General features: G+C 43.0%; 1 protein-coding gene across 5 annotated transcripts; it reads right to left on the bottom strand.

Annotated features, from left to right (window-relative positions):
- Nucleotides 1–3,986: 3,986 nt before the first annotated feature.
- Nucleotides 3,987–66,854, bottom strand: LARP1 (La ribonucleoprotein 1, translational regulator). 5 transcript variants are annotated; one of them, XM_043988977.1, is made up of 19 exons: nt 65,920–66,854; nt 29,259–29,320; nt 28,866–28,931; nt 27,590–27,764; nt 27,321–27,452; nt 27,016–27,198; nt 26,374–26,539; nt 24,704–24,848; nt 24,322–24,496; nt 23,951–24,120; nt 16,385–16,762; nt 15,790–15,913; nt 15,354–15,559; nt 14,410–14,516; nt 13,046–13,197; nt 12,287–12,431; nt 10,070–10,179; nt 9,743–9,870; nt 3,987–8,375 (listed from the first exon to the last, which is right to left on the bottom strand). In XM_043988977.1, the coding sequence occupies exons 1-19, from the start codon at nt 66,323–66,325 to the stop codon at nt 8,175–8,177; spliced, it is 3,231 nt and encodes a 1,076-aa protein (XP_043844912.1). In that variant the 5' UTR covers nt 66,326–66,854; the 3' UTR covers nt 3,987–8,174. The 5 variants fall into 5 exon arrangements, with proteins under 5 accessions (XP_043844912.1, XP_043844913.1, XP_043844917.1 ...); XM_043988978.1 differs by having other exon boundaries at nt 27,333–27,452; XM_043988982.1 differs by lacking the exon at nt 65,920–66,854 and adding an exon at nt 38,856–38,886.
- Nucleotides 66,855–109,073: the final 42,219 nt, after the last annotated feature.

Below are 109,073 nucleotides of genomic sequence, written 5' to 3'. Positions count from 1 at the left end.
AGAATGGTAATTGGCAGAGCTGGGACCCAAGTCCTCCGACTCCAAATCCCCTGTACCATGTTGTCTCAAACTTCTCAAAGTTCATTCCCTTTTCTACCCTCCCACTCTCCAGGACATGATAAGTCCTTTGCTTATCATGGCCAGAGAAGGTTCTTAGCAGCTGTCTCCCAAGGATCCTTTCAAGAATATCTCAACATACCCCCAGATAAAAGCAGGGCTACCTGCAATTAGTCCCAGGGTACCACTCTGAGCTTGGGGCTGCTGTTCTTCCATCCCCTGTAATCTGTCTGCAAATAAAAACAATTCTTAAAAAAATTCAGAAGTACTTTCAGTTCAATTTAAGAATTCAACCAACATTTATTCAGCACCTGTGTGCAAAAAAGTTCACATTTAAGTACTTAAGTGCATTAATGTTTACAAAGTGCCTTCCTTCCTCACAACAAACATGTGAGTTGTAGTACAAGAAATATCCCCATTTTAGAACTGGAGAAACTGAGGCTTGGGGTAAAAAGTGACTTGCCCAGATTCACAAAATGTAAAAGCTATGACTAAAACCTAGGTCTTATGATTCTTAAGACCAGTATTTTTTTCTTTATAAAAAAATTACAGCAACCCTGGTCTTCAAAACACAATACAGTTTGAAGTGTGATGGAAAGGGAATGTATGGGGGTGGGTAGAGAATTTCTACCCCCACCTTCCCAGCCCAGTTTCTTGGATTTCTATGGTAAACCTCAAAACCTTAATGAAAAAAGGGGAGAAGGTACTATGAAGGCTCCCTCCTTTTCCTCCCCCCCCCCGCCCCCACCACCCCTCCCCCAGATCTGTGGTGTGAATGAATGACCTTCTAAAGGAGGAGTTCTGGTAAAAACTCATGCTTTACATAGGTTTTTGTTTATAAAGTGTTATCTTCACTCCACCTAATAGCCCAATGAGTTCAGGAGATCACAGGTATCTGGGGGGAAAAAGCCAGGAAAATCCCCTAATCCTAGCCCACATTTGCCTTCCCTTCTGTCCTCTATACTATGGGCTCCTGACATTGTCCTCCATTATCAAGGGTACAAACTGGCATGGGGAGAAAGGCATTTTAGGCCACTAAGGCATGCTTCAGTGCTATACCAAAGCATGCCTAAAGTTAAGTTTGGGTTGCCATGGTTTCAATCAACAGTTGACAAACTTTTTTCCCCCAATGATTATTCTGATTTACCACATCTACAGAGCCTCTATAACTTTATCTAGGATGAACAGCTAGGCCAGCCTAGTTTTAGATCACAGATTATAAGTTTTTCCCACAGCAGGCCCCAGGTAAGTGGTAGTATCTGCATTTTACAGAGGATGAAACGGGCTCAAAAAAGGGAAGGACCTTGCTTAAAGTCATACATTTAAGAAGTGGCAGAGATAGGATTCAGACCCAGCTCTTCTAGCTCCAAATTCAAGTGTGTTTTCCCAGTATGCCATGCTTAACTTTCCAACATAACATACTCAAATCTGACTTTTAATTGCCACGTTAATCCTACCACAGGCTATGCTCCCCATTCCCAAAATTTGCCTTTAGTAAAACTTGAAAGATACCTGCAATGATACTTCACTCATACCAGAGAGTGATGAGGGTATAAATCTTATTTCTTTCAATTAAGTAATGTCTTAAAATACTTTTTTGAAAAAAACTATCTGGCATAAGGGACAAGACCCAGTTAGGGGTAGCTTGTTCATGCTAGAAACCAAAGTTTGGATATCATGTTATTCACCCCACAATTCCCTTATGAACCCTACTAGGATAAAGACTGATGTAGATAAGGTGTGTTAAACATATTGTGGACAACACTGTGTTGTTAGAACCAGATTAAAATGTAATTGGGAAATGTTTAACAAAATAAATACAAAAGAACACAGATGTTAATACGTTGTTTTCTAAGTCAACATGTACTTGTAAAGATCTTTATGTAGTTTTCTTTTTGAGTTTGACGGTGGCTCCTGTTTCTATTTGAGTTTGACAACACTGATAGACCATCAGCAAGTATACAAACTATGGTCTTGTCAGCAGATTGTCTAACAGTGTGTAGCTCTCCTTTTCTCTTTTTGGCCCTTGGATCTCTACTTCTTGTTCTTCCTAAATCATCTATTCCATCTTCCAAACCCTAATTACAGGAATTCCCTCACTGTTGTTGTTCAGTCACCAACTCTTGGTGGGCCCCCATTTGGGATTTTCTTGGCAAAAACATTGGAGTTGTTTGCCATTTCCTTCTCCAGCTCATTTTACAGATGAGGAAATGAGGCAAACAGGGTTACACATTTGAGTATTTAAGGCTGAACTCATGAAGATGAGACTTCCTGATTCCAAGTTCAGTGCCACCTAGCTGCCTCCCCTCTATTATATCCTCTCCTAAAATGGTAACTTAGTTTTTATTTGAGAATTTTAAGTTAACAGGCAGCTCACTGCCTTTCTAGACAGTCTGTGTCACTTTTGAACCAATGTAGTAGTAAGGCAGAGTTCTTCCTTATAATAAACTTAAATTAGCATTTGGGTAATTTTCACCTGTTGTTCCTAGTTTTACTCTATGGACCCAAGTAAAACAAATTCTATCCTCAGCCTTAACATGTGAAGACAGCTATCAGCCAAAATTGTTTATTCTCCAAGCTAATCCACCCCAGTTCATTCAACCAGCATTTGAATAGCATAATTTCAAGCCTTCACTATCCTGGATGCCTCCTGTCAATCAATGCCTTTCCTAATACATGGCACTAAAAACTGAATACAATACTCCTGTCCACTAAGACTCCATGGTCTATTTTTTTTTCCTCCTTCCCACATTCAACTCAAAAAAATAGTAAGGAAGGCACTGTAGTACATGGTGGCTGGGAAGCCATTACAAAAATAAAACCATCCCTGCCCACAAGCAGCTTATATGCTAATAGAAGTAACATGAACTATTGTTTGCCCATGAGGTTGATTTTTTTTTTTAACCCAACCTATGTATCAGATTTTGCTTACCCATCTACCTTGTCAAAACTACTTTGGATCCTAATTGTCATCCAACATTGTAGCTTTCCTTCCACGATCCTCATTTGATAAACACCTATACCTTCATTTGTCATTGATCAACATAAAAGCACCAAAGAGGAGACCCCTGGGACACTCTTCTAAAGATAGCCCATGAGTTGAAACAAAACCTATTATTTTGACACTGATTATGCAACCAGTTACTAACTCATATCTATTACCTTGCTCACCTTTCTTAACAAGCATGAGAATGTCAAATGGAGAAGTCTGGTAACTTTCTGTCTTGATTCTTTTCTGCCCATGCCAAGCGCTGCCACGAACACCAGTAAAATTGCTGGGTATTTATTGGTCAGAAGGTAGGAAGGTTGGATGAAATGCTTTAATGTCCTAGCTTCTGGATTTCTGCCATAAGGCTATCATTGGGGCATATATATATATATATATATATATATATATATTTATATATATATATATATATAAAACTACAGAACTATCATGAACACCCCTTTTGGGATTCCTGCTACTCTAACAGGTCAATTATGAACCACCACAATACTCTTGGCACAGGGAAGAAGGCACAGACAGGCAGGCTTAAGATTCTTGGATGTTGATTCCAAGTTCTCCACTTCACACTTCCCAGAATACAGAACTGAAAGGTAGGGAAGAAAGTGGATATAAGGGGAGAAATCTCTTTTCCCCCCACTGTTTCATTACCCCAACTCAGCCACTAAATGTTACAGAACACCTTATGTGGCCATATGAAATATCCATGGACACTTCCCTTATCCCTACTGTCAATGGGTGATTCAACCTGCCTGCAAAAACCATCTTCTGTGTTCAATCTCTGCTTTAACACAGCTTTCCTATAGCTACTGCTCTGTGGTTGGGCTTCCTCCGCTCCAGAAACAAGCTCTCCATCCTTCAATCCATCAACCCCAATCCAATCCCTGCTCCCATTCTGGGGTGGGAGAAAGCAGCCACCATGATGGTCTTTTGAAATTTTTATTTTTATACATTTTTTTTGTATTAAAAAGGAAAAAGCATAATTACCACAAATTACAAAGGACTAAAGCGTTACTAGAATAATGAATGAATCACATCAGCCTGGAAAGCAGATACTCTGAATAATATTAATGTTATAATACAAGCTCATTCAAGTATCTTACATTTTTTTTGTCCTTTTAAATGTGATGTTCTAGCACATGGTAAGATTATGTCCTATCAGGGAAAGGTGGGTCCTTTACAGCAAAGCCGGACGTTTTCCTCTCTAGTGGGGAAACAGGCTAGAAGTTTTGCCTTTACCATCAACATGGCTGAAGAGGGGTGCAGTATTGTTTTTGTTTTTGAGGGGGAAGCCAAGTGATCCCCTTCTGACCTGGGACAATGAATTCCAACTTGGGAGAAGCCAGACTAGTGAAGCTCTCAGCCTGAGTTTTGGTAAAGCTCTGTCACTGGCCCCTGCTTGTCCCCTCTACCCCTTTATCCCTGACTCCAGGTGGACTGGCTTCCCCCTTCCCTTGAGCAGTCAGGGCTTTTTTTGTTTTTCTTCCTGTTGCAAAAGCAAAATCGCAATAAAGGGAAAAAACAAGTTATAATGTAACGAAACAATTTTCCCAAGAGGGCTCAGCACCAATCCATGTCTGAGTCACAGTTGCCCAGGCTGGGGATGAGGGAATATCTGAATTGGTAGTGCAACATCTCCCAAAGATAAACCAAAAGGGAAGGTTAGCAGTTGCCAAACAAGAGCAGAGGGTAGGAATGGACAAGAGGCATTACTCAGAAGCTAACACCAAAGTTTTTACTGGAACAAGCCAACCTAGGGAAAGTTAAGTGAAACCACCCAGGGACATGGAATAACTTTTTGTTTTGTATGGGGTAAAGGATGAGGTGGGTGGGGGGCTGTGGAGGAAATGAAGAGCTGCTTTGTGACTCAGGTCTTGGGATTCTTGAGGGGAGATGGAAGGGCAGGCCTGGAGGTCCTAGCCCCCCCTGGCATGCTTGTCACAGATAAGTCGGTCCTAGATTCAAGTGTCTTCAGAAAGTGAAGATGTAAACTACTCTTTGAAACATTAACCCCTAAAACATTAAAAAAAAAAATCCCCCCCCCCAACCTGTGAGCTGAGATGTAGTGCTGACATACTGACCCAGAGAACATTCTTTTAGGGAGTTTCCTTGTAAGGAGAATCAGGGAGACTAAAGAAGGCAGTCTCACAAGACTCCCACCATGGGCCCAAGGGCAGAATCCAGAGAACCTGGGCTTGAGCCAAGTACAGATTGGGGGGGAGTCACTGGGAGATCCCAGCAGGCACCCTGGGTATTCAGCCACTCCAGGTGGTGGGAAGCTACCCTGCCTCTAGCTCATCCTGGCCCTCCCTGCTTTCCAACTCCAAGTATGGCAGAGGACTGAGCTTTGAGGTTACTGTGGCATCAGATACAGTACCAGAGCTGGTCAGTCTGAAGGGAGGGAAGAATGGAGGTGGGGGGAAATGCCCAGTGGAGTCCATTGCCAAGGCAAGCACCAGACCAGGACATGGGGGCTTCAGAATCCCTTGCCCTGGTGAAGGCTAGGCAAATTCACTGCCCTTGCCAACTGTTGCCTCAGATGTGATCAGGCCTCCAGAGGGCTGGAGGAGCGTATAGACCAGCTCCTGGGTCACACACAACAGAAAGGACAAAACCCCAAATGCTTTTAGGATGGGGAGCAGCTAAGAATAAAATAAAAGGTGGGTCACTACTTAGGCCCCTTTAGCAGAAAAGCTCGTTCCAGTCCAACAATGGGCTATAAGAAGCTAATTCTATCACTGGCTCTTATTAGTGGTCTCCTCCCTTCCCTTCCAAATATTGATTTGGACCTAACAAAGAAGACCAAACTCTAGAGCCTGGGGAAGAAGTTGGGATGGGGAGCTGGCAACTTAACAGTAAGACTGAAAGTACTGAAGACATTCGATTCCCTTTGTGCCTTCCTTTCCTCCACCCTCCTCTGATTATGGAGGGGCCTCATTGCTACCCACCACCCACCTTTGCTCATGATAGTAGAGGGCTGCTCTACTCATTCCTTTAATTCCATCACCCAGAGACCTGACAAGCATTGTTAGCAGCTAAGAGGCTGCTAGAGCATCAGGTCCACATATAGCTTTTACCATATGGCTGGGGTGGCCTGTCCTCTGGGAGATTGCCTCCCAATTCTGACCTTTATGACACCCCCTTTCCCACCCCCCACAAATGTAGCCACATTTTTCCCTTGGGGGGTGGGGTAGCCAATGGCCAAGCAGATGTGGAGTTAGGGAACTAGGCAGAGGACGAAAGGCAGAGGCCAAATACGTATGTACCATGAGAAACTGTAGAGAAGAAATCTTGGCCTCTATGGGAGGCCAAAGTCCACTCCAGGACTCCAGACTCCAACAGACTGGATTGATTCCAGGAGGCGGGAGCAAATGGGGGCAAGGACAAAGACAACTTTGTCTTCAATGGCCCCTAAAGCCAGTTCAACCCACCCCTCTAGCCACCCCAGCAACCTGGGAGAATGTGCTCTGCTCCCCTACCCCCCACAGGAAGCACACGGACTTCAAAAGGTAGGAGTTGACACAAGACTAGAGCTTATCAATTCTCCGGCACCCATGATGCCACTTTCCCTGATGGAAATCAAGAGAATGGGGGTGGAGGTGGGTTAAGTAAGGTGTCACTCTGGGGCCCACATCTTTCAACTGATGTTCAGGACCCTGGGGGAGGGGATATGAAGGAAAGGCAGGGTTGGGGTGGGGTGGGGTGCGGCGCAACAACAGCACAGTACATACACAGAAAGTCAGCTTCAAACTACGCATCAGCAGGTATCCAGGGGGACCACACCCTCCACAGCTGTGGCTCTGCTTCAGCCACAGGAGGTAGGGGGTGGGGGAGGAGAAGGGCGCTGTGCAGGTGGTATCTCAGTCCCAAGGAAGATTTCCAGCCCGTTGAAACTCAGTTCTATTCAGCCAAGCCAAGGGCCAGAGCAAGAACTCCTGATGTCAAGTTAGTTTTAGTCTGTGATCCCAGGCCAGGTTTCTGACTCCACAGAGGAAAACAGGCATGTGTGTCAAATCCCCACTCCACAATAAGGCAACTTTTTTTTTAAATATTATTTTTAAGGACAAAAGAACAAAGGGCAAGAAGTCGCTTTTTGTGGCTTGGGGTTGGGTTTTTTTTTTTTTTGGTCTTTTGTGGTAAGTTTTGTCCTTTTTTTGTCATTTTTCAAGGGACAGAAAAGTAAAATAAAATAAATCATCTTTTAACAGGGTCTCTTCTTCAGTGAGCAGCGTCTCTCTGGGCTTGGGGAGGGGCTAGGGACTGGAAAGTGTATGTAGAGAGGGGGAGGGCCCTGCCTTCCCTCCCCAAGCAGCCACTCGCTGGGCCAGCCCCAGGCCGGATCCTTTGGTTTCCTCCTCCAAGGTCTGCAGGTCCGAAGGGCAAAGCAGGGATAGGAGGTTTGGGAAGGGGGCAAGGGGAGGGAGTACTAAGAATGGTGGTGAAGGCCACCAGATGAAGGTGTAGATCATTTTCCTGGGAGCCAGGCAGGTCTAAAGCTCTTGAATGGGAGAAGTCTCTGCTTGACTGGGAGACTGGCAGTTTCCACAGGATAATGTCAGCCTGGGGGAGGATTGGTGGGATGGCACTCTAGGGCTCGGTGCAGGCTGCATAGTAGAACTGATGGGGTAGAAGAGAGGAAAAAGTCTCTGGGACCAGGTAGCAGGGGCTGTGGGCTGCCAGCTGTAGGGTTGAAGAATGATTTTGGTAATATGGACGAACTTCTGTCAATAATTTAAAACAACATATATGCGTGTGTGTGTATATCTGTATCTCTCATATAGATATACACACAGACTCATATACACGCACACACACACACGCATACACACACACACATATATATATATCTATATATATATATATCTATATCTCTCTCAAACTCTCCCCCTTCCCACCCCGGGCCAAATAAGCTAAGACATGAAGACTTGTGGGGGCAAGGGAAGGGTGGGGATGGGAGTCTCCTTTTGATGGGTCATCACAGTGGCTAGAAGCCAGTCTCTTGTTGTCAAGTTGTGTGGCCTGTTCTCGGATTGTCCACCTTCATTCCAACCTCTCCATTCTCATGACCTTCTCTGTCCCCTTCCTTCCCCAAGTCCAAGTGGGAAGCAGCCCTTCACTTTCCCAAAGTCTGTACGTCTGAGGGCTGGCTTGATAGTTTGGCATCTTCCCTTGCAGACTGGCTGGCAGGTGGGACGTGGGCTTGGCTGGGCGCTGTGGCCGGTTTGCTGGAAGACTGGGACGGATACCGTTTCCTGACTTCTCCTCCTGCCGGCGCTACGTACCTCTTGTGGCTGCCTTCCTCACCCATGGGGGGCTGAAACAGAAAGGACATGGGTCCAACATGAGACTGGGGAGGAGCTAATGCCCCCCCTTTCCATTCTTTCCTCACCCACAATGGAGATACACACAGTACAAGAGAAAGCATTGGTCCTGGAATCAGAGGACATGGGTTCAAATTGCAGACTGGACACCTATTACCTGTGAGACCTTGGCCAAGTCATGAAAGGGTTTGGATTAGAGAGCTTCTGAAAGGTCCCTTCTAGTTTCAGATCCAATGAGAAGCAATGCAACGTGCGCATGCGTGTGCACACACACACACCCCAGTCCAAATTTCATTTTCTGGGTGCCCCTGGGTAAGCTATTTAAACCCTGAATCTCAGCTCCACTGTTTGTAAAAAAGGGATAATTAATAACAGCTTCATTTTTTTCTTGTCTCACAGGGAAGTTCTGAAGATCAGTTGAGATGACTATTAACCCCTCAACCTTATGAGAAGTGTCAATCTACAACCAAGTCCCTTTTCTTGAGATCCCATTGAACACCTTTTGAAGTTTATTCAAGCTTCAGCACTAGAATAAGGGTCTCTCAAGTTTCATAACTGGAAGAGTCCCAGAGCCTGGCAGGAAGAAACCAGTATGTCCCTAGCCAAATGAGGCTTGAAACCCACAAAACCCCAAGTGTTGCAAACAGAAACATGGTCTCCAAGTGCACCTCTCTCAGCCTCCATCTTTTTTTGTGCTTCTCAACATCTAAATCTTCTCTCCCCTTAACTGGACCACAGGATTCCTGAGAGCACTCTCCTCCTTCCTGCCTCTATGAATCCCATCTCATGTGCACAGGTGACACCATCACTAAATTTTGTTAAGCTCAAAGTGACTGAGAATCTGGGTTCCTGAGATAGACTGAGTTACAATGACCAGGACCAACCACTGGGTGTCACTGTCATGACATTTTTACAAAGGAGATGGAGAAGGGCATAGACAAATGATGTCAGACTCAGAAAAGATGGTCATTAATAGAACATGGGATGTTAAGATTTGGAAGGAGATTTAGAAATCATACGGTCCAACCTCTAGGCAAGGAAATGAAGGGTGAGAAACTGCTCTCCTCAGACAAGACGACTTCTGTGCACCAAATTTTAGAAAGGATATTGATTAGCTGAACAGTGTAAAGGGCACTAAATTTTCAGAGGACATGGGTCTGAATCCTGGACCTGACATTTATCACCTGTGTGATCCTGGGGAGTGTATATCATTTAACTCTTTGGGACTCTATCCTCAACTTGTAAAATGAAAGGTTGGTCTACATGGCCTCTAAGAATTCTTTCAAATTCTAAGTTACAATCCAGTGACCAAGAAGACAGCCATACACACAGTAACCCTGGGGTAGCAAAATTCACTCACATCCACTCGGAAGTCTTCTAGACGTCGGAATTTGCCGAGGTATTCTTGAAGTTTGGGGTCAATATCCAAGTTTTTGGCTTTGGAATATTTTAAGAAGGCCCAGAATTTTTCCAGCCCATACAGCTGCCCTGTAGGAAGACATAATTATGTTTTAGAAATGGAAAGGCCTAGAGAGCTTGCAGGCTCACCTCCAGGGGAACGGCCATGTTCAGTCCTGGACCTTTGATCAACTAGAGTCAAAAACCTCAGGAAATCTAGAGACTTGGGTTCTTGATCCTTCTTTTCCCCCCAACCCACTAACTCAAGAGTCTACACTAAGTTCCCTACCCGCTTCATAGTCCTTCACAGTCTCATCCTGGAAATCCTTAAATATATCTGGTCTGAACTTCTTTTCCAGACCGTAACTGTAATATCGAAAAAGGCACTCCAAACCATACCTGTAAAAGAACAGAAGACATAAATTAGGCCTCAGTTTTTTTCAGCTATGAAATGGGGACAGTATCACTTTCCCATCTGAAGATCAAGTCAACAAATGTTTAATGAGTAAGGTCTTGTGTTAAGTATAGTGGAAGACAAATAGAACCAATAAGGCCTCTAACTGGACAGTTCTGTAAAGACTTCGAGAGAAGAGATAAAATACAAATTATTAGTAGTAAAAGTATGCCTGAGAATTACAGGGCTCTAGGATGGGGACCCAAAGGACAAAATCAATTATTACTTGTGGAGGGGGAGCTCAAGGCAAAGAATATTAGACCTAGGCCTCAGAAAGACAAGTCCTACTTCAAAAGGTGGAAGTGAGTGACCCTGGGCAGGTCACTTAACCCCAATGGCCTCACTAAAAAAAAAAAAAGGTGGAAGTGGGTGGGAGAAGGAATAAACCCATGATATATTTATTATCACCCCCATTTTTACAGACAAGAAAAGTGAGGCTCAGAAAGGTTAAATTGATGACAGAGTGAGTGTTAGAGACAGAATCTGAACTCAGTCACAGAAGCACAGATTAAAAATCAGAGAAGGAGGGGCGGAGCCAAGATGGTGGAGATTAGCCAGCAAATCACTTAGGCTCTCCTTCTGTTCCCTCAAAAAGAACATTAAATCAAGCCTCTAGATGGATTCTGAAACTACAGAACCTGCAAAAAATCAGGGAAGGACTTTGAAGGCCATCTAGTTTTAAGCCTCCCATTTTACTGATGAGAAACTCAGGCCCAGGGAGATGTTAAGTCAATTAATATACAAATAAATAAGCTACAGAGCCGTGACTTGAACGCAAGTCCTCTGATTTTAAATCCAATGTTCTTTCCACAACAGTATATTTCTTTCTGATGAGATTAAAAAAAAAAATCAACCCCTATATATGCAGATACATACTTAGGATGAACCCATGAATAGCTGTTACTTAGGACCTGTGTAACTTTAGGCATGTCATTTCACTTGGGGCCTCTGTATCCTTACTTGTAAATGAGGGGGTTAAATTAGACAATCTCTAAGGAGGTCTAAAGTTAGTTTCAGCTAGAGTTACAAGTCTACAGTTAAGGTTTCAGCTCTAAAGTTATAATTCTTTGATGCAGGAAGAGCACCCAATGTCAATGAAGGGCCTTGAGTTTATGTGGTATGAGTATAGTGGGAAAGAATTGGGGTTAAACATTCAAGCCATGAGAGCTGTTTTCATCTTAGATGGGGTATTGGTTAGAAGGGGAATTAGACTTATTATCTTTAGTGTCAGAAGACAGAAAATGGGCAGAAATTTGAGAGGCAAATTTAGGTTCAATTTTTAAAAGAAATTTTAAAACTTAGAGATACTGAGAAAGGGAATTAGCTGCCTATGAAATAATGGGTTCTCCATACTATTTCTACTTCTTTTGTTTTTCTTTTTTGAGGTTTTTCCTTTTTGCTCTGATTCTTCTTTCACAGCATGACTAATGCAGAAATATATTTAATGTGATTGCACATATATAACCTATATCAGATTGCTGGCTGTCTTGGGAGGAGAGGGAGAAAAATTTGAAACTACAAATCTTATAAAAACAAATGTTGAAACCTATCTCTACGTGTAAGTGGAAAATAATAAAATACTTTTATAAAATAAATACCCAAATTAACTACCAAAAAAAAATTAAAAAAAAGAAAAAGAAAGAAATAATAGGTTCTCCCTTATTGGAGGTGAAGAAAAGGTTGGATGGTGACCCCATGGCAGGTATGTTGCAGAAAAGCCTAAAATTCTAAAAGGCCTAAAAATTCTAAAATTCTAGTATTCAACAAGACTTGGAAGAATGACTGAATGCTGTGAAGCAGAATTTTTTATGAAAGCTAATGTTGTATTATCATTATCTGTGCATGGTCCTAGGCACTTTGAGGGGAGAGATCATTTTTCCCATTACTGGGCCTTTTATAGAGCAAAGCAAGGAAGTTTCATCAAGAGTTGCTTAATTAAATCACTATATAAATAAAATACAAGTGGCTCAAGCAAGCCCCAAATCCTCCTGTGTCCCAGCTTCTTTTCTCTCTCTGTCTGATCCACAACTAAGTTTCTGCTTGCCATCTCACCGGTAGCCCTCCTTGCCATCTTCTACGGCCAGCTGCTTAAACTCTTCATACATTTTCTTGTTGAAGTGATCCCGGAGGAAGAAGGACCAGAAGCGGAAAAGGGTATTCATCTCCTGGGACTGGCCGATGCCTAGCCGTTTCCGCTCTGTGAGCAGGGAAGAGAACAAGGAATGAGGACAAGAGTTCTGCTGGAGCACAGCATGAGGAGACAGCCTGTTCCCAACTGCCATCTTGACTGCCCATGCCCCACCCATGCCTAAACTGAAAAAGAGATCTCCAAGGTCCTTTTCACCCCACCCCACCACACACACCTTGCCAAAGCCAAGCCAATCGGGGAAAGAGAAGTGTGCCCAGAACACGAGGTCCACTCTCCTCCTGCACCTAGTCTGCCTTGCACCCCTCTTGTTCCAATACCAGTATAACTGTCCGGGTTCTCCTCCTGATGGAGGACCCCCTATTCCCTATCAGCTAGAGCATTAACCCTTAGCTCTATCTCCCGTTTTTCCTTTGTGTCCCAGTTAAAATCCTACCTTCTATAAGAAGCCTTTCTTTCCCAATTCCCCTTAATACTAGTGCCTTCCTCTGTTGATTATCTCCAATTTATCTTGCTTTTATCTTGTTTGTACATAGTTTTGCATGTTGTCTCCCTCCTTGAGGTCAAGGCCTGTCCTTTGTATCCTTGGCACTTAGGACAGTGCCTGGCACCCAGTTGATTGACTGACGCTGCTCTCTTCCTCAACCACAATTCTAGTCTCATACCGTTAAGGCAGCGCCGACGATACTTGTGGTAGACATGTTGTGTGAAGCCATTCTCTTTGAGCAGCTCATGGGAGGGATGCTGGAACTTGGGTAGTGACTGTGGGGTACAGCCATAGCTGCCAACAGCTGGTGTGCCCTCTGAGGGGCTGGAGCTGTGGGAACCAAAACACATGACTTGCCTCATTATCCCACGTTCTCTTCAGATTCTTAAAAACTGCTCTGTCTCTTTCTACAGAAGACCCCGGGGCTGGCTACCAGGAACCACCAATAGCAAATTATATTTCCCTGTCTCTTCACCTTTGTTCATACTGTTTCCTGCACCTGGAAGGCCCAGCTCTCCCTCTCAAGGACCAAACACACTTGACCCTTACATCCACAGACTCAGGACTATTCATATCTATTCCAACCTCCACATTTTAGAGACAAGGAAACAAGAGGTTCAGAAAATTCAAGTTAACTATTGAGAGAGTTGTCTATTGTCAGAGATGGAACTAAGTCCAAGGCTCTTTTTCATTACACCAAGTCAAAGTTACCCTTCAATACAATTCAATATATCTGAAATGCCTACTACTTGCACTGTGGGCCCCAACTCCAACACTACCTCAACTATGTGTCTTTGTGGATATGCACCGATCTGTCCCCAACTGTAAGTGGCCTCCCCCTCCTAAACTGACCCCAAAGCACTTTATATTCTTCATGTCTTATCTCCCTTATCAGAGTATAAGCTAAGCACAAGGACAAAGCTAAATCTACCTTAGTACCAAGCAAAGTACACTGTAAATCATCAGTACTTGATATATGTCAAATGAATGAAAACATTCCAATGGCCCCTTCTCAGCTCAGAAGCATCGTCCTTTGGGGCCAACATCCTTGATCTGACCTCAGTGACGGCTGCACGGAAGGAATAGCTACCCTATTTTTCCTGGCATGATCTCAAAGAGTCGTGAACTTTGTCAAACACAGAACATCTTTTAATAACAGAGCATGTCTGATTCATAAATTTAAAATTCTTCATGAAACTCTATTTCTAGCCTATACCATCACTCAGAATAGAAGAGCTCCTTAACCTTTCTCTCCACCATGTAATATACTACTTTTTCTCATCTGAAAATAAGGCACTTCCTTCAGAATTCAAACAGCAGTCCCCTGTCCCTCTTGTCTAAGATCTGCCCATCCTTTTGAGTCCCTTGCTGATTTCTGACTTTGATTAAGTTCCTTCTCAGTCTATACCTGTCCTTCTGGACGAAAAAGGGTTCCTCATTGCAATCTCTCTCCATCTACATGGACTTTCTACCATCCCAAATGCCTCTATATCAATCTCAAAGACTACTTCACCCACAGCCCTACCTCTAACTTCAAAATACCTGATGGAGGCTGTCCGAGGTCTGTGTTCACGGGAATCCATGACCCATCCCACATGACACTCCATGGGGGGGTTTGAGCTATGCCGTGTCTTTCTTTTTCGCGGCATCTGTAAAAAGTTATTCCAGGATTTGTTACTAAGTCTAGTAAAGGTTGTGAGTCTTCTGAGGACCTTAAACTGTATCTGCTGTTAAGATAACTCTGTTCCTCATTAACATTTCCATTTTAGAGCAAAAAACTGGAACCCAAAGATTATAAACCAGAAGTCCAAGTGAAACACAATTTGTCAGGAATATCTCAGTCCCCCACCACTCTCTGCTACATTTCAGAAGTGAGTTGTCACAAGTTGAATTAGGGGGAAAAATATTAAGTACCACTGTATTCATTTTACAGTTGAGGAAAATGATGAGAAAAATTTCCAAAGAAAATAAATGACCTGGGACAGCTAGGTGACGCAGTAGATGAAGCACCGGCCCTGCATTCAGGGGGCCTCAGACAATTGACACTTACTAACTGTGTGACCCTGAGCAAGTCACTTAACCCTCATTGCCCCTTAAAAAACAAAAACAAAAACAACAAAAAAAGAAAATCAATGACCTGCCAAAGGCCACACAGCTATTAAGTGCCAGAGGCAGGATTTGAACCCAATTTCCCCCTTCTGTCTATGCTGTCCTTGCTTTCAAGTTCTGTTTCAAGTTCAATCCAATTAATACTGCCATTGCTCTTGGAAAGAGCTCCATTCACTATCCTTCTAACTCCCTCCCCCAGCCCCACTCTCCATCCTCTTGTATGTTGTCTGTTAGAATATAAGCTCCTTAAGGAACTGACTTCACTTCTATATTTGTATCCTCAACATTTAGTACAACACTATGGGCAAGATAAATGATCAATGAATGCTTTTTAATTTCACTTAAAATTGCAGTTTAATTGGATTGAAGACTCTCACCTTGGCGTCTATCGTTCGTCCTTCTTTGACCACTGGGTAAAATCGGGATGTCTGGCTTGCATCTTTGAGCTGGGGAGTACGGGGTGTCCGAGGAGTCCTGGTGTTGCGGTAATTCGGCGACTCAGGGACAGTGGTTGGCAGAGATCGGGCAATGGTTGAGGGCTCAGGGGCACCAAACAGCTTGTTGGCTAAGGCGTCTGTGGGAACTGTGGAAATGGTAAGGACTCATCAAGGGAAGGTCTGAACAGGACCCTATCTCTGAAGGAGAGTGATTTAGAGAAGGGACGCTGGAGGTCATTTAGTCCAACCTCTCACTCTACATACCAAGAAACTGGGGCCACACAGGTTAAATAATTTTCTTTAAGTTACCCAAGTAAACTTCTAAATTCACTTTTCCAGAACTAGAAGCAGCCCCACCTCTGGCCCTCTGACTTACCTTGCTGGAATCGTGGAGGCCCAGGTGGGACTTCTTGATTGGGGTCAACAGGGGGCTCAGGGGTCAATGTATCAAATTGCTCCCGGCTAATCATGTTGACCTTCTTGAAGTTCTCAACTTCTTGCTGTAAACAGGGCAGCAGAAAATGGAAGAAAAGAGGGAAAAGTGTCAAGGGACAGTCTGGCAACAACTGCCTTGCCAATGATTAAGGAGCTTCTAAAGAGAACTACTGTGGGATTAAGTCTCCATCTGAGAATAAGATCTTTTTGCCCCAGGGCCTTACACTAGGAGGGATGGCCATCCAACTAGATTATTCAGTGCCTATCCCTCAATACAGTGTGGTCCCAAGTAGGATGGCAGCCACTTTTCCATTCTTCCGGGGAAGCCTTTTCAAATTAAGCCCAATCCTTCTATACCTCAACAATTCTTAACTCCCTTTTCGTGAACCTTGGGATGATCCATAAGTTATCCCTTGATCTTGCCACATAACACAGTTCCTCTGATGAAACACTTTTGTACAACCCCACTGACATGAGGCTCTATCCCCGACAAATGCCATTTTTTCCCCACCCCCTATATGGCCCCAGGCCCTCACCTTAATCTGGGAATACTCAGGCTCAAACTTCTCTGTCCACAGATCCTGCTCATAGTAGAAGAGCCCATCATTTATAACTTTGGCCAGCTCTGAACTCATCTTGGCCCGGGAGGTATGGTTACCAGTCCGGTCACCCCCAGGGTGGCGCCGTAAATAAGGTGGAGTCTGTGTGACAATGAGGATCTTGTTGACATCCCGGTCATCAATCTCATAGTCTGAGTCCTCGTCTGACCAATCAGTGAAGGTATTCTTCCTCCCATCCATCTGTTCCATCTCCTCATCAAACAGGAAGTCCAACTCTTCCGGCTCATCTTGGTCCTTGGATTTCAGTTGCTGAAGTGGAGTTGTTTGCTGTAAGAACTTGGGCTCCTCTGCTTTCTGAAAGACATAGCAGGGTGGAAGGAAGGGGGAGGCATGTGTGGTTATCTGGGGCCCTTGGAAACAGCTTCCAAAACTGACTATCCAGATGACATGGCAATTACCAGCATAACCACTTTCCTTATTTTTAAACTTCTGAAAGGCCTCACCTTTGAGGCAAACTTTCACTGACTTCACAAGTCTATAAATCCATCTATCATCCCCAATTTTTTCTCTCTAACCCAGGGGACTTTTCATTCACTTAGTTAATAAACAGTGGTTAACTGTTTCTAATGTACAAAACATTGGTCTGGTTGCTGGTGAAAGACAAAAAGGAGAAATATCCTTATCCCTCAAAGAACTTAAGAGTCTACTCAACTCAGAGATTCTTAACCTAGGGTTCCAGATCTTAATTCTAAGGCTCCAGACCGATGAAGAAGCCCATGTCACAAAAAAAGGCTAAGAATCATTGTATTAGAAGACATAACACATAATATACATAATCTGAGGAGAGAGAACAATTAGGGAGAAAGGTGCACAGAGGGGATGGCATCTTATGCAAGCCTTGAAGAAAGATTCCAAGGCAGGGGTCAAGACAGGAAATGGAATGCTGAATTCAGGGAGCAAACTGTTTGATTGGAGAATGAATAAGAAGTCTGAAAAGACAGATGGAAGCCAAATCCTGAAGGACTGAATGCCAGATGAGTTTGGTTTTATCCCAGAGGCAAGAGGCAGCCACAGTAGATCTGTGATTTAAGAGTATTTGGATGGGCAGCTAGGCGGCGCAGTGGATAGAGCACCGGCCCTGGAGTCAGGAGTACCTGAGTTCAAATCCAGCCTCAGACACTTGACACTAGCTGTGTGACCCTGGGCAAGTCAAAAAAAAGAGGATTTGGGGAGTTTGGTCTAAGAGTTGACTAGAAAAAGGAGACTAAAGGTTGAGATACCAATTAGGCTACATGGAAAAGTAGCATTATTATCTGTTACCAAATCTCAATGGTAAGGAACATCCCCTGCTACTCTAGTTCACCTATATTATCATGAATCCAGGGATATACTATAAACCTGTTGAAGGCAGGGACCATATTATTATTATTAATAATATCACTTTCTATTGAACATGGTATTTAACAATACCATAAAACCCTTTCATAAAAAGTTTTTTAAAAGGTGCTACCCTACCCTCATTTGTCTCACTAAGGTCAAAATGATTCAGTCAGTCACGCAAATAGTAAATACTACAGTTAGAACTAAAGTCCTGGTGTGCAGACTCTTAGATCAATGCTCTTTCCTCTGTAGGGCTATACTTAATTTTGATGCATAATAAGCTTGTATCTTTTGCTTCTAGAATATAGTATTCCAAGCCCTGTTCGTTTATAGCAGGGGCTCCTAAATCATGTGTGATACTAACTATATAACTTGAATTTTTGGTAGCATTTCTTCTTTGACCTTGAAAGCTTTAGATTTTGGCTGTAATCTTCCTCGGAGTTTTCATTTGGGGGTTTCTTTCAGGAGGTGACTAGAGGATGTATTTCTACCTTACCCTCTGGTTATGAAAGATTTGGGCAGTTTTCATGTATGACTTCTTGAAATACTATGTCTAAGCTTTTTTTGGTCATAGTTTTCAGTTAATTCAATAATTCTTAAATCCCCTCTCCTTGAATGTTGTGTACAGTGACAGCAATATCCTTTGATTTACAATTATGAATGACTTAACTATTCTCAGCAATACAATGATCCAAGACAATCCCAAAGGACTAATGATGAAGCATACCACTCACCTCCGAATAACTGATATTCACTGAATGCAGACTTAAACCAGCTATTTTTCACTTTCCTTTTGAATTTTCATATGCAAAATGACTAATATGGTAATGTTTTACATAATTGCACATATCTTTATCTGCTTGCTTACCACCTCAGAGAGGGGGAGGGAATAGAATTTGGAACTCAAAACATTAAATAAAAATGTTTATTATGAAAACAAAAATAAAGGACTAACAGTCCAAAAAAAATTCTTTTGTTTTGCTTTTTAATTCTCTCCTTGATGTTTTCCCAAGTCAGTTTTTCCCTGCCAAAATAGTTTGCATTTTCTTCTTTTAACTGTTTTTAATACTTCTTGTTATCTCATGGAGTCATTAGCTTGTATTTGATCCATTATAATTTTCAGGGAGTTTGTTACTTGGGCATTGTTTTCTATTTTTTGTGCCTTGCTGTTAATTGCCTTTTAAATTCTCTTTCAGTTCTCAGTTCTCTTCCAGTTTTTCCGTCTAGTGCTCTCATTCATTTCTTTTTTGTTTTTGTTTTTTTGTTTTTTTAGCGAGGCAATTGGGGTTAAGTGACTTGCCCAGGGTCACACAGCTAGTAAGTGTTAAGTGTCTGAGGTCAGATTTGAACTCAGGCACTCCTGACTCCAGAGCCAGTGCTCTATCCACTGCGCCATCTAGCTGCCCCTCTCATTCATTTCTAAAAATTTCTTTATCTCTTAAAAAAATGTGTTCGTTTCTTTCAGGAATTCCAGTTAAACTTGTGTCCAACCTGTGTTTTTTCTTTTGAAGCTTTGCGTGACGATCATTTGGAGCTGTTCTCTTTTTCTAGGTTTGTGTTCTGAGCTTACCTCACAAAAAGTTTTATGGTGGAATTTTTTTGTTTGTCCCTTCTAATCAGTCTACTTCCTGATGCAGACTTTAGGGATAGTTTCTGCATGCACCTAGAGGGAATGTTTGGGTGGGTCCTGGCTGCTTTCTTTATTCTAGAAACTCAGGAATGATCTGGGGACCTGCAAACTTTCAGGGCTCCCAAAGCAGTTTGATCCAGAGATTAGTCTGGGTGCTGTCCTCCTTGTCTAATCTTTGCAAAAATTGCTTCCATGGTTTTCGGCCTGAGCAGTAGACCTGTGGGTTTGTCCCTAGTTGGAGTTACAGTAGATTGCTGCTGGACTTAGCCACTTATTAGCTAGTTGGGAAGCTCTGTAGGTTCAATGACAGAACTGCGGGCTCCCCTTTGGTCTAGGATTCTTGCCCTGGTTATTCCAGTGCAGGATTCAGACTAGGCCAAGTTGGAACTGAGACCTTGTTCTGCTCCTGGTTTAAGCCACGCAGTCCTACTTGATTTCTATACTTGCTTGGCTGTACTACTTCCGTATATTCCATCATCTTGGATGGTGTCTGATCCAATATACTTTCCACCTGATATACCACTTCTTGTCTAATGACTAGCATATAGTAGGTACTCATTAAGTATTTGACAACTGGTTACTACAGAAAGGTTTAAAACTCTTATCTTCATGCTTATTAGGCTGTTCATATACTGTGAGGTAAAAAAAAATAATTCCATTATAGGGACAGAGACTGCTTTAACTGGCATAAGGAACTCCCTGGTAACTCCCTCTACCAATGGAGATCAGTACCTTATCTGAAATATACAGTCCTAGAATTGCTTAGAACAGCTAAACCAAACTTTTTTGATTATGCATCATAAGTAAAACATTTTGAAGAGGTATCTGTAATATTTTAATTATAAACTATAGATGCATGCTATAGTTATAAAACATGCAAAAAATAGAAATTTTAAAAATTTGATAAAGATGAAATAACATTTAATCCTAGAGTCAATAACAAGCCATTTGAATTTTCCAGGGTCACTGTATGGAAGATGGATTTGAGAGATCTATGATTAGGAGTCCAATTAGGAAGCTATTACAACAGTCCAAGAGAAAATAAGGTTCTGAACTAAGGTGGTAGCTATGTAAGAGAAACGCAGAGAAGGAGGAAATGTGGTAGAAGGGGAAAATGACAAAGAACTAAAAATTGAAGATAATACCAAATTGCCAACCTGGTTGGCTGCAAAGATGATGGTGCCCTTGAAAGCAATAAGAGAATTATTATATGGGAGAATTTGGAGGGAGAAGAGTTAAGAGGTCTTGGTTTCTGAGACTGAAATACATCTGAAATTTCCCCCTAAAATGAAAAGGAGGAAAAGGATACAAGAGTGAGGCTCTTACTTGTCAATGTTCCAGAGGACAAAGCCTGCTCTCTGAGGGATTCCTGCTGCAGTGATATGGTCATGTCAGGGGAAAGGGGTCAATTTCTCCAGTGGCACCAGCTCAGTTGTTAAGGAAGGTGTCGAGATACAAGGTTAGGTTATAACTTTCCAAAGGGGGAAGAGGTTAGCTGGAGAGTATTGGGGAATAAGGGTAAGTGTGCTTGTGTTGGAGAGGAGCCTCAAAAATGGCTATCACAAGGAGAATAGGATGTAATCCATTGCTCTCAGATTGTTCATACCCTTTGGAAGTGATGCCATAGGCTCTACTTAGGAGACCACTGACCAAAAGGTTAAACGACACATCCGGGGATATACAGCCAGTGGCTTGATGTCAGCTCTCTTGGTACTAATGCCCCTCCTTTACACTAAACTCAGTTCTACTGAGATTCCTCTCATATAGCAATCACCCTACTTCCAAGCCCGTATTACCTCTCAACAAGATTATAGCCAGTCTTCTAATATCCCTCTGTCAAGTCTCGCCAATCCAGTCCATCCACTAAGTGATTTTTTTCTAAAGCGTCTGTCACTTCTCTACTTAACAAGTGGTTATCTCCTGTATCTAAGAATAAAATACAAACTCCTCTGGCCCCCCAACTACCTTCCTACCCTTAATATACATTATTCTTCGTGGCCCCCAATCCAGCACAATTGGCATTTTTGTTGTTCCCCGACGGCAGCCTTTGCATCAGCTACCCCTCATGCCTAGAACACAGCCCCTCCTCTGCCCCCCAGAAGTCTCTTTCAAGACTCAGCTCAAGCCTTTATCCTCCCAGCCGTTCGTACCCTTACCTTCCCTAAACTAATGCTCACTCTGTGTATCTGTGTATACACGTGTCTATATGAAAACATATCCATATTCTTGTTATCTGTCTTCCATTAGAATGGAAACCACCTTAAGGGCAGGTAATATATCACTTTTGTTTTTGTATCTCCAGTACCTGGATTAGTGCCAGGAACACAGCAGGCACTGATATATGGTACAGATTATCAAACATGTCTACTTCATCCACTCCCTTCATGACTGCACAAGCTCTAATTCCATTTCCTTTTTCATCCTTTTGCTTATATAGAAGATAACCATGTGTCTTTAGTCTGAACTCTTAGAACTCCATTTGGCATATTTGGCTCCATTTTTCTTATGCTATTCAAGGGGGCAAGAGTAACTGTGGTTACAGATGTGCTGAGAGACAGTGTGGTAAAAGGGTAAATGATCTGGTCTGATCCAGACTGTCAGTCATAGGGTCACAGTTCATCTTAAAGATATCTCCCTGGGGTTACTGGAATTACTTTCTGGGCTTGGGATCCAGAGATGTAAAGACCTCAGATGAGAGCTGAGGGCAGATAGGCCACAAGGAAAAGTCTACAGAACCGATACAGCTGAATCCATTTCAGAACTATTTCAGAACTTCAGATTTAAAAATCATTACAGCCAAGAAGATAAAGCAATCTAGAATTCTACTACAAAACGTGACTATGCTTGCATCCTCTGATCCGGACATTCTGTTGTTAGGTAAGCCCAAGAAAGTCAAAGACAAAAAGGATGCATACACAATGAAAAACTAACTAACTTAACTAAATAAATAAATAAAAATTGTGGCTGTGTATGTGTGAGTGCGAAAGCGAGAGAAAGAACAAACACAAAAAAAACAGAAAAAAACCTGAAGTCCAATGACTAGAGATGGGCTAAACAACTGTGGTATATAAATGTAATGGAATATTTGCCATAAGAAACAAGAAGTATGAACAATTCAGAAAATCATGAGAAGACTTATAGGAACTGACACAGAGTGGAGGAAAAAGCACAACTGGGAGGATAGTATCTATAAGATCAAAACAACTGAAATAAAAAGAGATTTTAAAAATCACAGCTGAAGATTGTATACTTATAATGGTCAAGAGAATCAGAGATAAGAGAATGCAACTGGCATCTTCACCTTTGCTAGGGGTGGGAGGGTGGGCATAGATACTGCCTGACAGAGGCATAGGGGACTGGAGATACACACTGAGATAGATCTTTTCAGACATGGGCACTGTGTGGAAGTTTTGCTTTATTTTGCTTATTTGTTACAAGGGGCTTTGGGGATGGGAGAGAGAAAAGGAAGGATGGTGGGATATGGGATAAGAAGAGAGGACTAGCAGTAGTGATGTTAAAAAAAAAAGGCAAAAAGTCAGTGCATTTTTTTAAAAATGCAAAGAAAAGAACAGAGCAGGGTTTGGAGGAAGGCACAGACAAGCAGGTTAGCTTTGAAACTAATGTATTCAATTTATTAAATAGCTGAAAAGAAATGCAAGCTGTACATCGAGACTGAGACTGGTGGTTTCATAGGCAATCCTCTTTTTCTGTTGTTCTTCTTTGTATATAGAAATGATCCTGTTAGTAGATATTCATTAAGTTCAGAAAAACAAAAACAAAAAACAATTAAAAATAATTAAGTTCAACCCTCTCATTTTATAGAAGAGGGAACTGAGGCTCAGAAGTCATTTCCTAAAGCCACATAGTAGTTTAGGCAGGGGCAAAATGGAGACTGAAACAAATCTTCTTTACACCTTTTCAAAGGTGATGAAACAACTTTCCTTCAGGTACAGGAGAAGGGCCTTTATTGGGGGATAGTGCTGTTTTCTGATGACAAAACAAGAGGAAAGTAGTTTCAAATGCAGCCTCTATTGGGATTTAAATTTGAGAGGAAGGATTGACTGAAAACTATTAAATTAAGGGATATGGCAAGAAACCCAAGGAGGATCTATCTGCAACCATCTAAGAAGGTCTGGGTCCTCAAGGAACCCTTGAGGGTGTGAGATTACTGGAATGTGGTTCCGCCTCCAACACTGGGACTTTGGAGCCTCATTGTTCTCTGACACACATGGGTGGCTGTGTGTACTTACTCGACACATCAAAGTCATCCCATGCTGGAGTGAGACAGGTTAGGATTAAGACACTAGGAGAAAAGGGAGCAGGGAGTAAATTAAGGATGGACAGGGAAAGCAAAGGTTAGAACACAATGGCCCCTAGGCTCTCTAACCTTTTAGAGAACAAAAATCTGATTTTAGAAACTTCCCTGTTGAATGGATATGGCAAAGCAAAGCAAAACGAAACAAAAAACCAAAAGGTCCTTACAACCTGTCCAATTGCCCACCCACACTGCTGGTAATGGAGTCAATACCAACCTTGGGTCTTGCAGGAGAGGGCCGAGGTCTCTTCTTCACCTCTATCCAATTCTCTGAATCTAGGTCAGGCAGGCTGGCTGAGAGGCCCTTGGGGAGCGTCTTTAGGTTGCTGACCTCCTCTGTCTTAGTTGGCACAGGAGTGGCAGAGCGGGGAGAACCTGGTGCTGATTCTGGAGGGAGTGCTGGGATTAGAACACACTCAGGCCTAAGTCTTGAACTGTTCCCCCTTCTCTTTCCAAGGAAACCATGAAAAACATTTATGAGCTGCTGCCTAAGCCCTGCAGTCCCTCCCTCTCAGGTAGGAGATGATATTTTCCCACAGGTAATCTCCCCAGATCTGCTCCCTGCCTCCCCAACCTCCCCCCACCAACCTGTCTCCTTCTGGAAACTCTGTCGGGGCACAAACTCAGGGCAGTTGATGAGCTGAGAGAAGTCAGTCTGGGAATAATCTGTCATTGTGGGTCCTGGTAGGGGCCACTTCTCAGGCTGCTCCTTCCTTCGGATTTTCTGCTCTACGATCTCAACCACTTTGCTATCCTTTAGGGCCTATGGAAGGAAATTTTGGTAATAGTGACAAAAAACTCCCACTACAGCTGGTCAGACCCCACTAGAATTCTAGATAAAGGGCAACTTTCTGAGGCAATCACCAATGCAAACTGAGGTGGGCCCTCCCCCTCCCCCTCAGGATCCCTCCTCCCTCCAGGTACTCAGCTGTTTTACCCATTCCCTGCAGTGCCCCCTACTCCCTGGCACCTGGATGATGAGGCCCACTTCAGTGGTGAGGGCTTTCACTCTGTGGAAGGAGGCAATGAGGGTGATGGGAAGGAAACCATCACTGTCCATTTTACGCCGCAAGAAGAAGTCTCGCTCCAAGTTGTCCACACTGAAGTAGTATTCACTACTCACCCAGAAAGGAAGGAGAAGTAGGTAAGGGGGAGGATGGACAAAAGACCCTTCCTGCATACAACCCTCCATAGCGCAATAACATGTACTGAAATAGCCCTTCTCAGAGTCCTTCACAAGCCCCTTTCCACTCTTAAATCTTTCACTTCCCAACAGGGCCCTATGCTCCAGGAACGGCACCCTCTCATAACAAAGAAAAAAAAAAGTTGAGAAAAACCACCAAATAAAATGAGCAGCAGTATGGTATGGTAAAGCTGTAACAGACTGTACCAATATGGTACACTACTCTGGGAATAAGGAAATAGTAGGTTCAAATCCCATCTCAGACACTAACTGAGTAGCCCCAAGCAAGTCGCCACCCCTGTGCCCCAGGTTTCCACATATTTTAAAAAATGAGGACTTGACTGCATTTAAGGTCACTGACAACTTTGCCTATGATCCTAGACTAAACACTATAGATAGGGAATAAGGGGGCTAGGGAGTATAGCAGATATAGTGCTGGACACTGCCAATCAGAAGGCCGGAGTTTGAATCTTGCCTAGGACTTTTACTAACCATGGAACCCTGAACAAGCTATTTAACAGCACTCAATCTCAGTTAACAATAGCATCTACCATCTGGGAAAAAAAAAAAAAGAACTGTGGAGTACAGATGCTGAATGAACCATACTATTTCTTTTGTTTTTGGTGCTGATGTTTTTCTATTTTGAGGTTTTTCGTCATTGCTCTTATTTTTCTCTTATAACATGACTAATGCAGAAATATGTTTAATGTTAGAGTGTGTGTGTGTGTGTGTATCTCCTATATCAGATTACCTGCTGTCTAGGGGAGGGGGGAGGGAGGAAGAAAAATCTGAAATTGGAAAACTTGTACAAACAAAAGTTGAGAACTATCTTTACATGTAATGGGAAAAAAATAAAATACTTTATTAATTAAAAAAAAATAGCATCTACCACACAGGATTGTTGTGAGAATCAAACAATAATTCACGTAAACTTTATAAACCTAAAATACTAGTTATTATTAATCATATACTTTCATAGGGTTTGTTATGTAACCTTTGGACATGTCTTGTCTCCCCAACAGGACTCTGCTCTGAAAGCAAACCTTCCTAACTGGTACTGCCCTCCCCTCTCAGTGCCTAGCACAGAGCTGGGTACAAAGAAGATACCCCATGTTGTTGAACTGAATACACATGGCCTGACAAGGTAAAAGGGGGCAGAGTGAAATACAGGATCACAAGATTTAGAGCTAGAAGGAATTTTTGAGATGTTCCAACCTCTTCATCTGTAGATGGGAAAACTGATAATCAGAGAAGGTAACGTGCCCTAGGTCACACTGGGAATGAGTAGAACCTGGATCTGAACTCAGGTCTTATGACTCCAAATACAGAAAGCACTCTCCTCTCTGCCACCATCTTATTGTGCCACTAGAAAGCTGACCAGGCTCCCTGGCCCTTAGAACTCCCTGCCACCATCCCCAGAGCACCTTCTCCCTAGTCTCCCATCAACCCCAACTCACATCTGTCGCTTAATGTAGTCTTTCAGCAGCTCCTGGTCCACATTATACAGATCATTACTGCTCACATTGTCAAAGTAATAGGTGATGTTACTTTGGTACTTGGGGGTGCGAGAGCCATCTGAGCAATCATACTTTCGGTAGCTGGTATACTGGTAATCAAAGTGGGCTGTGGAGGGGAAGAAAGGAGAAGGTTTGTGTTACTGTGCGATGGGAAGAAAGGCACTTGCCCTGTGAGGATAGAAAGGTGCTGCCGAGGGAACAAAATCAAGCTGCTGTCGGTGTTCTGCTAAGATAGACAACAAAGGGGAAAACGCGAAGGAGTAAAAAGACCACCCTTTTAGGAATGCCAAGACCTGGCTTCCAGACTTGACCCTGCTACCTTGGGCAAGTCACAAGCTCTCTGGAGTTGTAGCAGACACTGAGTGCTAATAGATGAAGTCACCTTCCAGTTCTAATATTCTGTATTTGAAGGACCCTCCCAGGTCTAAGTCCATATGAAGATCATAAAAGGAATTCAGAGTTAGATTCTATTGACCTTACCTTGGCTGGGGGGAAGAATAAGGGGGATTGGTTTAATACTCCCTACCCGAAGCCTAGGCACTAGGTCCTACTCCCCTCACCCCATTCTCAGCTCTCACGTACATCGTGTGTTGCCCCGGCCTCGGCCCCGGCCTCTGCCTCGCCCCCGGCCTCGGCCCCGGAACGCGCCCCGAATGGCTCCCCCCTCACTCTTCAAGATAGACGTCTCATCATGGTCAGGCCAGGCCCTTTCCTGTTTGTTGTCCGGATGCCACCCCGGGGAAGAGGGGGGGCCTTGGCTCAGTCCTGGAGAGAAGGGGGAGGGGTGGGGTTCATTTCTTCCCCAGTTCCCTATCTGCCCCTGATAGCTTCCCACTCTCCAGCCCACCACCAAGAGGACCTCCCCACCCAGCACCGCCCTCAGGTACCTTTGACCTCACCGCGGCTGGCGGATGGATGTCGGAGCGGCTCGTTCTGGCGGCTGGTACGTAAAGCACTTTTGTCCCGGACCACATCTGACTTCATGTCTATTTGCAATGGAACCCACTTGTGTTTGCTCCCTGGGGGACATCGTGAGCACGGGAAACACCGTTAGGGGAGGGGAGGGGGGGTCTTCAGTGACACCTCTTCCCACCTCCACCCCCACCCCCACCCCCACCCCCAGAATGCCCAACTTCCCAGGAGTCAGGCCACTCACCTTTCTTCTTCTGCCCAGCTCTCTGACTATCATCATCCCCGTTCTTCTCCTCTCCGGATTCATCGGACTTGGCCTTCGGACTTTCCTTATTGTCACTTCCATCCCCCTTTTCCTGTTCCTTCATGTCCTTTTTCAGGGGTGGTTTGCGAAGTGGAGCTGGCTTGTGGGGTTGGGGCTGGAGGAAAAACAAAGGGCTCTTCACAAATTGATCCAGTGGATGGGAGAGGAAATCAGTCAGCAGCAGAGGCCTAGGAGGGCCTCCTCCCTGGCCCAGTGTGCTGAAGGGGAAATACTGAGTAGTTTAAGAGACCTGGGTTCCAATCCTTCCCCAGACAGTGACTGGCTGTGTGACCCTAACCAAGTCACTTAACTTCTCTCAAGCTTCAGTTTATCTGTAAAGGGGGATAATAGCACCTACCTCACAGGGCTGCTATGAGGATCAAATGCAAAGTGCTTTGCAAACCCTAAAGCATTATAAAATTTCTATTATTATGATTTTTAAAATAGGAGATAATAATTCCTTCTTAGGCAGAAGATCAATGTTTTAATCCAATCCCTGACATTTACTATGTGATCTTTGGGAAGTTCCCCAGTTCCTCAGTTTCCTCATCTGTAAAAATGAGAATAATTTGCCTTGCCTACCTCCTAGATTTCCTGAAATACTTAATGCAAATCTTAAAGCATTACAGCAATGAGTTATTACTATTACTTTATTATTATTCTATACACAGGCTTGCTGGCTACTTAATCTTAACCCTGGGCAAGTTAGGGCTGGATGGGCCTGAGGATCTCCCCTCTGTGGGAAAGCTGGGGAGAAGCCAGACCCAGAGTCACATTACCCACCCGCAAAGAGCTTTTGAGGGAGAGACTCAAACACACTGGCAGTCACAGCCTCGAGGCCTGGCCAGGGAGGTTATCCAGCCTGCAGTCCCAGAATAGCAGGAGGGAATAAAGAACCCGGTGAACAGCAAAGGCCTAACAAGGCAATCTAAGGCCCACGGTGCCTATGTGGAAGCTATTCTTGGCCCCTCCTGACCTAGAATTGAGGTCCCCCAAAAAAATCTGGCCAGCGACTGGGGAATGTGCTTAGTCTGGATCATGGAAGTAGGTATGGTAGCACTCCAGCACAATGTCACTTTTATGCCATCTATATACACACCCCTATCTTTCTTCTGTTCCCTAGCTTCTTGAAGTTAAAGGCTAAGATACCGAGTAGATGAGAGAAGATATGATATATACGAGCAGAATTCCAACTTCGCCAACCCTAGCCTCTTACCTGAACAGTCTTATGGGCTATCTCCCCAGGTGTGGGCCAGTTGGTAGCATCTCCAAAATCACTAACCTGCAACACAAAATTAGGTCATTCTCCAACAGTGATATGCCCTTTATTACCTTTCTTCCCCCTATCTCCCAATTATTTGGGGTAGTTTCTAAACACCCCACCCACAAGCATGTGCTTAACATTGGCCCCAGTGGGGACTGGGGAGTAAGGTGAGGATGGACAGACTCAGGATCATCTCCCCCAGCTGCCCCTCTGCTGTTTAGGCAGAACCTGAGGGCAAGCTGGCATCTGGTAACCAAAGATGGAGAGGGATCCAGGCTGAAAACCCCTGTTGAAAGGAAGGCCGGCCTAGGAAGCATGCACCTCCAGTTGATAACATCAACATACCTTGCTACCTTTTCGAGGTTTGGGGTTGGCTGCCCTCACCACTTTGGCTGGAGCTGAGTGCTCTGTAGGGACAAGATGAAAAATATACTGGTTGAATGAGAGGCAGGGAGGAGAAAGAACACAATCCTGCCCTCTCCCAAATGAATTCCTACTTCCAGTCCCCCTCTCCCTCCACTGTACAAATAGGCCCCAAATCTGAACCTCTCCAATGCTGGGGGGAGGAAGGGGAGACTGCTTCTCAATCTTCCTGCTCAAGTTTTAAAAGCAGAGAACCAACTAAAAGAGCACAAAATGGGATGAGGCTCAATGTGTGTGTGTGTGTGTGTGTTTGTGTTGGGGGAGGGGGGAAGAAGAGAAGGGGTCTTCATCCCAGAAGCCCTGGGGTATTCTAGGGACAGGTTAAATGACCCCAATATAGAGGCCTGTTGGAGAGAAAAAGGCCATGAATTCTCAAAATCAGTAGCCAACTGGGGTTCTCTCAGTGGCCTCAACTCCCTAACTAAGGGAAGAAATAAGCCTGAGTTGATCACTAAGGGCTCCTGGGGGTTCTCTAAAGCCTATGATCCTATAATTCCCTCTGACAAGGCAGGAGGGAAAACTCAAGCTCAGGCATTTAGACTCTGGCCCTTTAACTTTTTGCCTCAATTTTCTCACAGCTTCTGAGTCCAAGGCAAATAGGGTTAAGGCTAGACCGAAATCCATTTTTTTTTTTTGGTGAGCTTTCTCATGACCCAAGTTGATGAACACACATCCATCACTGAAACATTAAATTCCTCTGTACAAGACACTATGCACCAGGTAGGTGCTAGGGTGATGCTGAGTCAAACAGTTATTAAGCCCAGGCCTCTAACTCCTGCGTTGGGCAAAAAAAAAAAAAAAGGGGGGGTCTTGAGATCTGAGGGTAATCATGTCAAATCTTAAGCCTGCCTATACCAGATCTAAAAGCACTGTGGGAAGGTATGCTAGCTTCACAGGGATGCCAAAGGACAGTCAACCAACCTAGAGGAAGTACCGATTTGGGACCAAGAGACCCAACATAACACCTGCTAGGGATTCTACTAATTTTTAGCTCTTCTGTTTTACTACCTCTATTATGAATGTAGTCCAATTCACCCAACTTCCCCTATTGTAAATAAGATGATCTAAAGTTCCTTCCACTTTAAATCCAATGATGCCAGGGGAAAGAGCCCTAGGTTAAGGGAGTATGAAAACAAGGGTGTCAGGGAAAAGCATAGAAGGTAGGGATGGGGAAATGTTACTGTATTCCCCACTGAGGGCAGAGAAGGAAAAGCAGAACGGGCTTCCAAGAATTCAATCACTTAGAAGCCTAAAGCAAGTTTGGGAATCTCCCAAGACTGGTAAATAGGGCCCACATTACTATCCTTGAGGTTCAGAGATTATTAGTGAGGGACAGTCTTCCCCCAACCACCTAAGAAACCCTTGCCTTGCCAAATAATAAACATGTAAAGAGGTGGTGAGGAATGAACGAGCCAAGATATGTGAATATGTAGGCAGTATGGAATAATAAGAATCAAGACCCAGGTGGGAGTCCCAGTTCTGGCACTACCTGGCTGAGCCTCAGCTTCCTCCTCCTATAAAACCAGGAGGGTTGAACTATATGGTACCTGAGGTGGCTCAGGTGTTAACATTCTAAGACTCTATTATAGGTCATAAGCAGAGAACCTTCTGATATTTTAAAGAGGAAGCAACTTCTACCACCAACCCACTCCCTCCCACCAGGCCTCTAGCCACTAAGCTCCCAATAGAGACACAGAGACCAATGACCTTGAAACCAGCAAGCCCTTTAAGACTCCATAACCTGAGATTTTTCTCTCACTCACCTCCCATCCCCCTCTGCTGGCTTATCAGCTAGCTACCAGCTGGGAAAGATGACATCTCCCAGACCCTGAGAGGGGAGAACTCACTGAGCTGATTATGAAGGGAATGTTCTACCCTTTGGTCTGACCAATGTTCCCTTAATGGGCAGAAAGTGTCCCCACCCAGCTCCTTACCACCACATTCCTGACACCAACCCCCCAGAGAAGACACTGCTGCCTTTAGAGACACCCCACAAAGGTAGTCTACAAATAAAGCTTGGAGGGGTACCCTCCCTCCAGGGTACACAGTAATTTTCAGCCACTCTCGCATATTTCCAGCCAGGCTGGCACTGCCCCAACCCCTGGAAGGTCCCTTAGGCTGAAGTCAAATGATCTGGGTTTTAGTCTTAACTGTTGAATATTCAAGTATCTGTGATTCTGAGCAACTCAACCACTATGATTTAGTTTCCTCATTGGCAAAAAACAGGAATGACATTATTTACATGAGCTAACAGGGTTATGAGGAAAGCACTTTGTAAACCTTAATAAGGAATCAGAGGCCATCCTCATTTTGTAAATGAGGAAACTGAGGTGCAAAGGTTAAGTGAATTACTCCCCCCCAACAAAATCAGTTATTTTAATAATCTGAGTCAATTTGAATACAGATCTTCCTGACTCTCAAGCCCCTTGCTTTATCGATTTAACCATCTAGCACACTCTTAAATTAACATCTGTAGTCTGTGGAAAAAAACCTTTTTTGCCTGGCTATATACCTGTTACAATGAATAGGCCACAGGGTAAGCTGCTCTGGACCAAAACACTGAAGTTACACCTCTCTAATCCCACAATTTTCCAAGTTAACTTCTCTCTGACCCTAATTGGCATAGTACCTTTTTAGAAGTTTTAGAGCACAAAGATAGAAGATGGCTATATGGCTTTGAACAAGTCACATCCCTTCTTCTCTGAGCCTCAGTTTTTTTTTTTCACTTTTAAAGCCTTCTAGCAGTTAAATCCTATGATTCTAATCTACATGAACATCTGAGACAAAATTCACCCTTCTTGGCACATCCTGTGGTCTTTTATCCTTCCTACTTTTAGTGTACCTTTACATTCAACAGAGTGAGAGGTTCAAAGTGCTAGGAGCCCAAGCGTTTTATAATTGGGTGGAGAACAAGTCAAGGAGGTAGGGCAGACTGAGGACTTGGATGGAACATGTTATTTTGTTTTTGTTTTTTCTTTTTGCAGGGCAATGAGGGTTAAGTGACTTGCCCAGGGTCACACAGCTAGTAAGTGTCAAGTGTCTGAAGCTGAATTTGAACTCAGGTCCTCCTGAATCCAAGGCTGGTGCTTTATCCACTGCACCACATAGCTGCCCCCTGTTATTTTTTTTTTTAATTAAATAATAGTAATTCACATTTCTATAGTGCCGGAAGAGTTTAAGGAAACTTCTTCAGAATGATCTGCAAGGAAAGTAGTGTAATTATTGCTATCCTTAATTTGCAGATTTAGAAATAAAACTTTTTCTGATAAGTCTGATATCTAAGAGGTACAAGAGAAAAATAACACCAAGAACCATTCCCTAAGAAATAAGTGATTAGGGGCAGCTAGATGGCGCAGTGGATAGAGCACCAGCCCTGGAGTCAGGAGTACTTGAGTTCAAATTCGGCCTCAGACACTTAACACTTACTAGCTGTGTGACCCTGGGCAAGTCACTTAACCCCAACTGCCTCGATAAAAAACAAAACAGAAAAACAAAAAAACAAACAAAAAACAGAAATAAGTGACCAAAGGTTAAGAACAAATTGTCAAAAGAACTAGAAGAAAAGGGCAGCAGTCATGTGAAAAATGTTCTAAATCTCTACTATGGAAATGTAAATGAAAAAAAAAAAAACAAAAACCTGAGCTTTTTACCTTCCACCCATCAGACTTCAAAGAAACAATCAACCAGTATTGGAGAAGCTATGAAAACAAGGCATAACACTATACTGCTGAAGGTGTGAACTGGTACAACCATTCTGAAAAAACTATTTGGAATTATATGAGAAAAGTCACTAAATCATCAATTTATTTTCATCTAGTTATCTTAGTACTGGGCATATACCACAAGATCGAAGACATACATAACTATTACTCATAGCTGCACTTTCTGGGGAGGCAAAAATTGGAAATAAATTGGGTGCTTATTGACCCAAAAATGGTGAAATAAATTATATCTTATGAATTTTAATGAATTACTGTGCAATAAAAACAACAAAGGATTCAGAGAAGCATGGAAAGAACTGCATGAGGTAAACAGGGCCAGAAAAACAATAAACTCTAATTATAATGAGCAATCAATCTTGGCCCTGGTAATAAATGATGAAACACACTTTATTACTCCTCATACAGAATTAGAGGGCCATATATGGGGAATGTTACATTAGCAGTGGGTTGGTTTTGCTTAACCACTTTTTATTTATTTTTTATTTATTTATTATAAAGAAGGGTCCACTGGAGATAGAACAAGAAAAAATGATATAGTAACAAGAGATTACGAAATGAGTGAGTGACTCCAAGTCCATGTCAATCCCACCATACTTAAATTCTTTGCCTAGAAGTTAAAGACGTTTTACAAAACTTCCATTTCTTTTCTTTTCTTTTTTTTTTTTTGGGAGGGGGGGGCAGGGCAATGAGGGTTAAGTGACTTGCCCAGGGTCACAGAGCTAGTGTCAAGTGTCTGAGGCCAGATTTGAACTCAGGTCCTTCTGAATCCAAGGCCAGTGCTTTACCCACTGTGCCACCTAGCTGCCCTCCAAAGCTTCCATTTCTAGTAGTTATAGAGTGGGCCAGAATCATGGTCCATATAGCCCAGACTCCCAGGCAATAGGGGTACCAAGGGCCCAGTTTAAAACATCATCTTTTGTGTCAATACTGATCTTGAGGGATATCCATGAACTTATATGTCCCAAGATCTTCCCATTTATCCCTGCCTTTACTGTTCTAATCTGTCATAAGAGATCAGTCCTTACCTAAAGTTGTAATAACAGTACAGACGGGTAGTGGATTTTTAAAAAAATAAAAGTAGCCTCTGGTATAAAATCTGTCCATAAGCATTAACAAATACTTATTATATGCCAGAAACTGTGATGAGTGCTGAGAATACCAAAAAAGGGGCAAAAACAAGGTCCTTGTGCCCCCAAAGAGCTTACATTTACATGGAGACAAGTGTAAGAGTTATGTAAGAATAAGTATATAAGGAAGAGTGGAAGGTAATCTGAGGGAAGGAGGGTGGGCATGGGAGGGGGAAGAACTAACTGGTTAGCTCCCAAAGAAGGTAGGTTTTGTTTTGCAGAATATTTCACTAGACTGCTACCCTCTCATTTTATAAATTTTTAAAGACAGTAAAACTATCTCCCTGGGCTATCCCAAAAGCCTCAATTTGTATGGATAAATGAAAAGATTACTTCAATGATAACAGAACAAATACCTTTCAAATATACTTTATATTTAAGAGAACAGAGATGCAAAACTGCAGAGCAAGAAGAAATTATCTAGCTCAAGCTAAGGAAGAATTAAAACCTAGAGAAGGGCAATGACTTGGCCAAGGTGATATATGCAGCAGGCAAACACCATCAGGGCCTGCAAGTTCAGTTCTGCATCCAGAGCCCTGATTAACTACTAGCAAGAGGAAAAAAATATGGGGGGGGGGGGGGGGGGAAAGAAATGGTGAAAGTATTTGGGGTCCTTTCTATCTTTCAACAGAAACCCTTAAAATCACTTAAGGGGTTAGTGGGCATGGAGAAAAACAAGTAAAACTTGAAAACCTCAAGAGGAAATTTTAGTTTCATGAATTAGGCAGGAGGGAAGGGGCACTGTGTCTGACTTACTTTAATTTGCATGTAATGCAAAAGAAGAGGCTGAATGAGGCCAAGCTAAGCCAAGCTCAGGGGCCTCTCAGGGCCCCCTCTGAGCTGACTCGGCAATCCAGGGTCCAAAAGGGGAGGAGACTTTCCCTGTTCCTGGGCCAGGCATTAGGGAAGGGATTTCGAAAGTAGTGTATGTTAAACAGTGTATATTCTATGCATAGAGCTCACTAAAGTAAGCACAGGACTCCAAACAGCTCAGAATAAAAGGACTGCTTAATGAATGAAAAATTATGAACTATCAGGAGATGCCTGAGCATAAACTGCACTCCCCAGCCCCCTCCAATATTAGGGTGAGAGGTGGAATGGGGAGCAAGAGTAGAGCATGACAACCGCCCCCCTTCCTCCCACCCTGTGGAACTCCAGCAGAGCCTCCAAGATAACAAGCAATTCCACAACCCCCATCAAGATGCTTCACAAATCTAAGGAATGGTGTTTGTTATTCATCTCGAGAGGAGAGAAGGGGGGGAAATCCACACAGAAAGGATTTAGAGCAGGCTAAGTGAAGGAGGGAACCTGGCTGGGTCTAGTCCAGCCCATCACACCCAAGGGTGTTCCAGAGCTACTTCAGAGGGGCCCTACAGCAGGGAACACTGGTAGCACAGGTTAAGTTCCAAAAGAAGCCAGAGGGCGGGGTTCTCAAGTTACCTCAGTTCAATCAATCAATCAATCAATCATTAACATTTATTTATTAAGCATCCACCATGTGCCAGGCACTGTGCTAAGCACTGGATATACAAAAAGGCAAGACAGTTCTGCCTTCAAGGAGCTTAAAATCTAATGGAGATGGGGCAGCTAGGTGGAGTGGTGGATAAAGCACCGCCCCTGGATTCAGGAGTACCTGAGTTCAAATCAGGCCTCAGATACTTGATACTTACTAGCTGTGTGACCCTGGGCAAGTCACTTAACCCTCATTGCCCTGCCACCAAAATAATAATAATAATAATAATAATAATAATAATCGGATAGAGGAGAAAACATGCAAACAAATATATATATATAAAGCAAGTCACATATAGGACAAACAGAAAATAATTAACAGAGGAAAGGCTAAAACTACCTGTATAAAGCTCAGATTTTAGTTGCGACTTAAAGGAAGCCAGGGAAGTTGGCAGTTAAAGAGGAGAAAAGGGAGAGCATTCCAGGTATGGGAGACAGCCAGAGAATGCCTGGAAGAAATCCTAGAGGGGAAACTGCAGTCCCCATTACCTTTAGCAGGGTTGGGGAACAAGTTATTACTCCCACAAATCCAGCTTATATAAAACCCTTTCCCTTCTCTGACACTCATTTTGCCCCTGTGTAAACTGAGGACTGGCCCGCCTGTCCTTCAAGGTCCTTTCCAGCTTTAATTTTTTAAAGATTCTCTAACCCCCTTCCATATGCACGGAAGTTCCTGTTTCCCAAATGGAATCAGAGTCCCTTTTCTACTTCTCAGTTGCTCCCTGTTATTGTGTAAAGAGCCCTTGGCTCAGAAGTTAGAGGACCCTGGGTGAACTCAGGCAAGTCATTTAGCCATCCAGGTCTGAATTGTAGTTTCCTCATCAGTAAAATTAAAGGGTGGGGCTAAATAACCTCTGAGGATCCCTCCCAATTCTCAATCTACAATTCAATGATCCATTTCGGCCACAATTCCCAGCTTGATAAAGACCCAGTCACTGGCCCCATTACCCACATTAATTAATTAGCTTTTTGCTTCCCGGGCCCTTGGGTGAACAGTATTTCCTACTCAGCTCTGGATTTGAGTCCCAAAAGGCTGGAGTTTTTGGGACAGGGAAGCCACCTCCCTTTTTCCTGGGGCTCAGCCCTACCTCACAACAGCTCTGGTGCCTTGGGTCATATAAGTGAGGTCGCTTCAAATTCCAGTCCTCTCTCCTCCTCACTAGGGTCTCCCCCACTAGACAACACAGGCCTCTGGGGAGAAATCCGACACCCACCCACCCCAAACACAGAAGAGAGAGCAGAGAAAGTTTCACAGAAAAGAACACTGGGCATGGTGCTAAGAAGGCCTGGGGTCAAAGCTGTGATTCTGCAATTCATTACCTAATGACCTTGGATGAGTCACATGACCTCTACATGCCAGGGTTCCTTACTTGTAAAATGAAACTGGATTAGATCAGTGCTTCTTCACTTTTCTAGTGTCACAGATGGCCCCCAGGCAGTCTGATGAAGTCTGGAAACCCCTTCTCAGAATGGTTTTGAACACATAAAATGACATACATAGAATTGCAAAGACAATCAATTGTACTGAAATAGTGATCACCATATTATGGATCCCAGGTTAAGAACCATGGAATAGATCTCTGGTGCCCTTTCTGGCTAACACCACCTTGGGTTTTACCAGTTAGGCATAACCTCAGATAGAGGTGCCTTCTCATAGAAGACAAACAATATGGGACTTGCGGAAAAGAGCTGAGGTCATATGATAAAACTGCACCCCAACATCTCCCTACCCACTTACTCTTGAGACCAAAGCACTTTGGCCTGGATTAAGTGAGCAGGAAGTAGACATACAAGGCTAGAACAAGGAAGGGACCCCCCCATCCCCCAAAAAGGAACAAGAAGGAATGGAACAGCAGAGCTCGGGATGGCCCAAACTGGATTAGAATGTAGGACTGTGGTCAATTCCACCCTTCAATGAGAGGAGAGGCTGGCAAAGAAAAAAGATGGTTTCGTCACTTTCCCCAAAACGTGACGCCATCCCAAAAAGGAATCTGACCCCAGCAAACACTGACAAGCCCTCATAAAAAGCCAAAGCAATTAGAACCAAACAGCCCAGTGCAATAAGAAAAACACACCCTATGTTTAGCTGGGCAGTGAGTGTAGGTAGGGCTTTCTAGCCACCGCCAGAGTTGGACTGCTACATCACTTAAGAGAGTACACTTTATGCTCCCAAAGCACCAAATTACTCTATCCATATCACAACAGGTAGGAAGTCCAAGAAGAGCATGGGTCCCTGTGTGGCTTCAGACCACACCAACAGCCCTTCTCCCAATGTCAATGTAGATTAGCAGAGTGGACCTTGGGTCCACAAACCAGCCTGTAAGAAAACCTGGGAGCAGATGAAAGGGGAAAAGGTCCATGAACTTGGATGGGAAAAAAATTACATCTTTACATCATTATAATTGGTTTTCTCTCTGATATTCTATTTTTATTTTATGCATTTAAAAAACATTCCGAGAAAGTTCACAGACTTCATTTGGCTTGCCAAAGAGATCCCATTCTCTTTACAGAAACCTCAAGTTTAACAGAGCCCAGTTCTCCTGAGCAGACTAGGCTCTAGCAGCAACTGAAGAGATGCACACTATTCCAGCTGTCTGTCCTCTGCACGTGGTCAGGTGTGCACTGGAAGGAAGACGTGCCCTTTCTCTGAGTAACCCCAGGAGGCACCAGGTGGTACCTGGCCCGTCTCACTCAGGTGAAGTTTCCTCCAGTGACCCCTGCTCAGGGTCCCCGAGTTCCTGAGAAGTTGCAGAAAGCAAAGAGCTGCCTGAAGGAGTAAGGCAGACAAGGAGGGAGAGGAAACATGGGGACGCATATTCCATCTCCCCACCTGTGATCATCCATCATGGCCTGGGCACTGAGTGGTGGCAGAGCCTGTGAAAAGCTCAGTGTTTTTTCAGCTGTCAGAGGGGGAGACCATAGGTTAAAAGGCACAGGCTCCTTCTCACAAACCCACAGCCACAAAGCAAAGGGACAGATTAACCTCAGGACCTCCTCTCACCTTGTATTCTAAATGCTGGCTATTCCCTGGGACCCCCATTCTCTGCCTGGCCTTCAAAAATATTCTTCGCCTCCCCCTCCCCAATCTCAAAAGAACCAACAAGGGAATGAAAAATGGGAGGAAGAGGAAAAAGAGCGGGAAGAGAAAGAGAACACACCTAAGAATGTTCAAGTCCACGGGAAGCCAGGATGGACGGCTGGGCTGCGTGTGTCCCTCCCTCATCAGGGCAGCTTCTGAGTGGAGGAGCCCGACAAATGGTCACATGACCCTCAGCCAGCCATTTGAGAACCCCAGCCAACTATATTTAGTTCAGTGACCTGGATGGCTCAGACCCTCCTTCTCAGAAATGAACGTATTCCAATCCCCGAGTCTAAAGCCACTCAGACTCACCCACCTACCCCCAAATCAACCTGAGTAGGAATGTTAGCTTTAACCACTACCACAGTGGTCACTCCAGCCCTGATGCCCTCCTGATCCCTCTTCACTGATGGGGTGGGCACAGGAAAAAAGAATGGGGTAGGAGTCACATGACTCCCAACCCCAGCCTCCCCCAAAGCAAATCCAGCTAAATTTAGTCCTATAACAGTGAGCTACCACAGACCACCCACCACTGCCTCTCTGGCCTGCCTGAGAAAGAAACCAGCCAATGCTTCCTTCTAAGGATCTCCTGCTCCACCTCTCTGCCCGGACAGCCCTGGAAAAGGGGTAGGGAGGGTGCGTGTAGGGGGAAGGGGGGGGCCACAAAGGGGTGCCCGGGTATTGTTCCTGTTGTCAAGATTACCCTACCTCGGGGGCAGTTAGGTGGTGCAGTGGATAGAGCACTGGCCTTGGATTCAGGAGTACCTGAGTTCAAATCGGGCCTCAGACTCTTGACACTTACTAGCTGTGTGACCCTGGGCAAGTCACTTAACCCCCATTGCCCCAAAAAAGGGGGGAGAAAAAGATTACCCTACCTTCCCAGGGTTTTGCTGAACCTGGAGTATACCTTTCAGTGACTTGAGGGAATACAAGAAGAAAGCTAAGGAAACCAGGTTCTCCAAATCCTAGACAACAAGATCTGTTACTATTCAGGAAAAGGGCATGTCCAGTGTTAGCCCTAAAGGAGAGGAGGAAATGCACTTTCCTCCTTCCTCTGAAAACGTGGGGAGACTGTGAGTGACTGGTTGTCAGTTCTCTTTTGTCCTACTTTTGTTTTAAGGGAAGGAGATAGCATGGCATAGTAGAATCTGGAGTCAGAGGACCAGTGTTTAATTCAATGCTAGCTGTGTGAGCCCTGTCAAGTCTACAAACCTCTCTCCCCTTTGAGGCCCTCATCTGTAAAGCATATATAAAGCCTCCTCACAGGGCTGTTATAAATGTGAAGCACTTTGCAAATCTTACAAATGCCATATAAATAGCTAAACAGGCTACAGAAATCCTACCTTAGAGACTTACTAGCTGTATGATCCCGGGCAAGTCACTTAACCTCTTTGTGACTTACCTATCTCATCTGTAACATAAGAAAAAGATAAAGCTCACTAGGTAGTGGGTATATCCAAAAATAACTGCAACATGTGTGGAAAAGGCCATCTACAAAAACTATTTTTTCCCCCCAAAGAAAGATGTAGACACTACCAGGTCTATCTATATCCCAAAAAGATCATTAAAAAAGGGAAAAGGACCTATATGTACAAAAATATTTGTAGCAGCTCTTTTAGTGATAGCAAAGAACTGGAAAATGAGGGAATGTCTATTAATTGGGGAATGGCTTAAGAACTTGTAGATATTTGAATGTAATAGAATACTATTGTGCTATAAGAAATGACAAGCAGGCATATTTCAGAAAAGACTGGAAAAACTTATACAAACTGATGCAAAGTGAAATGAGCAGAACCCAGAAAACACTGTAGACTCTAAAAGCAACTGTGCAATGATCAACCATGTATGACTGACTTAGCTATTCTCAGCAATACAACGATCTAAGATAATTCCAAAAGACTCATGATGGAAAATGCTATTTACATTCAGAGAGAGAACTGATGCGAGTGAGACAGCAGATCAATACATAGCATTTTCACGGTTTTTTTTTTACATGATCACACATATATAACCTATATCAAATTGTATCTTAGGAAGGGGGCAGGGGAAAGGGAGAAAATTTGGAACCCAAAATTTTGTTAAAAACCAATGTTAGGGGGCAGCTAGATAGCATAGTAGATAGAGCACTGGCCCTGGATTCAGGACGAGCTGAGTTCAAATCCGGTCTCAGACACATGACACTTACTAGCTGTGTGACCCTGGGCAAGTCACTTAACCCCAATTGCCTCAATAAAATTTAAAAAATAATAATAAAATTTTAAAAATTTAAAAACCCCAATGTTAGAAATTGTCTTTACATGTAATTGGAAGAAAAAAAAATTTTAAGAGGTAGAATAACAGTCTTGTGAGAGAACTTAGAAAATGGGAGGCACATGTTCAAGTTCCAGCTCTGCTATATGACCAGTTTCTTCCTCTGTTCATATAAGGACCCTGGACTAGAGTCTAAAGGTCCAGTCTGATTATAACATGCTATTAAATCTGCCTTATAGTTCTAGCCTATCCTTAATTTCCCAAGGAAGGTTGGCTATCTCTCAGGTTTTCAATCTCTTCATTTAGAAAATTATGATTAAATGCCATCTTGAGTAACTTATATGCCTTTGATCTTATTTTCCTAATCCCAAACTAAAGTCCCCTCTGACCCTACCATTCTATGTTTTATATATGTCAAAACTGAAAAGTTTATGATGGCCACTGACTAAGATAAGAAATTTTTGGATACAGCTCTCTAGCATAATAATTCTAGCATAACTGTGGGAGCCCTTTCCTAATTTTTAACTGTTCATAGCTATGTTCTCATTTTCTCTTTATAGATGACTATGGTGACAATAACATCTCACATTTCCATAGTGATTTTTCCATCCATTATCTCACTTACTCCCCACAATAAACTCGATGAGGAGGCCAAAGCAAGGGACTCTGAGGCTCAAGGAGATGACTTATTCAAGATCACTTGCACAACTAGTAAGAAGCTGATCTGGAATTTGAACCAGAGTTTCAACACCCCCCCCTATTATCAGGCTATAAAACAACAATGTCAATATTTGTAGAGTTTTTTAAAAACCCCATAGACAATGGTAACTTTATGCATCAATGGAGCTGGTGTAGGATTCTCCAGAAAAGTTTTGATGGGAGCCAAGACATAATCTGGGCAATAAAACTGTCCTACCTCATACACATACATTTTCAACTTCAACTCATGTAGGAAATACAATTTTGGAGATAGAGGGACCTCAGAAAGTAGAATGCTAACACCAGAAAGGACCATAGAAATCACTTCACAGAAAAGAAAATTAAAGCAAAGACAAGTTTTTTGCACAAGGTCATATAGGTACTTAGCAATAGAACCTAGGATTTTAAAAATACAAAACAAATAAAAAACCCACCTCATGGTCTCTTTCTCAAAGTGAGTTATACTCTGCCCTGAGCAGCTAGGTGGCACAGTGGTAGAACACTGGCACTGAAGTTGGAAGGAGCTGAGTTCAAATCTCCCCTCAGACACTCACTAGCTCTGTTACCCTGGGCAAGCTACTTAACCCCAATTGCCTTAAACATGTGGGGCCATCTCCTGTCATCCTGATCTATATCTTGCCACTGGACCCAGATGACTCTGGAGAGAGTGAGGTTGGTAACTTTGCACAGCCTTCCCTCATTTAAATTCAATTCACTGTAGGGGCAGCTAGGTAGCACAGTTGATAGAGCACTGGCCTTGGATTCAGGAGGACCCGAGTTCAAATCTGACCTTAGACTCTTAACACTTACTAGCTGTATGACCCTGGGCAAGTCACTTAACCCCAATTGCCTCACCAAGAATAAATGAATAAATTCCATTCACTGCAAGTCATGACATCCCCTCAATGTCATGGTCCTCCTTCAAGAACTAAGGACAAGCAACAATATATACTCTGCCCTAAGAATTTATGGTCTAATTAGGAATACTATGTTAGAACTAGGAGAGACCTTCAAGATCAACTGAGTACACTTCAAAGACAAGACACTAAGGCCTAGAGAGGACAGGTAATTTGCCCATAGTTGGTCACACTTGGTAAATTAGTAGCTAGACATAGGACAAAGATTTTGCAGCCCATAATACAATAAAAAAGTACCCAGTCAGGAGATTAGTGTTAATCTGAACTAAAGTACACGCAAAATTCCAATCTGGCCTGGGGCAGTTGGCTTCCTCAAAGGTAATTGGGACCGCCTGTATTTTCAGTGTTTGTTAAGATCAAAGATTGATACAGAACCATATGATTTTCTTTCTTTTTGGGGGTGGTGGTGGCGGTGGCGGTGAAAATTTATATATATAATTTATATATCTTCAAATTACATGTACAAACAATTTAACTTTCATTTAAAAAAATTTGAATTCCAAACTCTCTCCCTTCCTTCCCATTCATGGAGAAGGCTAGCAATTTGATAAAGGTTATACACGTGCAGCCATGAACCACCAAACATATTTCCATATCAGCCAAGTTTCAAAAAACAGAACAAACAAAAAACACCAAGAAAAATAAAGTTTTAAAAGTATGTGTCAATCTACATCGAGACTATCAATGCTTTCTCTGGAGGTGGATAGCATTTTTCATCATAAGTCCTTCAGGATTGTCTTCCATCATTTATATTGCTGAGAACAGCCAAGTAATTCACAAGTGATCACAGTACAATAGTGCTGGTACTGTGTATAATGTTCTCCTGGTTCTGCTCACTTCATTTTCTATCAGTTCATGTATGACAGTCCAGGTTTTTCTTGAAATCTGCCTGCTCATCATTTCTTATAGCAAAATAGTATTCCATCACAATCATATACCACAACTTTTTCAGCTATTCTGCAATTGATGGGCATTCCCTGAATTTCCAATTCTTTGACACAACAAAAAGCTGCTATAAATATTTTTGTACTATTGGTCCATTTCCATTTGGGGGGACTGGGGGGGGGGGCAATGAGAGTTAAGTGACTTGCCCAGAGTCACACAGCTAGTAAGTGTTAAGTGTCTAAGGCCGGATTTGAACTCAGGTCCTCCTGAATTCAAGGCCAGTGCTTTATCCACTGCGCCACCTAGCTGCCCCCCCACTTCCATTCTTTGATCTCTTTAGGAAAGACCTAGTAATGGTATTGCTGGGTCAAAGGGTAAACACAGTTGTTCTCCAGAATGGTTAGATCAGTTCACAACTCCACCAACAATGTATTTGTGTCTCAATTTTCCTATATTATATCTTCTCCAACACTTGTTATTTTCTTTTCCTGTCATATTAGCCAATCTGATAGGTGTAAAGTGAATATGATTTTCAGTATTTTCCCCTAGAATTGGGGAAAGAAGAGCCGTTACTAAGTAGCCCCATTTATTGTGTGTTTGATATTTAAAGTCCATCATAACCATAAGATTACTCCCACAACGCAAACTGGCTTATTTGTTGTCCCTAACTCACAACACTCCACCATCCCCCTTCCTTCCTTACAGCCTCTTCAAATCCCTAGTTTCCTTCAAACTTGGCTCAAGAACCATCTCCTGTATAAAGCCTTTCCTGATTACCCCGATTCAGTACTTCCCATCACAAATTATTTTTAATAATAATAATAATAGCCATTATTTATATAGTGCCTTAAGGTTTGCAAAGCTTTTTACAAATATTACCTCATTTAATCCTCACAGCAGCCCTGGGAGGTAGATGCTATTATTATTCCCATTTTGTAGATGAGGGCACTGAGAAAGAAAGGTTAAGTGACTTGTCTAGGGTCAGAGCTAATTAAGTGTCTGAGGCAAATTTGAACTGAGGTCTTCCTGACTCCAGGCCCAGTGCTTTGTGTAGTATGGCGCCACCTAGCTGCATACAGGCTGATGTGTACATAACTGTGTTGGGAACTTCTTGAGTGCAAAGAGTTTCCTTGTGGACTGTTATCAGTAATAGAAAAAGCTTTCAGGAGAAAGCCAGTTTCCTCAAGACCAAGGGTTCTTTACCCGGGGTCCTCGAACTTAAAAATTAAGTTTATTTCAATAATTAGTTTTTACTGTAATCCTATGCATTTTACATTGTTATTCTGAAAAGGGGCCACCGGCTTCACCAGATTTCCAGGGGATTCAAAAAGATTAGGAATCCTGCATCTGGAAGTAGCCAAGCTCATTAAGGAATCCTTAAGACACCTGGGGCAGCAAGATGGAAGTGTGCACCCGCCTCAGGAAGGTCCCTGCAAGGGGCAGAAGTCAGAAGAGTCACTTCACTCCGTGCCTCCCCCCAGGACATTTCACAATAAACAGATTCTTTGAGTAGAAACAAGCTTGTCATCATGGCCCCTATGTCCATGCCACTAGGCCCTGCCCAGCTCCCTGTAACTCACTCCTACAAGGAACCTGCGCATGACTCAGCAGTCTGAGTCAAGGGCAGGCCCCTCCCCGATTAACTTGTTTCCTTCAACCCCCAATAAAGAGGGATGCAAAGGTTAACAACACTGAAGGGGAGTGAGGGTGAGGAGGAGAGAGCCCCCTAGAGAACACTAAAGTACCTGTTTGGCTGTTCCCCCTTCCTTCAAGCAAATAGGTGTCAGGATGTACCAATGTGTCAAAATATGTCAGAACTATATAAATAAGGTTAAAGCCAGAAGGGACCCTGAGGACTTGTCTGGTCCAACCCCCCACCCCCACCCCCTTGAACTAACTTTACTGTACAGATGGGGTAACTGAGGCCACAGTGTGGCCAAAGTCACAAAGTAAAGCAGCAGCAGAATCATGGCTCGAATCTAGGATGCAAAACTAGGCTTGCTTCCCCCCATCCCCCTTCCCCCCGCCCCCCATACCTTTCATTAACAGGTTCATATTAAGTGCTTATCTATAAACCTTTACATTCAGTAAAAAAAGAACCACCATGAAATCAGCGAACTCCAATTCCAGCTCTGCTACTTACTACCTAGTTGACCTAGGAATGTGATTTTACCTCCCTGCTCTTTGTCTCCTCCTCTAAAAAATGATTTCACCTCCCTGCTCTTTGTTTCCTCCTCTAAAAAATGAAGCTGTGAAGTAGATTATTTCTAAGGTCCATTCCAGTTCTATATCTTATGACATTATTCACTCACGACCTGTTAATTTACTTTATTGGGGCCTAATTGACACACTTCAGGGGCAAACTGCCCTCATAAACCAAGAAGAAAATACAAGCAGAACCTACCATTTTGCCTAACACCACTCCCCACCCCCATTTCATTTACTCAAACAGCCATCAGTTAAATCATGGAGTTAACTGAAAATGGTCATGGCAAACTCACTTGCTAGACAACAGTAAGGACACATATAAGTCAAGATGACCACTGGTTTTTAGATTTTTAAACAGTCAACAAATGCTTGTTCACTGCCTGAGGAAAATAGTTTAGAAATCGAAGCTAATACTTCTCAATTTGCAAGGGAAGAAAGTGAGGCCTGGAAAGCAAAAATGAGCTGCTCACAGTCATAAAATGAGTTAGTGCCTTAATCCTTAAACCTAATCTCATGACACCCAGACCAGTGAGTGTTCTCCCTCACTATTTTTTTTTTTTGTTTTTTGCTTTTTAATAAGGCAATTGGGGTTAAGTGACTTGCCCAGGGTCACACAGCTAGTAAGTGTCAAGTGTCTGAGGCCAGATTTAAACTCAGGTACTCCTGAATCCAGGGCCAGTGCTCCATCCACTGTGCCATCTAGCTGCCCCGTCTCCCTCACTATTCATCCTGTGCACATTTATTGTCTGGTGTCTATTCTAACGTCTATCACATGAAGACAAGGATTATTACCTTATTTCATATGTACTCTCCCCCCCCCACCCCCCACACACACTCCCTTATCCCCAGTCTATAGCTCTCAGTGCCTGACATCTCCCTACACCCCAAGCCCCTATTCTGCTAAGGACCAAGGAGTATGCTGTGACTGGGGTAAGAAAGGAAGAATGCCCCTACAGTCAAACCCCAAGATCATACCAGGCTTAGTGGGCAAGCGAGCACCTGGTTCCAAGTATCAAGGAATGTTACGGGCAGCAAGGAATCTCAACAAAAAATGTTAGAAGCTGAAAGTACCTGGGCAGCTAAATGGAATAGCAGGATAGAGTGCCAGGCCTGCATCCAGAAAGACATCTTCCTGAGTTCAAATCTGGCCTCAGGCACTTAGTAGCTTTGTGATCCTGGGCAAATCACTGAACCCTGTTTGTCTCAGTTTCCTCATCTGTAAAATGAGTTGGAGACGGAAATGGCAAACCACCCTGGTATCTTTGGCAAGAAAACCCAAAATGGAGTCCCCACAAGTCAGACACAACTGAACTACAACCTGGAAAGAACCTTAGAAATCATCCAGTTGTATTGAAATCTTGCTTCTGACATTTGCTCTCTATGGTGATGATGATTAGCCTCAATGTGCCTTAGGCAACCACCAAAGATATTAGAATTAAATCATAAATGGAGTATGATCTGGACTGGTGTGGGGAATTGGCACACTTGGAGTCTCCTACATTGAAGAAATAACATCATGGTGGATCTAGAGGCATTGTTTTGCTCAGTCTTTGGTTTCCTCCTGGCTTGCTGCTACCCTGCTTGTCCTGGATGGGTGTACTCTGTTGTGTCCATATTGTAGAGCATTATCAACCAGTAAAAATATGGCACGTACCTACTATGTGCCGGGTACTGTGCTAAGTGCTGGGGATATGAAAAGGCAAAAGACAGTCCCTGCCCTAAGGAATCAGAGATAAGCCTTGTCTTGTATTCATCTCTGTACCATCTCAAATACCACACTGTACATACACACAGTGAGAGTACAATGTTAGTTGGTGATAGTGAAAAAAGAAATCATCCAATTCAACCCCTTCCCTTTACAGATAAGGAAAGTAAAAGAGGCCCATCCCTTGAGGCCTAGCCCTAAGGCCTTGTCTACAGCATCACTGAGAGGAGAACAGAAGAAGCACTAACAGGCAGGACAGTTTTGAAAGCTACAGCATGAACTTATTCGATGCTTAAAAGGCAAGCTGTACATAAGAGCTGCAGTTTCATGTACAACCCTAATTTTCTGTTCTACCATGTATATGGAAATTTCCATTTTAGTTGGTTTAGCTCCAAATAAAAAAAAGATGAAAGCAAGAAAAGATAAAAAGACAAGACTGTGCATGTTCAAGACCAGGGAAGCAGTGCTTTTACTAAAAGTGAGAGCCAGGCCTCAACAGGTAGATGACCCCTCTGAGAAGTTTGATCATATGGAGAAAACACCACAGGAATGACATTGCTGGATATAAAAAGGGATTGTAGTGGTAGGCTCTCATTGCATACAAAGACAATATGGTGGAGGTCCGAGTTCCCTCTACTCCCTCTCCCTGTTGACAACTCCCAAATACAAGTACTGATTACTCCAAAAACACAGTTGCAGGGCTACTTCCCACACACAGGCTCAAGTATGTGCCACAATCAGATCTGCTATTAAACAGGAGCATGGACTACAGCAAGTCATTTAGTCTCGTGTGTCAGTAAGGTATAGGACTACATCTTTCTTGACTAGGAAGTTAGTCTCTTCCAAGGTCTTTTAGTTCAAAAGCAGTGCCAGATGAAGGAGCTCTGAGTCACAATAGGGATGGGTAAAATCTCGACTATGGGGAATGACAACTGCCCTGTGGTCATTACGGCTCTCCCTTCACACAAGTAAATATAATAGGCATTTATGTTATATATCCTGCTTTGGAGTCAAGGAGACTTAGTTTCAAATCCCAGCCCTCTGATACATACTTACCAGGAAACCCTAGGCAAATCACTAACTTACTGTAAGTCTCAGAGAATGTGCTAATGTGCTTTCACAGAGGCAGTTTTTTCATCCAGGAATCCTTTATATCACTGAAATCATGGGTCTGGGTCGCCCTTAAAAATGTATAAATTAAAATTTGTAATTGGAACCTCACTTGAGCAATACCACAAGTATTAACTATTACCCCCATTTTACAGATGATGAAATTGAGGCTCAGAGAGGTCAAGTAAGACTCAAAGAGATTAAGTGACCTATCCATGGTCATAGAGCTAATAAGGATTAGAGGCAGAATTCAAAAAGCATCTTTCCAACCTCAAATCTGGTGCTTTATACAATGACGCAATTGACCCTGGGGGTTCAATGACATAATTCTTCAGGATCCCCATGATGGGCATGATTCTAGATCAGAAGTGTCGGATTTTTTTGTGGCCCCTGACAGTGATGCCAGTAGAACCACACTAAAAGCTCTCTAGAGGTTGGGGAATCATGTGTCTTCCTGATAAAACACAGGCCCAAAGTCTACATCCAGCAGAATGGAGGCAACACATGCTCCTGGCCTCTCTAGAATAGAAACAATCTCCTCTTGGCAATCATTCTGACTTCTTAGCAACATCCCTGGGTACTAAGGAAAGCACTTTCCCTCACATAGCCCAATTAGGCCTCCGGAAGTTGTAGAGTCTGTCTCTGCCACCAGGGGGTCAGAACTCTCAGACCAAGGCCACAAAGTAGAACTAACTACAGCTCTTCATCTTCCTTCAGAGGTCACATTCTCCAGTGCTCACCTGCCCTAAGGGTAGGACTGTGAATGTCAAACACTTTCCAGGGCCAAAAAGGCTCTAGGCTGTTCTAGTTAGAAAAGGTAGGCCCCTCCAGGGCAGGAGCAAGCTCAAAACAATTACAGATCACATTTACATGGCTAGAAGTACCCTTAAGAGGTCTTCTAATCCAATCCCCTCATTTTTCCAGAAGAGGAAACTGAGCCCTAAAAAAGTTTAAATTGTATCCCAATGGGGGCAGCTAGGTGGTGCAGTGGATAGAGCACCGACCCTAGATTCAGGAGGACCTGAGTTCAAATCCGACCTCAGACACTTAACACTTACTTGCTGTGTGACCCTGGGCAAGTCACTTAACCCCAATTGCCTTAAAAAAAAATATATATATATACACACACACACACACCAATGGCCACACAAGTAACAGACCATATAGGAGTGGATAGAAAGCTGGCTTCCCTCAGGAAGCCCTGAGTTCAAATTTCCCCTCTGCCACTCTTGGTTTAGAAGTTTCAAATAAAGTCCCTAAATGCAATGATAGAGTGGAAAATTCCCTATACCAATGAAATCACATATCTCGCCCCAGCCCCAGAGGTAATAATAGTGACAGTTCTCAGATTCCGACTCCAGATACTGGACTCACAAAGCTGTTTGCTATCTTTGGAGTTGGAGGCACTGGGTTAAAATCCCAGCTATTTACCAACTAGTGAAGTTACTTAATGCACTGTGCTCTAAACTTGTTTCCCCCTTTTGTTAAAAAAAAATTATCACCTAGCTCAATCCCAGTAATATTATCTGCAGGCCCAAATCCTAGAATCTTAGGGTTCCCTTTAAAGGAAGAGGGGAACTGATAAAAGGGAATCTCCCTCAGTCTCCCAAAGTTTGGTTTATACACTCAAGTTAATAGTCATGGTCCCAAGTCCTAAAATGTCAGGGAAAACACCCAATACTTAAAGAGTGGTCCCTTTACTCTGATGGACCCTTTCCTCTAGGACAGGGAGTTCCTGAGTTCTTAACCTGGAATCTGTGAACTTTTTTTTTCTTTAATTTTTGTTAATGGTTAAGAACCCCACTCTAGGCCCAAATGAAGATCACATACTAGAAACTGGGTAGAGGCTCTGACAAGTATGCACCCTCCCTGTCCTGCTCAGGGTACCACACTTAAGAAAATGGTACAAGGGCTGCCCAGGATCGTTCTGTAGCATTGCAAGGATGGGTCCTCAATATTGGCCCAGGCACCTAACAAGAATTAAGACAACGAGTAGGGGATGGTTAGGACCAAAAGACTAGAAATAAAACAGCAAGTTAAAAGCACAGCTATTGGACAGAAAACCCATGCCCATAGGCTACCCACCCCAAAAGTCAGTCCCACTATACCTGGAAAATGCAGCAGTTTCTACTCTGTAAAATTAGTTGGACTAGATGGTCTCTGGCTCAGTTCTGACACTTACCAGCTCCATGAACACAGGCAAATCACTTTAGCTGTTTAGGCCTTGGTTTCCTCAACTGGAAAATGGTGATATTTGCATTGGCTACTTGTGAACCTTAAAGCACTAGAAAAGGGCTTTTTGTAAAAAAAAAAAGGGTTATTACAGCATCATTTTTAAAGGTAACTACACCAATCCCCCCTCCCCCATTTTACGAATGAGCAAACAGAGATTCAGAGATGTGATGTGATGTGATTTCATTTCTGTCCTCAAGGCACCAGAAGAGTGGAGAGAGGGAGAGGAATTCTGGGTGCAAAGCCCCAAATGACTTAGAGTTCCCAAAAGAGCCAAACCCAAGCAATCTACTTTCCTATGGTCATCTCCTCCAAGGCCAGATTTGGCACAGCAGAAATTCAATTCAAACAACATTTATCAAATGTGTTTTCTGTTCCTGGTCCTGTATTAGATGTGCGGAAAGTGAAACCATCTATCTGATCTTCAACTGGGCCTAAAGCAGGGATGGTTAAGCAGCCCTCAAAGAGCTTACAACTTACAAAGGTGATAACATGTAAATAGATTAAGTAAATACATACAGTAAAATTTAAGAAGGGATTGAGCATGTCAACTTGGGGGGTGACAGGTATCAGAGAAAGTTTCATGGGAGAATGTAGTGGCTACAGTCAGCTTTAAAGGAGGCTACAAATTCCAGAAGGTAGAAAGATAAGGGAGGAATGCATGATGAGGTTCTCCTGATTCAGGAAGACTAGGTTTGTCTTCTGGCTCTACCACATAACACTGTGTGACCTTGGGCAAACCACTTCCCTTCGAAATCTGTTCCCTCATTTGTAAAATGGGGACAGAAATACTTGTACCTTCTACCTGTGGAAATTTATTTTGATTTGGGGACCCTACCTTTAGGCTGAGATTGGAAAACCTTAGGCCCTCAGGGTCTCTCCCCCTCCTCCTCAGCTTCAGCTGGGCGGAAAAGCCCCGGGGGCTATACAAGACACCAGGTCAGACAGCTGGGGGGGGAAAAAAAAAAGCCCCCAGCTCCCTCCGACCTGAGCGGAGCTATCTGAAAGATTCCGGATAGCCTGTGCTGAGGCATAAGGCTCGAGAGTACCCCCCACCCCCAGCTGCAGCTCTGGCTGGCGGATTAGCTTGGTCTGTGGGGGCGAAGGAAGCCTGGAGATTTGGGTGGAGAGAAGAAAAGGTATATATAGACCTGGGAGTTAGATAGGAGGGAGGAAGGAGACGGATGGAGGAGACGGACTAGAGGAAGGACTAGGAGAGAGGCTGACTAGAGGGGAGCCCGGACAAGGACGGAGGAGAGTTCGGTTCGGAAAAGGAAAGACCAGGCTGACAAGGTTACAGGCCTTAATACAAACCAGGGAAAGTATAACTTGCCCTGAGGCCGGAGGCAGCTAAGGCCCTTATTGTATTCAAGAAGTTCGAAGCCAGCAGGTGGGATAGAGATGCAGTGGAAAGAGACCGCAGGAAAGCAGTCAGGTTGTACTTTATTTCCCTGTATTCCTAATTTGAAATAGTATCTCATAAATAAACTCTGCTTGGATTATTTAGTTAAGAGGCTTCTTAATCCTGTGCTTATCAATTTGGGAGTGGAGCAGTGTGGTGGAACTTTACAAACGGCCCAACATTAAATTAACATAGTCAGACAGCCAAATAGTCAACAGTCCCCAGATTAGTCCTCCAGTCAGGTTCGGCCCCCCAAATTAGGCTAATCATTTAAAAACATTTCTACATACCTCAGAGGATAGGAAAGTAGGAATCAAATAAGAAAAGGGGTATGTAGAGTTGTTTACAAGCCCTGCCCCCAAGATGAGGGGTTGTTGACCTGCAAGATTTCTAAAAGGTAACACCTACTTCCCCCACTGCTCAGAGGGAACATCAGAAGTGAATGAATATGGGCAAAAGAGAGTGTCCCTATGGAAACACACTGCTTATGTATGTCCAAGGAAACTATAATACTTGGGTCTGGTAACTCCCATTTCTGGGATCCAGAGCATGATGAGCCTGAGCTGAGAGAGACCTGCTGTGGGCCCATCTTAAAAGCAGCCACTGAGCCAGGAGTCTGTTTCCAATCAAAGTTTCCTTTAGTTGCTAGTTCTGTTCTTTTTTCCAAAATGTGGCACGTCCCCTTCTCAGAAGACATTCTTCATTTCTCTGATTTCAAATGTTCCCTGATCTCTACCTACTCCTCAGCTATCTAAGGGTCCTCAAGTTGCCAGACTAGACAACCCCAGGCTAGAGAAGGCATCCAGGGTGCAACTGAGAAGTGGCCAAAAAGAGCTACTGACCCATCCCTCTTCTTGTTATTTTTAAAATCAGTTGAGTCTGAAAAGCAGGTGGAGTGAGGAGCTAGAGTGAAATGAGAAAGGAGTGGGAACAAAAACTGAATTGGGCAGCAACACCAAATCCTCTGAAGAACCCCGAGGAGTTGGCTGTAATTGCAGCCACGGGAAGGAAGTATCCATACCTCCAGCCTACACCAAACACCAAGGCCTCTCTACAGATCCTGACCCTACCGAAGCCCCCCAGACTCATGGGGTTCCCATGGTATACTTGAAAGCTAGGATATTTCAGAATTCTCCCTCTTTGGGCAGGCACCGTTTTGGATTTCCTTGTCATCCAAAGGGAACTGTGAACTTACAATCAATTCCCAGGGAGTGATGACCAAGTCACCTTAACATGCTAGAGTTGTCTACAACCTTGAAGCCCAATAACTTGCCAGGACTTGTACAGAGATACTGTTCCCCAAACATGTTGCAAGCTTAAAGGGTGGAAATGAATACCAGGGTAATGGGACAAAACAGCATCTTCTCTGGGCCCCATGTGACCTTCAAAACCCTAATTATTATTTGGATTTATAGGACCTCTTTCATCTGAGGGGGACTCAAAAGGTTCAGCCATCATACCTCACCAAAGCCCTACAAAGTGGAATAGTAAATGATATAAGGCAATACCATTTTATAGGAAAGAAAAAAATGGAAGCATGAAAGAGTAAGGAGAAAAAAAGAGTAAAGGAAAGTAGTATATAGCACAGTTGGGAAGAGTGCTAGATTTGGAAACAGGGACCTTGGCTCAAATCATGCCACTCTTAGCATGATCTTAAAGACTTGTAACCTCTAAAGTTCCTATTTGTCCTCATTTTATACTCCTATAAAAGTAGGAAGGAGAGAAGAAATGATTTGGCTTAAAATGACCCAGGGGTTCTTGGTTCCCAGCCTTGTACACAAATTCAGGATTTTGCTACTGAATGGGGGAAACTGACTTAGGAGAAAGGTTCCCTCCACTGGCACACATCCTTGCTTTAAGAATAACACCTGTTTGGGGCAGCTAGGTGGCACAGTGGATAAAGCACCGGTCCTGTATTCAAATCTACCCTCAGACATTTGACACTTACTAGCTGTGTGACCCTTGGCAAGTCACTTAATCCTCACTGCCCCGCAAAAACAAAAACATGTTCCTGTGCCTGTAGCCCACATTCCACAGTATAGTCAACTTTCAGAAAACTCCCTCCTCCCAAAGGTTGGGAACTGAGGGTGGGGGAGAAAGGGGAAAAAAGAAATACCTCCACCCCAGAGCTGTATTAATCAGTGAACCGACATCCACTCCAAATCCTGTACCACTCTAAAATGGGAAGAAAGCTCCCCAAGGTGAATTCCAGTCCAGTTGTCTCCTCGCTTAATCCAGAGAGGATTACATCGCAGGGTCAATACCATGCACCAAAGTGGCTGGTTCTTCCTGGTCTTCTGCTCTATCTAATGGGTAACCGTGGTCTGAATGGGGACTATTTTATTTTGTTAATAAATGACATTTTTATTTAAAGTTTTGAGTTCCAAATTCTATCCTTCCCTGCCCTTTCCCCTCCCTGAGGCAGTAAGCAATCAGATATAGGTTATACATGTGCAATTATGTAAAACATCATCATATTAGTCATTTTGTATAAGAAAACCTGAATAAAAGAAAAAAGTGAACAATAGCATGCTGCAGTCCGTGTTCAATCAGTATCAGTCCTTTCTTCAGAGGTGGGTAGTATACTTCATCATTAGTCCTTTGGGATTGTCTTGGATCATTGTACTACTGAGAATAGTTGAGTCATTCACAGTTCTTCATCAAACAATATTGCTGTCTCTGCACAAAGTTCTCCTGGTTCTGTTCACTTCACTATGCATCAGTTCATATAAGTCTTTCCAGGCCTTTCTGAAATTGTCCTGTTTGTCATTTGTTATAGCACAATAATATTCCATCACAATCACATACCAGTTTATTTAGCCATTTCCCAATTGATGGCCATTCATTTGATTTCCAATTCTTACAAAAAGAGCTGCTATAAATATTTTTGTACAAATAAGTCTTTTTCTCTTTTTTGGGGATGTCTTTGGGATATAAACCTAGCAGTGGTATTGCTAGACCAAAGGGTATGCACAGTTTTATAGCCCTTTGGGCACAGTGAATGGGGACTATTTTAAAACCTAAGAGTGAAAACCCAGAACACCTCATATTTTAAAAGGGAAGTCACCTCCATCCTTTTAGACTCTTTACTAAAAAAAGGGGGAAGAAAAGAAAGAGGCAGGGAGCAAAAGAATGCCAATGTGTCTGAATAAAAGTCAATTAACCACTACAAAGTGTAGTACAATGTCAAAAGACACTGGACTGGAGGTTAAGAGACTGGTTTATAGCCCTGGCATCAACCTCCTCTACAACCTTGGCCAGGTCACTTTCCCCTCACTAGGCCTCGGTTCTCTCTTCTGTAAAAAGAGAGGGCTGGCCAAAAATGACTTAGAAGGTTTCCTTCCAACTCTACAATTCTATGTTCTATGGCCCCTACAACTCAGATAATCTATCATTTCAATTGCCCAGAGTCAGAGAAAGAAGCCGAAAAGATCACTCCCAGTCCTAAAGCCATGCTTTCAAACCACAAGGTCCATGACTCCCACAAGGTCCAGAAGAGGAAGGCAGTTTGCTGTAATGGAAAAACTGCTATGCCCAACCAAGTCACTTAACCTGGGCTTCAATTTCCTCATTTGTAAAACGAATTTGGACTAAATATCCTCTAAATCAGAGGTATCAAATGCATAGAGGCCCATAATCCCAAAATGCTTCCTGAACCAAATTAAAATGTATATGGGAAAATAATTAACAAAATAAATATATATTAAGAATATTACTTAAGGGGCAGCTAGGTGGCGCAGTGGATAAAGCACTGGCCCTGGAGTCAGGAGTACCTGAGTTCAAATCCGGCCTCAGACACTTAACACTTACTAGCTGTGTGACCCTGGGCAAGTCACTTAACCCCAATTGCCTCACTAAAAAAAAAAAAAAAAGAATATTACTTAAAACATGGCCTGCAAGGATTCTTATATATGGTCTGGTGGTCCCCATTTCTATTTCATTTTGATACCAGTGCTCTAAATATATCTTCCAGATATAAATCAATGACCCTAAGATACCTAAGTCTTCAGCTAGGTAATACCGCCAGGAAGAATAAGATAGTCTCCAATTCCAGGAGCAGAGATTTCTGGGGCCAAATAAATGATAGCCCACCTACATCATCTCTAAGGCTTGGGGCAATCTTGGGTTATATCAAGGTTTACGGGGGTATGATCCCCAGTCATTGAATGATCTGTTAAAAACACCACTGGGAATTGGGGAAAGGGTAAAAACAAAACAAAACACAGGCCCAGATGGTGTTTCAATCCAGGATTTATTCTAAAACAAGAATGGGGTTTTAAAAAATTTATTGTTATTTTCAATTCCAAATTCTCTCCCTCTCATTGTGAAGGAAAGAAATAGGGTATCCTTTATACATATGAAGTAGGCCAATGATCCTTCACCTTTTTGTGTCTCAGGGCCCTCCTTTGGCAGTTTGGTGATACCTAAGGATGCCTCCTCAAAATGGGTCCCCCCCACACTGTTAAATGCAGATAAGTAAGATCACAAAGAAACCAATTATATTGATATAGTTATCCAATTTTCCCCCCCTTAAAACCACAAACAAGTTCACAGACTCCAAATTAAGAACCTCTGCTCTAAGATACTGGGGGTTTCATTTAAGTCAGCAAGCTTCACCTTCTGTGGGACTTTTTCAACCACCTCTAGTCAGGACAAGAAACAAATCCATCAGCTTCCTCTGCACTCAAAAGATAGACACTACACACAATAAGAACCTATGACCTTCTTTCTGCTAGTGATATGGAGATAGAACTGAATTTTGCATTGATCCAAGTTCAACCCTCCTTCCCAGCTTCCTCCTAACTATTAACAAACCTAAATCCAGCTAAAATGCACACACCCATTAGACTGAAAACTTCACAAGGGCAGGGACTATTCTTAAATAACTTTTTTATTTCACTGGCACCAACCACAATGCTGTTAACAGTAAGCATCTGATGAATATTTATTAAAAAATGAGAACAAAATAGAAGCACTTTCTGTTTTCCAGACCAAAGTCATAACATAAAGCAAGAAAGACACTGGCTCTAAGACCCAGACCAGACCTCCAAATTTCTCTTCCCTACTCCACCTCAGTATAAATGCCCCAGCTTTGACTCTATGTCCTTAGAACTTTGGCTTGGTCAGGCACTGTCCATATTAGTCCCCAAAACTAACCCAGAGGAGGATGCAACACTTGTACTGACTTCCAGAAGAGGGTATCACAGTAGCACTTCGACAACCTAGTGTTTAGCAAAACCAACAGGACCCTGTGCTCAGGCTTCCCTTCTGAAGAATGGGTATAGTAGAATTAGATCAGCTAGTTCTGAGTGGGACACACATAAAGCACTGAAAAAGTGTTCTGGAGTCCCTGCCTGACCATCGAACACAGACTACACCAAGAGCCAGAAGGGACCATAGAACTCTTCTGGCCTGATCACTGACACATAATCAAGTTCAGGCTGGAAACTTGGGGTATAAAGAGCCTAATACCATTTCAATCTAAGGATGAATAAATGGGTCTTTTTCGTGTATTTAACAAGTTGGGGCTACTGTGTTTCCTGAGGACACACCTGGGTGATTACCCCCCCCAGCCCCAAAGAGTTTCTGTGAGCTTGCCTAGCTTCTCTCTGAATTAACAGGAAAGCTCAACTTTAGCTCCTACCAGACTAGTCCACTGGTTGTGGTGAAGGGGCTACCACAGGAGGCATTCTGGAAGAAGTTAAGACCTAATACTTCTGCAGAGTTGGAGTTGCTAGCCAGAGACTGAATGTTAATATTAGTCCATGTCTGAGTCTACTGACCCCAGGTTGGAGAAAAGGCAGCTTCAAGGGTAGGATTAGACAGCAGATTTTATCTGTGCAGCACTCTCTGCCAGAGAATGGAGTTTTTCCAAATGCCTGACTGAAAATTACTTAGGAAGCTTGGTGAATAGTTCAACAAGTAGCAGGAATACCTCTGAAGTCATAGCAGAGAGGGTCCCAAACAGCTTCATGGCAGTTGTTACTACCCTAATTCTTGAAGGATGGAGATTCGGGGCAGGGTCCCCTTTCACCAGTTCATTAAACTCATAAAAACAACCCTTTCTCCTGCATAAATACATCATTTTCAATTAGGGTCCACATCTGCTGCTGAATGCTCACACCCCTCCACCACATGTTAGGGCCTCAGAAACCCAGCTTTTCATGGAGACCCAGTCCCATTTTCCCTACAGTATGTTGCTCCTGTGGAACCGTGAAGTGCCACCATCACTGTGCCCTGCTCCCCCCCACCCCCACCCCATGATCCCACTGCTGGCACCTTACTACAGACCTCACACCTGCATCTCCTATGGCTGGTTACCAAGTCTTGCATTTAAAATTGTAAAGGCTGAATTTCAAATCATGCTAACTATAACTAGCTCCTAACACTAGATAAACCAGCACCATGTACCAAAGGCAGATTCACACCACATTCTTCATTCTAATACCATGATCTAGCCTTCCCTTCTCGATTTGGGAATCCCTGCCTAACTCCCCAATACTTTCCAAGCCCCTTTCCAGAGCCTCAGGAAAGTGAGGGAATCTCCATTTGACTTCATACCACAAGGCATGAAAGATGCACCATCTTAGACAGTATTTTGAACCCAGATCTTCTTTCTTGATCCCATGGCAAGTGTTCTATCCATACAAAACATTACCTCTCAAAGAGCAAGGTTGCTTTCAGTCCTGCTTATCTGAATTTTGTGCCTTAAGGACCCTGGACATACCTGGTGGATGTTTCTTTACAGAAAAGACTTTTGAGATCCCTTACGCTTTCCTGTCTCCAAAGTGATCAGAGATCACTTTCCTGGCTCAGACAGGCAGTGCAGATCTGCCAAAAGAGGCAAAACTCCCTATGTCTCCTGCACTCTTCTAATTTCACAGTGGGGAACATGGGACTAAGACCTAGGGAAGAAGCAAAGACTAAAATTTGTTCTCTGGGACCAAAAAGCACAACCTCATAGCACCCAGGTCAGAAAGTGAGAACTTGTGAGAGATCAGATACAAACTTCCACATTGGAGCCCTAGGATCTTGGTAATGAACAGAAAATTGGGTTTTTTAGAGCTGATCCCCAATGAATCCCTAGCACAAATCTAAGGACAAGACACCCCCCCAGCTGAGCAAAGGGCTAAAAATAGAACTCTGGTATAATGGGACAGAGTTCTAATAAGAAAAGGGATCTGAAGAAAATCTACCACTTAATGGCTGTGTCAGCAAATCACTTTCCTCTTCCAGGTCTCAGTTTCCTCATCTGTAAAATGAAGGGTTTAGACACCAACTTGTAAGGACTCTGATGGGCATCTTCCTCTGAAAAAGGGAGTAGATTACTTAGAGGTAATCTCTGGGCTTTAATTTCCTCCTCCATGAGATGAGAGATATGGACTTGTTTTCTAAATCTAGTCCTATGGCTGCCAGCCCATTCAATCTGCCACAATGTTAGCCCCCAACTCCCTTGCCCCTCCCCCCTAAACACTGGTTTTGAGGTTTTTTAAAAAAAAGTGATCTTTTAAATTGCAGATAACCCCCAAAATTACTTACTTGGCTTTTAGAAAGAGCACACAATCACATTCTTCAAACTGGCAGGGACTTTAGCAGGTCAGAATCCAACTCCTTTGTTTTATGGGTTAAGACACCAAGGCTCAAAGATAGAACGTCACTTGTCCAAGGTATCAAAGGCAATAGGTGACAAAGCCATAGTTCTTTCATTACACCCCACCACTGCTCATATTTAGCTATTTACATTTAGCTTAATTGCACCCGGCACCCTTCCTCTCTGGTGTTCCCTCCCTGGTTCACTCCAGATATTGTTCAGAGGAGGGTCCACGAGCCTCAGCAACTTTTCTCCCATTTCCCAAAGATAAAAAATGACATTAAAGAACAGCAACAATAAAATGTTTACGCCTATCTAAAATGTCAAGTGTGTCCTATCAAGGGTAGGAATTAAGAACAAAAATGGGGAAGGGGGGGAGTCGACACTTACCTCCAGTGACTACAGCCCAACCTTACAGATGAAGTGCTGGTAATCCTAACCAGTACCTCCCCAATCCCCCAAACCCCAACATGACTAAGAACCCCTTGGTATACAGATTTACTGACTGATCAGAATTCACCTAAGTTAAAATTAGCCAAAGGCTCCCTAAGCCCACACACAGAAATGTCTCAGCCCTGGTCGTATTTCTACTTCCCAACTTCAAACTACATCTAACTACACAATCTCTTCACAGATTTGAAAGTAATGACTCACAGATTTTCAGGATTGTTAAGAGACGTTATGAGATTAAACCCAACCTCTTCAATTCAAACATTATATTCAGTACCTACTATGTGCAGAGTAGTACTCTATGTTGGGGGAGATTCAAAAATTAGCTAAAACATAGCAATAAGAATCCAAAACAGGGGGCAGCTAGATGGCACAGTGGATAAAGCACCGGCCCTGAATTCAGAAGGACCTGAGTTCAAATCCAGCCTCAGACACTTGACACTTACTAGCTGTGTGACCCTGGGCAAGTCACTTAACCCTCATTGCCCCACCAAAAAAAAATAAATCCAAAACAAAATTATGAAAGAAGTACAAAATGCTACCTGGGGTGGACAGGGGAGGGATGAGAGAAGGCATTCTACCCTTTTTGTGTTTAATTTTTGCCTTTTTTAAAAATAAGCATTCCTCAAAAAAAGCACAATGGATGTGCTTCATTCCATACCAAAAGTCCACCACCTCTCTGCCAAAAGACAGGAGAAACCTGCCTCACCATCAGTCCTCTTAAGTTATGAGTGCTTTCTACATTGATAATAATTCTGAAGTCCTTCAACACTGTCTTCCCTTATATTATTGTGGGATTCATACAAATTGATCTTCTGGTTTGGCTTACTTCACTCTATCAGTTCATATCAAAGAAGAGTGGTGCAGTATGAAGAAAAAACTAGGTTTGAATTCAGAAGACTTGAGTTTAAATCTTGATTCAGCAACTTGTTACTTGTGCAACCCTGGGTCTCAGTTCCCATTACATGTAAAATCAGAAGGCTGGACTAGATGACCTTGGAGTATGGCCTACTAGTTCTAAATCTATTATCCTGTGATTCACTAGTGAAAGCTTCATGGAAGAAGGGGCATGTGAGCTAGGTAAAGAATGGTTAAGATTTCAAACAGGTAGCAAATATTCTAAGATTGGGAGGCAGGAAAACACCAGGTATCTGCAGGGGACTTTGAGTAGTCCAGCTTGACTGGGAAACATAGGCAGTACCAAAGAGCAGATAATTAATTTGTCCAGGGTCACATCAGTGAGTTAAAGTAGTCAGAACTAAAACTCAGATCTCCAAACTCTGATACCATGCCCTTAACAAGGTGATGTGAAATGAGTTTATAGAGAGCATAGGGTTAGGCTGAAGCCTCAAACTTTCATTCTGAACCAACTGCTTCTTGTTTCATGAGGGGTAGGGGAGGAAAGGGCAGGGAAAAAGAGGAAAGGGTAGCTCAGAATAGAGCATTGACAGAAGATTCCTCATGAGGAGCTCCCTGTCCATACCCTCCGCCAAAAGAACAACACCCCCCCCCAAACCCACACCACAATGTTGTCAAGTCACCAAAACCTACCTAAAGCACACAAAACATTTCCAGGTGTTAAATGGATCCTTGGAAAATCACTACCATAAACCCAGAACCAAATCCAATAGCAGAAATCAGTTTAGATGATGTGTTCTAAACCACAATTGGAATTTAGGTTTAAAACTGTATTTCCTTATCTCTGGAAAATGTAAAAAGAGGAGCTGTCCAGATTTGGAGTGAAGTTAGGATAGGGATAAAAGTTTTAGCTGAGGCTATAATGCAATCTAGATTCATGTTCCATTTAGGATATAGGATATAGTACAGTAAACTACATAAAAGGAATAGTACTAGCCAATTTCACTATATCACACTATCTTAGAAAAATAATGTCATCATACACATTGTAAACTATTATGAGGAATGGCAGTAGGGTCTCTTGATGCACTTGTAGTGAGTTCTCAAAAATTAACTATATATGGATTCACTGTGACATATACACAGAAACGTCTTAATTTCAACCTGGCTTTCTCCTATTCCCCAAAAGTGCCCTCTGACTCTCCAACCTGGCGCAGGGACAGGGAACAAAACCTAATTTTGATACTAGGCTGCTAAGCATGAGATAATTAATCAACTTTAAGAACACAATATATTAATAGATCATTAGAACTAGAAAGGTCCTTAAAATGTCAGAAAAAAAAGAAAATTTAGAACAGAAAAATCTAAGAGTTGGAGATGTTAGAAATCATTTACTGCAATTCCTTTATTTTTTACAGACTCAAAGGCCAAATAAGTAATTCTTTGGGTTATCTGAACCGTGTCCTCCACTTATATAACTAAACCAAGACCAGCCTTTATTTTGAAGTGTATAATCTTTTACATTTACTTTGTACTTAAATGAATAGTCACAGAACCAAGTGTTAGAAAGGCTTTTTTAAGGATGATCTGGGTAGTCCACTTTCATTTCACTAATGAGGAAACAGATTCCAGAAGAGAAATGACTGGCTCAAGGTCATAAGGCAGTTAGTGATAAATCAGGGACTCAAACCTAGGTTTCCTTCTTTTCACATAAAGGAAATGGTAAAGAAATAAAAATCTTTAGAAGATAAAGTGAATATGCTAACATGCTAAGTGTACACATTTAAATGAGCCTGGGTACAGCTATGTAAGAAAGTGAACTGTAGACAGGTATTTGACCTCAAAGCATCTTTCATTACTCCTTACTGTGCATGTCCCCTCAAAAAAAATACTACCAGAGCCAAACCAGTGAATAAAAATAGGCTTCTACAGCAAACTTTGGAAAGTTTGCAGCTTAAAGTTTACACTGTCTAGCTTCCAAAAAGCTAGAACATCAAGATGATAGTAACACAGTTAACCTACCCAATAATCTATGAATTTACATTTCAATTCTATCGGATTATTAGGTCTGATGGGGGCCTCAGAAATCAATCTAATCAAATTCTAATGAAACTCAGGAAACTGGAGCCCAGAATCATGGTGACTTTCCCAAGGACACAGTAGATCCAAAACACAGCAGACTTAGAAGCCCAGAACTCCTGTCTTTTCCCTTAAAATATGCTGCTTATCACCTGTGTGCCCAAAGAAAGGCAAGGCAGTATATGCTGAGAGAAACCTATACGTGCTGTTTACAAAGTACTTTCTTCACAACTACTCCTCAATGTTCTAAGAAGGGGAACTATTATTATCCACATTTACAGAGAAAACTAGGGTTAGAGGGCTTTATTCGATTCTGGTACCCTTGCTATAACAGACAAGGAAGAAAGCCAGAGCTTGAACTCAGATCTTTTTATTCTATGTCCACTACATGTATGCCAAAGAAAAGGTGCCTATTACCACATTACCAAATTACATTATTTTCTTTCCCCTACAAAATATAGAATTTTTAAAAACAGTAAATCCCAGGTTCCAAGAGAGACTGTATCCAACAAGCTTTTAGCTTTAAGCTGAGTCAACGTCTCTCTGTGGGAAGACAAGATTTTGCAGTGATCCCACTGCTTCTATACAATTGGGATTCCAATGACAGAGGTAACAGCACAGAAACCTATCTATCTGTCCAAAATTTGGTTTGAAGCACCTGAATGGAAGGTCTACTTCCCCTCTTGTTGGGGGAGAAAAGGGGAGAAAAAAGAGAGCCAGGTCGAACATTTCCCATATGTCAACAACGGTGATGACGCACCATTTCAGAGGGCACCAGCTTTCATAAAATGCCAGCACATGCACCTGTAGGCCATCTGACGTTGCATACTGAGATTAAAAATCCGGAAAGCAGGCTCACCATTAAACAGTCTGGAGTCAGATGCACATGGCTATCAACTATTTCCCTTTCCTTCTAGTGATCTTCCTGAGAGTCCATTTAGATCGCTTTTCAGCTTAATGTGTCCGAACCTCTTTCAAAGTCCCTCTCTCTTACCCTCTAGGTAGAGATGATCTTAAAATGGAGATTTCCAAATTATCTTTTGCATAAGACCCTGTTCTGGAAATGGAGGGGGTTAAACACAGTTTGAGGTACTGTTAGTAAATCCCAAATGAACCCTCCTCCAATGAAGCAACCTTAAGAGAAATGCCATTGCAACACTAATCTAAGGGCTGGCTTTTCAGTTTCCTCCAGGCCAAGGCCTCATGCCAACTGAAGGAGGGCATGCTTTTACCTCTCCCCATGTGACTTCCCTGAGGCCCTATAGTCTCCCCCTCAACTCTCTATTCTAGACTTATAAACGGGAGAATCGTGGGAGAGGGCCAGGAAGTCTGAGACAGGGGGGAGTCCTTGCACTCCCCTTTCAGGATCAAGCAGAATACTGACTGACCCTGCCCTATTTAAATAGGTTGGAAGCCAGGGGGGGGGGAAAACCGAAATGGGCTGGCTCAGGCACCCGGGGGAAGGGTGAAAATCAAGGCCACGAGGCTCCCGGTCCAGCTCAGGCCCAGTCCCCCCTCTTCCTTCTCTCTTCGGACACAGCTGCCCAGCTTGGGAAGTTCAGCTCCTAACTGGGTCTAGCGGGGTGAGGAGACCCCACCCCAAAAGCTGGGGTGGGGGTGCAGAGCACAAACTGAGGCAGGGGATGTTGGCCCGAATCACATGCCGCTTTCGGCAGGCAGCGAGGGGAGAGAAACCACGTTGTCTTTACTGCAGTGGAATGCTGGGAAGGGGAGGAAGCTCGGTGAGACACACGCACACGCGCACACGCACACACCCTCGCCAGGGCCCGGCGGGGCCGGCGTTCTAAAATCGAACCCTGAGACTGGGCCTCGAATCCCTCCGACCCCCCGCGTGGCCGCCCCACAGTCGCTGACCTGTCACTTAGCCGGCGCCGCCCGGCAGGGCCCCCACTTTCACTGCCCTCCGCCACCTCCCCCCAGAGCAACACATACCCCACCCCTCCACATTTCCACGCCCCTCCTGTCTCACTCCCCGGCTGGGTATTTCTGTAGAACACGACCCAACCCCATGAAGAGCCTATAAAAATTACGTATCTGGGTCTCGGAAAGGAAAACACACACACACACACACATATATATATATATGTGTCTCCTCATATTCTCAGCGTCATGTTTAGTTTCCTTTTTCCAATCCACCCCCCCACCCCACCATGGGGCGCTGGGGAAGGGGGGGGGGTGTCTAATCCAACATCCCTGAGACCGAATACCGGAGAACTTTGAAATCCAGAATCCGTATTTGTCGCTATTAACTCGTCGCGTTCTGCCGAGGACACGCTCGTGGAACGTTTACAATACGATAAATGCTGCAACGCTCGAAAAGCGGGGTGTGGGATTTAGGAGAATCGCTTCTTTCTCCCCTCCCCCGCAGGCTGGGGGGGGGGGGGCGGGCAACGGCGAGCGAGTAAAGGAAAAGGGCCACTTGCACCCGTAAAGTAGTTTTCCCAAAGGCTCGAGGCCTTCTCGCCACTGCCCGCGCCAGCTGCTACGGCCCCGGCAAGGCCGCTCCGTCCAGCCCTCACTCGGACCCCGAACACTACAAAGCCCCGGCAGCAACCCTAGGCCTGCGTCACCTCCCGGAGAGGACCCCGAGGGCTGGCGGCAGCAAAGACCCTCGGGGGAGAAGGTAGAGAAGGGAGAAAATCATGATGGAGTCCCCATTCGCGCCGCCACCCCCCCCCATGCGGCCCCGCGCGGCGAGGAAACAGGACCCGAGAAAGGAAGGAGGCGAGTACCCACCTGGCGGGGACTGTCCGTTTACGGTGACCAAGGCCGTCGGTCCCGCGTTTTTCGTCCACGGATTCACCTTGGGCGGAGGGGCCTCGACGAACTCGCGGCGGCCCGGCTCACCGCCCTCCTCGCTGCCGCTGCCGCCGTCACTCTCGCCCCGGGGCGGCGGCGGCGGCGGCAGCTGCAGGCTCTCCCTATCGGGCGGTGGCCCGTCGTCCCGGTGCTGCTTGGACGAGCCTGGCGGCCGCGGGGACCGAACCCCTTCGTCGCCGCCGTCCAGAGGCTCTCCCTTTCCCTCGGACTGCGGCTGCTGCTGCTGCGGCGCCGGCGGCGGCTGCTTCATCACCAGCCCGCCGTGCTCCTCGGCCTGAAGGAGGGGGTTGCCGGGCGGGAGCGACTCCACCTCGGTGGCCATGGGAGCACCCGCCCCCCGAACCGAAGCCCCCGCCGGCGCCGCGGCAGTCTCGCCCCCACCCCTCTCGCCCGCTGCCGCCTCAAACTTTCCTGAAGCAGCCCGGCCTTGCCGCTCTCCCCTCCGGGAAGGCTGCCTCTGGGAGCTGCCCCCTTCACCTTCTCCGGGGGACCGGAGAAGGAGGGGAGTGCAGGGGGGGGGACTCGAGCCAAGCAGCCGGGCGCGGCCCCCTCCCTTTCCTCCCTCCCTCTCTCCCTCCCCGTCTGAGTGAGCCGCCGAGAAGCCCAGGCCCTGAGCGGCGGCGGCGGCGGTGCCGGGGCGGGGGGGGGGGACCCCTCTTCTGCCTCCTCGCCTGGGGCCGTAGGCTCCCCCCGCCACCCCCCACCCCTGAAGCCTGGCGGCTCTTCTCTCAGCCTCTCCCACTCCTCTCCCTCTCCTCTTCCCCCCCGGGGGCAGCCCGGGCTCCCAGCTCTGGGCTGCAGCAATATGGAAGGGGAGAGCGGAGCGGAGCAGACCACGCGATCGGCGGGGGCGCGCTTCGCAACGCGGCGTCTCTGGGACGGGAGGGGAGGGGATGCTGTCGGGGACGGGGACGGGGTGGCGGGAGCGCGCGCGCCGTGGCCCGGCCCCTGGGAAAAGGGGAAAGGAGCGCGCGCGCGCACGGCTTCGCTTCCCCTCACTCCCAACTCCGTCCCCCTCCCTCCCCCCTACCCTCTGTCTCTCTGCTCCTGTTCCCCAGTGGGGGGGAGGGAAGGGGAGGGCTCCGACGGGACGGGGGCGAGCACGTGCCTGATGCAATTCGGAAAGGTGGATAGAGAGGGAGAGCGCAGAAGGGAGGGAGGTGCGGGGGAAGCCGCGGAGGGGCGGGGATCTCTTAAAGGGCCCGCATGGGGAAGCTAGGCCGCAGGTGGAGCACATGGATTTAGGGCCATGCGGCGGCGGTGCCGGGTTGCTTTCGTTTCTTAGGTTGAGGACAGTAGACAAGTTGGTGTAGATGAATTTGCATTTGAATATGGAAGGAAAAGTGCTGATTAGCGCACACCCGGGCTCACAAAAGCTCGGATGGGTTCTTTTGCTTGGGTCTGGCAGGGTCCCTTCCGTCCCCAAACCCAGTACTCCCGGCCTTCCCCACCCAGCCTGGGTGACCTTGGCGAGCTACTTTCACCCCCACGTGCGTTAACCCCTAGACAACTTTCTGCACTACAGACAGAGAAAAGGGAGGAGGAGGAATTGAGTTAAAATGCTTGGAGATCCTACGGAACTCAACCACGTAACTACAGCCACTTACTTAGCTACGGGTGTCACTGACCTTACCCTGCGGGGGCGGAGGCACGGCTCTGGCGAGGGAAGTCCCTTCCTGTGCCCTTTGGATGGGAGATTTGAATGCTAACAAACGTTGGCTAATACGAATGCACTGTGGTTCTAATCATCTAAGCCAAGTGAATGACAAGAAGTTCATTTTCTACAAATAGTTCTTGATCATCAGCTCAGCTGCCTATAGGAAGTCCCAATCTTTTGGGGGATGGGACACACACTTTAAAAACAGAGCATGCAACAGACCTTAGAACAGACTGCACAGCCAGAAGCGGCCTTACAATCAGAATGTTGAATAAGCGAAGCATCTACTTGCAAGAGTACTGAGCTAGGTACTGAGGGTGACCCCAAGAATAGATAAGACTCACCCCAGCCCCCCTGTGAAACTTGCTGTTGAATAGGAAGACTAGAGATAAAGGCACTGATAGTTATAAGATAAATACAATAGAGAGGGGGCAAAGCTGTGCTCTTTTGAGATCTGGGGGAAATAGTTACAAGGATCAAGGAAGACTTCATGCAGAGAGTAATTGAGTTGTGCTTTAAAGGACGGCTAGGAATTCAAGGGAAGGGAGGAAGGACACACTAGCCATGGGGAGACAGGGTGAGCCAAGGCAAAGAAGTGGAAAAATACAGGGACGGGGGTTGGTAAGTAGTGGATCTGACTGTAAACTAGTACAGAAAGAAGTAACTTGGTCAGGAAAAAAGTAAGGTGGTCCCAGATTGCTGAGAGCCTGGAATGCCAGGCAAAGTAGTATGACCTTTAATCGACAAGCAGTCAGGGGCCATTGGAAAAATTTTGGTTAAGAGAATGATTCATTCACACTTACCCAAAAGCAAAATGTTTGTCAACAGTATAAAATTTCCAGTGGCTACTATTGCCTCCTAAGTACGGTTCATACACCTTTCCCTGGCATCAAAAACTTTTTTTTTTTAGGCATCTAGGTGATGTAAATGGATAAAGCAGGGATCTGGGGGCAAGAAGACCCCAGTTCAAATTAGCCCTCCGACTCTTATTAGCTGTGTGACTCTGGGCAAGTCATTTACCTTTGCTTTAATTTTCTCATCTGCAAAATGGGGCTAAAAATAGCACCTACCTCCCAGGGTTATTGTGAGGATTAAATGAGATATTATTTGTAAAGTGCTTTGTCAACTTTAAAGTTCTATATAAATGCTAGCGATAATATATTATTCCACATTGTTGGCCCACCTATTTTTTTTCAAGACTTTTCATATGATTCCTTACCTTACACTTTGCTCAACCAAAATGGACTACTCTTACTTTCCAAACAGCCTAGGTTTTCCTACTGTTCCATATGCCTTGGAAGTCCATTCTATCCCCTTTTTCACCAGCAGCATTTCTACCTACCCTTCTGAGACAGTTAAAACCAAACACTGGCTCCTTCCTGAAAGCCTTTCCTGGCTCCTCTAGTCTATAACAACATTTTCCCCCCACAGATGTCACATGGCATGAGTGAACATTTACGAACTCTAGTGAACATATGTGTTTTTGTATTATACATATATATATGCATATAGATGTGTATTTCTCCCTAATGAACTGTAAGTACCTTAAGAACAGGGACCTAGTCTTATCTAAAATGTACATCTCTCCTAATGCCTACGGAACAGAGTGCAACGTATTCAGATGAAAAATAGACCTGGACAAAGGAAAGACTTGCCTGCCCAGCTAGTAAAGTAGCAAAACTGGCACTTGAATCCAAGTGTTTTGACTCCAAATTCAGAGATCTCAACATATTAGATTAATGGTGCTCAGTCTATAAGAGAAACCCAGAATGCTGCCTAATTAATTTGCTGTTTTTGAATCATTTCAGTTGTATTTGACTCTTCATAACCCTGTTTTGGTATTTCCTTGGCAAAGATATTGGAGTTTGCCATTTCCTTCTCCAGCTCATTTTACAGATGAGGAAACTGAGGTAGACCAGATGAAGTGACTTGCCTAGGATCACACCACTAGTAATCATCTGAGGTCATATATGACCTCAGGAAGATGAGCCTTCCTGATTGCAGGCCAGGTACTCTATCCTCTTGTTTAGAATCCTCTGATGCCAGGTTTTATTCATCACTCAAAAACATTTCTGTAGTTTCTGCTTTATGTGTAAGGCACTGAAAGGCTTTGGTTTCATTAATATAAAAGCCTACATTTATGCAACACTGTGGATATGGATATGTTTTGAATTTATTCTACACAACCATCCAAGGTATGTATTACCACCCCTATTTTATAGGTGAAGAAACAAGGTCAGAGAGAAGTGATTTGTCTAAGGTCATAAAACTAGAAGAGACAAAAGACATATTAGAGATTCCAGGTCTCATGACTCCATGTCCGGTGCTATTTTTGCTATATCAGACAAGGTTTGCCTATACATGAATGTGTCTGTGTTTGTATATGTCATGTATGTATGTATGCTCTACAAATCTCATGTGACCATACAAACCACTAGATCTGTACAATGTTTTAGGGAGCCCCAGATATGGACAGTTAGGTGGTGAAGTAAATAGACCACTGAGCCTGGAGTCAGGAAGATCATCTTCATGAGTTCAAATCCAGCCTCGGGCAGCTAGATGGCACAGTGGATAGAGCACCTGCCCTGAGTCAGGAGTACCTGAGTTCAAATCCGGCCTCAGACACTTAACACTTACTAGCTGTGTGACCTTGGGCAAGTCACTTAACCCCAATTTGCCTCAATAAAAATTAAAAAAAAAATCCAGCCTCAGACAAAAATACTGACTGTGTGACCCTGGGCAAGTCACTTTACCCTGTCTGTCTTAGTTTCCTTATCTGTAAAATGAGCTGGAGGAAGAAATGGCAAACCACTCCAGTAGCTTTTCCAAGAAAACCCCAAAATGGGGTCAAAAAGAGTCGGGACATGACCAACAACAACAGCAACACCAGAGTGACCTCAAAGAAGTAACAAATTTTAGAGGCCTTTTTGTATAGCAGAAAAAGTTGGAGTTGGTAGAAATGAGTTTGAGTCAGGATCTAACACTTATTATTTTATGATAGGCAATTTCATTTAACTTCCCGGGACCTCGGTTTATTCATTTGTTAAATCAAATAAGCTGGCTAGATAATATCAAAGGGCTCTTCCTCCTATTATGTTCTGGTTTTTGGAGGGTTGTTTTTGTTTTGTTTTTAATGTCTATGATTCCTCCTAGCTCTGGTGTCCTTTTATTTATGTTCTATGTCCTGGAGTCCAACATGAAAACTTTAGGATCTCATAGCATTTTGTACTCCTCTTAAACAATTATGTTCTACTTTGTACTATCCTTATTGTGTATCTTATCTCCCCTACTGGATTATAAACTCCTTTTGAGGGTAGCCACCACTTCTTAGAGGTGCTTAAGAAATGTCTTTTGAATTGAATTAAACTAAAAAACTGTCTCCCAAAGCCACAACCCCCAGCTAAATTGCACGGAATTGCTGACCCAGAGATTTTTTAGTCCTAATTACTGGATATTCTTACTGCTCCTCAAAAGAAGGGAGATGTCCTATTTTACAGATGAGGATACTTAGGGACAGAGAGATATAAAGTGGTTAGTTAGTTCAAGGTCACATAGCAAGAAGCCAAAAACAGACCCAATAATGCCCTTCCTTGGTGCTAGCCTGGGGTCAAAGAAGGACAGATTCCCTGAAATGTAAATTGTTAAAACAACTGCATATGTATATGCAGGCCTTCGTCTGCAGGAGTGCACAGAATCTGTGTGTGCTTCTTGTATATAGCGTCCTCATTAGCTTGTCATACCAATGTTTTATTCCCCAGGTGAGGGACAATAGGCCTGGGAAAAAGTTATAGACGTAGGATGTCCAGGATAAGGATGAAAGAGACATTAGCACATAAAATGTTAGAGTTGGTCAGGGCCTTAGAACTCATATAGATCAGCCTTGTTAGTCTGTTAATGAGTAAATTCAAGAATCCTGGGCAAGTCTCCTGTGATTGTAATAGTAGACTTTTAGTGTAACAATAATAGTAGACTTTTAAACTATAGCTTTCCAACCAATTCAAGAACAGCTAAGTGTTGCAGTAGATAGAGTGCTGGCCTATAGTCTAGAGAACCTGACTTCAAAACTGGTCTCAGACACTTACTAGCTGTGTGACCTTGATCAGGTCACTTAACCCCATTTACCTAAGTTCCTCAACTGTAAAATGAGCTGGAGAAGGAAATGACCAACCTCTTCAGTATCTTTGCCCAGAAAACCCCAAATGGGGTCACAAAGAGTTGGACATGACTGAAAAGGATTGAACACACCATTCCTACCAATTCATATTATCTATAGATGAATAATTAATTTCCATAGCACATTATACCTTTCTAACAGTTTTAATATCTACTCTCTCACTGAATCCTCAAAACAATGATGCCCAGCCATAGCCAATAAATGTCTTTCTCTCCCATTTGTACAGAACCAAACCTATACAATTTTACCTATCATTCAGAGAATCCCAGAGCAAATGCCAAATTCTCTGTGAAGAGAATTTGTAAATTTTTTTTTCTTCCTCTGAAACGTATAGCACTTTGCAATAGTATATAGCATTTTTTTTTTTAACTTTTTTTTTTTGGTGAGGCAATTGGGGTTAAGTGACTTCTTGCCCAGGGTCACACAGCTAGTAAGTGTTAAGTGTCTGAGGCTGGATTTGAACTCAGGTCCTCCTGAATCCAGGGCTGGTGCTCTATCCACTGTGTCACCTAGATGCCCCATCATTTATTAGTATCATAATAAATGTATGCCTTGTATCATAGTTATGTGTATCTGTGTTCCAATTTCCTCCAACTAGATTGTAAGTCCCTCTGAAGACAAAGATTATCTCTAATACAACTTTGTAGCTCCTGAAATATATGTTACAGTACCTTAGATTTGTTGAACAAATCTTTATTAAGTGCTTGCTGTGTGGACATTCCATAAATTTTTTGTTGAATGAAGGACTGATATGTGTACTATGTGACTAGATATTTACACTGTGTTTTAAAGTGGCTAAATGATTTGGTTAGGAGCTCACTGAATCAAAATTTGAACCCGATTCTCCTGATTCTTGGCCAGTGCTCTTTCCCTTACAACATTGCTGTTGACTGATTTGTTGATTCATCTATCAACTGCCTACTGTGTGCAATATTAAGTGTGCGAGGCACTAATGGGGTAATCCAAAATACAGCAAAGACCTTGTCTACCAGAAGCTCAAGATTTAGTGGGGCAAACAAGACAATGGAATGGGCTGGATAATCTCTAAGATCCCTTCTAACTCTGTCTATAACAGATGAATGAGGGCAATGCCTAATTAGAACACCTTTGGGAATCTAGCAAATGGTCAGCAAACACAAATACTACTAGATTAACATTTGGCTCTTATGGATACTGTGTATTCAAACAGAAATAACTTTGTTGAAATAACTCTGATGATTAATATCAAGTGAAAAATAAACCAAGGTGAGGTCTTCCCAACAGCGGTATTTGCTATTATCACAGAAGACTTCCAGTACAGAGTCCACATCAAAGAGAGAGCCCCTATAGATGATGAAATTCCCCAGGTGCTCATTAAATTGAGTTCCCCATTGGGCTAATTAATTAAATAATGCTTTGGAATTTTGTAAAACTTCTAAAATGAGATTAATTGTTGCTGTGTCATTTTTTTTTTCAGTCTTGTCTGACTCTTTATGATCCCATTTGGGGTTTTCTAGGCGAAGATACTAGTGTGGTTTGCCTTTTCCTTCTCCAGGTGGTTTTACAGAAGAGGAACTGAGACAAACAAGGTTAAGTGAATTGCCCAGGATCACATAGCTTGTAAGTGTCTGAGACCAGATTTGAATTCATGAAGATGAGTATTCCTGATGCCAGCCTAGTACTCTACCCACTGCCCCACCTAGCTGCCCTTCAAATGAATTTAATAACCAATTTAATAATTCATCAAATTATGAGATTAATTAATAGATTAATTAAATAATCGATTTAATAATCACTTCTGCTTCACTAGGCACACTAGAAAAACCTAGTGGATAAAGCTAAACAAGTTCTTTGAGGGCTGGGATCTGTCTTATTACCGACCCCCCTCCTTTTTTTTTGGTCTCACTCTCCGCACATAGCACTTGCTTCATTTATTCAATAATCTATATTGTAAGGTCATTTCTAGCTATACCGTCTAGGTTTTAAAGTCCTTTCCAGCTTTGACATTCTGTTGCATATCCTGTTTTTAAATGGGGCTGGTCCCTTCTGCCAAAAGACTTGCACTTTTTATAATCAGCTCATTTGAAGACCATGGATCCCATATTAAGGAAAGTGATCAATCAACAATGAATTATCTCAAATTCAACATGTCCAAAACAAAACTCATTATCTTTCTCCTTTGAGTCTCCCTTCTTCCAAACTGGCCTGTCCAGGACACCACCGTCCTGTCCTCTTAGTCACTCTTTTTTTGGTGAGGCAATTGGGGTTAAGTGACTTGCCCAGGGTCACACAGCTAGTAAGTGTTAAGTGTCTGAGGCCGGATTTGAACTCAGGTACTCCTGACTCCAGGGCCGGTGCTCTATCCACTATGCCACCTAGCTGCCCCTCTCTTAGTCACTCTTGCTCCCAACCTCAGTGTCATCCTTGACTTCATTCCCACTCACTCCTGATATCAACTTGTTGCCAGATCTTGTGGTTTCTACCTTTACAACATCCCTCCTATTTCTCTCCACTCCCACAGGCACCACCCTGGTATAGTAGCTGTCACTGCCTTGAGCATGGACTATTGCAATAACATGCTGGTTCATTTTCCTGTTTCAAGTCTCTCTCTGCTCCAGTCCATTTTCAACTCAGCTGGCAGTGATCTTTCTAAAGTAGAGGTTTAACCATGTCCACACACACACACACACACACACACACACACACACACACACACACACACACACACACCCCTCCAGTGACTTCCTATTTCCTTAAGCATAAAAGATAAAATCCTCTGTTTAGCTTTTAAATCCCTCTACAACCTGGCCCCTTCCTATCTTCCCAGTCTTCTTACACTTTTCCTCCCTCTGTATACTCTACAGGCTAACAACCCTGGCCTTGCATAAAACCCTCCTCCCTTGACTCTGCCTTTTCATTCTCTGTCCCGAATGCCTGGAATGCTCTCTCTTCTCATTCTTCTTTCTAATTTCTTTGGCTTTGCTTGAAGACCCACCTTCTGTAAGGGGCCTTTCCTGATCTTCTTCCCTACTGCTAGTACATTCCCTCTGAGATTACCTCCCACTTATACTCTATTTAAAAAAAAAAAAAACTGACCCATTAAGCAGACCTCTGGTGCCAGATTTATGGAAGGATGGGGATAAGGATTACACAGGATGGGCAGGTATGGATGAGTGTTTTTCATTGTTTGCCAAAGTGTCCATGTCAGTGAGATCACAGATCCAGTGGAATATTGACATATCTTCCAGAAAGAGCACTAGAGAATTGACTTCAAGGAGGGGACAGTATCCAAGAAGTTTGTTGCGATGGAAAGAACCTAGGCTAGGAGTCAGAAGACATTGTGTTGGGAAAGCTTCTTCTCTCTGGGCCTTAATCGTTTCTAAAAAAGAATGGTTTGGAAAAATTGGGGTTTTATGGCCCCTTTGACTTTAACACACAATCATTGGGTTATAACTTTGGAGCTGGAAGATACCTTGGAGGTCAGTTAATCCAACCTCCTCATTTTTCAGATAAGAAAACAGAGGCTTACCAAGGTTAGTTGACTTAACCAAAGGTCACTCACTATGTGTTATGTTCTAAGGTCCCTTCCAGTTCTGATAGTTATAATTTTATGAGTCTCATAATGGAAAATGAAGGGCTCACCATGCATTAATCTAGCTGGCAAAATTGATGTTCCTTCAATAAATGACCATGCCTTTTCTATTAGTCAGTGCATATATTTCCTAAACCACAGGATTCAGTTCAATATATTACACTTATATTTCCTAAAACATATACACATATTTCATACTTTATATGGTGGGAAGTTCTAGGAACTCCCGAGAGATTAGAAACTATGAAAAAAAAGGTATAATGGTAGAATCATGGTAATTTATTTTATATAATTCTATTTAAATTAATACTGTATTGAATAGGGGTTTTTTTTCTGTTTACAAATTGTAGAACAGCACATTAGGAGTTCCTATACTCAGGAGTGGGTAGATAGTATGTGTTATCTTCAGTTGGCAAGGAAGGAAATAAAAGCCCAGAGAGGGAGAGTCGCTTGGACAGGGTCACCCCACTGCACTGTAACCAGAATTAGAACTTGTATCCTGGTCCTTGCCTTCATGCACGAAGAAATGATAAAAAAGAGTCTGAAATAATTTAGAGCCACAGGAGACTCTATATTAGGGTTCCTTCCAGCTTTAAACAGGGGCAACTAGCTGGTACAGTGAATAGAGTGCTTGGCCTGGAGTCAAGAAGACTCATCTTCCTGAGTTCAAATCTGGCCTCAAACATTTAGTAGCTTTGTGACCCTGGGCAAGCCTTGTTTGCCTCAGTTTTCTCATCTGTAAAAATAGCTGGGGGGAAAAAAACAGCAAACCATTCAAGTATCTTTATCCAGAAAACCCCAAATGGGGTCATGAAGAGTTGAACACAACTGAAAAAGGATTCAACAAGAACCAACTTTAAATACTCTGATCCTTTATAGGGTCAGAGCTGAAAGAGGCCTTATAACACAAAAGGTCAAAATTGAAGAGATCAATGAAGGAAATCCCAGAATATGATATTATAATTAGAAGGAAGCATAGAGCATAGAATAGCACATCTGGTGAGAATCATTGAGGTCATCTTGTCTAATCTTAATTAATTAAACCCTTTGCTTTACAAATGAAGAAATCCTCTGATTTCACTCTTTCATCCATCTGTCTCAAAGTCCTTTGTAAATATAAATTTATCTCTATAATGAGCTACCTTAAGTAGTGCAACTCGGGAATTACTTCCTACAGCTGGTCTTTCCTGGCTCCCCCTCACCCCGACCCCATCCCTCCATCGTTAGTTCTTTTTCTCTCTTGAAATAACTTTTTTATTACTTCTGTATCTAACTACCTGGTCTCCCTCAGTAAGATGTAAACTCCTTATGGGCAGAGACTGGTTCATTTTAAAATTTTGTGTCCCGGGGCAGCTAGGTGATGCAGTGGCTAGAGCACCGGCCCTGGATTCAGGAGGACCTGAGTTCAAATCCGACCTCAGACACTTAACACTTACTAGCTGTGTGACCCTGGGCAAGTCACTTAACCCCAATTGCCCCGGGAAAAAAAAAATTGTGTCCTAGCTCCTTAGTGTCTTGCATATACTCGATGTTTAATCAGTATTTGTTGCTTGATTTTATTTGAAGAGAGGGGATCCTTGTGGGAAGGGTATTAGGGTAGAGATAGTGATGCAAGGGGGAAAAAAGAGAAAAAAGCATCAATGAAGCATTTAAAAATACCAAAAAAAAAAAAAAAAAGGAGAGAGTGGAAGGAAGTTCATGGGGCAGAGGGAAGAAGGCCAGTGTTGGGGCTTCCATGTTAAGTCTATGAAGCTGTACAGGGTAGATTTATATTTTCATATGTAAGCCTTTTTTCTCTCTCTTTCGTATATACTATTCCTATTACTGTCAAAGGCACTACCATCCTCCCAGTCACTGCTTCCCAACCTCAGGATCATCCTCAACTCCTCACTTGCATTCACCCTACATATCCAATCTGTTGCCAAATCTTGTGGTTTCTGCCTTTCTCTCTCCTATACCTCCCTTCTTTCCTCTCACACAGCCATCACCCTGGGGCAGACTCATCCTTTCACACTGGGACTATTACAATCACCAGCTGGTTGATCTCCCTGCCTCAAGCCTCTCTCTCCAATCCAGTCCCTCCTCCATTCAGCTGCCAAAGTGATTTTCCTAAAGGTCTGATCTTGTCACCCACCCCAACCTGCCCCTATCTCCCATTCAATAAAGTCCAAGGGGCAGCTAGGTGGTGCAGTGGATAAAGCACCGGCCTTGGATTCAGGAGGACCTCAGTTCAAATCCAACCTCAGACCCTTGATACTTACTAGCTGTGTGACCCTGGGGCAAATCACTTAACCCTCATCGCCCCATAAAAACAAACAAAAACAAAAAATCAGTAAAGTCCAGTGGCTCTTTATTACCTCTAGGTTCAAATATTTTCAAATCCTCTGTCTGGCTTTGAAAGCCCTGCACTACCTGATCCTTTCCTACTTTTCCAGTCTTAAGCTTTACTCCTTTCCGTGTATTCTACAATCCAACAACACTTGACTTCTTGCTCTTCCTTGAAAAAAAAAATCTCCTGACTCTGAACCTTCACACTCTCTGTTCCCCATGCCTGCAACGTTGTTCCTTGACTTTCCTTCAAGGCCCAGCCCAAATTCCACCTTCTGCAGGAGGCCTTTCCCAATACTTCCCACTGCTAGTACATTCCCTCTGAAATTCTCTCCTATTTACACCATATATTTTCTACATACATAATAATTTTCAAGTTATCTTTTCCATTCAAAGATGGACTTCTTTTTTTGTTTTTGTTTTGTTTTGTTTTAATTTAAAAAAAAATTTTTTTTCAAAGATGGACTTCTTAAGGGTAGGGGACCATGTTTTTGCCTTTCTTTGTATCATTGAGGCTCAGGATAATGTCTAGCACACAGTGAGCCCTTAATAAATGCTTATTGCTTATTGTGACCATGATAATAGAAATGTTTCGTTTTTGTTTATGGCTGTCAGGCTCACAATTTTAAAATGTTTTTAAGATTAAAAGTAAATATTTGTTAAATGTAACTGAATGTGACTATAAGGGCCTCAATTTCTTCTTCCACTGAAAAATGAGGAGGATACTAATCCCTGAACAGGTTTATGGTGAAGATCCAATTAAATCATGGAATTATAGAATGTTAAGGGTAGAAAGGACTTGAGATAATAGATATGAAATCACTTTGATTGACATAAATGGTTATCTAAATGTAAAAGATTGTTGTTATTATGTTAGCAGGGCCTTAGAAAATAGTATTCATCTCTCATAGTTTAGATCTTAGGATCATTTGTATAGTACTTTACAATGTACAAAACGCTCTCTCAGGGCAGCTAGGTGGTACAGTGGATAGAGCACCAGCCCTGGAGTCAGGAGGACCTGAGTTCAAATCTGGCCTCAGACACTTGACACTTAACTAGCTGTGTGACCCTGGGCAAGTCACTTAACCCCAATTGCCTCACCAAAAAAGAAAAAACACTCTCTCGTGTTATTTGAGATAATGTATGAGTGGCCAGTTGGTAAGGAGTAGTGGATTTGGAGTTCAGAGAAGTTGGGATTAAATCCTGGATCTGCTCCCTACTGTTTATAAGTCAAATCACCTCTCTGGGTCTCACTTTCGTTTTTGGTTTTTTGTTGTTGTTGTTTTTTTTTTTTTTAGTGAGGCAATTGGGGTTAGGTGACTTGCCCAGGGTCACACAGCTAGTAAGTGTTAAGTGTCTGAGGCCGGATTTGAACCCAGGTACTCCTGACTCCAGGGCCAGTGCTCTATCCACTGCGCCACCTAGCTGCCCCTTTCATTATTTTTACAGTGTGGGAGTGAAACTAAATGATCTGTTAAGATCCCTTCCAACTCCAAATCCCATAATCCTCACAACCTGTAAGGTAGGTGGTGAAAATATAATTATCCTCCAGGGATATAACCTGCCTGGGACAACTGGGACTTGACCCCAGGATGCTGACACCTTGGTTGGGGGGAGAGGGGGGGGCAGGATTCTTCTCCACAATGACCACTGTCTGAGGCCTCTACTTACATGAAGCATGACTACCCCAGGGTCCACCTGCTTAACCCCTAAGGCCTAAGCCTGACTTTCTGGGGGACAGGCCACCTTCTCTCCCAGCACGACTGCTCATTATTAGGCTGTTATGTGTGCCACTTACACTGTTCTCTTTCTCCTCTCCCCCTACTCCATTTGAAATGAATGTGCTTTATTATATTATAGGAGAAGAAACTGAGACTCAGAAAGGGGTTAAGTGATTTGTCTAAACTTGAACAATAAACTCAACCTATTTGCCAAATCATGCATTTCTGATGCTTGCTGTTGCTCTACTTTGTTTAGTATCTAAGCAAAAAACCCCAATTTTTTTAAGGGTTTGGTTACAAGCATCTGGGCATCCTAGCCAAATAGGAATAATGGCAGGGTGGAGGTGAGGGGGAATGGAGGGACAGAAGGAAGGGAGATGGTTTGGTTAATTTTTGTAATCTTGGTTTATCTTGGTTTATTATTTTTTTCTTTCTTTCTTTCTTTCTTTTTTTAAGTGAGGCAATTGGGGTTAAGTGACTTGCCCAGGGTCACACAGCTAGTAAGTGTTATGTGTCTGAGGCCGGATTTGAACTCAGGTACTCCTGACTCTAGAGCCAGTGCTCTATCCACTGCGCCACCTAGCTGCCCTATCTTGGTTTATTTTTAATCACACAATTGTTACTTTTCTGATTGTGCCTCTGTAAAAAAAATAGTCTGAGGAAAAGAACTAGAGAGAAGCTGGTAGATGGGGTATTCAGACTTTGAACCTTAGTAAGAAATTTACCTAATGGAAGTAAGAAGTAAGAAGCTACCTAATGGAAGAATTGGAAGAAGAGCCAAAAACTTCTCTTCTCTCTTTTCCTTTACCCCAAATATCATTTCTGATAAGGAGCTTCTCCCACATTAGCCCACTGAGTCCTCAGAAGTCCTTCACTAGTCTTGAAATCAAAGCTTTTTAAGTTTTGGGCCAGAGACCTTGAACCCTGCTGGCACGGCGCTCAAAATCCCAGAATCACCTCCACACCACAGCTAGTCACTGGAGGAAGACTTTTGTGTAACCACATCTTCGAACTATTGGAGTGGAGTCTTTCTTTGACATGCTGAAAGAGCTTTACTATGACTCTCCAAGAGAGGCGAGGGCAGGATGGATGTTGGACATAAGAGTCAGGAACAACTTATATTGAATTGCTTGAGTTCTTAAGGGGGGGCAGGGTTAGGGAGGGAGGAAGAAAATTTGGAACACAAAGTTTTAAAAATCAATGTTAGAATTTGGTTTTACATGTAAGGTGGGGAAAAATTCTAAATCAATTAATTAATTTCTTAATTTAAAAGAGTCAGGAACACCTGGTTCAACTTCCACTTCAGACATTTACTAGTTCTTTAATGACCCTCGAAAAGGTATTTAATGGATCTGTGCCTCAGTTTCCTGATGGGGAAATATTAAGGGGTTGGAATCAGTGTCCTCTAAGATTCTTTTAAATCTCTAAATATATGATCCTATGCTCCCCATTTGACAGATGAGGAAACTGAGGCCCAGAGAGAGCCCTTCAGTGGTACAAGATTATATAGTAAATTAATGGCACAGCAAGGGTTTGTCATTACCAATTCAGAGATGGGTAAACTGAGACCCAGAGAGATGAAGTGATGCATACAACTAATCAGTAGCGGATTGGGGATTAAAACCCAATTGTTCTCACTCAAAGACCAGTGCCTGTTCTACTCTCTCTCCTCAGAATAATCACCAAGATATCAACAAATGGAAACTAAGGCTTTCCACCAGCAAATATTCCTTCCTTGGAGATGAATTGTGGCATAGTACACAGAGTCCTGGACTTTGGATTGGATGACCTAAATGTGATTTCTGGCTCTGTCATGTTCTCAGTGTATGACCTCGGACAAGTCATTTAGAATCTCTAGGCCTTGATGAGAGGAGCTGAATTCTAAGGTTCCTTCCAGCTCTGACATTCTGTGACTGTTCAAAATAACTTGAAAGGGGCTGGGAAAGGTACACCAGCCAGGAAAGCTTGAATAGTCTGGAGAGAGGATATAGGTCTTTGATCCCTGGAGAGAGCTCCTTAGCTCCAATGCTTGCTCTCTTAGCCTGATAAAAATGGATCAGCAGGGAAAGAGCCCAGGAAATGGAGCAGAAACTGTCATGCTAGAACTGGGCCCAAGAGCACTGGAACCTAGACAGGACCAACTTCTTCAATCTTGGTTTAGAATCCCAAACACCCCAACCTATGGTGAATGCTATATTGGCCACACCTCCAAAACCCAGACCCCGAAGCCATGGCGTCACAAAGGTCCACTCCTCCTATACCAGGGGGGTGAAATTGTCAGAAAGCTGTGACTCTCCTCCCACTTCCCTCTGAGCTCCAGAGAGGCAGCTAAGGTTGTTTAACCTGGGGTCTGTTGCCAAGTGGTCCATGAAGATATTTCACGGGCTCTGTGCATTTGAATGGGAAAAAATACATCTTCATTTTCACTAACTTTAGCATTTCCTTCAATCATAAATAAAACATTATTTCGAGAAGGGGTAGACAGGCTTTGCTAGATGCCACAGGAGTCCATGACACCAAAAAGTTAAAGACCCTCTGGCTGAGAGAACCTAAATCTCATATATCTTTATGCCTTCTTTCTGTCATTGGACTTAGAACCAGAAGTCCTTGGTTCAAGCCTGTTTTCTGCCATGAGGGCGTGGCAGCAATGTCCTTTCTTTCTTTCTTTTTTTTTTGGTCAGGACAATGAGGGTTAAGTGACTTGCCCAGGGTCACACAGCTAGTGTTAAGTGTCTGATGCCTATTTTGAACTCAGGTCCTCCTGAATCCAGGACTGGTGCTTTATCTACTGCACCACCTAGTTGCCCCCCACCCCCATGTCCTTTCTAGGACATCACAGTATCATATACACTACTAGACAAAGGATGGAAGACAGGCTTATAGTCATGGTTCCCCCTTTCTTAGTTACTTGTCGCTTTGGAATCCTTGCATGCTGGCTAGGGAGGTACTGACCCTAGGTATGGGAAGGCAACACAGGAATTCTTTCTCTATGTATGAAAATCGTCTGTCTGGGTTTCTGAGAGATTTACCAACCCTAAACTTAGGTATTTTCCTCTTTGGTTTAAAGTGCTTTGCTTTCCTGATCTCAAAAACTTAAGGAAAGAAAAAGAAAAAGAAAACCCTCTGGATTTATGATGAGGACAGAAGTATTGCTCTGTGTGTGTGTGTGTGTGTGTGTGTGTGTGTGTGTCTATCTGTCTGTGTCTGTGTCTGTGTAGTCAGGAAAACTTATCTTCGAGAGTTCAAATCTAACCTTAGACATCTACTAGCTGTGTGACCCTGGGCAAGTCACTTAACCCTGTTTGCTTCAGTTTCCTCATCTGTAAAATGAGCTGGAGAAGGAAATGGTGAAGTACTCCAGTATCTCTGCCAAGAAAACCCCAATGGGGTCGCAGAGAGTAGGATACAACTGAACTCAGTGTGTGTGTGTGTGTGTGTGTGTGTAAGTTCACCTATGGGTTGTGGAAGCTCCATCTGGCCCCTGTACTAATTAAAGAAGTTGTGCCACTTAGACCATAAGGTCCCAAGAGATTTCCCCTGCTGTTGAACAAGATAATAGCATAGAATGTTAGAGCTAGAAGGGAGCTCAGAGACCCCATAGCCTAATTCTTTCATGCTACAAGGGAATGCTAATGGCCAAAGACCTTAAGTGATTCAACCAAAGTTACACTTAAAGTTCAGAAATTGTGTAGGTGAAATAACAGAAAGTCAGAAAGCTTGGTAAAAGTTGTAGAGTCAGTAGCTAGGCAAGGGATTCGACACTGACCCCAACCAGTTGCTTCCCACAGTCTTCAAGGCTTGGCAAACTTCAGCCCAAGAGCCAAATCTGCATCCTCTCTAACCACCTACCAACCTCCACCCCCTATTTGTGTGCCTTGTGAATTATGAATGCTTTCCCCCCACGTTTTTAAATATAATAAAACTTTATTTTAAAATGTAAAAACCCTTTTTAGCTGCTGGCTCTAGAAAAAACAAGAAGCGGATCAGAATTGGTCCTCAGGCATTAGTTTCCCATCAACAAACATATGCTATGTACCAGAATAATGTGTGAGCTTGGGCAAGTCATATGCCTTTACTAGGCTTCGGTCTCTTTATCCATAAACTGAGGAGAGCAAACTAGATCTTTAAGGTCTCTTGAAACTAATAGTTTATATTCTGAAATAAGTCCCTCCCCATTGCATTATTCTGTCAGTCAGTCATTCAACAAGCATTTAAGCACCTATTGTGCACCCGGTACTGTGCTAAGCACTGGGGATACAAAGAAGGGCAAAAAAGACAATCCTTACCCTAAATGAACTCACAATCTAATGGGGCAGATACAACAAGCAAACAAATAGGCAATAATTAACAGAGGAAGGCACTAGAATTAAGAGGGATTGGGAAAGGTCTCTTATAGAAGGTAGGATTTGAAGGAAGCCAGAGATGCCAGGAGGGAGAGATGAGGAGGGAGAACATTCTGGGCATAGAGGACAACAAGAGGAAATGTACAGAGTTGAGAGTTGGAATGTCTTGTAGGAACAGCCATGAGGTCAGTATCACTGAATGGAAGAGTCCCTGGGGGTTGGGGGGTTAGGGAGAGGTGTGACTTGTAAAGGATAAGCAGAAGAGGGCAGCTAGGTGGCACAATAGATAGAGCACTGGTCCTGGATTCAGAAAGACCTGAGTTCAAATCCAACCTCAGACACTTAACACTTACTAGTTGTGTGACCCTGGGCAAGTCACTTAACCCCCATTGCCCAGCGAAAACAAAAACAAAAAGGATAAGCAGAAATGGAAGAAGTTATTAGCCAACAGTAGTTACTATCTGGACATGCAATGGGATGGATAAAGGCAAATAATGCAGAGTTAGGAGCCTTGTGTTTTCTGTAATTTGGGGGTGGATTTTCCCATGAGGGCAGAGAATCCTTCTCAACTGAGGCCTGATAAGGAACTTCTCAGCCTTTTTGTTCCTGGCCTCTAATTCATGGTAATGGTAATGGATATATTCAAAAGCACCTGGGCATGGCTCCTAGTGTCCAGCTCCTGGCATAGAACTGGCTATACCCTCAACAGGGCCATAGTATCAGTTGAAAAACAGATCATCTGTGGCTGGTTCCCCCAGACTCACTAGAGAAGCCAAGGGCATGGAGGCAGAAGAAGGACCTGTGGGTCCTGAAACACTCACCATGGGGTTTACATTCTTCATTCATCTAGATCTGTCGGGGAAGATAGGGAAATGGGTAGGTCCACTGAGCCCTGCACAAACCACAAGGGTAGATCCCAATGGATCTCTTTCTTAGCTGCCTATTAGGGGGTCTTAGTCACCAAGGCTCATTCCCACATGTTCCTACACCCTTTCCCACTTGACAAGTATTTGTTAAGTGCCTACAATGTGCAAGGCAAATAGTACTGTGTTAGGTGCTGGTGATGCAAAAATGAAAATATACCAGCAGCTGGGCTTGGACGTAGGGTGGAGGATAGAGATAGAATCAGTCATTGAATGGAAAAGTCAGACAAACTGAGACCTGCCAGAGAAAGACCTAAATTTAGAAAGTCCAAGGTCACCCACTGCATCCCAGGCCATCACCAGGTACCTTGACCTTTGTCTTGCTACTGGACTTTGATAATTCTTGAGGAATGAGTAAGGCTGACAACTTTACTCAACTCTGCCTCACTTTAATCCAATTCATGAGCAAATGAAGATATCACCCTTGTGATGCCATGGATCCTCTTTGAGAATGATGAACAACAACTGGGTGTAAGAAGACTATAAAGGTAGGGAGGGAGCTAGGTTCTATGTTGGGGTCTATGCTGTCATGTTCTGTGTTCTAAGGTCCTTTCCAATCCACAGTATATCCTGATGGTATAAGGTCTAGGTACAATCACTGGATTCGAAGTGGGAGGATCTTGGTCAAATACTATTTCTTCCATATACTAGCTTTGTGACCATGGATAAGACACTTAATCTCTGGGCCTTAGTTTCTTCATCTACAAAATCAAATAAAAAAAATAAAATCAATTCAACAAATACTTATTAAGCACCTACCAAGTGCTATGCAAGATGACAGGTACTCAAATACAAAAGTGAAATAGTCATTGTGGGTGAAACAACATATAAGTAAATACTAGTACTAGCAAATTATAATTTAAAATCATATAAATACATAATATATTATAAAATATTATTTAATATATTATGACAGATAATATATTATATTAAGATATGAAGAGTAAACACAAGTCATTTCAGGGGTAGAGAATCCTAACAACTGAAGGGATTGAGAAAGGCCATGACGTAGGAGGAGCTGCAAAGGAAGCTGCAGAGGAAGAGGTAAGGAGAGAAGGCATTGTAGGCATGGGGAACAGCCTATTCAAACACCTGTAGGTGGAAGATGGAATGCCAAGTGGGGAGAACAACTATTATTTCAGTTTGGCTAGAACATAGACTGCATGAAGGGGAATAAGGTGAAATAAATCTGAAAAAAGTAGATGGTAATTAGACTGTTTGTTGTTGTTCAGTCATGGCCCCCATTTGAGTTTTTCTTGGCAGTGATACTAAAATGGTTTGCAATTTCCTTCCCCAGCTCATTTTAGAGATGAGGAAACTGAGGCAAGCAGGATTAAGTGACTGGCCTAGAATCACACAGCTAATAAGTCTCTGGGGCCAAACTTGAACTCATAAAGATGAGGAGTCATCTTGGCTCCAAGCCTGGTACTCTATCCACTGTTCCACCTAGCTGCCCTGACTAGACTGTGGAGGACACTAAATATCAGGTTGAAGAATTTGTTTTTTATCCTAGAATCAATAAGATTCTACTGAACATGTCAGAGCAGTGGAATCATATGGTTAGATCTGTATTTTAGGTGTATTAATTTGGCAACTATGTGGAGGATTGATTAGAAAGTATGGAGAGGCCACCACATTGGTCTAGGCAAGAGGTAATGGAGCCTTGAACTAGGGCAGAGGTTGGACAGAAGGGATAACAGTATCATAATTTAAAGCTGAAAGGCATATAGAAGTCATGTAGTTCCACCCCCCCCCCACTTTACAGGTAAGGAAACTAAGGCCCAGAGAGGTTAAGTGTCTTACCCAAGTTAAAACAGATAATAAGAAGTAGAGCTTGGGATTCAAAACTGGATAGACAGATGGAGGTAGAGATGATAAAACTTGCCAATTGATTAGACATGGAGGGTGAGGAAGAGTAAAGAGTCTAGGACAACTCTGAGGTTGCAAACCTGAGTGACTGGAAGGATGATGGCACCCTTAACCAAAATAGAAATATTTGGAGGAGGGGTCGATTTGGGGGGAACAATAGTGATTTTAATTTTGGACTTATTGAGTTGTAGATGCTAACAGGTTATGTGTATAGTAAGGTCCCACAGGTGGTTTTGAACATAGGCCTCAAGTTCAAGAGATTGGAGTTGGATCTATAGATTTGGAAATCACCTACATAGACGTGATAATTCAGCTCTGAGGAGCTACAATCACAAAAAGAGAGTGTAGAGAGAAAAGGATCTACAAGAGCCTTGGTGGGGGGCGGGGGGTGGGGGGAGGAGGGCTTCTTGGAAAGGAGATAGATGATTAAGCAAAGGACACTGAAAAGAAACAGTAGGAAAACCAAGACAGGACAGTATCACTGAAGGCAAGTGCCGAGAAAGTGTTGAGGAGGAAAGAGTGGCTCACAGCAGATAAAAGCTGTAGCAGGGTCAGGGAAAATGAGGATTGAGAAAAGGTCTTTAAATTTAATGGTTCAGAGATTCAGAGATTGATGGTCACCTCAGAGAGAGCAATTTTACTCAGGTGGTGAGATCAAGCTATACTGTAAGAAGTTAAGAAACGAGTGGGGAGAGGGTTTGTGGAAATGTAGGCAATGAGGTAGACAAATCTAAATATTTCTCTGTGAAAAGGAGAAAAGAGAGAAGGCCATAGTTTGAGAGCATGACAGTCAAGTGAAGGTTTTTTAAGGATAGGGAAGAACTGGGAGTGTTTTCCACTAGTAGGGAAGGAACAAAGTAGATATTGAAGATGAAAAAGGGGATGATCCAGGGCATAATCTTGATCAAGGTTAAAAGTAAAGAGATTAGGGCAGCTAGGTGGCGAAGTGGATAGAGCACTGGCCCTGGATTCAGGAGTACCTGAGTTCAAATCTGGCCTCAGACACTTAACACTTACTAGCTGTGTGACCCTGGGCAAGTCACTTAACCCCAATTGCCTCACTAAAAAAAACAAAAAAGTAAACAGATTAGCCTGGGAAGGGAGAAAAGTCACCTATCCCTCAGAGACTGAAGCAAAGAACTAGAAAATGGAGAATGATGGAAAGGTTTTTTAAAGTGGGGAACGGGGAGAAGAGGAATCTTGGAGTAAATTGCTTTTATTTTCTCAATAATGTAGGAAACAGTGTTTTCTATTGAGAGAAAAGGAGGCAGTAAGGGACTTGAAGTGAGAAGAAAAGGTTTGGAATAGTGGTTTTAGGCGGAGGGTGTTAGAGGTTTAATCAAGAAGAATGCAAGAATTGCTGTGTAGCAGTGAAGACTCACACAATGTTGCAGTAATATTCTAGCATATGTAGGTAAATTGTTGATCAGTTCACCTATATACTAAAGTTTGGCAGCATGTGAGCAGACCAGAGTAGGGATATGGTGGGAGTAATCCAGGGTTAGGGTTTGGCAAGATGTAAGTGCTGACAGAACAGGGAGGCAAGGAACTCAAGGTTAAAGGATAGTAATATATAGTATGTTGTTGAACTGGTCAAACTGTAAAATCAAGACTATGAAAAAAGAGAGGTCAGAGTTGGGGTGATAGATTGGGGGGAAAAGTAGAGGTGTTAGATTTGGCAATCAACCAACACGCATTTATTAAGCACCTACTGTGTACTGGATACTGGGTATACAAATAGCACAAAAGAAACAATCCCAACTCACAAGAAGTTTACATTCTAACAGAACTTGGTAGATTCAGTTAGGATGAAGAATAAGTTTATGGAGGAGATTATGGCAGGAGAGATAGAAGGACAGGAGGTTTTGATCAGAGAGAGGAATTACTGAGTTCAGAATCTTGGAAGTGTCACAGTTATGGCTGATCAAAGATATGACCATTCCTAAGGATGGCTGAGATAAGAGTGGGATTGTAGTTCATGGGTGTTGAGATGGTTGATGAACTAGAAAGCCAATGTGCTCAATAGAACATCAATAGGTATCTTAGGTCTCACTAGTATAAGGTTGCAGTTTGAGGGGTAGAGATGGAGGCTGTAATCCATGGAGTGAGTTCTTTATGAAAAGGAGACGAAAGACTTGGAGACCAGTAGATATCTCTGACAAGGATCTGAATGTGGTGAAAAAGATACAAATGAAATGAACCTCGAAGGAAGAGAAGTTGCTGTGATCGTGGAATTGAAGGTCTGAAAGTAGCAGTAATGAACAAGGGTCCTCCTCCTGGTCCAGTATTTCCGAAAGAGGAGGGGGCAGCTAAGTGGAGCTGTGGATAAAGCACTGGCCCTGCATTCAGGAGGACCTGACTTCAAATCTAGATTTAGACACTTGACATTTACTAGCTGTGTGACCCTGGGCAAGTCACTTAACCCTTATTGCCTTGCCAAAAAAAAAAAGCAAAAAAGAAAGAAAGAGTGGCCAGTAGCCAAGAGAAGGGGGTGGGGAATACTGTGTCTTATGGAGAAATTCAGTTTTCCTTTAACACTTCTTCATTCCCGACCTGGCTGCACTCCTTGGATTTCTCCATCATGCTCGTGTACCAAGTACCAACCTTCTTTTCCCCCATTATATTGTAAGCTCCTTGAGAGCAGGAATTTTTTTTTTATTTGTACCCTCAGTGCTTAGCATTGTGCCTGGCACATAGTAGGAGCTTTATAAATGTTTATCAACTGACTAAAAGATAAAAAGAGTGTGAGTTGGAAAGGTTAAAGATGAAGGGGAATTTATTAATGATAAAAGAGTACCAGAGAGTATAATGGAACAGGATAACAGAGAAGGAAATGGTCTGTGAAGGGTGAGGTAAACAGGGAGGAGAGTGTGTGGAGAGGTAACATAAGGAAGGGATTTTCACCTTTGTGGATTCTGAATCATAGGGATAAGAGGAACAAGAGCTACAAGTTTGCCCACCAGAGGATGGGGAAATAACCAGCTGATTGGGGCCCCCACCCTCCTGGGCCTTGTAATGACTAATTATGGCATAGGTTGGGGAGGGGGTGTGAACTCAGTGTTCATTCATTGTTCATTGTTGGTCATCCTGAATCCAAGGCTATTAGGGATATTGGCAGTAAGTGGAGATAGCAAGAACTCTGTTCATCTATCTGGGTCAGTAAAGAAGTAGTGTTTGGCACTCCCAGGTGGGACAAAACTCACATTCAGTGCCAGACCTATAGCATCGTCCCATGATGGTAGAGAATGAAACATATCTATGAGTGGAGCAAAAATCCAGAATTCCAATCCCTAGAAACATAGGCCTTCTGATACCTTTGACGACCTGAACATTTTGACCTCTGAGGGTCTCTGCTAGGGTGCATATGGGTCCTTTTTAGAATAGGAAAGACCTCTCTTCCAGTCATTGTCACAAAAGACTTTCTTTCTTTCTTTTTTTTTTTTTTTGGTGAGGCAATTGGGGTTAAGTGACTTGCCCAGGGTCACACAGCTAGTAAGCGTCAAATGTCTGAGGCCAGATTTGAACTCAGGTCTTCCTGAATCCAGGGCCGGTGCTCTATCCACTGCTCCACCTAGCTGCCCCACAAAAGACTTTCAAACCACCTGGTTGCCTGGGTCATTTCATCTCTACAACTTCTGTCCTGGGTCTCTGCTCTCTTGACTAGTGACTGTCTCACCTGGCCCAGCCATTCTTCACTTTGCTCTTTGTAACGATTGGAATAACGCCACCTGCTGGAGACCTACTGTAGAAGAGTTCCACCCATGAAGCGAAGGTCTTTGAGGGCAAGACCAGGAGTCTTTTCTTTGGCGTCAGGAAGTGACGCGGGCTAGTGGGAGGAGGAAGGAAGAGACTGGCGCTCGGTCTCACTCTTTTTCCTGAGGACGCTGGCGGAGAAGGGAGCTAAAAATGTGCTCTCCCTTTAATAGATAGAAATCTAGGCCTTTCTCTCTCTCTTTACCAAATTCTTATTCTCCTTAATAAATGCTTAAAAGTCTAACTCTTACTAAAGCTTATAATTTATTGGCGACCACTCATTAGATATTTTAGACAGTTTAGCTAGAATTTTAGCCCTTAACATCTTTATTCCCTGGACACCTTCAACTTTGCCAGCTGCCTTACTGCTGCTTCTCAGGCGCTCTCCATTACCCTCCTTCAGTTCTGGTATCATGGTCAAAAACAACTCTACCATTGTTCCTGGAAGCGCTGTGTCAACCTATTCTCTTCTTCCCCACTCACCAACCCAATCACTTTTGGAACTAATGTTCCATCCCCTATCACTACAATGTGTATTACTTCTTCCTATTAAAATATAAGTTCTTTAAAGGCATTAGAGGCAACTAGATGGCTCAGTGGATAGAGCGTTGGGCCTGGAGTCAGGAAGACCACAGTTCAATTCTGGCCTCTTACTAGCTGTGTGACCCTGTTTGCCTTAATCCACTGGAGAAGGAAATGGCAAACCACTCCATTAACTTTGCCAAGAAAACCTATGGGCAGTATTGGTGTAGTGAGGTCCATCCACAGGGTCATGAAGAATAGGGCATGGCTGAACGACGACAAATCTTTGCTCCTATATTTGTATGCCAGGTGCTTAGCACATAGTAAGATGTGCTAATTGCTTGGAATACAAAGAAAGGCAAAAGACATTCTAGTGGGAAAGACAACATTCAAAGAACTATGTACGAAAAAGCTATAAACTGGATAAATAGGAAGTGATCAGCAGAGGGAAGGCCAGAGAATTCAGAGGGATTGAGAAAGGTTTCTTCTAAAAGGTGGGATTTCAGCTAGGATTTGAAGGAAGTCAGGAAAGCAAGGAGGCAGAGATGAGGAGGAAAAATAATCCAGGCAGGGAAGATAACCAATGAAAACATTGGGAGCCTTGATATGGTTGAAGCATCTTCTTTGAGGAACTACAAGAACAGTGTCACTGGCCTGAAGAGTATATTAGGAGTAGAGTGGGGGAGGCAGTGTATATTATGTAAAAGCCTTCCTTCCAGTGCCGAAGCAGGCTTTCTATCAACACAATCTAGAAGTCCTTGGGGACTCTTATGAGTTCCAAAAATGAAGAGGTTGAATTAGATGACCTCTGATATTCCTTCTGGCTCTAAAACTCTGGATCCAACTTCAATATTTGATATTCTATGTTCTAAGGTCTTTTCCAGCTCCAGTCATCTATGTTCTAAAGTCAGTTCATACTCTGACATTCTCAGTCTAAGTAGAAAAGTACGTGCCCCTTACCTGGTTACTGAAACACTGAACTGTCATGGGCAGACTCAAGAGGGCAGTAACCTAGGGAGGGCAACGTGCAGATCCACTGTCTTTCGCTGTCTCTCTCTCCCTCCCTGTCTCCATCTTGAAATACTCTCTGTCTCTTTCTGTCTCTCTGTCTCTGTCTCCCTTCCTCCCTCCCTCCCACCCTCTCTCTGTCCCTCTGTCTGTGTCTGTGTGTGTCTCTGTCTCTGTCTCTCTTTCTCTATCTCTGTCTCTGTCTCTCTCATGCTTTTTAACCTCTTGTAGGACTGACACAGAGCCTGCTCAAATTGAAGGATGTCACCACTTCTTCTGGACAGCAGACACCTACCCATCTACTCACCTAGCTAGCTTGAACCCATTCTTGGAATATCTGAGTGCTTATTGTTCACAGGGTAGATTTTAGCTCAATACCGAACCAAGGACATGAATACCCAGCCACACCCTGGATACACAATACAGAGAAGGGAGGTTCAACCATAAGGCTCTCGAGATGCCAGTCAAGGTATATTGTGGAAGTTTCTTCACAGGGCCAGCTAAGAAATTTTTAGATATCTAGGGTTAGACATCTAAAGAGCTTTCGAGATTCTCTTCCTCTCCAACTTTTCCTTTCCTTTGTTTTTTTTTTCCAAATTCTGATTCAGTTTTTAATTACACAAACATTAAGTGCCTACTATGTTCCAGGCGTTGTGCTAGATGCAAGGCATAAAAAGACAAAAATGAAAACATTCCCTACCCTTAGAGAGCTTACGTTCTATTGTAGGGAAACGGTACAATGTGCAGGTGTCCTAGGTTGTGAGCTCCTTGGGAACAACTGTTGTTTGCCTTTCTTTGTATCAGTAGCATTTAGCACAGTGCCTGGCAAATAAATATATGAGGTGTTTCATGAATCCTAGTTGACAACCTTAATGGCATACACAGTAATTGCAGGGGTGGGGAAGCCCTGACAACTGAGGGGATCAGGATCATGACGATTGCCTCCTCTTGTAGGGGGTGGCACTTGTCTTGAGCCTTGAATGGGGGTATGAGTTCCAGGGGCCCCACACACTGGGGGCCCCACACAGTCCACATAACTCAAATATATTTCAGAGTATGATTACAGACCCATTACCCATTCTGTGATTCTCACATCTACCCCAGGAGGTAGGCAGGTCGGTCAATCTGACTATCCCCATTTTACAGATGAGGAAACTGATGTTCCAAGAGATGAACAGGCATACGGGAAATCAATGGCTACACTGGGGTCTCTCAAACCCAGGTCTTCTCACTCCAAGTCCAAAGCTTGTTCCACGTAGTTATGGACCAGAGAATGAGAGGGTTGCAAGTATCCCTGCTTGTCTCTCACTGATGGTGTCTCTGCTCCCACGCTCCAAACTCAGCTTCTTATTCCTTTAAAGTCTACCTTGAAACAAATGGCAGCCCCAGGCTTTACAAGAGTCTGTTTTCATATCCATTAGAAGCAAGGATTCTGGAAGATTTCTGACTCAGCTGGTTTCTCCTTAAGCAGCTGCAAGTTAATCATGGGAGAGAGGTGGGAGAAACAAGCTCTGGGGAAAACTGCTTCAAGGGGTGGCAGGTCTTAGACACAGACTGAAAAGACCCAGATTACTTTCCCTGGGCCAGTCTCCCTGGTGCCTCCTTGGCAGGTGCTCTCTTTGCTGTCTCTTCTACTGTCTTAGCCCTTTCCCATGTGCCTGTTGCAAGCTCAAAGGAACCGGAGGGGCATAGGTTTTAGAGCTGGAAAAATACCTTAGAGATTATCTACCCAACCCCTTCATTTTACTGAGGAAACTGAGATCCAGAGAGGGCAAGTGATTTGCCCAAGGTCACACAGCAAGTTAGTGGCAGAACCAGTACTTCAAAACCTAGGCCTCCTCTCTCCTATTTCCATTACATTCCACTAGGCTCCTCGGGTTATAAGATGATACAATCTTTGGCAGAGCCTCTGCTTAGGCCTAAGCATTCCCTGAGTCCTCCTGTACCCCCTCCCTCAGGTCTGCACATAGTTTCCCATCTCCAGTGCTTATCACCTTGGCTTCTAGATTCTGCCAACTTTAGGAAATTTCCCCAGTGGAATCTTTGAAAGAATAATAATAGTTTACATTTACATAGCACTTTACAACTTGCAGAGCACATTGTATATATTATATCTCTTTCAATCCTCACAACCGGTTTGTAATGAAGATGCTGTCTTTATGTCCATTTTACATATGAGGAAACTGAGGCTTAGAGAAGTTAAATGTGGCACAGGGTCACATAGCCATTAAACTATCTGATGCTGAATTCCAACTCAGGTCTTTCTGACTTCAGGTTCAATTCTAGTCTATCCTATTACATGATAATAGCCTCTACATGTCAAGTTAATCATCAAGAAGCATTTATTAAGCATCCCCAATATGCCAGGCACTGTGCTAAGCCATGAGAATACTAAGAAAGGCACAAAACTGTCCCTACCCTCAAGGAGCTCACAATCTAATGGACCAAGTCATTTATAGTCCTTGTTTTTGAATTTTTCACATTCACTACCTTATTCCATCCTCAGAAAATGTTAAAACAGGGATTATTTTCATCATTTTACAGATTTGGAAACTGAGACTTAGGAAGGTCAAGTGATTTGTCCAAGTCATGAAACCAGTAAATGGCAGTGTGGAAAACCTGAGGAACCCAGGACTTTTGACCCCTAGAATGAAGTTTACACTATTCTGTATCCCAATCTAGAAATGCATGCTGCAAACCTCAAGGCTGACACAGCCTTCAAATTCAGTCTCCCTAAGAATATACTGGAGGGAGCAGCTAGGTGGCGTAGTGGATAGGGCACTGGCCCTGGATTCAAGAGGACCTGAGTTCAAATCTGGCCTTAGACACTTAACACTTACTAGCTGTGTGACCCTGGGCAAGTCACTTAACCCCAATTGCCTCACCAAAAAAAAAAAAATACACTGGGGACAACCCCGAGAAACGTAGACTTCTCAGTAGTGGAATCAGCCTACTCTATGGAAATCTGGTGAGGAAGGAACAGGCTAGAGAAATCTGAAAAAGTATTCATACCCAGAGCATACAAGAACATCATTAATTCCTAAAATCCAAGGCCAGGATTAGCAGAGAGTGTCCATGACCTTTGGGAAGACCCAGGAATGCTTCCACTCACCAGAGCTGCTGTAGAGGATCAGATCTAGAAAAAAATAGTCCCAGCTCCATGGCGGGTATGGAGTCCTCCCAGATACCAAGTGGTTTCCTCATTAGGAACCAGCCAAGGCAGAGGAAGCCAGAAGGTCTCTCTAGACTTCAAGTTGGAGGCCCCTGGTGGAAATCAGCAGAAACAAAAAATGAACATGCCCTAGAGTTACCCCTGGGGTAGATTCACTCACATTTATCCCCCGTATCTCTAAAGCATCTTGGGTTGCTAAGCTGGTCTCTTCACTGCCTTCTGTGTGCCTTTAAGACAGTGTGGTAAGATCCTATTGGCTAGAGATGGCTCAGGTAGAGATTTGAGCAAGCCAGAGACTCAAGTTAGTAAACAGAGCACCTAGCAACCTGCTACTGCCAACACCTCCTTGTTCCTTCCTCAGGCTGCCAGTGACCCCTGGCTCTGCCTTCCCTTACACAGAGAGAGGCCTAGTGAAATTGAAAAACTCACTCTCAGAGCAACAAACTACAGTCAGAGGGTCAAACCCAGCCCATGGCCTGTTTTTGTTTGGCCTGAAAGCTAAGAATGGTTTTTTTACATTTTTAAATACAATACAATTTCATTTAAAAATGTAAAAAAAAAAATCTTACCTCACTTGCTTTATAATTTTGTGGGCAATAGTCTGAGGCCCCCTGCTCTAAAAGACCTCTGAACATTTGGAACATTTATGTTTAGATTCTTTTTCCTAAATCCTCTCCCCAGGAGATTCCTGGGGGTAGTCAGAATAATTCTCTTCCCCACCTCTGGCCAAGGTTGGGCGAACAGTGTGGGTAATTAAGCCACTAAATCCATTCATTCATTCATTTGTTCATTCATTCATTCATTCAACATTTTCTTGAAACCTGCTGTGTGTAATGTCCCAGAGCAGGGACTTTGGGAGTATCCTGTCAGGAGCTTGTAGAGACATCTAAACATGGAATTTATTTTCTTTTGTTCCAGTCATATCTGACTCTTCATTACCCCCATTGGGCTTTTCTTGGCAAAGACTCTGGAGTGGTTTGCCATTTCCCCCTCCAGCTCATTTTACAGGTGATGAAACTGAGGCAAACAGGGTTAAGTGACGTGCCCAGGGTCCAACAGCTACTAAGTGTTCGAGGCCAGATCTGAATTTAGGAAGATAAGTCTTCCTGACTTCAGACCCAGCACTCTATCTACTGTGCCACCTAGTTGGCCCTGACACATGAAAAAGTGAGAGGTTCTAATGCTTAAATAAGTGGTAGAAATGATAAATATTGTAGAATCATAAGATCATGAATTTCGATCTAAAAAGATCTTACAATCTAGTCTAACCACCTCATTTTCCAGATGAGGAAACTGAGGTGCAGAGAGGTTAAGATTAAATGCCCAGTGGGCAGCTAGGTGGCACAGTGGATAGAGCACTGGCCCTGGATTCAGGAGGACCTGAGTTAAAATCCAACCTCAGACACTTAACACTCACTAGCTGTATGACCCTGGGCAAGTCACTTAACCCTCACTGCCTTGAAAAAAAAAGAAAAAGAAAAAGAAAAAGAAAAAAAGATTAAATGCCCAGGGTCATACAAAACCCAACTCATCATTCCCTGAAATCCCTCTCCTCTTCTTAACTTCCCTAATACTGTTGAGGGAATTGCTATCCTCCCAGTCACCTAGGCTCAAATCTTGGTGTCTGTCATCTTTGACTCTTCACTTCTGACCATATGCAATCTGCTGCCTGTCCTGTAGATCCTACCTTTGAAGCATCTCTTGTATTTGCCCCCTTCTGTCTCCTCTGACACTGTTCCCAAACTGGTACAGACCTTTATTACCTTATTTTTGGACTATTGCAATAGTGTGCTGGTTAGTCTCCCTGCTTCATCTCTCCCCACTCCAGATTGCCTATCTCTAGTTTATCTTGTGCATATCTTGTACATAGTTGTGTGCATGTCATCTATTACATTGAGCTCCTTGAAAACAGAGACTCTCTTTAACCCTATTTTTATATTCCCAGTGCTTAGCACATAGATGACTTTTAACAAATATATATATATATATATATATATATATATATATATATATATATATATTTTGGACAATGGGGGTTAAGTGACCTGCCCAGGGTCACACAGCTAGTAAGTGTCAAGTGTGTGGGGCCAGATTTGAACTCAGGTCCTCCTGAATCCAGGGCCAGTGCTTTATCCACTGCACCACCTAGCTGCCCCTTAACAAATATTTCTTGACTGACATGAGTAGTATGTATCTGAACTGGTATTTGAATTCAGGTCTTCCTGATTCTGAATCCAGCATTCTGTTCACGGTATCATGCTGCCTCCCAAAGATATAAAATATCAGAGCAGGAATGATAATAATTATTCACATTTTTATGGTGCCTTATGATTACGTGCCTATTGCTTTATGTACATTATCTCATTTGATTTTCACAACAACCCTGGGAGGTAGGTAACATAAGTATTATTATCTATGTTTTATAACTATAACCAACACTACAGAACTGAATGAAGCTCTGGGATTACAGGTATCAGGCTCAATCTTGGGGACTTTTCAATAACAATTCTCTTTAGCTCACATTCTCATCCCGAGTTTTCCCTGGGAACATTAGAATTTGCCTCTTTTTTTGCTTTCATCCAGGATTTCCCCTGGGAGCATCTGAATTCGCCTCATGTCTAAGTGTCTGCCACAAAAGGATGAAAGCCCTCTGCTCTCAGGCTAATGGGATAACAAATATATAAGGTGGGCTTGAACTCATCTGACAAAAAATACAAAAGACTCATATTTGAGTCCATAAATTGTCAAAACACCTAATGTTCCCTCTCCAGTTTATCCCACCTCCTGAGGGATCTATCCTATCCTCTAGACTCATCCTGGCATTTCCGTCCTCCACTCTAGTATGGACAAAGAGCTAAGAGTTTCTGGAGAAAAGTGAAGCCAACTATCACTTGTGTGAACCCCACCTTCCAGGGATGTATACGGGCCTCCAGGACTATAGGACTAGGTTGAATAGGACTTCTACTTCTCCAAGAAGAAAGCACTTGAGATTGCTAAGAGACTTTAGTCACCCTTCCTTCCAGTGAACCTTACCCAATAGTTGCCCATACAGTCTATACAGCAGGGTAAATAGACTCTAGGCAAAAGATAACCCACAAAAAGACTTGGCTTGAGTTTAGTCCAGTCCAGGTGGTATTTCTCCCACAGAGTGTTTTCTCTCCTCTGAGGTCAAGTACCAGGCACTTTCCCAGGGCCAAGGTGATATGTATAAGCCCAGGAAAATTGTAATAGTTTGAGCCAGGCTCTTTTCCCTGAACCTAAATAGCTCACAGGACTCTCAATGACAGTGAAGGTCTGAGCTCTTCCACTTTGTGATTCTTTTCCAGCTTTTGCTCAATCAGGAACCTCCTCTATTGGGTCCAGGAGATTTTGTCTAAGAATTCCTCTGTTGGTTTAGGAAATCCTCTGTTGTTTCTTCATTTTTATTCTACTACAGCCCCCTTATATTTCCTTTTTGGGGGTGGGTGGGGCAATGAGGGTTAAGTGACTTGCCCAGGGTGACACAGCTAGTAAGTGTCGAGTGTCTGAGGCCAGATTTGAACTCAGGTCCTCCTGAATCCAAGGCTGGTGCTTTATCCACTGCACCACCTAGCTGCCCCCAGACTCCTTATATTTCTTTAGCTCTTGGCTTTGCCAAAGAATTCCTACTCCCTTAAGTACTGCCTCCATCTAAAGCCATATATGGGTAGCATAGTTCCCAAGAATATATGGTTCCCAGCAAGGGCGTTGGGTCAGTCAGTCAATCAACTAGCATTTATTAAGTATCTACTCTCTGCTAGGTACTGTGCAAAGGTCTGAGGATACAAAAAAAGAGAAGAAAAAACCCCAAACAAATTAGTTTCTGCTCTTAAGAAAGTCACAGTATGATAGCTTGCACATACTTCCCTCCAGGAAGGCAAGTCCTTGTCTGTCCATCTGGCTTCTTTCTGACCTTGCACTTCTTTTCTCTCAACTTTTAGCTTTGGGCTTTTTAAAGGTCTCTTTTAGAGTGTTACCTGAGTATATGAATAATCAATTGTCAATATAGTATCAAAGAGGCTATAATATATACCTAGGACAAGACAAAATTGTTGAAATAGTTAAGGTATCAAGGGAAGCTGACATCTTGTTAAGGGAAAATCAAAGTTCTCATCAATGGGAGTCATGAGGACCCTATCTCTGGTATGGTATAGGGAACACAAAGGTCTCAGCAGTGGGCGTATAGCCTCATCAGTGGAACAGAAGCCCAAAGTAACACCTGACATACTTGCTACATTGATGAAAGATCAGAACAGTTAAGTCACTTGTCCAAAGTTCCACAGCTACTAAACAGCAGAATTAAGGATGAACTTAGGGACAGCTTAGTGGTACAGTAGATAAAGCACTGGCCCTGTATTCAGGAGGACCCAAGTTCAAATCTGGACTCAGACATTTAACACTGGCTGTGTGATCCTGGGCAAGTCACTTAACCCTCATTGACCTGAAAAAAAAAAAAAAAAGAATGAACTCAGGGAGGCAGAACCAAGATGGCACGGAAAGAAGCCAGGAAGTTGTCTGAGCTTTCCCAAGTTTCCCTCAAAAGCAACATTAAATCAAGCCTCTAAACGGATTCAGAAACTACAGAACCTACAAAAAGACAGAGACACACTTTATCTTCCAACTTAATATAATTTAGAAGACTTTAGGAAAAGTTGGTCTCACTTGGGCAGAAAGGGAGTGTGGCTCAGCTCAGTTTAGCATAGAGCAGCCAGTTGGAGAGTCACCCACAGGACTGGCACAGCTGGGCCAGGTCATCCTAGCACAGGGAGCAAGCCCAGGGCCTTGAGGAATCCACAAGCCACAGAGGCCTCAGAGCGGAAAGGCAGTGACCTATCCCCCAGCACAAAAAGCTTGAAACAGTGGCCCTTGTGCCCCAGGAGCAGACCTCAAATTTAAAAATTAAAAAAAAAAAGCCATAATATGAGTAAGAAACAGAAAAGGGCCCTTACCATTGAGAGCTTCTATATTGACAGGGAAGAGCAAAATACAAACTCAGATGAGCACAATATTCTCAAAATTCCTACATGTGAAGCCTCAAGAGGGAAGATGAATTGGTCTCAAGACCAAAAAGCTTTCTTGGAAGAGTTCAAAAAGGATTTTAAAAATCAAATGAGGGGCAGCTAGGTGGTGCAGTGGATAAAGCACCGGCCCTGAATTCAGGAGTTCCTGAGTTCAAATCCGGCCTCAGACACTTGACACTTACTAGCTGTGTGACCCTGGGCAAGTCACTTAACCCCCATTGCCCCGCAAAAAAAAAAAAAAAAAAAAAAAATCAAATGAGAAAGGTAGAAGAAAAAAATAGGAAAAGAAATGAGAAAAATGAAAGCTACACAAGAAAATTTCAAAAAAAGAATCAACATTTTGGAAAAGGAAGAACAAAGAATCAACAACTTGGAAAAGGAAGCACAAAAATTGACTAAAGAAAATAATTCCTTAAAAAATATATTTGGCCAAAAGGAAAAGGAGGTGCAAAAGTTTACTGAAGAAAACAATGCCTTGGGGGCAGCTAGGTGGTGCAGTGGATAAAGCACTGGCCCTGGATTCAGGAGGACCTGATATCCAGCCTCAGACACTTGACACTTACTAGCTGTGTGACTCTGGGCAAGTCAATTAACCCTCATTGCCTTGTAAAAAAAAAAAAAAGGAGAAGGAAAAAAAAGAAAACAATGACTTAAAAATTTTAATTATGGGGCAGCTAGGTGGCGCAGTGGATAAAGCACTGGCCCTGGAGTCAGGAGTACCTGAGTTCAAATCCGGCCTCAGACACTTAACACTTACTAGCCCTGTGACTCTGGGCAAGTCACTTAACCCCAATTGCCTCACTAAAAAAAAAAAAAAATTTAATTAGGCAGATTGAAGCTAATGACTCCATGAGACACCAGAAATCAGTCAAACAGAATCAAAAGAATGAAAAAAGAGAAGAAAATTTGAAAGACTTCATTACAAAGACAACTGACCTGGAAAATAGATCCAGGAGAGATAATTTGAGGATTATTGGACTACCTGAAAGCCATGATCAGAAAGAGTCTAGACACTATATTCTAGGAAATTATCAAGGAGGACTGCCCTGATAATGTAGAATCAGAGGATAAAATCATCATTGAAAGAATCCACTGATCACCTCCTGAAAGAGACCCCAAAAGAATGAACTCAGACCTCTTGAGTCCAGTGTTTGATTTTGTTTGAACTGGAAAGGTCATAATAATATAAAGTTCTAGAGCTTTTGGGATCCTTTGGGATCTTCTAGACCAGAGGTTTCAAATTTGCATTCAGGTCAACCAAATCCTAATGTAATAGGGAAATGTTTAACAAAACAAAAATATAATACAATCTAGATAATGTTAATTTGTGGTTTTCTAAGTCAATATGTTTTATATCACTGTTCTAGTCCAACACTCTATACAAATCAAGCAGCTAAAGCCCAGGACAGCAAGAGAAAGACTGGTTTTTACCTAAGGTCAGGCAGTGAGTTCTTTTCTTTCACACAACTCTACTTTGCTTTCAGAAGCCTTTGTAATAACAATCATGTCCAGAAATCCCACAAAATGTTTTACATTTTAATGTTTTAGTTATCAAACTCCAGGAAGAGTTCAATAGGAAAAAAAGGGTTACTATTTCATGTTTTGTTTTTGTCAATATGCGTTTATGAGTCTTTTGTGTTTAGGCTTGTTGGTTTTTTTTTTTGTGGTGGAGGAAATAAATAGGTGTCCTATATCTGATCTACTTTGTACATTGATACCTTTCTAGAAAGTATCTTGTAAGTTCTTTTTTGAGGTGATCCTGGACATAAGGCATGCCTAAATATTAAGTTATTTTCCCTGGGATTCTGGAGGTGGAGGTGGAGGTGGAGGTGGAGGTGGAGGTATATTTTTGGAGGACAGGCTCCCTTGTACTGAATGTTAGCCTAAAATTTCTCTAGGGAAAGGGTGTCCCAACCCTCTGAACCATCAGGTTTGTTCGAAATCTATTTTTGTCATCTTATCCTCATAATCTCCCCATGGGTTGGCTAGTACAAGTGCTATTATTCCCATTTTATACATGCAGAAACTGAAGCTCAATAGTAACTCAGCCTGCCCATGGTCACACACTTAGTACAAGAGCTGAAACTAGAACCTGGGTCTTCCAACTCCTAGTATAATGTTCATAATATCTATTTCTAGGTATTCAGATGAGAGAAAGATCATTTTTGACTGAACATTCCCCAAAGATTTCAAATAGGGGATTTCCCTGAGTCACTGTCCATCTCTAATAGTCTATGTCCTAAAGTCCCTTCTAATTTGACATACCGTTATCCTATCAAAGAATCTAAGTCAGCTAGCCTTCTGCGTATCTTTTTTTTATCCTGAATAGAATTTTATTTTCCAAAATATATGTAAAAACAAAATTTTAACATCAATTTTTAAAAAACTTTGTGTTCCAAATTCTCTTCCCCCCTCCATTTCCACCCCGACCCACAAGAACTCAATCTCTGAAGGAAACCATTAAGTTAGATGCAGGTTCCTTAGCTTATGGTCTGTGCCTCTAAGTGTTGATGCTTATTAGGGGTAAAACTATTGTCCAATATTAATAACTCCAAGATGTCTGAATATCACCATGAATTCACAGTATAAAAACTCCTCTTCACAGGCCACTTTCACTTTCAGAATTCTTCAGCAGGCTGGACAGTCATCCCCTCTGGCAGACCAAAGGCTGGCAAAGAGAACAGAACCAGGTCTGAGTCTTTTTCTGCTGCAACCAAGAAATGAGAAGGCTGAGAAGCAAGAAGCAAGAAAACTGGTGAGACTTATAAGCAAGGGGTAAGTATAGAGTGAGAATCCAAGTCACCGAATGTCAAAGCTGGAAAGGATTGGCAAGCATGGACTGTTAGTGCTAGAACATATAATCTTAGGATGTTAGAGCCTGGCATTTAAGGACCTCAGTGATCTGGCTTCCAGCCTACCTTTCCAGACTTATTTCATATGACTGTGTTGCACGTTTTACATTTCAGTCTTGGAACATAGCCTAAACAGCTAATCCCTAAACTAAGCAGCCAATCATTCCAATGACTGGAGTACTACCACTCCTCTTTCCCTCCCTGCCCCATCCCTATCTTCCTTTAAGTCTGTGAATCCTTCCCTCATTTTCTCCAGTTGTTATCTGTGTACATGCTGTATCCTACAGTAGAATGTAAAATCTGCCTTGTTTTTGTCTTTTATCTCTAGTGCCTAGCTCAGTGCCTTGCACATATTAGACATTATATAAGATACTTTTTTTACTTATTTTTTTAATTGTTTTTTGTGGGGGGGGGGCAATTGGGAGTTAAGTGACTTGCCCAGGGTCACACAGCCAGTAAGTGTTAAGTGTCTGAGGCTGGCTTTGAACTCAGGCACTCCTGACTCCAGGGCCGGTGCTCTATCCACTACTTCATCTAGCTGCCCCCATAAGATACTTATTGAATAGGATGGAATGGAAATGGAATTGGAATGACCCCACGGTACCAAGAATACAGGATGTTAGAGTTGGAAGCTTCCTTGGAACAGAGGACTTAATATGTGAGAGTTAGGAGGGACCCCATAACAAAGAACAGAAAATGTTAACGCTGAAAGACTGTTGAAAATAAAATGGGGAGTGTTAGAGCTGGGAAAGATCTTAGAATCAATCAGGCAACAAACTTTGTTAAGCAGAAATGTTAAACTTAGGAGGTACCTTAGAATATAAAACAGGAAGTCAGAGCTGGAATGGATCTTAGAAACCATCCAGGCAAACTCCCTCATTTAACAATTTAGGAAGGGGAGGGTGGGGAGGAGGGGGGTGTGAAATTACTCCCGTGAGCTAATATATTGAGTCATTAGCCAGGCCTAGAGTTCTTTTTTTCCCCTTAAAAGTATTTTATTTTTTCCCAATTACACATAAAAATAGTTTTCAACATTCATTTTTGTAAGATTCTGAATTCTAAATTTTTCTCTCCCTCTCTTCCCTCTCCCTTCCCCAAGACAGCAAGCAATCTGATATAAGTTATATATGTACAATCATGTTAAATATATTTCCACATTAATCATGTTGTGAAAGAAGAGTCAGAACAAAAGGGAAAAACCACAAGAAAGAAAAAGGAAAAAAACCCAAAGAAATAGCAAAAAAAAAAAAAGTGAAAACAGTATGCTTCTATCTGCATTCAGACTCCATAGTTCTTTTTCTGGATGTGGAGAGCATTTCCATCATGAATCTTTTGGAATTGTCTTGGATCATTGTATTCCTGAGAAGATCTAAGTCTAATTCAGTTGATCATCCCCTCCTGGAGTTCTAAACTGGATCTCAAAGATCTCAGCTCAGAGGTTCTACCTGGATGAACCTTTTAGATGAGATGATGCTTCATAATATTAATTGAGTCTTTTAGGAAGGAAGGAAATAAGTATTTATTAAGCACATACTATGTGCTAGGCACTATGTGAGCTTTGCAAATATCATATCACTTGATCTTCTCAACAACCCTGAGAGGTAGGTACCATGATAATCTCCATTTTACAGATGAGGAAACTGAGGCAGACAGATTCTGGGTACCTTAGGATAGTCTCAAAATGAATGATATAATTATGGGGAATAGGGAGCTACATGAATGCAATCTTGAGCTCTTCTTCCTTTGATAAACACAAATAAGCCTTAGAAAACGTTTTCTCTCTGTCCCATGCTATTTCACTATCAGTAAAAATCTCCCATCTCTAACTCCTGGAATCAAAGCATCATAATATACAACCATCTGGAGGTTTTCCCATAGGGAACTCAGAATCACATTCAGATCTGAGATGAGTAGGAGGGGAGAAGAAAACCATATTAAAATGCCAGGCACTTTGTCGTTATTCCAATGTTGTTGCAATCACAACATAAGAATGTTGGAGCCATAAGAATTTTATCCCCAATACTCATTAGTCCTAGCTCTGTACTGGCCTCAGTGTGGGACCTTGGGCAGGGCTGCTTCTCCTCTCTGGACCTCAGTTTCCTCAACAGGAGGGGGATGCCTACATTTTTCTCCCTGAGAACCCAGTTGTTACTATGAAAGGGTTGGACCAGGTGATCCCTGTTTCTTCATCTGTAAAATAGGGCCAATGATAAATACACTATTTTATAGGGTATTGGTTTTGGTTTGGTTTTGCTTTGTGATTTCATTACTATGGGAAACTCCCCTACTAATACAGGTTAGCAACTATTCTGCATTTTATAGTCATATTACAGAATATTGTTTGGGTTGCCGAAAAAGTCACAAAGCTAGTATGTGTCAGCAGTGGGATGTGAACCCAGACTTTGAGATAAAGTCTCGGGGCAGCTAGGTGGTGTAGTGGATAAAGCACCGGCTCTGGATTCAGGAGGACCTGAGTTCAAATCCGGCCTCAGACATTTGACACTTAGTAGCTGTGTGACCCTGGGCAAGTCACTTAACCCCAGTTGCCTCACCAAAAAAAAGAAAAGGAAAAAAAAAAGAGAGATAAAGTCTCTATATATCATGCCATGCTGTCTCACCAGGTAGGAGGATCGGGGGCAGCTAGATGGTGTAGTGGATAAAGCACCAGCCCTGGATTCAGGAGGACTTGAGTTCAAATCTGACCCCAGACACTTGCCACTTACTAGCTGTGTGACCTTGGGCAAGTCACTTAACCCTCATTGCCTCGTAAAAACAAAACAAAAAACAAAACCAGGTAGGAGGTTCATGCACAGGAGCTATTTGAATAAATAGGGTTTTTTCGGGAGGGGGATGCCTACATTTTTCTCCCTGAGAACCCAGTTGTTACATGTTTCAGAGCATACCTTTCCATGTACCCCTGTGGAGGCCAAAGATAGAAAGATCCCATCTATCCTTGAATATTTATAATAGCACGTTTAGGAATAGGGAGCATACCTGTAATTTCATTCAGGGAACACACAGTGAAGAAACTCCCTCTATTCATACAGGTTATAGGATCACAGGTCAGCTGAATTTACTCTGGATGGCAGCCAATCTGTCCAGACCTTAGGTCTCTTCAACTCTCAGGGCTATTCTGCCTCTCACAAGAAGATCTTAGGAGGATCAAACAAGACAGTTTGGGGAAGTACTTTGTAACTGAAAATATTTTTATAGCTTCTTCCTAGGCTTTCTCCCTAGGCTTTCCAGAAAGGAGCACAAATAAAATAGGAGCGGGCAGGTGAGGGAACCAAATCTGCCAAGAGCAATCAGGAGCCAATTGCCAAATGAATGCCTTTGAGATCTAAGTTTTACAAGAGCACATTGTGTCTTTTCTTTTTCATGAATGTTACAAAAATATTTATTTACTTACAAGCATTCTTTTCTTTTTTTCTTTTTCAAGGCAATGAGGGTTAAGTGACTTGCCTAGGGTCACACAGCTAGTAAGTGTCAAGTGTCTGAGGTCAGATTTGAACTCAGGTCCTCCTGAATCCAGGGCTGGTGCTTTATCCACTGCACCACCTAGCTGCGCGCCGGCCGCCCCCCCCCTCATTCTTTTCTTATTAATGATCTTGTAAGCGTGAGTGAATTGGCCAAGGGGATCCTTAGAGAGCCCTAATTCAGGAAGACCATTCATTTATTCTCTCCTTCTATAGCCCTTTTCCTTTGAAGTTGATGCTATTCCCAGAAATAAAGTTGTTGGATATTTCATACAAGGAGATCAGGGAGTGAAAAAAGTTCTTATAGATAAATATTAAATATTTAAAGCAGCCCTTTTGGGGCAGCAAGAAATTGGAAACAAGGTAGGTTCACATTAACTGGAAGAATGATTGAGCAGATTGTTGCATATGAAAATGATATACCTAAGAAATGACAAATAAGAAGAATTCAGAGAAACTTGGGGACTGTTGAAGAAAGAAGTATGCTGACCCAAGAGAGCAATGTTTAGAATGACCCAGTAACATAAAGGAAAACAATACTGAAGGATATCAAGACTGGTCTTGACTCCAGATGTCAAAGATGAAGCAAAGCTTCCTTATAGAAGTGGTAGTCCTCAGGAGCAGAACTAGATAAATGAGGTTCAGTCAAACATGATTAATGTGCTGGAGTCACATGCCCTGATTGTTGAGAGCTCACAATATCTAGGCTGGCTTAGACACCTCGTAATGCTTCACACACATTTTCCCATTAAAACAGCACCAGAGGGGCAGCTAGGTGGCGCAGTGGATAAAGCACCGGCCCTGGATTCAGGAGGACCTGAGTTCAAATCCGGCCTCAGACACTTAACACTTACTAGCTGTGTGACCCTGGGCAAGTCACTTAACCCCAATTGCCTCACTAAAAAAAAAAAAAAACAACAAATAAAAAGAACAGCACCAGAGGGGGCAGCTAGGTGGCGCAGCGGATAAAGCACCAGCCCTGGATTCAGGAGAACCTGAGTTCAAATGTGACCTCAGACACTTGACATTTACTAGCTGTGTGACCCTGGGCAAGTCACTTAACCCTCATTGCCCCGCCAAAAAAAAAAAAAAAAGAACAGCATCAGAGCTGAACCTAGAGGTCTAGTTAGGAGGGTATATATTGCAGGTGAGCAGGGATGAATGAATGAATGAATGAATGAATGAATGAATGAATGAATGAATGAATGAATGAATGAATGAAGCATTTAAAAATTTTTTCCAAGTAAAATTTTTATATATTTTCCAATGTAATAACAATTTTTAACATTTTAAAAAAAATTTTGATTTCCAAATTCTCTCTCCCTCCCCTGCTCACTCATTAAGAAGGCTAGCAATTTGATATAGGTTATACATGTGCAGTTATGCGAGACATATTTCCATATTAGCCATGTTTCAAAAGAGAAAACACAGACCTTCCCCCCAAAAAAATCCAAGAAAAAATAAAGTTGGTTTTTTGTTTTTTTTAAGTGAGGCAATTGGGGTTAAGTGACTTGCCCAGGGTCACACAGCTAGTAAGTGTTATGTGTCTGAGGCTGGATTTGAACTCAGGTACTCCTGACTCCAGGGCCGGTGCTCTATCCACTGCGCCACCTAGCTGCCCCAAAAATAAAGTTTTTAAAAAGCATGCTTTAATCTATATTCAGACTCCATCTGTTCTTTCTCTGGAAGTTAGTAGCATTTTTCATCCTGAGTCCTTTGGAATTTTCTTGGATAACTATATTTCTAAGAAGAGCTAAGTCATTCACAGTTGATCTTTGTACAATATTGTCATCACTGTGTATAATGAATGTTCTCCTGGTTCTGCTCACTTCACTTTCTATCAATTCATCCAAGTTTTTCTGAAAGCATTCTGTTCATCATTTCTTTTTCTTTCTTTCTTTCTTTCTTTTTTTTTTTTGCAGTGCAATGATAAGTGACTTGCCAAGTGTCACACAGCTAGTAAATGTCAAGTGTCTGAGGTTGGATTTGAACTCAGGTCCTCCTGAATTCAGGACCAGTGCTTTATCTACTTTGCCACCTAGCTGCCCTCCTGCTCATCATTTCTTATAGCAGAATAGTATTCCATCACAATCATATACAACTTGTTCAGTCATTACAAAGTTAATGAGCAACTCCTCAATTTCTAGTTCTTTGCCACCACAAAAAGAGCTACCACAAATATTTTTGTACACCTAGGTCCTTAAAAAAATCTTTTTGGGATACAGGCCTAGTAGTGGTATTGCTGAATCAAAAGGTATGCACAGTTTTGTAGCCCTTTGGGCATAGTTCCAAATTGCCCTCCAAAATGGTTTGAAGAGTTCACAACTCCACTAACAGTGCATTAGTGTTCCAATTTTTCCACACCCCTTCCAACATTTGTCATTTTCCTTTGCTGTCATATTAGTCAGTCTGATAGGTGTGAGGTGTTAACCTCAGAGTTGTTTTAATTTGCAATCAATAGTGATTTAGAGCATTTTTTTCATTTGACGAGATAGCTCTGATTTCTTCTGAAAATTACCTGTTCATCTTTTTTTGACCTCTTATCAACTGGAGAATGACTCATATGAAGAAGCACTTCTTAAATGTTTACTATATGCCAAACTGTAGAGATAAAAGTAAAATAGAAGTTCACATTTGAATGGAGGGGAACAATACATATAAG

The sequence above is a fragment of the Dromiciops gliroides genome, chromosome 2 (genome assembly GCF_019393635.1).
Source record: "Dromiciops gliroides isolate mDroGli1 chromosome 2, mDroGli1.pri, whole genome shotgun sequence".
Classification (NCBI taxonomy): Eukaryota; Metazoa; Chordata; class Mammalia; order Microbiotheria; family Microbiotheriidae; genus Dromiciops; species Dromiciops gliroides.
The sequence above is the reverse complement of the archived record's forward strand: the minus strand, read 5'-3'. Positions and strand labels throughout refer to the sequence as shown.

Excerpts from the sequence above, each read along its gene's own strand:
- LARP1 (XM_043988977.1), bottom strand. The coding sequence starts at position 66,325 with ATGGCCACCGAGGTGGAGTCGCTCCCGCCCGGCAACCCCCTCCTTCAG. Across the intron at positions 14,517-15,353 it reads GACGAACGATAGACGCCAAG|ATGCCGCGAAAAAGAAAGAC; the intron begins GTGAGAGTCTTC and ends AACTTTTTACAG. Across the intron at positions 13,198-14,409 it reads CCTCGGACAGCCTCCATCAG|CTCCAGCCCCTCAGAGGGCA; the intron begins GTATTTTGAAGT and ends TGGTTCCCACAG.